The 144179-nt window shown below is 35.7% G+C and overlaps 6 protein-coding genes, 1 long non-coding RNA gene and 1 other non-coding gene across 11 annotated transcripts; 4 read left to right on the forward strand and 4 right to left on the reverse strand.

Annotated features, from left to right (window-relative positions):
• Positions 1 to 4568: 4568 nt before the first annotated feature.
• LOC125492137 (small nucleolar RNA R71) lies at positions 4569 to 4675 on the forward strand. The gene has a single exon (XR_007268582.1). It is a non-coding gene; the product is annotated as a small nucleolar RNA R71 (small nucleolar RNA).
• Positions 4676 to 15247: 10572 nt separating this feature from the next.
• On the forward strand, positions 15248 to 25869 carry LOC104898781 (plasma membrane-associated cation-binding protein 1). Its single transcript, XM_010685888.4, has 5 exons — positions 15248 to 15443; positions 18667 to 18815; positions 22555 to 22644; positions 24537 to 24621; positions 25313 to 25869. Exons 2-5 carry the CDS (start codon positions 18705 to 18707, stop codon positions 25645 to 25647), a joined length of 621 nt encoding a protein of 206 aa, XP_010684190.3. The 5' UTR covers positions 15248 to 15443; positions 18667 to 18704; the 3' UTR covers positions 25648 to 25869.
• Positions 25870 to 32435: 6566 nt separating this feature from the next.
• On the reverse strand, positions 32436 to 41033 carry LOC104898780 (hypothetical protein). Its single transcript, XM_010685887.4, has 5 exons — positions 40506 to 41033; positions 38589 to 38646; positions 38383 to 38500; positions 38165 to 38282; positions 32436 to 33151 (listed from the first exon to the last, which is right to left on the reverse strand). Exons 1-5 carry the CDS (start codon positions 40953 to 40955, stop codon positions 33092 to 33094), a joined length of 804 nt encoding a protein of 267 aa, XP_010684189.1. The 5' UTR covers positions 40956 to 41033; the 3' UTR covers positions 32436 to 33091.
• A 19021-nt stretch (positions 41034 to 60054) lies between these two features.
• Positions 60055 to 75624, reverse strand: LOC104898779 (uncharacterized). Of its 4 annotated transcripts, none has more exons than XM_010685883.4 (20): positions 75199 to 75624; positions 74154 to 75089; positions 73994 to 74062; positions 73710 to 73911; positions 73509 to 73593; positions 68495 to 68572; positions 68321 to 68389; positions 68128 to 68212; positions 67957 to 68016; positions 67810 to 67862; positions 67570 to 67736; positions 66575 to 66740; positions 64102 to 64159; positions 63935 to 63991; positions 63610 to 63855; positions 62905 to 62966; positions 62120 to 62176; positions 61180 to 61273; positions 60877 to 61017; positions 60055 to 60536 (listed from the first exon to the last, which is right to left on the reverse strand). In XM_010685883.4, the coding sequence occupies exons 2-20, from the start codon at positions 74922 to 74924 to the stop codon at positions 60450 to 60452; spliced, it is 2607 nt and encodes an 868-aa protein (XP_010684185.1). In that variant the 5' UTR covers positions 74925 to 75089; positions 75199 to 75624; the 3' UTR covers positions 60055 to 60449. The 4 variants fall into 4 exon arrangements, with proteins under 4 accessions (XP_010684185.1, XP_010684186.1, XP_048503689.1 ...); XM_010685884.4 differs by having other exon boundaries at positions 68128 to 68209; positions 75199 to 75623; XM_048647732.2 differs by lacking the exon at positions 68495 to 68572 and having other exon boundaries at positions 68128 to 68209.
• A 5319-nt stretch (positions 75625 to 80943) lies between these two features.
• LOC104901960 (uncharacterized) lies at positions 80944 to 82275 on the reverse strand. The gene is made up of 2 exons (XR_791294.4): positions 81654 to 82275; positions 80944 to 81170 (listed from the first exon to the last, which is right to left on the reverse strand). It is a non-coding gene; the product is annotated as an uncharacterized LOC104901960 (long non-coding RNA).
• Positions 82276 to 90134: 7859 nt separating this feature from the next.
• On the reverse strand, positions 90135 to 90998 carry LOC104898806 (probable nucleoredoxin 1-2). Its single transcript, XM_010685913.3, has one exon. It carries the CDS (start codon positions 90996 to 90998, stop codon positions 90135 to 90137), a length of 864 nt encoding a protein of 287 aa, XP_010684215.3.
• A 273-nt stretch (positions 90999 to 91271) lies between these two features.
• LOC104898804 (pentatricopeptide repeat-containing protein At5g66520-like) lies at positions 91272 to 98561 on the forward strand. Its single transcript, XM_019250573.3, is given in 4 exon segments — positions 91272 to 91277; positions 91640 to 91901; positions 91904 to 92910; positions 98409 to 98561. Coding segments are annotated over 4 exon segments (1428 nt in total).
• A 17437-nt stretch (positions 98562 to 115998) lies between these two features.
• LOC104898778 (ras-related protein RABE1c) lies at positions 115999 to 120905 on the forward strand. Its single transcript, XM_010685882.4, has 9 exons — positions 115999 to 116154; positions 116247 to 116370; positions 117539 to 117611; positions 117695 to 117795; positions 119270 to 119335; positions 119546 to 119643; positions 119729 to 119791; positions 119873 to 119968; positions 120366 to 120905. The coding sequence occupies exons 2-9, from the start codon at positions 116298 to 116300 to the stop codon at positions 120447 to 120449; spliced, it is 654 nt and encodes a 217-aa protein (XP_010684184.1). The 5' UTR covers positions 115999 to 116154; positions 116247 to 116297; the 3' UTR covers positions 120450 to 120905.
• Positions 120906 to 144179: the final 23274 nt, after the last annotated feature.

The following is a 144179-nucleotide window of genomic DNA, read 5'->3' on the forward strand; positions in this document are numbered from 1 at the left end:
CCGGTTGACCAAGCGGTTTTCTTTTAAGCTATTTTTCCGTCAAATTTTTCCCATGTTGTGATATTGACTCCCTGCACACACTAAGCTCGTCCAAATATCGGTACACTTTCTCCCGCCTCTCCAAACAAAAGAAAGGTAATCTAAACTAGCAAAGAAGAAGAAAATAAAATATGGTTGCCTCCTGCAAAGCGCTAGTTTAGAAAGGTCCCGCACGACCGTAGTACCTTAGATTTCAAAGTGGGGGAGTATCGAAGAAGATAACCTCCACTTAGCTTATGAAAGCGCCCTCATGGTACAGTTGCAGACGCAGACCATTCACTTTAAACTTCGTCCCCATGTGCCTTCACATTAGTGACAACAAAAGGTCTAGACCATTTTGACTTAAGCTGTCCAAGAAAAAGCCTTAGTCTAGAATTTTATAGTGGAACTTTGTCACCAACATGAAACTCGCACTTCGCAATCATCTTGTCATGAAATCTCTTTGTCTGCTCCTTGTAAAGCTTGTAGTTCTCATATGCTTCCAATCGAAGCTCATCTAAATCATTCAACTGAAGAAGTCTTGTCTCACCTGCAGCCTCTAAATCCAGGTTAATTTCTTTAACTACCTAAGCTGAGAGATACTCCATTTCAACTGGTAAATAACAAGCTTTGCCATAGAATAACCGATATGGGGTGGTTCCTAGAGGTGTCTTAAAAGCAGTTCGTAGTGCCCACAAAGTATCATCCAACTTTTGGGACCAATCTTTCGTTGACTACCTTCTCTAAGATGCACTTGATCAGACGATTGGAAACTTCAATTTGACCAATAGTCTGAGGATGATAAGCCAAACCAACCTTATGAGTGACTCCATATTTCTTCAGTAAAGCTTTGAAGGTTCTCTGATGAATATGAGACCCCCATCACTGATCAAGACTCTCGGGACTCCGAATCGAAGAAAAATAATCTTCTTGAAGAGCTTCATGACTACCTTAGAAACATTAGTAGGTGAAGCCACAACTTTAACCAACTTAGTCATATAATCCACAGGTACCAATATATACCTGTTTTCATAAGAAGAAGGGAAAGGTCCCATGAAATCAATGACCCACACATCAAAGGGCTCAATCTCCAAAATTCCCATTTGTGGCATCTCCTGTCTCTTTGAAATATTTCCCATTCATTGACACTCATTGCAGGAAAGGCAAAAGGCATGGGCATCTTTGAAAATAGTAGGCCAGGTGAAACCACTCTGGAGAACTTTATAAGCTATGGCTTGTGAGCCAAGATACTCACTACAAGGCATACTATGACAATGCTGTAGAATCCCAACTATCTCCCGATCAGCAACACATCTTATTGAGCAAGCCATCTGAGCACCTCTTGTATAGGAGTGGGTCTTCCCAATAGTAATGCTTGGCATCATGATAAAAAAAACTTCTTGCATTGTTGATAAGTCAAATTAGAAGGATGAGAACCACCAACACAATAGTTAGCAAAATCAGCATACCATGGGGATTGAGTAGACACAGCAAAAAGATGATCATCCATAAATGAATCATCTATGGGACCATTAGCACTGGACTCAAATTTCAATCTGGAAAGATGATCTGCAACTACATTCTCAGCACCCTTCTTGTCGCGGATCTCCAAATCAAACTCTTGTAATAAGAGTATCCATCATATAAGTCGTGGCTTTGCTTCCTTCTTAGCCAATAGATATTTCAGTGCAGCATGATCGGTGTGAACAATCACTTTTGAACCTATGAGGTAGGTCCAAAACTTGTCAAGATCATAGACAATGGCCAATAACTCTTTCTCTGTAGTAGCATAGTTGACCTAGGCTTCATCTAATGCCTTACTGGCATAGTAGATAGCATGGAGGACCTTGTTTTTCCTTTGGCCAAGCACAGCACCAACTGCATAATCACTAGCATCACACATCATCTCGAAAGGAAGACTTTAATCTGGAGGTTGTATGATAGGGGTTATGACCAATGCTTCCTTAATCCTGTCAAAAAACTCCATACAAGCATCAGTATAATCGAAAGTGGCATCCTTGAGCAACAATTGAGTACGGGGTTTCGAAAATTTTGAGAAGTCTTTAATAAATCTGCGATAGAACCCTGCATGACCCAAGAAACTCCTCACTCCCTTGACATTCACAGGAGGAGGAAGTTTCTCAATCACCTCAATTTTTCCTCTATCCACCTAGATGCCACGTTCAGATATGAGGTGTCCAAGTACCACTCTGTCATTCACCATTAAGTGGCACTTTTCCCAATTAAGAACCAAATTAATCTAGAGCAACATTTCAGAATTTTAGAGAGATTATGCAAACTTACATCAAAGTCAGAACCATAAATACTAAAATCATCCATAAATACCTCAATGATATTCACGATGAAATCTAGAATAATGGCTATCATACATCTCTGAAATGTAGCGTTGCACAAACCAAATGGCATTCTGCGATATGCAAAAGTGTCGTAGGGACAAGTTAATGTTAAGTTAACGTCGTCTTCTCCTGATCTTCTAGGTGAATGAGAATCTAAAAGAAACCTGAATATCCATCCAAATAACAGAAAAAGCTATGTTTTGCTAATCTTTCTAACATCTTGATCAATAAAAAGTGAGGGGGAAGTGATCTTTCAAAGTGGTTGTGTTTAATCTCCGATAGCCAATACACATTCGCCAATTTGTAGCAGTCTGAGTAGGAATTAGTTCATCCCTATCATTCTTAACAACAGTAGTCCCCCTTTTTTAGGAACAAATTCAACCGGGCTCACCCACTTAGAATATGAGATGGGGTAGATGATTGTCGCGTCAAGTAGTTCCATAATTTCCTTCTTCACTACCTCTTTCATATTAGGATCATTCAAACGTCTTTGGGGTTGTATGCAAGGGCGGTGACTTTCTTCCAAGTTTATTCTATGCATACAAAAATCAGGACTAATACTATACCCAATAGCCTTTTGTGCATGCGAAGCATTGTAAGAAGATGTGAAAGCTGCCTATATGTGAGTTTAGTACTGACAATCACAGGGCATTCCTCATTATCATCAAGAAATGCATATTTGAGGTGAGAAGCTTCTTTACATGTGATTCGGAAGTAGAGCAAATAGTCTCCATTACCTTACAGTCTGCTACTTTATCAATGTCAAGGTCATCATTTAGATCAAAAGTTGTCTCCAATAAATCATCTGACAGAAATTGTTGAAAACCAACTCTATAAATCTCATCGAGTACATCAATCCTGCAACATGTGTGCTCAAGCATAAGAGACTTAATAACATTGGTTAGCTTTAAAGGAACAGTATCATCACCAACACTTAAAGTTAGAGAGCCAAATTTTACATCAATAACATCACCTAAAGTACATAGGAAAGGTCTACCCTAAATAATGGGAATCTGACTATCTTCTTCCATATCAAGTACTGCAAAATCCGCAAGAATGTAGAATTTTCGAACGCTGACAAGTACATCCTCTAGAATATGCAAAGGATATTTCACTGAACGATTGGCCATCTGCAAAGTAATCTGTGTGCACTTTAAAACACCCAAGTTAGGTTATTACAAATAGATAAAAGCATAACAGATACAATAGCACCTAAATTACATAAAGCCTTATCTATAAACAAAGCACCCACATGACAAGGGATGGAAAAACTACCAGGATCTTTTAGTTTTGGTGGAATTTAATTTTTGAAGACAATACTGCACTCTTCAGTTAGAGCAACTCTATCTATGCCACCAAAATCTTTCTTCTTAGTAATCATATCTTTCAAAAACTTGGCATACACAGGTACTTGAGAAATTAAATCAGTGAAAGGAACTGTTACATCAAGATTTTTGACCATAGACATGAACTTACCAAGTTATTGATCGACCTTTGATTTTTTCATCCTATGTGGGAAAGGTAGTGGGGTGTAGGAGAATCAATAACCTTCTCCTCGTCCTTCCCTGCTTCATCTACTTTCATGTGCTCAATTTCAGTTTTTGAGCTATCCTCACCTTCATTTTCATCCACTATATCATTATGAACTAGAGGTGGTGAATCATCAGTAGGCATAGATGGAGCATCATATTGTGTATCGCTTCGAAGAGTGATGACATTAGCAGTTTCTTTGGGAATTGGTTGCCCCGACAGATGATCTGGTCGCCTTTGTGCATTATTTTTGGCATATGACCTGGTTATCTTTGTGCATTATCAGGTTGATTTTAGCAACAATCATGACCAAAGTGGCCTTGAACACCACACACCTCACATGAAGAAGAGGTAATAGGAGACATGGAAGACATCGCATTAATACTCATAGGAGGAGTATTAGACTTTGATGATTTAAGTGGATCCATCTTCATCCTCAACAGGGCATCTTGTGAAGACAATAGGGAATATGTATCAACATCCAATTTTTTTTTCATAATAGTCTTAGAAGAACTTTGATCATTTGCCGCTAAGTTGGCCAGAAAACTGTACCTTTCATTCACCTCCTTATCTAGGAAAACACCCCCTGCAGATGAATCAATTATACTCTTGATATGGGGTTGGAAACCATTGTAGAATGCTTGGCTGCTGAACCACTTGTAAAGATTGTGGTGTGGGCATTCTTCCTGCAGGTCCTTAAACCTATTCCATGCTTTCTTAAACGTATCATCAGGTTCTTGTTGGAAGGTAGCAAGATTCTACCTGATTTCTGCAGTCTTGGTAGGAGGGTAGTATTCTTTCAGGAATACTTCCGAAATTGCACTCCATTCAGTTGCTCTAACATCATTCAACCATTTTTGAGCTTTGTCTTTCAATGAGAGTTCAAAGACCACGACCTTCAACTGATCAAGAGTGACCCCTTAGTGTTTAACGGTACGACAGAGTTGTTGAAATCGTTGTAAATGATTTGCAGGGTCTTCAGATGGATGCCTCCAAACTGGTTCCGTTGGATCATATTAATGAGGGTAGGTTTGAATTTAAAGTTAGATGCTTGTATGTCATGCATAGTAGGGCTTGTGGGGACATTGTCAGGGGAAGGTACCTCATAAGGCTTCAATAACTTAGGAGGCATGATCGATTTTGATGTTTCCTCCGTGGATTTTCCCTGATTAGCTGACTGCTTTTCTTCTTTTGTTTCTTCTTGAGTTGCCGGAGGGTTTTCTCAAGATCAGAATCAGTTGGAACTGGAGTACCTGTTCTTTAGACCCTAAAAAAACAAAGGCACCCTTAAGACCATAATGGTTCCTCCGTTATTTCCTCTTGTTTTTCTTTTTAATTTCAGATCTCTTTTGTTATTATTATTATTGGTTAAGTTCATTAGGTTATTTAAGTTTCATCATTGACTTAGAAGCATAAATAAAATAATGAAAGTCCAATGACAAAGAAAATGTGTTTATTTTATTAATTAATAAAAAAGTAGGAATGAAACAAGGCTGATAACATTATAGTCCTAAAGGACATAGACTCGACGCGAAAGAAAATGAAGTAGCTAGGGGGAGGGGACTCTCCGACTCAACCTAGAAAACTAACGTTAAATGACTAAGCCCCGACGTTATTTAGGTGTTGTCCAAGGGGTTACCGTTGTTGCTAACTTTTGTTGCAGGCGAAACTGGTCAACTACCGTCTTCAACCATATCCTGCAGATGATGCTTTAAAGTCCAACAATGTGATGTCATATGCCCATTTCCTTGATGATATTTGCAGTAAGCATTAGGATTTATTTAAGCTAGACACCGTTAAGACCATAACAGCAACCTTCGAGTTAGCTAATTTAGTCACCGTACCCTTAAGACCATAATGACACCCTTCGACTTGGCTAAGCTAGTCACCCTTAAGACCATAACGGCACCCTTTGACCTAGTGAAACTAGTCACCCCTAAGACCATAAAGGCACCCTCTGAGTTTAGCAAAGCTACTTCCATCTTATATCTAATAGTAGTCCAAGTCTAGTGAAGCTAGTTTTCCTTAAGTCCATAATGGTCCAAAACCAAAAAGTCTAGCGAAGCTAGTCCATCTTAGATCCATAAAATCCCAAATCATCGAGCTTGGCAAAGCCAATCACCCTTAAGTCCATAAAGGAAATCCATTAAGTCTAGTGAAACTAGCATAAAATTTCAATTATCCAGTCCGGTCTGCTTGCATAGTCCAGTCCGGTCCAGTCTAGTCCATGTCTACATTATATAGTTAGGCTCGTGTCTCCATCATGGTCAATCACATACTAGTCCAATAAGCATACCCATTCTCATTTCCACTTTCATCTTCATTGCTCATCTCCATTTCTCCATCCCTCATTTCCATCTCCATTTCTCCATCCCTCATTTCCATTTCTCATTTCGAAAGCACCATTTCTCAAAATTTACGACGTCCATTCAATTTTTGTTCAGGACAAGTCATGAGTTTATAACTTGGGAACGTCCAACAGAAAGGCAACAAGGTCGACCTACTCCTAGATTTGTCAAGTGCATTATAACCTTTCCAGACGAATCCTTAGACTCTTCTAAATCGTCATCAGAAATGGGGGACACTAATGAACAGCTGAGCGCAATTATGGCTCAACTTACACTGATGAACTCTCGTCTTGAGGAACAAGCCAAAGAGATTAAGGCACTGAGAGAGAAACTAACTGAAGTAGACGAACAAGGCGACACTCCACCAACACAGATTTGAGGTTTGAAAAACTCGAGCAATTAATCCAATCAATTCCTACAGTCGAGAGTCAGGCTCATGACCACGACATCATTGATCCTGAACTAAGGGACAAGCTCCCTAAAAAGGTAACATTGGGTGACCTCCCAAAATTCAAGGGGGTCGAAGACCCAAATGATCATCTGAGAGCTTTCTCCATCTCTATGGCTCTCAAGAGCGTGATCAAGGACCTATTTTCTTATGTTTTTACCTTGACCTTGGATGCAGATCCATCCAAGTGGTTCAGATCACTAAACAAAACCAAGCTGAATGACGGAGACTATATCAGAGAATAGTTCCACAAACAATACATATAAAATACTCAGCTTCCTATTGGCCTGCATGAGTTGGAATTAAATAAACATAACTCCAACGGAGACTTCGTCACCTTCCTTAACAGATAGAGGAAAAAAGTTGCGCAAATGCCTAACAGGCCATCTCAAGAGGATCAAGTACGACTGGTAATCCTTAACTTGTAGCCCAAGTATGGGGATCATATTAAATTCCAACCCATAGAGTCTTTCACGAAGCTCTATAAGGTAGGCTTGTTTATTAAGGAAGAGGTACAAGCCAACAAGAACAAGGGTTCCAACAACAATAACTCTTTCAAGAAGAGTAAGAACAATCCTTCTAGCTCCAACGTCAATGCCCTAACTACTGAAATGAGAGGTTATCAAGGGCCTCAAAGGAATTTTACTCCATTGGGTATGACCTTAGAAGAATCCTTCACTAGGCTTCATGCAAAAGGAGCACTTCAGATTTTTTGGCCCTACTCCAGACCTTGCTCCTGAGAAAAGATCCAGTAAATGAAATCCTAATGCCTACTGCAAGTATCATCAAGGAAATGGGCATATGACATCACACTGTTGGACTTTAAAGCATCATCTGCAGGATATGGTTGAAGACGGTAGATGACCAGTTCCGCCTGCAACAAAAGTCAGCAACAACGGCATCCCCTTAGACAACACCTAAATAACGTCGGGGCTTAGTCATTTAACGTTAGTTTTCTAGGTTGAGTCGGAGAGTCCCCTCCCCCTAGCTAATTCATTTTCTTTCGCGTCGAGTCTATGTCCTTTAGGACTATAATGTTATCAGCCTTGTTTCATTCGTTCTTTTTTATTAATTAATAAAATAAACACATTTCCTTTGTAATTGGACTTTCATTATTTTATTTATGCTTCTAAGTCAATGATGAAACTTAAATAACCTAATGAAGTTAACCAATAATAATAATAAAAGAGATCTGAAATTTTAAAAAAAAAAAAGAAAAAAAAGAGGACATACTTTTGTTCAGAAGTTATTCCCCTTTTTTCTCCATCAAAGTTATTCCCCTCTTCCCTCCATCATCCGTAAACCATCATTAACCAAATATCCCTTCGACATCAAAACCCCACATATAACCTCCAAATCTTCCAATACCCTAAACCAATAACTTGTGTGCAAGCCTTACTATAAATCAATGACAGGCAAAAACAAAAAAAAAAGAGAAAAAATTTAAAGTGCAAAAAAAAAGATCAAAAGCAAAAACAAAACGCACAAAAATGTGAAAAGAAAGAGCCAAAGGCAAAAAGAAATAAAAAGTCAAGCTAGGAGGCTTGCACATAAGTTCTACCCCTCATTCAAATCCTTCAACCCCATCAAACCTTAACCATATAAACCATGATCCTCTATTCGCCAAATCAATTTAACCTTCGTCTAAACCTCAAGCCTTAAACCTTTAAATATTTCATTAACCCTAACTCCTTCGAGGTATGTCCAAGCCTGCTAGGTTGAAAATCGGAAAAGGCAGCCTAGGCAAAAGTTAGGGCACAACAAAAATATAATTCAAAAAAAAGAAAACAGATCGAAACTACGAATGGTCTTATTCCGCAAGGATATGTAGGAATCCTTATCTCGAGGTCCGACCGCTTCAATAAAATAAAATAATTCATGGTTTAATAATTTGACTTTCTAGAGTTCATGAGCATAATCTCTTTCTGGATCCCGACATAGACTCGAGTATGAAACTAGCCTCGTTAAAGCCTTTTCCCACCTACATCCATTTGATCACAAATTTAAACTATGTATTTTTCAATCCAAGCTCTCCTTTTACCCGAAGGACTCTCCGACAAATTCATGGTTTCAGGCAATATTTGACTTTGCCTGTATCAACTTCCCAATTAATTGTCATGATAATTAATTGTATTTTGAGCCCAATCCTTTGAAAAGTCCAATTAATTGTTGGAAAATTTGACAGGAACAATCCCAACTATGGGCGTTTCGCCATTTTTAGTCCCAATTAAGGATTATTTGTGAGCGGTCCCAACTACGCATCATTTTTGCCGAATTTGGTTCTAACAGGTTAATGACCTGCTATAACAGGTAAAACGATTTTTCCCCCAACTTTTATTTTATCTCTTCTCTAGTGGGTATCCACGAGACCACCACTCCCATCCCCCACCCTTAAAACTCACACCCCCACCGCCACCCCCACCCTTAAAACTCACACCCCCACAAAAATTTGATTAGTCTAAATTAGAGAATGACGCCCAAAAAAAACCAGGAAAATGAGAACTTTGAATTTTGGGTTTGAGCTTATTGATCTTCACAATTCATGGCAATCATTAAATCAAACCCAGATATTAACTTTTTTTACTTGAATAATAATACCCATTTTCTCTCTCTTGTTTCTACGGCATTTCGTCGAATGTGGTGTGCATAAAGGTGTTGCACCTTGTAGATCGGTTGTACCATCAAATAAGTCATTGGACATCCGGTGACCAGCAGATAGGTTCTTTTTCGGTAATGGGTTGTCATCAAATTTGTTCCTCGGCAGCCTCCTTCCAGTCTTCGTGCCGCCCTCACTTACTCTTTTGTCGTACGTTAATCTTTCATACTTCTATTACTACTACCTCTTCTAATTACACCCTCTGTCCCAGAATACTCTTTACACTTTCCTTTTTTCTCTGTCCATAATACTCTTTACACTTCTATTTTGGAATATGACCCATTATTATTTTAATCATTCTACCTTTTAACTATTGGCCCACACACTCTCTCCTCCAAATAAAATAATACCACGCTTATTACCTACCAACTCTAACCATGGCCCATATTCTTTCTCATTAAAATAAAATAATATTACTTTTACTAACTACTAACTCCTATCACATCTACATTTCAATAGAATAACAATTGATAACCAAATAACAACTTATCATCTAAAACAATGTGCCTTGATAAGTGTCAAGAGTATTCTGGGACGGAGAGAGTATGTCTTTATTTTAGCTTCAATTTTCGAATCAATCTTACTTTTTGTCTTTCAGGAATTTTTTGGTCTCAATTTCATGTGTGATGTGTGATGTGCTGTAAATTGATGAATGATGGATTTTTCGATGTTGATGTTAGTAACAGTGTGATGCTTGTCTTGGTGTTGCGATTTGTTTTGCGACATGGAAATATGGCGTCTATTGTGATTTCGACCTTCTATGTAGGTTGCAATTTGTAGGAAGGTGAGTGGGGTGGCGAGGTGGCAGAGGTGGCAGAGGGGTGGCTGGGGATGGGGTGGGGTGGGGAGGGGGTGGCAGGAGATGGATAGAGAAAAAGAAAAAAGGAAACTAACTTAAGAAATTTTAAAAAAAAATTAACCGGTAAAATAAGTAATCAGTCAAATGGGACCAATTTCGACAAAAATGATGCATAGTTGGGACCACTTAGAAATAATCCTTAATAGTTGAGACTGTTCTTTTCAATTTTTCCTTAATTGTTTAACCATATTTAATTGTTTTATTTTTAATAAATAAATATTTTCAAAAGATATCTATAATTAAGATCAGATTTTATCCCGTATAATCATATTTCTGGAATTAAATGATAAAAGAAAATCTTTTAAACTCGTTTCTAGAAAAGCTGGCGAAGGCACGATAGGAGCCAGATTGGTGCGCCTAGCGCACCAACCTGTGCCTGGCGCACGTGTGTGCGTCAGGCGCAGCTCTGTCCACCTGTGCTAGGTGCACTAATCTGCACCTGACACGTGGATTTCTAACTCATACAGAGTCTTGCGTCAACCGTAGTTCTCTGCGTGAGACGCAGAGTTTCTTTCTTATCTTTTTCAAAATGTATGCCACGTGTATGCTTTTTACTGGGCATGTCGCGTCATGCGTTTGACACGCCAGCTTGCGCCAGACCAGCTAGCGCGAAAGACGCAATGTCGTTTTCCCTATAAATAGGCTTGATTTTGGCACAGATTTAAGAACGGATTTTACACATTAACACACTTCGAACTTGACGAATATATTTTGAAACTCTCTACGAATTATAAAACCTCCCTACAAAACTCATACATTTCAAACACAAACATATTCAATTATACATACTTTCAGACGTTCAAATTTTCAAGCTTCACGATTGCTCGTCCTGAAAGTTGTCAGTCTCGCAGACCCAAGCCACGATATAATCTTGACGGTCCTTAACTAAATACTCTATTTTTATATTGAAGTTACTAACTGTTTTTTTTTCCTGATGTAGATCTTCAATATAAATCGTTCTACTGTATATTCTAATCCTTCCTTCTTCTTTTTTTTATATATATTATTCATATCTATGCATATTATATGCTTTCCTGCTTATTTTATACATATTATATGATTGTCCCACCTTATTGTTTTTATCACTCACATGTTATTTTTGATAATCAAAGACCTAAAGAACTGTTCTAATATTAATTATATTAATTTGGACAACCTTCTAGGTTCCCTGTAAATTGATTGCATAATAGTTTGTCACTAAAAAATAGTTTTTTTATATGTTTCCTGAACCAACCTAGATTTATATTTTTTTGACGTGCTTAAAACATTACTTGTTTATTCTTTTGCATAAACATTGACATGAATCGATATTTAGTAGAGGCCAGCGATGGGTAACATAGTTCCTGACTGTATAGTACCCTCACTCTCGAACTCAATTTTTGGTTCCTGGCCATTTATGGAGTTATGATGGGGAAATCTACATTGAATAAGTCCCTAAGATGTCTCTGTTGTTTCAATTTCCAATTAGGTTTATCACTAGTAGAAAAAACCCTGCCTGATGCGGTCAAAACTGGCCTTTCTGATGCGGTTTTGGTCTGCATCAAGTGGGTTCGCAGCAGCGTAAAAAAAATTTAATGAGGTCCAAAACCGCAACATAAAATGATTTACTGATGCGATTTTACCTTGGAACCGCATCAGTTAATCGTATTAACTAAATATACAGGTAAAACCGCATCACTAAATCTACATATTGATACTTTTTACATAAGAACCGCATTAGTATGTAGAAATTGATGGTCAAAAACAGTTGCAGACCTGCAGCAGCAAGTCTACAGCTCTAACATTCCTCTCAAGTCTCAGTTTTGGCGCACATTATTATCAAACATATATATACCAACAATAATACATTATACATAAACGAAAATTATACAAAATACATATGAATAAGAATTTATATATATAAACTAAACATAGATTCATGATTAATATAAATAAAAAAAATTACACAAATACACAAAAATAAGAATTGAACATATATACAGAAAATTACAAACCTAAAAATTGAGACTATAAGAAAATTAAGAACTAAATCCCAAAATAAATGACAATAATTATCCAGTCACTAAGAACTATACCAAAATAAACGACAAAATTAAGAACTACACCAAAATAAACGACAACAATAAGATATAGAAACTAATTATACGAAAATTGCAATATACGAAACGAAACGGAAATTAGATCTAAAAACTAATTATACGAAAAAAACTAATTATCCAGTCACTAAGTATATGAAAATTGCAATATATACGGAAAAAAACGAAAATTAGAAAACGAAGGAAATAATTATACGAAAATGAAGGAAAATTAAGAGTTCGAACAAAAAAATCAAACGAAAATGGAAGCCTAAAAAAAGGAAACAAAAGTGGAAGCCCAAAAAAAAGAAATAAAAACCTAAATCCAAAACCAGATCTAAAAACAAAATCCCAAAATAAACGAAAAAAAAAACACCTAAAACCTGATCCAAAAACTAAATCCCATAAAAACTCAAACGAGCCAATTTCTTGTGTACATATCTTCGATTCTTCGTTCTTCGTTTTGCTCTTCATTTTTTTCGTCATTTTCGATCTTCAATTTTCGATCATCAATTTGTTCTTCATTTTCGCTCTTCTTTTTCGATCTTCGTTTTCGCTCGACGAGAGAGAGAGAGGTGAGTGAGAATTTGGGCGTGAATGAGAGAGAGGAGGGAGTTAAGGTTTGAGGAGAGTGGGAGGAGTAGAGAGGAGGGAGTTAGGATTTGAGGAGAAAGGGAAGAGTATGGGGGCGAAATGCGTGTGAAGGAGGAGTAGAGAGGAGAGAGTTAGGGTTTGAGGAGAGGGGGGGCGCGTGTGAGGAGAGAGGAGGGAGTTAGGGTTAGGATGGTTAGAAATTAGGTAAGGTTGGGCTGAATATGGGATTTGGGCTTTTTATTTTTCATGGGCCGCGCATATTTAAGTAAATATGGGATTTGGGCCGCGCAGATTTTCTGATTCGGTCAACGAACCGCATCTGATTTTGGAAAACCGCAACGGTTTTTTTTTATCTGATGCGATTTTTTGAGGACAACATCAGATCTTTTTTGCCAACTTTCCCTCCCATTTTTTGGTTGTTTTTCGGATGCGTTTTACAAAAACCGCCATTTGTTACTAAGTGACATACTAGGTTTTTTCCACTAGTGTATGATTCTTCCTTTAAAGAATTGTTGGCGACTTCAAAACGTTTTCAATACAAAAACCTTTATAGTGGAGTGGTGAAATCTAATACGCCCTCATCACGCGTACGTGAAATAAAAACACGCTAACATTTTGGCGACTTCACTTGGGAGGATTTTCAAAAATTAATTTTTTAAATGAGTGGGTTAAATTCGAAAAATATGATTCATACTCTTTTTATGCATTAGAATGACATTACAGTTTTGCATATACATGGTTATTGTTTAAGCCACTATAAGGATAATCTACCTTGCTTCATTATCATTTTTTTTGGCCTCCTTTCGAAAACCTGTGGTAAGATGAATTTCCTTTGCGTTGCCCTCACATAGGACAACTCACCCAGTAGGGCCAATACTATTGAAATGTGCTTCCACCAAAATTTAAACTTTGATCTCTTATGTGGGAGATAAGAAGCCATACCAATTACTATTAAATCCAAGAATCCTTGGTTGCCTCATTAACATATGTGTGAGGTCACCCATTGAGATAGTTGATAGAGTATAAATCTATTCCTGGGGCCTCAACTATAAGCTTAAGCTTTTGGTTGAGTTGGTCCCTTGACATTGTATCAGAGCCAGTGTGACATAAAGGTCACGGGTTCAAATCTCATCCACCCCTCATTTCTAGGTGGAATATTTAGCGCTAGGTATGAGGGAGACCTGTGCTGCATCCACAATTCACACCTAATGGGCTCTCGTGTGAGGGGGCGTGATAGAGTATAAATGTAATACCCCTCATGATTGCTTTGAAGGGATTTAGCAGGCTACTCATTCCAACAAGATGCATCTTTCTTTTAGGGAGCTCATTTCCTTAGTTACTCCACAGTTAAGCGTACTTGGCTGGGAGTAGTCCAGGGATGGGTGACCTCCTGGGAAGTTTCTCAGGATGTGCATGAGTGAGGACAAAATGCGCCGGAAGAACTTGTGTTGGTTATTGAGGACAGTTGTTGGCCCTGGATGCGCATTGGTGACAATATACTCGACTCCGTATGGGTCGGGTGTTACAATAAATCTATTCCTGGGGCCTCAACCATCAGCTTAAGCTTTTGGTTGAGTTGGTCTCTTGACATGGTATCAGAGCCAACGTGACATAAATGTCACGGGTTCAAATCTCATCCACCCCTAATTTCTAGGTGGAATATTTAGGGTCAGGTATGAGGGAGACTTGTGTTGCATCAAGCCTAATGGGCTCTCGCGTGAGGGGACGTGATAGAATATAAATCTATTCTTAGGGCTCCAACCATCAGTTTAATCTTTTGGTTGAGTTGGTCCCCTAATAATAATATTGTATAAATACGGGCCGTAAATAAGGTCATAATTTTCTTTTCAAATGGCACATTTTCAAACTTCTTTTTTGAAGAGTGCATTATTATACTTATCTGTGAATATTTTTTCTTGTGTCGTTGTTGAAAGATTATCTGTGATTATGGTTGTTGGCGTGAATACACAAGCAACCCTAGTATGATACAAGTCATGACGCTCATGACAAGAACTTGCAAGTGGGTACAAATCATAGAGCAAGAAACTGTTAAATTTGTTTTGTTATATGATTATCTAATTTAAAAATATTAATTCTTAAAAGAGAAATGATGTCCAACCTGTACATCCCAACACTAATCATATGAACCGAAAAGTAAGCAACGTATATATTTTTGTATGACAGTTATGCCACGCAATCAGCAGTGTGATTAATATCACATGTCATATGTATAAGCTGACAAGCAAGGGCAGCCAAAGACATTGACATGGCAGCCTGGCTAATTGAGTTGGCTTCTATCCAGTTGTCATTGATTTGTACAAGTTGGTATTGTTGTAATTAAAACATAAATTAAGGGTAGTTTATTGTTTAATTGTCTATATGTTCATCATACCTCAATATTGCTCCAAATATTCATAAGTTGTACTAGTAGTTGGCTAATTCCAATTGCTGTCGTGCATTCAATATTTGATTCTGACTACGAAGGAAGAGTGTCCATATCCTTGAGTCTCGCAGTTTGCTATCTAGATTTCTCCTTTGCCTCCATCGCCACCTTACAGGTAAAACTGCATAATATCTAATATCATCTTTAATTTTTTTTCTTTAACTTGGAAGCTAAGGTTTATTATAGGGAATCTGCAACCCTATGCTATTTGCAAGTTTGGCTTGTGAGAGATGGACATGATGGTTAAGTTCTTATAAGCATAATAGTTATGGGATTCAAACTTGGTACTTTCAAGTCATCAAGTGGAGTTTCCACCTATAGATTAAAGCCTTGATTGGTTTTAAAGCTGCTTTTATGTTGTATAGTACTACCTCTATTTAATTAAGTTATAATCCTATATTAGATTCTTTATTGCTATTTAAATACTCTATTTTGACACTTTTATAATACATATGTGTGAGGAAAAATATCGTCATATGAGTTTTTCTAAGTTCTTTTGCATATAGATTTTCAAAATAATATTTTTTTTGTTTCATAATTACAAGTATTAATATTTAAATTAGTTATAGCTCGGACGATATTTCGAGTTTTTACTTTAAATAATATTTCTATGTTTTGAGCTTTTATCTATTTCAAATCAGTTTATTATACATATTTATATTCCAAGTTATATATATTTATGTGGAATAAAGAACATAATTATTAATTGGTTGACATGATAAGATGTCTACTATACAACTTATTGGTTGCATGTTCGAATCTTACTACACAATATTTTTTAGTACATATTTCTTGTTAAGCATATGATATTGCATGTTCCTAGTGAGGGGTTCCACGTGGCAACATATACTTTATTATTAACGTCTTTTAACATAATAGTATAGATATAGATGTGGATGTTAGCAAACAATAAACATGTAGTGTCTTTTGGGTATAACTAAATAAAAAGTGGCATAACTAAAAACGTATTTTCTTCTTTCAACAAAAAAAATATTTCATCTATTTCTTTTTGTTCTTCCTATTTGGATTTTCAGGTTGACACTATATAAAAGTTGAGATAGTCTTCTAAATTATTTCTAGTATATATATAAAAGAAAATATAGTCATGTAGGATCTTGTTTGATTCGTCTTAAAAAGTATACTAAAAATATTAAACTTTTATAATTTTTACTAATTAATAATATAAAACATGCATTGTTAAACATAAAAAAAAAAACAAATAGCAAGAATAATAAGCGGGAGGAGTTGTGCTTCAAAGACGCTTGAGTTCTAGTATATACTCCTTGTCTCAAGCTACTTCACTCACATATTTTCTACGAAATTCAAGACGTGTCTTTCAGAATTAGTATATTTATTAAGCAGTAATAGAAATTTTGAAAAGTTAATATTTTAAAAATTAACACTTTTAAATGATAATAATAACAAGATTTTACATGATAATTCTTTTTTAAATTAGTTTTAAAATTTTGATGAATGTTGATAAACTTAACTTTTTTAAAATATATGTAAAGTTTTACATTACAGATTAAGTATTTATTAACTACTACTAACATTAGATTTTATTTTTGGTTTATACGAGGTTAAAATTTATACCCTCCATCTTTAATTACATAGGAGAGGAGAAAAAGTATGGTGGATACCATAATTTTGTGAGAAAATGACAAGCATTTGAGAGTTTTAGGTAGGAAGACGAAAAAAATAAAACGAAATATTGGTAAAAAAAATTTAAAACTCAAGATTACCAAATAAATAAATATAACAAGTAAAAGGAGATATCCATTTATAGAAAATGTAGCAACTAAATAAAGATGGAAGGAATAGAAGTGAGTATCTATTGCCTAGCTAGTTTACTCGCTTAGAGTTTGGTTGTAAGTCCGGATCCTCTAGTGTTTTAATACAACTTTACAAGGTAGAGTTATATTTTGGACTATACATTTTAAAATCAAGGGCACGTATTTGTGAGAAGGGGAAAATTAGGGGATGAAGTTTAATGAGAAAATATAGAGAGGTTTTGAAAAGATAATATAGTAGGCATTGATTTTTTATTCAATATATAGTTAATAAGGTTTTTTGTCCTAAACCACCTTAATTTTGTGCTACTTTGCGAGAAATTACCTTAAATAAATGAAATTGTCCAAAACTATCTTAAATAGTAAAAACAATTGTTGACTACTACCTAAATAAACGAAATTGTCCAAAACTATATAAGCTACATAAAACTTATATTACTCAAACTTTATCTTATATAGTTATTTTAAAACTCTATAAAATCCAAACATCTTAATTAGGCTAGCCTTGCATGTTTGGTAAAAGTTACGGGTACTTCTTCAAATAATTGTTACGCATAAGGGATTAGTTATCAAGCTAGCTTTGAAACAAAAATATTTATTTATTTATTTCAAAAAGATATCATTTTAATTACGTAGCCAGACATGAGCTTACAATTACCTAAATGGCTATATCTTATAACACTATCTACTCTCTCTAATCTAAAACTTATCAAAAATGATAGTCCTATAACACTATCTACTCTCTCTAATCTTATTTGAATTGAAGATGTGACATGCACGTGCTAAAACATAAAACTTGAGATGTATCTCTATCTTATTTGCAATTATTAAAAAACTGGTGACTGAAGTATGTGTGTATTAGTGTTTCTCAATATCCTCTCACCCTTTCACGTACGTTAATATAAAACTTTTGACACTAAAATCTTTAATTATGTACTTGTAAAAAGCATAAAAAGTAGAATCTAATAAAATTTCACATTGTTATATCTTATTTGCAATCTTTAATCATTTTTGGTAGGTCAAACTTTAAAATCTTTGACCGAATACTCTCATTTATATATATATATATATATATATATAATATTCATGTGAGATCTTGTTCGGTTCGTCTCAATGTGTAGTTTCATAATATCAAATTTTTATATTTTTTATTAATACGAAACTGAAAATATTAAAGGTCAAAATTACGTATTGGAGACCGTGTAAAAAAGAAACAAGCACTATATTATGGGACGAAGGGAGTATAAATTATAAACAATGGTCATAAGTAAAATTTATAACTATAAAAAAATGTCATAGAGGAATAATCTTTAAGAACCGGAAGTAGTATTAAGTAAAACAAGTTATGCTTGAAAAAGTGACACGCTGATGCCAAAAAGAATTAGTCTCTTGAAATATTTAAGACTGAAGTTAATCACCAGAAAAGATGGGGGACTAGTGATAACACAAAACTAGCATGGGTTATGAAGTTAATTTGAGCAATTCTCTATTATTTCAGTGTCTAAGTTGAGTTAGGAATTATCGTTGATTGGTTTCTTTGACTTGCAGGTCTTACATTGTCCGATTTGATTGCAACCAAAACTAAAATGGGTTATTGGAAAACAAAGGTTCTCCCAAAGATTCAGAAGGTTTTTGGAAAAGATGCAACCAAAAAAGCTGCTGCCGTAGAAGCATGCAAGTCCTTCGACGACTGCAAGGTAGCTATATCATGCCTTTTTTTTTTTTCATTAAACAAAACCAACTAATCGTTAGCAACCAAAAAAACCAAAACCAACCCCTTCTTCCGTTCCAAATTAAATGCAACAGTTTTAAAAACGACAATATTAAATTAAATGTAATATTTTATTTTATTTCTTTTTATTCTTGGTAAAGATTTTGAGTGTAAAATTACCAATATACCTTTACTAAAACTAATTAAGCCTTATTAAGTTAGTCACATGCCTTTACTTTTTATGTGGTCTCACTTTCTCTCTTCTAGGAGAATGTGTCATTCAAATTGTTGAATTTAATTTGAAACGGATGAGGTATTATTGATTCAATATAGCATGTTTCCTTTCAAAAAAAAAAAAAAAGTAGTATCAACTAATAAAATATATGTAGTACACAAAGATTTTGAATCAATAATACCTCATCCGTTTCAAATTAGTTGATACTACCTCCATCCCTCTTTAATTTAAACACTTCTTTTTTGGTTTTTTTTTTAGTGGTTACACTTTTACTTCACTTTTAATAATTCCTCTACTCTTATCTCCTACTTTTTCACTTTTTCCTTGGTTCTATTGAAAACCAAACCACGTAAATTAAATAGAAACAGATGTAATATATAATTAAGGTCCACATTTATTTTTCTTGAAATGAAAGACCTGCCAATTATTAATTAAGAATTTAAAACGTATTATAATCAGTCAATGATAATAAGTGACACATAAATTATACATAAAATGAAGGAAAGAATATTCAAATTTCTCATTATCGACCGCTTAAAAGAAGATAATAAAGGATCATCAATATACTTGTGGAGGAACTCTTACCAATGATATTTAACTTTTGTACCAAAGATGTCTTGGGCTAGTGGTTAAAATTGAGGTGCTGTGAACGATACGTCATATGTTTGAATCCCCCCTTCTCTTCTTTGTACTTTGTACTACCTTCATGGATCATATGGATTAAAAAAACATAAAAACTAATATTCCTTTCGGTTTTTTAATTGTTATAGTTTATTTTGGGGGAGAAACCATAAAATTGTGTAAAAAGCAAGGAAGACATACAACAAAAGAATGTTTGATTTTGGAAAATGTAAAAAAAGCATTAAAGTAATGTAGGGAGAGAGAAAAATAGGGTAAATGGGAACGTTTTGGATGAATTATTAAAATAGATGGTAGAGTGAAAAGTGTGAAAAGTTGATGTGATAGGTTACCATATAAAAAAAATAAAAATGTAACAATTAAAAAAGAGACTAAAGAGAAATAGTGTAACAATAAAAAAAAGGAAGGAGTATGCACTTAAAAAATATATTATTGCACACAAAAACAATCTTTTTTTCTTTCTATAGTGCTACAAGGACAATGGTGTATCTAGATTCAATCTTGATTCATGTAATTTGATTCCAAATCTTTTATAAGACCCCCACATTGATTTGCAAAGTGATGCACATAAAATTCAATACTAATTCATGATTACTACCTCCCCATAAAATTTAGAAATAAGTTAGTTGACATCCATAATTACAAAATGTTGAACAAAATTATTTGATGTGTTGAACTCAAATATATCTCTATTATATAAGGGAAGGAGGGAGCAATGGTGTCCTCTTTTGAACTGACTATTTTGCCCCCCTTCCCTTTCTAAATTACAAAAGGAATATCAAATGATCAGGAAACTTTACAAAAACTAAAAATTAACTTACAAACTAAAACTAATATAGTAGGATGTCAATACATACAAAAATATTCACAAAATTCACTTACAAATCATTGTTCTTAATAACTATTCACAATTACATACTCACAAAAATTACTTATAAACACAAATTTGAGAAAAACATAAGAATTTGACAGTGATATCACACATTCGTCCATTGGCGATTTGCGAACTTTCAAATAGGTACATAATTCTTTTAATCTTCATATTAAAGTTATTTCCCATTAGTTGACTGTTATGTAGTTGAAAAAATGGAGATAATAGCAATTAGTTGAAAAAAACTTTTATATAATTAGACTTAAATTTGATTCATTGTCATATAAAATCAGAAAACAAGATGTGTATGAAATTTGATTCATTTATGACACTGATGGAAAAGGTTACAAATTTAGTTTTTTTTTTAAAAAATTCCAATATAAAAGTTTTGCCCAAAACTTTTGCAGAATATCCATGTTCAGAAATAAATTTTGAAAAACAAAACAATATCAAACCTTTTTGCGAACAACTTTTGCAAAAAACCATTTTCAGAAAAAAAAAGTTACATTAATTTGCGAAAACCATTTCATGCGAAATCAGATTGTGTATGAAAAATTTGAAATTCCATTTCACCTATAATTGAAACTCAAAGTGTTCAAATTTAGAAAAAATGAGAAAAATTAAAAATGACCATTTCATGCGTAATCAAATTGTGTATGAAAATTCCTTTCAAATATAATTGAAACTCAAAGTGTGAACATTTAGAAAAGGAGAAAAATTAAAATGATGAAAATTTTTAAATATCAATTTGTGAAATCAGAATTTAGAAGTTAGTCAACGAAAAAAACTGAAATCGTATTATACTTTTCGGTTACAATTTTAGGGTCATAGAGAAATTACTGAAATCCATATCAAAAACTATTATAAATTACAAAAATGAATAAAACCAAAAAAAAAAAAAAGAACATGACGATATTTAGTAAAGAACATCATAGTAGTATTGATCATAAAAGAACATGCGCATATAAGACTTGAGAAACAAAAAATTATTCAAAATCACAAAAATGAATAACAACATAAAAAGAACATGGAAGAATCTTATTCACAAAATGAAGGTGAACTTAAATATTAACTTGCATTTTCAGTTTGTTTACTACTTAGTATTAGGCCTATAAATATCATCGCACGCATCGCGTGCACAAAAGGCTAGTTTGTTTTAAAACAAAGTATATTAGGTTGAGGTCAGGAGATTAACTCTCACTAAAAGCTCTCTAACAAATGTATATATTTTCCTCTTTAATTACTGCCAAATAATTGACCTCTATGTTACACATGATAGTAGTATCATGTAAGAGATACTATCTCCGTTTCTTAATAAGTGCAACATTTCCCTTATTTGGAATAGTCACAATAAGTGCAACCAAGCTCAAAATGGTAAAAAAAGTTCAATATTATTACAAATATGCCACTAAAAAGCAAGAGGGGACCACAACTTTTTTGTTTCATCACTTGAATAACTCTACTTTATTGTGGTCCCAACTTTCTCTCTCTACATTTCTTGGTTTTACCTCACTTTCTCTATGTTGTACTTATTAAGAAACGGAGGAAGTATATACCAAGCTCAGCAGGTGATAAGGAAATAATCTTTAAACTCGAACTTGGGGTTCAATCTCCAATACGGTCATTTTGGAAGAGGAGATTTCCAATTCTCCTTTCCCTTCTCCTCACTCTCAAAACACGGACAACCCATATGCGAGTGTAAGCTCTGTCCCACATTGAATATGAGGAAATAAATAAACGATTTAATAATTTTGAGGAAGAACTTCTCATGTAGCCAATTGATTTTAAGATGAAACCTCTTTTGAACTAATAAGTTGTCCAAATACTTCAAAAGCAATGTGTTTAAATTTGAATAAAAAGAGAGGTGGCATATTACAACATCATTTCCCATTTAACATTTGTTCTCAAGTATTTTATCCATTCTTTGAATCGTGGAGTTATCTATTACTTAGAGATTAATATATTACAACCTCTGTTTAGGAGGAAGTATCCAAGGAATTTGAGGAGAAGAAAGCAGAGCTCCAGCCCAAAGTCCTAGAGGTATATGAAGCTTCAACAACTGAAATCAAGGTCAGTTTTTCGGTTATGCTGTTAAAGGAAAACAGTTTGAACTCAATATTATTATCAAAGAAAATGTTTCAATGGAAGTGAAGTTTTTTAATTTAATTTATTTTGTTGGGTTTTTTTAATTGAAAAGTTGGTCGAAAAGGAATTGTTTATGAAAAAACTTTCATTGGTAAAAGAATAAAGAGTGCGTCTTGGGATTAAGTGTGATATATTCTACTATAACTTATTGTGTAAGAACATCTTTTATGTCGTGATTAGTGTATTTCATATTATTTTGGAGTTGTTGCATAATTTTTAAATCTATCCTATATTATTTATAAAACTCTTTCATATCATTATTGGTATATTTTATAAGGAAATGATAGGGCTATGTATAAGGTGTTTAAAATGGAAATAAAAAAAATGAAACAAGCATTTATTACCTCAAATGATGTGAAATATTATTATGAATTCTTAAATTATTTCCATTTTAGGAAATGCATTTAATATAACCTTACCCAAATGAAACGGAGAAGTATTATTTTCTCTTATTTCTTTATTATTTTTCAACTCTTTATATATTTTATCGTTGTTATACAAACTAAATCATTTATATGATAAACAATATCGTTATTTCTCATTTTTATGTCTTTTGCAGCAACTTGTATCATTTTTCCTAATTTCATTATCATTTGTAAATTCTTTGTATATCTTATAATTATTACACAAACTTACTAAATTTTCCTTAACATAGAAATTTACTTTATTATTGACTCTTTTAATCCATATATAACATGGGCCACAAGTCCATTTACATATATAATGGAGAATATAAGTTTTCCTTAAAGTGTCTTTCTTCCATCCAAACACAATCATAGTATTAAGAAGCAAAATGATTCTCAACCAAAAGATCTATTTCTAAATCAGAAAAGTATGAGAATTTTTATTGTTTATATAATTTGCTATATACTAAATAACTATTAAGTATGATAACCCTTGTATCTTAACATTTTTGTGAATACTCCCTTGGTAATCATGAGTTAATTATCTAATTAACGTTTTTCATCTATGTATTTTAGTTTTATCAACTTGGGTTATTTTATTTATATAATAGCATGTGTTTTCTGAGGGCTTGTTCTCCCCAACTTATTTTCAGTTCAATTCAATTCAGTTCAGTTCAATTTAATTCAGTTCAATTTAATTCAGTTCAATTCAGCTCTGAACAATACTTTTACTCTCACATATCACTATTCATTTCAATTCAATTCAGTTCATTTCAGTTCAAATTCATTCAATTCAGTTCAGTTCAGTTCAGTTCAATTCAGTTCAGTTCAGTTCAGCTATTATGTGTCATACCTTTACACTTACCATTTTGATGCATAATGCCTGCCAATAACTATGTGTCATTGCTTTGGTTTATATTTTGTAATTTAGTTAAACTAATTTAACTTATACATTGCTTAACTTATGGAGGCAATATTTATAAGTTAAATTAGTTCCACAAATTACAAAATATAAAAGAAATTAATGATGCATAATTATTGGCTGGGCATTATTCATTAGAAAAAGGTAAGTTTGAAGCTATTTTGTGGAATTTAGAAAAGATTGGGGTATAGTAATATAGAAACTAAAGTTTAGGGAAATAATTTTAGGGAGTGAACTGAAGTCTAAAACTAGAATTGGGGGAAAAGAAAACTAATTACACAATTCTTAATTTCAAAAGAGATAAAGTGAAACATCTATAAAAACCATATACTTCCGTTTCGTTTTAAATGCAACAAAGAGGAATTATTTGTGAGATATAAAATATTCATTTGTTGCATTTAAAACGAAACGGAAGAAATATTGTACTTAATTCTCTATTAAAACCTCTATTTCAATATTATATTTTTATATGTTGATTATTTTGGGAACAGAGTTTGGTAAAAGAACCCAAAGAAGCTGGTATCAAGAAGCATTCAGTCAAGGTTCAAAGTTTCCTTGACGAGCTTGTTAAAATTGGTAAGTCCAAGATTTCTCTTCCCTTATTTTATAATTCGATCATCTGTTTGCAATAAGAACATGCTATGTGGTACACTAATATAGTATCTTGGTTTGGTTCCTCATAAAAAAGAAGCTGGAGAACAAATAAAGAATGATAAATACGGAAAAGAGGTGATAAATGGGAAGCTAATAAATAGTATTAATCTGTTACATCTATCTATTAATATGATCAACGTGAAGGTTTAATAAACCATATCAAGTTATCAACCATCTATACTATTTCCTCCGTCCCAAAATATAGTTTTTGTTTTTATTTTGGGAGTCAAACTTTAAAAACTTCGACCAAATATTCTTACTAATATATATATATAAAAAAACATATTCATGAGGTCTTGTTAGATTCATCTCAATGTGTAAATTCATAATATCAACTTTTTATATTTTTTTCTAATAAGAAATAAAAGATATATCTTACGTCAAAGATACGTTTGGGAGACTGTAAAATAAAACAAGAACTATATTTTGAGACGGATGGAGTATTTTAAAGTGGTGACATATGCTGCATGATTTACCCTCAATGTGTTGATCCCTGGTCGACTTAACTACGATCTGAGACTGATAGTAGCTTACCTCTTACAATCTACTCCTGATCATAAAGAATAACAATAAAATGATCATGTAACTTTTGTTTGTTTACCGGCCTACACAGAATTCCCAGGATCTAAAGCAGTTTGCGAGGCGAGTTCAAAATTCGGGCCAGCACTGATTCCAGGTCCAGTTATATTCGTATTCGAAAAGGTTTCAACATTTATAGTCACAGAGGAGAAACCGAGAGAGGTAGAAGCTCCAGCAGCAGAAGAGACAGCTGCCTCGAAAGAAACAAGCGAGGTGGAGGCGGAGAAGGAGATAGTTGTTGAAGAAGGAGCAACTGCAGCAGCTGAACCGACTGCAGTCGACACAACCCTTCCTAAGGAAGACCCACCAAAGGTGGAGCAACCACAAGCTGAGGAGACACCAGCAAAGCCTGAGCAACCAACTGCATGAGTATTGAGTAATGCTTGAAAATGATGTATACTTCAGTTATTGCATGAATTTTTCCTCCTGATCTATTGCTTTTCTCTTTGTACATTTGTGAAGATGAAATGTAAAAGTGTAATTTATTGTTTTCATTCTTTGTTCGTGCTTTTTGTTTAGCTTGAGAAATTGAAAAGATTCTGGCACATGTATCATTATTGTTATTGTATAATTGTCCTTTTTTACCTTTTAGTTGATATGAAATCAATTTAATACGCATTCTATTAATTGACATGAAATTGGATTTTTTTTTTATTCATATGAGTCACGAAGGCAGTACAAAAAAGGAGAAGAAGGATTCGAATATGTGATTTATCGCTCACAGCACCCAATCTTAACTATTAGGCCACATCATCCTTGATACATGAAATTGGATATGAGAATAATATGAATGTAAAATCTGTTAAGGTTTGTTTATTTCACTTATATTTTCGTATTTGGAAATTATCAATGGTAATATTGAGTTATGATTTTGACAACCCAACCCCAATCCCACCGCTAACCAAACAACCCAAACCAGCCCAGTCCTTCCTACGTCAATCCCCCATTTCCAATCTTGATGTCACCTCGCCCATTCCACCAAACCCACATATTACCAACCCCACTCCCTCTAATCCCCAACCTAGTCTCATAGCTAGGTCCGAAAATAATATTGTTGATTTGGGTGGCCCAAATTCCTCTTTGGCCCAAATCATATGCTACACACTTATATCTAAAGCTAAATACATATATGTCACTAAGCTTTCCTTGTTCAAGAAATTTCTAGTAAAATCATGATAAAGGTGGTGTTAGCATGCTACGTGGCTTACTTGACGAATTCTAGAGCATTCCACTAACCTCTTGTTCCTAAGCTAATAACCGACATATATACCTATAAATAGAGGTGTTGATTTCATTTGGAGATCATCATCAAGATACAACAAGCCATCCACAATAAGCATCCACATATATACACAATCTCCTACTCCACTATTCACTATAATTTTTATCCTTTGTGGTTTGTAACTAAATATTGTGAGAGTTGTTATTTTATCTTTACCCTATTAATTTGGGGTACTTGTACTCTCATAATTTTTATATAGTGGATTTCGGCGCTTGTCGTCCGTGGGTTTTTTACCTCAATTTAGAGGGTTTTTCCCACGTTAAATTTTTGTGTGTCTCTTATTGCTTTTCTTGCATTATTTTTCTTATTAATATCTCGATCTTATTACGTTTCTGCTACGCTCTTATACCTAACAAGTGGTATCAGAGCTAACGGTTCAATATGTTGACTGTCACTAAATTCGACATCGAGAAATTTGATGGCAAGATAAGCTTTAGTATCTGGAGGACGATCCAGATGAAGGTCGTTCTTACCCAGAACGGATTGAAAAAGGCTTTAGAAGGAAAATCTAAAAAGCCGGCAACAATGCCTGACGAGCAATGGGAAGATATGGATGAAAAAGCAATGTCGGCGATGCAATTATGTCTAGCCAAGGAGGTGTTACGCGAGGTCATCCATGAAGAGACCACAACTGGGTTATGGTCAAAGTTGGAGTCTCTCTATATGACCAAGAGCCTCGCAAATAAACTCCGTCTCAAAGAAAGGCTATACACAATTCGTATGGCGGAAGGTACTTCCATTCAATCTCATCTAAATGAATTTAATTATATTCTTATTGATCTTGAAAATTTAGAAATCAAGATTGATGATGAGGATAAAGCTGTTTTATTTGTGTCCCTACCTACCTCTTACAAGCACTTTAAGGAAATTATGTTATATGGTAATAATGATACTTTATCTTTTCAAGATGTTAAATCTAATTTACTCTCAAAAGAAATATTTGACCTTGAAGTGCATACTAATGATAAAGCTGAAGGTTTAAATGTAAGAGGAAGATCACAAGAAAGAGGAAGTACCCATAAAAAGAAATTTAGATCTAGATCGAGGGGACATAAATCAAACATAACCTGTCGTTATTGTAAGAAGTCAGGGCATGAGATTTCTGAGTGTTATAAGTTGAAAAATAAAAAAGAGAAAGAAGAAAAATTAAAACAACCTCAAAAATCCGGCGAAGCTAGTTTCATTGAAAATGACTCTGAAGGTGACTCAGTATTATTGGTAACTTCTTAAAAGAAGGGTCTTCATGAATGGATTCTTGATTCTGGTTGCACCTATCATATGTGTCCTCATAGGGACTAGTTTACCACTTATGAATCTGTAGATTGTGGTACTGTCTTAATGGAAAATGATACTCCCTGCAAGGCTATTGGAATAGGTTCAATCAAAATCAAGACTCATGATGGCGTTGTCAGGACTTTAACTAAAGTTCGGCATAATCCTGACTTAAAACGCAACTTAATTTCATTAGGCACTCTTGAGTCCCTTGGTATAAATTCTCAGCTCAAGGTGGAGTTATGAAGGTTACTAAAGGTGCCCTGATTGTCATGAAAGCCTGTAGATATGGCAGTCTGTATGTCTTGCAGGGACATACCGTGACAGGCTCAGCAGCTGTTTCATCCTCACTCTCTGATTCTGATCTTACTCACTTGTGGCATATGCGCCTTGGCCACATGAGTGAGAAAGGTATGGAAATCCTGAGCATGCATGGTCTTTTTACACCTAGTACTGGTAAGCTGGAATTCTGTGAGCATTGTACCAAAGTACCAAAGCTATTCTTGATTATATTCATTCTTGATTATATTCATTCTGATTTATGGGGACCTTTACGTTTTTCTATTTGAATAAAGATTAGACATGTTCTTTGACTTTATATCGCGTGTTCTTTATTATTCAGGTGTATTATTCTATTATGTACTACAAAAAACATCACTGTAGTGTATCATTTTCTTTCTTGTTGTCCTTTTAATATTCTTGGTAGTATAATAAAAAGTACATGCGACGTACAAGTTTGTTTAGAACATGACGACAATATAAAAGAAAATTTTAAAAAATTGTTATACAAACAAGAAGAACACCTGATCATATATAATTTTATGTAATTTATAGGTTTATTTATAATAAAAAAAAGAACATGTTGGAAGTTAAATAAAAACATGAGAGTAATATTATTAAAACACGCGTTCTTTTCCGTTGTTCGAGCATGTTCTTTTTGTTGGTCTCCTTGTTTTAAGGTGGGTTTCATTTGTGCATCTCACTTGTTACATATAGTCGTTTCAATACAGGTTTACGTAGAGTAGCAGTGGTCTCTAGTCCACTATCCATGCTTTGTCCCGAAATTCTAGTTTTGAAATGAATGATTTTGGGGAGCCAAATTTCATTCTTCGTATAAAAAGTACTATAATTTCATATGTGATATATTTAAACCAATATCATTATATTGAGAAAATTTTAAAGAAGTTTAATAAATATGAGTGTACTCCTGATAAAACCCTGTGATTCTAGTACTCATTTGAAGAATAAAAAAGGTAAAAGTGTGTCGCAAGAACAATATGCCACAATGATTGGAAGTGTAATATTTTTAATAAATTACACTAGACCTGATATAGCATATGGAGCAGATATACTCACAATCTAATCGTGAGCATTGGAGTGCTTTAATTAAATAGATTGTTGAAGTGCTTAAAAGGCACTATTGATTGGGGTTTGAATTATCAAAGATCACCTTGTGTTCTTGAAGGATATTGTGATGCCAATTGAGTGTTAGGTGATTATAAGATTCATTCTACTAGTGGTTATGTCTTTACTCTTGCTGGAGGTGCAATATCTTAGAATTAATCAAAACAAACTTGTATTGCCAAATGTACTATGGAACTTGAGTTTATGGCTTTAGAATTGGCAAGACAGGAAGCTAAGTGGCTAAGGAGCTTGCTTGTTGATATTCCATTATAGAGGAAGCAAAATTCATCAGTTTTTATGAGTTATGACTCACAAGCAGCAATTAGGGTAGTGAATAATCAAGCCTATATATAATTGAAAAAGAAGGCATATTCGCTTAAGGCATGCTATTGTAAGATTTATACTTAGAAATAAAGTAATGTCACTCGAGTAGGTAAAGTCAGAGAGGAATATTGTTGATCCTTTCATCAAAGACCTATGTAGACAAATGGTGATGGAGTCAGCACACAAAATGGGTTTAAAGCATATCGTGGAGTAAATTGTGATGGATACCTTTTTTAGAAATTCCTAAGTTCAAAGGATCAAACGAAACAAAAAAAGAGCTCAAGTTTTTATAGTACTACCATTCCTATTAATAAAAAGTGATGTAGTATTTTTTTTTTTTTTACTGTTATATATGTAAGGATGAGCAAAAGGCTCTTAATAAGTTCACAATCCCGATAAAGGTGGTCTATAGCACTACAAACTTAATGAACTTACCTATGTGAATATGGGGGTTATGCTCAATCCTCCGATAAGAGTTCCTGAGGATTAAGACTTCTAGAGCATTCATGAAAATCTAGGCAAAATTGGAAAAACACTATTGATTTTAGAAAGGTTTAAGTTTGCAAATTTGAATTGGTAACATCGTAAAAGGTTCAAAGAGCAATCTATCTCATATGACAATAAGACATACTTATATGCATTAGTATAATTCAAGTCCATGAGATATTGATGCTTAAAGAACTGAGTATACAATGCTTAGAATTAATTCTTTAAGTCTTTTAATTTCTTTTTTTCCTTTTTAATCTTGTGGGGGAATATTGAAGTTATGTTGGAGAGTTAGTCTTTCTCACTCCAAGTTTTGTGATTCAAAAGAGCGAAATGCTTAATATCCCACATTGGTGGATTAAAGTAGTCACCACACATGCACAGGTGGGAATGGCGGTGTGGTATATTTTTTGTACCAATTTACTTATTTGATTTCAAATCAGTCTTGTTACTGTCATTGATTTCATAAATGTTACAAGATTGATTCTATCACTGATTTCGCTCCTTAATTTATGCTTTCCATTTTCCCCCTTCTCTTCAATTATTATAAATTCAGATTGCCTTTGACACTACAACACAAATATTGTCTCCTCCTCTAAAATAAACATTAATTATTGTCTTTTTTTCTGGGCATTTCTTGTTTTCAAACTGTTGCTTTGTACTACATCAGAAAGATAGTGTCGTGTAACCGTAGAGGTTAGTTGCATATAGTCTGTGTGTACGTAATGGAGAAATTTCGACTTTATGGTAGTATTTATTCACGCCACGACTATTCAATTAAGTTGTACCGATGATATAGTTTTAGTTCCTACACTTTCACCTTTATTGTTTCTCACCTTCAAATTTATCTCCACTTAATTGTTTCTCACCTCCAAATTTCTCTCCACTTAATTGTTTCTCACCGGCCTCCAAATTTTCTCCTAGATTGTTTTCCGTTCTCCAAATTTGCAACTTTTATTGAATATTGGAACATCAAATCTAATCAATATGGCGGTATTAATTTTAGAATTGAAAATCAAAATAAGTGTTTCTAAATTATTCAAGGGTGTAAGAAATGATCGATGATGCAAAAAATGATACAAGAATCAACACTATTATTAGATTTCTTTCTCCTAAATTATTTCTCTCACCTCAAAGTTTTTCTTTCTTCCATTTTTTTTACCTCTAGATTTCTCTCTCCTTCATGGTTTCTCTCTTATTGTAGGCAATCAAATTGACGAATTATAATATATGATTTGAGAAAGTTGTGCTTCATCAATGGCAAAAACAAATATTGAAGTTTCGAGTTCAAAATACAGTATTGCAGTTTCAAAATAAGTAAACACTTAATCTCATTCTCATTTAAGTAAAAGTGTTTTCTCATTTTGTTAAACGAGTAGAATTGTTTGCTCATTTGGACAAATGAGCAAAAGTAATAAAAAATGAGTAGTAACTATATATACTGATTTTTCCTCTTCTCGCCCTATCTTCTGAGTGGATTGATTGAGAATTGAGGGTGTAAGTACAAGCAATAGTTTTATTAACTTTTTTGTATTTCCCTTACTCGTTCTTATTATATATTACACAAATCACCAAAATGTCCAAATTGAAGGAAAATTTACCTCCCCGATTAGGTGGGTAATGATTTTCTTCACGTCAATTTTAGCTGGTTTCGCCATCACAAATGGAAGAATTTAGAAGTCTTTTGGTTCTTTTACCCCAATTTCATTGACATTGTTATTTTTATCCCCAATTCCTTGAAAGTTTTTTAAAAAACAACTTATCGTAACATAACATCCATTTTAATTTCCAATTTTCACTAGAAAGAAAATTACAAAAAAGCTAATAAAATCAGTTATAAAACTTATGAATTATAACATATTTCACAATTTTAACTGTCCAAGGCATCGTCCGGGCCAAAAATATTAGTTCTTAAGTAAATGATGAACTTTTAATTATATATTCACATATTGATCAAGATATATTCAGCATTTTTTTACAAAATTGACAATATGCTTTTGTTGATATTGGTAGAAAAAAAAAAAGTTACACATTACCAGTGATCAATCTAGTGACAAAAAAACAAAAGTAAGAAAGATGGAAATTTAAAATAAAATAATGATAGAGTAAATCTATTGTTGCTTAAGTGGGTCCCATAGCTTTTTTTTTTGTTCTTCTTGATTTAACTAAATTGTTTGTTGCTAGGGTGGGTATTATGCAAAAAAAATTAGCTTGATATACACGCACATCACTTTGCTTCACACTTTTATTTATAGAATCCTTATTTGCTTAGCCAATTATATATAAAACAAATTATCATTCCTTGTCAAAACTATCAACGTTGTTTTAGTTGTTTAGCCAATAGCTAAACATGTAGCAAAAACTGTTAGCAAGTCCAAAAGATGGAAACTACACCGTTAAAATTGCTCGATATTGACATAAAATTACTTTTCTACACGAAAGTACAACTTCAGATATAAAAAAAAAAGACCTACACCGTCGTCTGCATCACAAAAATTACGTCGATGCTGCCAGACTATTCAAATAAAGCTAAATAGCTAGAATTTAGATATCGAAAAGAAAAAAGTGGAATCCCTATTCTACCCTTGGAGCATTTTACGGTTAAGAAAAGACAAATATGAACTAAATCAACATGCCAAGGCTACTATGGTCAATGAGCACGGCATGTAGATATCCATGTATCAATCTATTATATTGATGGTGGATACCCTTATGTTGACCTTCCATTGGGACTTTCTAATATTTTCATGCAGCGACTTTCCAGTCTCCAATGAAGAGCATTGTAGTATAACAAAAAGAAAGAACTTCATACATTTTCCGATAATGTGGAAGTTTCCATTGGGTTGTTTACTTGTTTCGTTACACTTACATCGGACAACATTGTATATCTTCACATTGCTTCGGTCATTTCCTGCACACTGCAGTGGCCCCCAAAATAGGTAGAGGAGAATTTGAGGCCCTTTTCACCGGTTATAACACACAATTAGTAACAGCCTCCTATATTAGTAAATTGCAGGAATAAGTAGCTTGATGTATGAGATACGGTTATCGGGGAGAAGGGGTATGGCTTACACTAGGCCTATAATGCCCAATTCCTATTAAATCCTGCAATCAAATAACATATATATTAGCTCTTCAATAAGCATTGTATTTTGCAGAACCAAGCATTTATATAGCACGAATTGTAGGCTGTTACATGACTACAAAAAGAGGCATGCGTTCTATGATGGCATATATACTCCACAAGCAGATTGTTCAAAAGGAATGACCGATAAATCACTTAAGCCTGATTCAGTGAATCATCACCAAATTTGAAAATCAGAAGGCCCTTCCAACATATAGCACTATTAAGCAACGCTAATTTGTGTTTAGCATCCTTGGCCATTAGTCTAGAATCTTAGAGACATCACAATATCTTCTGTATTATTTAAGCATGTGATTTCTGAAAGAATGACTATTGTCATAGTTCATGTAATTAGACACCAAAGAACTTCAGATGCCACAATCCAATAAAAAAAAGATAGTAATCAGGTTCAAACACTATGCACAACCATCCAGCTCTATATCCCAACCTGAATCTCTCTTATCACCTACAGTAATATGTGAATCCTTAACGAGTTTTGACCTCTCTGAGCCTTTAAACAGGTTACCTAAGCCAATGTACATTAAAGCCACGAAAGCAATGCCAGATATGCTAATTGTCCCACACACGAAATTCAGTATGTCGGGAAAACTATATGTCACTGATACAGTGATTTTAGGGGCATGCATAGTTCATGAAGTTCTTGAGCGCATTAAGTAGAGATTATACGAAATCTTTATTGAACAATGAAATCTACATAAGAGAGCCTAATAAAAGGAATTTTTTAAAACTTCTCCTACATTGCAACACAAAAGAAGAAGAAAAAATGGTTCTTCTCAGGAAAGCTTGATCGCATGGGAACTTAGAAATTGGAAATGGTCACTAACATGGAGCAACATCAGCATGATATAAAATATAAATATTCTCTTCAAGAGAATTAACATTTCACAAAGGAACAAGGATCTACGAGCCCACAGGGATATCTTAAATATGATCCTGAAGTACTTGACAGTTTAGATAGAGCATGTGATTCTGAGGCACAGAGAAAAAAAATTACGAGTAATAACAATTGCACATGAGTAGCGTCTGTATCCTGAGCTTCCAAACTCAACCTAAGGAGTATTTTGAGTCTTTGAGAGTCAAAGGCCACAATTTGAGAAAGATTTGGTAGGTAGTTCACCAGCGCCACGGCAGCAATCGTTAGATGATCATTTCAGAGCAGATAAAGATAAAGATCTGGCCAGACTTAATGGCCGAGGACTTATGGCCCATGCGACCTGCCGCTTGATTTTTGGTTAGGGTTAATAGAGTTGAAGAAAAGTGCATTAGCATCAAATAATTAAACTAAGCCCTCAAACAGCAATTAAAGGGAGAAGTTAGTCTTTTAGAGTTCTGTCCTACAACCGCATAAAAAAGGAAGAAATTGGCTTTGAGAAGCAGCTCAATCTAGAAATTGGGATGCTAAATGCTGATGCAAGGCTATAACTATAATAAATAACAAGCAGCCACCAAAGGATCAATAATGTGGTTTTCTAAGAGCTCCTTTGGCTCCAGTTGAGAGGCTGAACTGGTCTTCTTTTGCTGATCATATTCCGTAATCGTGCACTAAGCTACCTAGGAACAGTGAGCTCTATATAGTACATCACTCTGTAAAGAGAGAGCAATCTGACGACATGCTACATATTTGAGAGCTGTAACAAGAATATCAAACTCGCCTTAATTACTAAGGTTAGTATGGTGGACATAGGAAGGGAGGTTGCCAAGTTAGTAGTGTTTCTGTATCTAATAAAAGTATTTAGTATCCAAAACAAGGCTTAATAATCCTTGTTAAATAACTATTGTATATCCTATGAACAACTTTTGCACATTAGGTGGGAACTTTGATTACTGTTTGAAATCTCCTTCACACACTGCATCCAACAGATGTCCTTATTTGTAGATTAGATTAGACTATCTATTTTACAGCTTTCACACTGCATTTGGTCAATGTCCATGAGAATTTTGCTCCTGCAAAGTTCTACCGTTATAGAGGGGAGGCAGAAGGTGGCTCGTATTATGAGCTCAAACAATTTATTGGCCAGCCTAAATTTTGTACTAATGCAAAAGATATGCCCGTATGGAGATAGGAGAGCGCATGCCGCATAGTCAGTGATGTCCAACATATCCTTGGAAAGCCAAGGCAGCACAATCTGTAACCGGAGGAGTTTAAAGCAATATCTTTTGTTGGTTCCTCCTTCTAATTAAAGGCTGTTGTAGTCATTTTCCTACTGGATTGAAAAACTCAATTTGAAAGGGAAAAAGTGAACCACAAATCCAATTACCTCAGCATTAAAATCCTCAACAAATGGGCCATTGTTCAAAAAGGATGTTAATCTTCCTAACCAATTTTTTATAAACTAGATTTTAACTCCCAGCATTTGGTAACTAGGAAATACTACAAGATATTTAACTTCAAATGTTAAGGACTAATAGTCTTGGTGGACAAGGTTTCTAATTTTCTCCTTCTTCACTTTGTTGTTTACCTTTCTAGTCTCCGATCTTATACTGCTAAGCTTATCATGAATTGCTTCACCGCTTAAAGAGTCCCAGCATCAAATAATTAGGAATGCTGGTGAATCATGACCAGTAACAGCAACATAGCACACAAGGGAGGGTTGCTAAATTGCTAAGCCTACTCAAAATATCTCCCCGTCTCTAAGAGCATGGACAATGATATATGGCTCTCTAACTAGCTCTCCGCCCACTCCCATCTTTTCTCTCTCTTCAAGCTACTCTAAGAACTATATCTAAAAACACCCAACAACAATAAAACTCTTTAAAAGAGCTATCCATTCAACTTTTCACTATTTAGTGGTCCCCATGTCAATAAATGAACCTCATTTCATATTATGATCAAAATTATATAAATAGAGTTTTTCATGTAAATTAAATATAATTACAAAAATTTTAATCTTTTCCATAATTGAAGTAATGTATAATTTTTTTTTATAAAAATATTAATTTTGAATGCTAATATTTGATTTCATAAATTACAAAAAGATAGTAGATTTTGTGTGAAATATATACAATATTAGGCTCATTTTATAAACAAAGAAAAATTATAGTTGTTGGGAAAAGGGATAGTAATAATTACCATCTTTTTTATAGTTTTTAGACAAAGATCATTAAATGGTTGCAAGAAGAAAAGAAAAACTTTAGTAATTGCAATAGTATATTTTGGTTTGTGGGCCCCACACATTGGAGAGCCAGTTCTCTTTTATCCCAAATGGTATCTCCTCTAAGACACTTTGCAAAGTGTCTCCATGGAAATACACCCAAGATCCCCATTGTTGGGTAAGAGGTAGCTCTCTATACTCTCTCTCCTCGTAAAGCTAGTTGGAGAATTCCATTGTACATACTCTAATTGCCTTTAATTTTGTGTCATAATAGACTAAATCAAAGGATTTGCCAAGTTCTCAACAAACTTTAAATCGTTTTGAAATGTTAGGACACTGAGTTGCAGATTAATAGTGAATCTATTTGCAATTGTATACACAAGGCTGAAGTCTCCATGCAGCTGTATGGGTGAAGCACCAATCTCTCCACCTTTAGGCAAGAGCCTGTTTAGAGGCATTAGAGTAATGGCACTCAAACATCTTCCTGGTTCGAATTCTTTAGCCTTTTCCTGTGGCACGAAGGACTTCAAAAATTCAAAAGCAGGTGAAAGGAATCAATGAAATACGACGGCAAGGATTTATAGCTCCTACCCAAACCAATGAAGTTTTAAGTAGATATCGTCTCCATTCTTTATATTCTTTCCTTCAGACAAAAATTTAGGAGATACAATCCATACTGGCAAGCTTGGTGGCAAAGTAAAATATTTATGTTCTTTCTTTTTGGAGCATAAGAATATTTCTATTTGTAATTCCAGTGTTTATCGCCTCTCTCCTGTACATGACAATTTGGACATCATATTTAAGCATATTCACTTTTCAAAGTTCTATTTCTGTGGAGTTTGTAATATTGACATCCGCTCATTTTCTTGCTTTTCATTGGTTTAACTACGAAATTCATTATTTCTTATTTATCCAAGAAACAGACAAACCTTCAACACAGTTATGCAAAAAAGGATGAAATGGAATTGCGGAAGAAGGATCCCCGCTTTTGATTTACATATGATTTTACTATAATAAGAAAAGCTCGAAATAAGATGATTCTACAGCAAAACTTCAATCTTTTCAATTCCCTCAAAGAAAGATAAACATAACCCTATGATGTGGTTCCATTCCAAGAATGATATTGAATTAGAGTAATTCACTACACTACTTTAGAGTTTAGCCTACCAAACTTGAATGTGTGGAACTATTGTTGCATAAAAAGAATTGATTTGTGACAATTTTTAGTCACCATCTTTTTGTATGGTAAAAGATCCTAAGTAGTTTTCAGGTTTTAACTGCATATAATTGCAAGGACTGAACAGCTGGAGAAGTAAACTACCCAATTCAAGCCAATTTGACATGGCTAACGTGCCTGGAGACTAAAACCCTAGACTCTAAAGACTACAGCTTTGAGCTCCGTACCGTGTGTCCGTGCACCATCATTACTTCCCAAGCAGGAAAGATTCATATAGGAATTTCAATGGCCACAAAGAAATCTATATTAATTAAAATCCACAGTGGGATCGGGCCATAGAGACAAATCCATCTACCCATATAGCATATGCGGCCATAGGGGAATGACCCAGAGAAGTTGCAGTGACACTTTAACACAGGGAACTAATTCCTGGTGATACAGCAATCACATAGGAATTAGGATATGAAAGATCTCAGAAAGTAAATAACCACAATATACCAAGTGATGCACTAATACTATCACAAGCCATAAATTATGGGAAAGAAAAAAGAAAAAGACATCAGTTAAACTGATCTTCTTTACCCTTTATTTCAACCAATAGGGACAAAGTGGTCGTTGCTAAATTCCTATAACAAGACAACTAAATACAGAGTATGATTCATTGAAATCACAAGAAGGATGGTAATCCAGAGCCAAACACATACCTGGCAAGCCTTATTTTTGGCTCTGGTTTCTGCTGTGCTGGGTATGTCATTATTGGGTTTCATAAACTTCTTCTCCCGCCGCTCACAGGAGCCCCACCCATCGGAAAACCTACCTCCCCTAATATAATAAAAAAATGGTTGTAAGTTGCGGATATGGCCATATGGGCAAAGAGCCACCTTTGACTACTCAAACAGAGTTAATACAAGTAAATACTTACTGCATATATGCACGGGCAACAAATTCAGCACGCTGAACGTTACGGTTGTCATCGTATTCAATTGTCTTATCCCTTATTTCAAATGAGACATTGAAGTAAAATGCTATCTTCCTCCAACCTGTGCATTACATACAAAGGTTCACAGTTTCATTAGCTATTCAAATCGGAGATAAAAGATTGTAGAAAACAACATTTTAATCCATTACCCGACTTTTTGATAAAAGGATTTCCAGATATAATAGTATAATCCGACTTCTCAAGAAGCTGGCCATAATCAAGAACAAGTCAGAAGCATAATAACGGGAACAAAAGTTCGGCATAGTGTTGCCAGTCACCATACTTTGAAGAGCACCACTTTAACAAAAATTAATGGACAAGAGAAATAACAATATAGCATAAATAAAATTGTTTTCCTATAATACACGAAAAATATGTAGAATACACCCATCATCAAAAGTTGCGTGACATGGCATACTCAACTTACAACCAAACACTACAATTATACATCAACACTTAATTAACTCTTTTATGTATATGCCGTATTTGATTGGTTCTGGTACAAATGAAGTTGATATAAGCTTGAATTTCTAAGATACAGTAACACTATTAGGATAATCAAGCGCTAAGATTAGATTCTGATATGAAACATTAGAACCTCGAAGCACAAATCAATAGACAGGAGCCTAGTGCATCGCTCACCACTAAAATTCTGTTTGGTTCACATAAAATAAGCGCATCATTACTAATATGAACTATTTCAATAAGCTATGGCTGCAAGAAATGGTCTTGTAACAGATAAAAATCATGCCGAGTTCATGAATGTACCAAAATAAAGCGGTCCTTCAGATCTATATGAAGAGTTCTAACTCCACCCTGATATTTCTCTGTTGCCTGTCCTTCAATCTCTGGGTTATGAAAAGGATAGTTGAGCTAAGTAACTACTTAACTCAAGAACGATAAAAAATTTCCTCGATGAATTACGCAAACACTATTTGCAATTCAGTCTTCATATTTCACAAGTCTGAAACCCACACAAAAATAATTTGAAAGGGAGAGAACAAGAGATAATACAAGATAGAACAAGAAGATCCTCCAAAGTCCAAGCTAGTTGCTACTTGTGCAAAAAAAAAAAGTCTCACTCCACTCTAACTAGAGACGCCAAGAAACATCTAACAAAAACTGTCCACAAAATCTTCCTTCCGTTAACATTCACCCAATACTGCCTAGAAGAATCCTTCATAATTGTCTCATGGCTTTTGGAGATCTAAGATGCAGACTTGTAACAAGACCCAACAGCTCTTTCTACTTAAAGCAAACTTGAGTGACGTAATTATATCATACCATCACACATGTGTAGGCTTCCACCTAAGGAACCTCTGGACTCCAAAGATGAACATCGAAAAGCATAGTGGTTAGAAGAATATAATATTGCTAATAGTAAGGAATTACACAAGCACACATTATTTCCCTTACTTCCTCGTTTCTAAATAGAGTATTAAGATTGCCCTTTCCTAAACGATCTCAAAGCCTCATACGGCCTACAAATTAACTTCCCTTGCCTTAGGTATCAATTACCTGTATCATATCATCAATGCCATGGATCAAGCCAAAACACTATTTTCTAACATCATAAAAATTGAATAAAACTATATTAACTCTACAAAACTGTCGAGACACAATTATTTGACACAATTTACTCTGAAAAGATAAAACTAAACCAATCAAAAAACTGTTTATATTTTTCAAATGAGAATGAAATAATCATCTTATTTTTACTTAAACCTCTCTTCTAGAACAACAAAAACAAAGCCATAAATTAAGAACAATTATGAATAAAAAGGTCCATAAACAAGCAGAAAAACTCATTTTAAAACAATAGAGCAAAATGAAGAAAAGAAAAGGTGTTCAGTTCGGCATTCACGTTTTCACAGGCCTTCAGTCATCTTCCTTGTTCCATACGCTAAATAATTTATCAGCTTGCTTACAAGTTACGAGAAATTCGTAATTCTGACTACGAGTAAATCAACTCAAAGAGAAACACTATCAAATTCCAGAATGCAGACTCAAAAAACACACCAAGCAATGAATTTCCTACAAGTCTTAGTATTCTTAAGCAAACTTACCGACATAGCTATATCTTGATAGTCCTTAAAAAGAGAAACAGTAGGAAAGCGACCAGCCAAACAATGCGTGAAACTCTCCTTATCTTCGCAAACTCTATACTCAATATGAGGAGAATTGTTCAATTGAGGAGAAGAATAGAGCTGATTAGAAGGAAAATGCTTGGAAATCATCAAATCAGGACTACTCTCACTGGTAGCAGAAACACAAGAAGATGATGATTTGGAGATTTTTTGGGGGCGATGATGATGATCATGAGATGAAACCCTAAATTTGTCTTTGATGGCGTAATTTGGAGGAGGAGGAGGCGAGAAAGAGGAATTGAGAAGTCGAGGTTTAGGTGGAGATTTGAAATTAGGGGTTGTAGAAGAGGCAGCGGCTGCGGCAGAGTCGATGACTGCCCACAATGTGGCGTCGTCGAGGTCTCTGTCGTCCACGGGAAGTGACCCCATTATTTAATTTTTTCTCTCTCTCTCTTCGGTTCCTGTTTGCCTGTTTCCAAATTTCAAAACTTGTTTGTTTTGCCGCTACTGTTGTAAGTATTAATTTAAATCACTAGTAGTCCGACGGAGCACTTATAAATTGAATTCACCGTCCTGGACTCCGTGATGTGTGCGAAAGTAAATTAATTATCAGTATTACTTTATTATTTTGTCTAATAAATTTAAATAATATGAAAGAAAAATTGTTTACATAATTCCTCTGAAGAAAATTTTGACATCACTATTATTTGGAAAACACTAATGTACACATATAACAAAATCCATTGATCAAATAATGTTTGCATCATTTTTTAAATCAATTCAGTTTAATTGTTACGTGACTACGTGAGTGAAAGTATTGTAGTCATTTTACGTGAACACTAAATTTTTGAAGAGTTGCTTTATAGAATAGAGATACAACATATGGCAAATCCGAAATTATAATGTGCCCGAACTAGACTTGTCAAAAATTGATTTGATTCAATATTTGTTTTAAAACTGACTCAAAAATAATAAGTCATGAAAAAGAATTGATGATCTGAAACTAGCTTTTATGAGAAGTCAAACACAAATTCTTTGGTCAAAACTCGATCTGACCTGGACTTTTTTTTTAATCACTATGTCTCATACTAATCGATACAGATTTACTAGCATAGAGTTTTAAAGAGTTTTATTGGAGTTCTTTATTTCATTGTTGGTACTCTGTTCATACTGAGGTCTTTGTTATTGTAGTTATTGGATTGTAGGATTTCAATTTTTTGGGGTAAAAGTGTAGCTGATGTTTCTTTATAATTGTTAGGTTTCTATGAAAAGAGAGAAATAATATTAATTAGTGTGGCGCAGATGAAAATATGAAGAGTACTAATTAACATAGAATGCAGGGAGTATCTATACAAATATATTAAAAATCGTTCTTAAGCAAGTCTACATGCCACGTAACACTGCTGATTTAGTTTTTTCTTCCATGTCATCAACATACATTAAAAAAAAAGAAACATTTTTCGTACAAGATACGACCACGTGACCTTAAGTTAATATAGTAAATTTATAACCAATAAACTACTCAATATTAGTTGTCACACTTTTTACATGAAAACATTAATAACCCGGGGCATCGATGGACCTAATAACTAGTAATATAATTAAAAGAAGAGTCGTCAAAATAAACCTCAAATTCACTAAAACTAAATCTAAAACTAAACAACCACCTGCTAAAAATCAAACCTGCCACCCTCTTTTAACTCTTCACTAGCTCCTCATTTTCAGGTCTAAATGACTAAATGATACTACCTCCATTTTTTTTAATCTACATACTTTCTTTTTTAGGTCATTTTTTTTTAATCTACACAGTTTCCTTACTAAAATGGTAAAATTTCCCATCATTTTCCACGCACATTTTCAAACAATCTCTACACTCATATACTCTATCTCCTCAAATATACTTCCTCTGTTTCTTTGTGCAATACTTTGACTTTTGCACTATTACACACCTTACTTTGACTGTACTTTTCCTTACCAATACATAAAAACAAAAATAATCATATAAAATGTTGTTGGATCTTTTCAATGAATATTTTCATAATATCAATTTTTTATAACTTTAACAAATACATACTTAGAAATATTAATGGTCAAAGTTGTATGTCAGCAAGCGTTAAAGTCATACTGTTACACTTATTTAGAAACGGAGGTTAGTGTTATTTTATTAATGTTGAAAAAATGGAAAGTCAAGGAATGTGGATCTTCTGTAAGGAAGTGTTAGTTAATTACTTTTATAATAGAGGAAATATAGATTTAAGATCATCATCATAATTAAGTTTTAAATAGTTGGGATTGCAAAGTTCGAATAACTGTAATTAAGTTTTAAATAATTGTGTCATTATATACCTATCATGCATGAAATACAGAGTACGATATTCTTGATTTACAATAATAATCGTAGATGACTTATTATAATTGTAGACATGTTTTTATATCTTACAATATGAGCGCGAATTTTACTACCTCATTGTATAGTTTTAGTTTTCAAAATCATTTTCTAAAAGAAGTCGCCAAAAGTCTTAAAAAATACCAATAAATCTAATTGGATATTTGAAAAAACAAAGGGATCGGAGATCGGAAAGGGACTTATCAAATATAAATTTTCCCGTCATGACCTCATAATTGGTCAACGAACCAAAAATTGAATTTGGAAGTGAAGGTACAAATATGTTATGAATCAAATTCACCCATTGTTGGACTCTACTAAATACAATTCATATATAGTTTCATGCAACTAAACCACCAAACCAATATAGTCTTAAGCACCCTAAAAGTCAAAGTAATTTAGTTTATTAAACACAAAGACTAATTCTGGTGATATGCTCATTAGAAATCAGATTATATGGTACCCAAACTAGAGGTGATCATGGGTCGGACTTTGACCAAGAAAAGTGGCCCGTTTTGGGCCAAAGGCGTAGACAGGGCCGAAAAATCCGTGCCAAAGCCCCATATTACAGGGCGGGCCTAGCGGGCTTTCGGCCCATTTTCGAGTCGGGCCAAAATTTGGCCTATTTTTCCAACTCTAGGTTTTCCGTAGCCCAAAAATTATTATCCAAAAAACCGGCTCGATCGCGGGATCAAAAACATGTCAAAAACCCGCCCAAAATCGGGCAGGTCGGACTAATCTCGATCACCTCTAACCTAAACGTTGTGGAGGTGATCAAGATTAGCCCGACCTGATTTTGGGCGGGTTTGGGGTACTTTTTTCGGCTCGCGGTCGGCCCGACCTAATTTTTTGAGCAAAAATCTCCAGCCACGGGAATCTAGTTTTGGAAAAATAGGCCAAATTTTGGCCTGGCCTGAAAAGTCTGCTAGGCCTGGTCCGAAATATCGGGCTTTGACGCGAATTTTTTGGCACGGCCCAGCCCGCGGCTTTTGCCCGAAATGGGCCACTCTTTTTGGCCAAAGCCTGACCCGATCCATGATCGCCTCTAGGTTTTTGATTAGCAATTATATACAAGGTGAAAAAATAATTATACAAGACAAAGAAGTCAAAATAATAGGGGAAATTTCCTCAAGGGTCTGAGGTTTGACGTAATTTCCAAATTACCCCCCTTATTTGGGGAATTTCTCATATACCCCCGAGGTTTGTGTTCGGGCTCAAAATACCCTTACTATGGGCGGAATCCTAACGTTGTTAGGTTTTCCCTCTCTCTCTCCCTAATTTTGTCTCTCCTCCCATTCCCCCACCCACTACCAAACCCCCTCCCACACTTTGGCGCCGGCAACCCTACCCCCTATCTTCCCCATTCCCCGATTCCCTCACCTTCGGCGTTGGCGCCGGCCAAAACAGCAGTCTAGGGTGGTTTCGAGGGCGGGTTTAAGGGTTTGGGGGTGGTATATCTGGGTGGGGAAGGGTAGGGGGTCGACTCACGATGGGAGACAGGGAAGGGGGCCATTTTCGATAGGGGGAAAGGGGGAGGGGTGGTGTCGGGGTGGGGGAATCAAGAATGGGAAAATGGGTGTCAAGGGTGGAGGGAAAGGGAGAGGGTGCGGTCACCGAGGGTGTTGTTGTTCTGGCCGACGAAGGGAGGGGCTAGGGTCGCCGGCGCCGGAGTGGATGGTGGTCGTCGATTGTTGGTGACCGGCTGGGGGAGGGTAGGGAGAGAAAGAGGGAAAACCTAACGACGTTAGGGTTCCGTCCATAGTAAGGGTATTTTGAGTCCAAACACAAACCTCAGGAGTATCTGAGGAATTCCCCAAATGTGGGGGTAATTTTGGAATTACGCAAAACCTCAAGGGTACTTAAGGAAATTTCCCAAATAATAGATATTGCAGGGAGTTAGTTATAATACGTAAATATTTACCTGCACATAAATACGTTAACATCTAAATCATGAAATCAATGTTGAAAACTTTGATAAAAAAAAAAGGGGAATTGATATAATTTAAAGGAGTCTCATAAATTTTGCACTGATCTTAGATCGAATTATTAAACTAGCCTTGAAAAAAATTGATGTTGCATTGGACGTAACAACAATAAAAAGAAAATAGTTTGCTTTGTCTTTGCTTTTGATTGATAAGATCCAAATGCCAACTAATATCACGATATGATGAATATCGGTTGTGCTAGATCGCAAATTAGATCCTACAGCATCCTACACCTTGCCCATGTGGCTGACTTTTGGCAGTATTTTCGAAAGTGGGCTAGCTCTTTCTCTCTCATCACGTGAAACAATTTTTTTAATGTACAAATGCATATTGTTTGGTGTATAATAATCTACAAGTGTACATTTGGGGATTTTTAGTGATCAAAGCAATGACCATCAATGTACATTGTGATTTTATTGAATTTCGGTATGAGATTGTAATTGTACATATTGAATTTCATTAGTGAACAAACATCAAACATACCAGTGTACAAAGAATGGAAATTACTCACTTGACATATTTCGGTATGGGACTGTAAGTGTACATATTGAATTTCATTACTGAACAAACATTAACACACCCAGTGTACAAAGATTCCAAATTACTCACTTGACATCAACTTCATGAATTGGGTTACTTTCAGCTGGGGGGTTGTCATTGTACATTTTGATTTTATTAATGAACAACCACGAAGCCAAGGATGTACAAGGAGGTTGAGTGTGGAAAAGAGAGAAGTATTGAATTTCAGTATGAGACTGTAATTGTACATATTGAATTTCATTAGTGAACAAACATCAACACACCTAGTGTACAAAGATTGCAAATTACTCACTTGACATCAGCTTCAGGAATTGGGTTACTTTCAGCTGGGGGGCTGTCATTGTAAATTTTGATTTTGTTAATGAACAACCACGAAGTCAAGAATGTACAAGGAGGTTGAGTGTGGAAAAGAGAGAAGTGGTGAACAGTATATGGGGGGACATCAAATCAGTTATTAAATGGTGAACAGTAACTGTCAAATCAGTTACTTTTTGTATTTTTGACATGTACACTGGATGTAATGGGAATGTACATTAGCTGTCAAATCAATTACTTTTTTGCATGTTGAATGGTGTGTTTCATTCCTATTGCCTTGCGTTTTGGAGCTGGTGTAAGATGCTCATCCTACACCTTGGTCCATGATCTACTAATTGGTGCTAGATGGCAAGATGGGATCAGGTGGTAAAGCGAAAAAAAAAGTTTGATGATTGATGATGAATGTAGATGATTAATTGGAAAATACTTCCTATATTTAGAAATATTTGCACCGTTTAATTGTATTTTAATAGATATTTCAAGAGATTATGAAATCAAATTTTATTCCTTAAGATATCTGATTTTCCAATCTAAAAATATTATTTAATCAAAGATAGGAATATTTTACCAAACAAAATCCAGTTCTTTATGCGGTTGCATGACTTGTAGCTAAATGCGTCAAGCGCACTAGGATGCACGCGCGCAACATCGAGACAGTCAGTGAAACACAAAAACGCAAAAGCATGTGCGCTCCGTGTGCCAAATGCAACACTGCTTTCATCTCTTATGCGCGATTATCGGGATTGTTATCCTATGAATAGCCTCGTTTTCTAATTGAGTTTTCACGATTTCTTATGTCAACATAATGCTCTAGATACTCTCTCAAATTTTTCAAACACATATCCATAGTACACTTGCATACACTAGTAGAATAAACGCTTATTGTTGCAGTCATTAAGTGGCCTATTGCGGCGGTTTTGACCGCGCGGCAATTAAGGGGGCAGCAATAGGTAATTAATATATTGCTGCGGTTTTTAACCGCGGCAATATGTCAAGCTATTGCTGCGGTTCCTAGCCAAAACCGCAGCAATAGGTTTTTTATTATTAAAAAAGTACAACGTATTGCTGCGGTTTTTCCCCAAAAACGCAGCAATAAGTTGTCATATTGCTGCGGTTGTTGCCCAAAACCGCAGCAATAGGTCCTGGTAACTAATTTTGTTTTTTTTTTGCATTTTGCAATCAAATTTGAAAGATTAAAACCAGACAACTAACTCATCCACTATGCACCAAATCCGCAGACGAACTAAGTAAAATGAAAAAGCAAAAATGAAAAAGCAAAAATGAAAAAAAAAACACTTACAACTATAATGAGCGAAGTTCTGTATCAACAACCAATTATTACCAAACTCGAAAACCCATGTAAGTTCTGTATCAACAACAAACTCAATGAAATTGAAAAATTGCATATAATAACAGTAGCAAATAACAATAATACAACATTAGTGAAAAGGCAAAAAAAAAATTGTTTGTTATTCTCAATAACTAAAACGATTTTTTCACCAAATACCCCTGACAAAAAAATTTATTCACCAAATACCCCAACTTTTTTCAAAATTCACCAGATACCCCTAACATTTAAAAAAATTCACCAGATACCCCAAATTTTGAAAAAAAATGACAAATAATGCCTTTAATGACTAACGGCGGTTAACTCCGTTAGTCATTAGAGTTAATTAAGCCTAAAAAACCTAAGAACCTCTAAAAAACCCTAAAAAACCTAACTAATCTAACTCCCTCTCTCTCCCCTAACCCACCACCACCCCAACAACCCCAGCCCCACCACCCAGCCCCCCTCCCCTCCCCCTCGCCGGCAACCCCTCTCCCTCGCCGGCAACCCCCTCCCCTCCCCCTCGCCGGCAACCCCCCCTCCCCCTCGCGCCAAGATTTCCGGCAGCTCCCCTCCCTCACTCTCGTCGCGCCTCCCCTCCCCCTCCTTCCTTCGCGCTCCTCTTTCCGGCAGCCCCCTCCCCCTCCCTCACTCTCGTCGCGCGCGCCTCCCCTCCCCCTTCATCGTGCCTCCCCTCCCCCTCCCTCGCTCTCGTCGGCGCCTCCCCTCCCCCTCCCTCACTCTCGCCGGCCCCGCGAAGGAAGGATCTGTTGATTTGGCTGCTGTTATTTATGCTGCCGGAAAGAGGACCGCGAAGGAAGGGAGGGGGAGGGGAGGCGCGACGAGAGTGAGGGACGGGGGGGCTGCCGGAAAGCTTAGCGCGAGGGGGAGGGGGGTTGCCGGCGAGGGAGTTGGGTTACCGGCGAGGGGGAGGGGAGGGGGAAGGGGTGGGGCTGGGTTGGGTGGTGGGTCTAGGGTTCGGGGGTTAGGGTTGGGTTAATTAGGTTAATTAGATTAATTAGATTAATTAGATTAATTAGGTTAATTAGGTTAATTAGGGCTTAATTAGGGCTAATTAGGTTGACTTAGGGCTAATTAAATTGACTTATGGCAAACTTGTAAATATAAGCTAACGGAGCACTAACGTCCGTTAATACTAAGGGTATCTGGTGAATTTTTTTAAAAGTTAGGGGTATCTGGTGATTTTTGAAAAAAGTTGGGGTATTTGGTGAATAAATTTTTTTGTCAGGGGTATTTGGTGAAAAAAATGTAACTAAAATAATGAATTTACACAACATCTTGAACACCTCACTAATGCAAATGTAATATACAAAGACAACGGTAAGTTTGTCAATCTAAAACTATAAGGCACTATGGAGATAACAGTAAGTTTGAACACCTTCAACAATCTGGACTTTATCAAATACAACGTCGACAACGACCCACGAGAGAGGGTTGAGGAACGACCCATGAGAGGGGGTTGAGGATCGGACGACCCACGAGAGACGGTTGAGGAACGAACGACCCACGAGAGAAGCTTGAGGAACGAACGACCAACAAACAGTCGACGACGACCTTGTGAATCTGGCGAGCGACCCACGAGAGAGGGTTGACGAACGAACGACAAAGAACGGTCGACGGCGACCTTGCGAATCTGGCGAGTGACCTTGCGACGCCGTTAATTTCGAACGGTCGACCGGCGTGATTGAGCCGTTGATTTCGAACGGTTGACCGGCTTGATTGAGAGGAAGAGAAAAGATGAGGGGAGGAGAGAGAGAAGCTGAGGGGGAGGCGTAAAACTGATGAGAGGAAAAGAGGAGGAGGAGAGGGAGAGGAGGAAACCCTAACTGGGTAAATCAGAGAAATAAACGCACCCATGGGCCCTTTTAATATAATTTTAAAAGCCTATTGTTGCGGTTTTGTATAGGAACCGCAGCAATAGGTTCAAATAATATATTTTATATTATTTTGATATATTGATGCGGTTCTTACTAGAAACCGCAGCAATATATTTGGTCAAATAGTCAAAAAATTTCAAAAAAAATCCGTTAAAACCATATTGTTGCGGTTTTCGGCCGAAACCGCAGCAATATGGTTATTTTTTATTTTCATTTTCTTTTTACGTGATATATTGCTGTGTATGAGTAAAACTGCAGCAATATCACCGCAGCAATAAACAATTATTCTACTAGTGATAAAATTTCCATTCAAGCTTCAAGATTGTTCCCACTGTATATTGTTATTGACTCAGGCGACAAAGTATAAATCTTGATGGTCAATTTCAATTTCTTTCTTATTATACTAACAATCTACTTTGCATGATGTAGATGTTAAAAGAATTCGTTCTCTTGTATATTTTTCCTTAAATCTATAATCCTTCATATTCTTTTATGATTCTATATCATATTCATATTCGTGCTTATATACTTATTTATTTCATCACCTTTGAATGTTTAATTCTGCTAATCAAGGATCTAAATAAATGTTCTAATGTTGACTTCAGATAATTTGGATAACATATTAGGATTCCTGTAATTTGATTGCATAAATAACATATTACGAAAAATTAGTCTTTTGTGTTTAATGAACCAACATAGATTAATTTTTAGATTGCATGAAAATTGGTTGTTTATTTGCATAAAACTAGATCTATGAATCGTATTAAGTAGATGTTAACAATGGGTGAATGTGATTTCTCATCTTATTCGTACCTTTACCCCCCCCCCCCAAACTCTATCTTTGGTTATTTGACCAATTATGAAATCATGATGGGAAAGTTTACGTTGCATAAGTCCCTAAGTCGTCTCTAAGATTTTACAAAAATCCAAATAGATTTATGAGTCTTCCTTTAAAGACTTGTTGGCTGGCGATTTCTTTTTCAAAACGTTTTCAAAACGAAAATCTCAACTAGAAATAATCAAATTCGCGTTCATCCCACGTAGGCAATAAAAATATACCTACAAGGGTATTATTTCAAATTAAGTTCTGCCAAAGTAAGAACACTTTGTGAGAAAGAGTCCATACAAACATCTTCTAACATATCAGACATATCCCACCTTGACACTAAGTGAGCAACGGTGTTCCCTCCTTTCTCCACATGATATAGTCAAATGAAACAAGGAAATTAGACAAGTAACAAATATGATCATAAATCAGAAATAAGGGTGCAGCACCTTCCTTCCTATCTTTAGTAGCTTTACGATTCTTAATGCATCGTCATCGAGAATAACCTTCGAGTATCCACTACGTTGAGCAAGTTTCACTCCAAAGCGCGCTGCTTGAGCTTCCGCAATTTCAGCTGTCTAATCGACATCATTTCTTTGGCAGCCTGTTGCCAATACAACACCATTATTGTCTCTTACCACAACACCAAGTTCCACACCACCCAAAATAGTATCAAAATTCACCTTCACCACATTTGTACTCAGCGGAACCCATAATGCATTTAATTCCAAAGCAGGGTGAAGTTTCATGAAACTTTACCTGCATATTCAAGGTAGTCATCTACTAGCTTTGTAAAGCCACGAGCAATGACACTAGCTCAGGAGTAGTTTGCTCAAACGCACACATCTACGGCACATCCATGCTGCCCAACCAAATGTAGCAAAGGTGCACAATTTGTATCCCGTTATCTTCCCCGCAAATCACATGAAGCACTTTTTAAAAGAACTAGTAGGGGAATCCATCTATAATCCCATAAACTATAAGTGAATTCAGATTTCTTGTCAAAAAGAACAATAAAAAGGGTGAATAATTGGTTCCTCTTCAACGCCACAAATTTGACATGATTTATCAGAAATAATATGACGGAAGCATAATCTCTCTTTCACAGCCAAACTTCCTTTACACACCCATGAGATGACGTGATGTAATTTTGGTGGACCATTCATACTCCAAATTAGAGGTGTTATTGAGTCGAATTGAGACCAAGCCTGGAGTTGTTCGGCTTGACTCATTACAATTTTACTCGAACTCGAGCAAAGTATCAAGCTTTTTTTCGAGCTTAAATTTTCGAGTTTAATTTACCTTAAAACTAAATTTGAGTAAAACATATCTTCTATGCATAGGTTTAAACTACTTAGTTTGAGTTTTATCACAAGTATTGTGTAAAATTTAAATATAACTCTTCATTTAATTTCTATAATATGGAAAATATTATAGCTAAAACATATTTCGAGCCTGTTCACAAACTTTTCGAATCCAACTTTGCTATGCTCGGCTCTAGAAAATTTCAAGTTGGGTTTGAATAGTTTACGAGCCAACTAGACTCATTAACACTTCCTCTGATCCATACAGCAGCGCCAACTTTTCAAATGTCCTAATCGTGCAAGCAAATAAGCAAAGTTTAACAATGTAGACACCATTATTTGTGGCCCATCTGTACAAGCGATCTCTTGACCGTAAATGAGACAACAAAATGTAAAGCAATAATCTGTATCTTCCTCATTAAAAGTATCATTAAGGAGATTCACATTTCATGCATTACCTTCGAAGTCAATTAAATGACACACCCATAGCTCCATAATATTGTCAACACGCAGCGTGGGCACCAAATCTGGGTAATCAAGCATCACTCCCACACTTTAATATCAACACCATTACAAAAACCCATTCCTCCCATAGATTTAGGAAAACATAACGACTCCCAACTATTCCAATGAAGTTCTTGTTCGAATCCCTTAGCCCCCACCAAAACCTTGCAAGAATAGAGTAAATCTCCTTAATTAAATCATCCTGAATACGGAAGAAGCTCACCATATATGTAGAAGTAGCTTTAGCTATTGTTTTTATCAATATTAATTTTCCCAATACGTGAAAGTAATTTCTCCTTTCAACCTTGCATTTTTTTTCGATCAGCTCCTTCAAACACATAAAAATAGTCTTTTTTAGATCTTCTAATAATTATTGTGGTAATTCCAAATACTTTTCATTCCCTAACGTCCAATGTGCTCATAATAGCTGCCCTTCACTCCGCAGTGACACAAAATGCAAATTCAATCTTGCTTAGATTAACACTTCCTAAGCCTTGAAAATTCTTGAACTTCGCCTCCTCTTCCTCTCTTCTCTCCTAAACCCTAGCCTCCATTGTCAATTTTGAAGGGGCTTCCATCGAATCTTACCCGTGGAAAGACCCAAATCTTTGTTTCTTTAATTTTTTTTTCTTAGGTTATAATTGTCTCCCTCGAAAGAAAGTGTTATTCTCCTTCGAAAAATAATGTTTTTCTATCTCCTTCGAAGGACAGGGTATATTAAACTCCTTCGAGAGATAAGGTTATATTTGCATTTAATAGAGTCTTTTTTTTTACAACTGGTAACAAATTCCTACGCTTCCTTTCTGGCCAGAAGGTGTGCTTTGGAAACTTCTACCCTTTTGACATTCGTACAACAAATATATGCATAAAATGAAGAAATGTCCTTGATTTTGTCTATAATATTGCGAACCGCAACATCTGCTTGATTCTCCATGTTGAGAGCTGTGATCAATTCTCTACAGTCTGATTTTATTGCTATTGCTCTCGTCTTCCCCTGCCAGCATTTGAGGCAATAATATAGAGCTTTTGCTTCCGTTTGGAGAGGAGAAGATGCCAGAACTTTCTCTGACCATGGAGAAGCTTCAAACTTGTTTGAATGACCTTCCTCTGACCATGCAACTGCAGCTACCCAGTTATTATTATCTCTTACCTTTTTCCACGCACCATTAATGTAATACCCCAAATTTCAAAGATTATTTTATTATTATTTATTAAGATTTAACATTATTTTCGCTTAAAAATTATTTTGTGGTAATGAGATTTCATTGTTAACTACGTTTATTAAAATAATAATTTCATTTAGTTTCGATTTATTTTAACAAGTTTCAACCAAATCACTTACTTATTATCCATTTCATTATCAAACTCTCTAAATTGATTTATGGATACCTTGGTTCATTGTCCATCCACATTGGTAATCCAAGCCCAAACATTAGTCCATAGTTCAAGTCCATGTATCTTTTACCAAAAAGAAAAGTTAAAACAAAACAAAAAAAAAGAGAGAGTGAAAATCAGCTTCTTTCACCGCCTCCCTCCCTCCTTCCTCTTCTTCAAAAAAAAAAAAAATAAGCAGTAAAAGAATTAATTAGTTCAGCAACTTGCAATACTTGTCAGTAAAAATTTAATCTTCCCAACTAATATCAGATTTTAGGGGATAGCTTCACCTCCCTACACCATAGCCTCCATTAATGGGGACTTGATCAAGCTTAAAAATTTCTGACCAAATCCCTCTATAAATAGTGACTTCAATCTCATCAGATTCCTCAAGCAAAACCACTTCAAAGGTTTGCTTCACTCTCTCTCTCCCTCTTTTTAATTTCTGAAATTCTGATTTTTAAAGGTTAAAAAAAAAAAAAATCTAAACCCACCATTATCACCACCTTCGAACCACCAACCGAAAATCCGACCAACCCAGAACCACCGCGACAAAAACCGCCCCACTTCCGCGCCCAGCCAAGCCCATTCGCAGCCTCGACCCTCTGTCGCCCAGCACCCTCGACCCAGCCGCAAACCCGCCTGTTTCCCCCTTCGCCTGAGAACCGCCGTGCGCCGGCCAAACCCCCTGCGTCGAGCCTCCTCTTCGTACCCCCCTTGTCGCCTCCCCTGTCTTTCCCCTCTCCTTCGTTCCTTTTTATTTTCTTCTCTTGGTTTTACAAAACTGATTCTTTGAATCAGTAAAAGGACCCCCTTTCCCTTTTAAATGATTTTTGTTATTTTACCTTTATTTTAAAAAAAAAAAAACTAAAACTTTATAAACTCTCTTAAGTTCATTAAGAATTTCTTTAAAGTTATTTGAACTATTTAAATTGTTTACTTTATAAAAAAAAGGGGTTATCTAGGAACTAACTTAAATCTCGTTAATATTGTAGACTCCGATTTCGTAGACAAGGACTATCAAGAGCGCTAACACGTTCGTGAACTTAGCTTTGGGCACGCGTCACGAGGTAATCTCCGATGTCCATCTAAACATAGATCCCGCTAGTGTAAAATGAATAGGTTACGTGATTATTATGTGCTTATAAAATTTATAATTATGGACTATAATTATGGATTCGAATAACAAGTGGACAAAGACTCTGGATTCTGATTATGACTTATGAATAACGACGATGGACGATGTACGATATGACAATGAGGTTACTATAACGTTATTTTAAAAAACGGTTAATGTTATTTAAAATGATATGATTATTATTATATTATTATTGTTATTATTATTATTATTATTATTATTATTATTACTATTATTGTTATTATTATCACTTTATTCATGAATATTATTATCGTTATTAACTTTGAACTTTATGGAAGTTGGAATTGATAACAAAATGATTATGAATCTGAGACGATAAATGAACTCAAGTGATTGGAAATATGAAATAAGTTATTGAAATCTCTATGAATGAATTGAGATTATGATGGATTGAATATGTTCACACTGGTTTGAACAAGATGACGTAATTAATAAGATGACGTAATTGAATAAGATGACGTAAATGTATATGTGAATTATGTGATGACGTGAATTAAAAGATGTTAATCAGTAAAGTGAAATATCGGAGGGAAATGATGAACAGGTTGCCCTGTATGAGTGGTTCAGCGGCCCCTACAGGTTCTCTGGTTACTATGCTGATTATTCTGTTAATGTCTTCATTCTATCTTGTTGTGATCCAAGTAGAAGGGGTGTGCACACTAGGGACTCTGTTATGGCCATTATGATTTTTCGTAGGTGGTTACAGGGGTTTCCCCGGCCTACAAGTAGGTGGTTACAGGGGTTTCCCCGGCCTACTATGTTGAAGTAAGTGGTTACAGGGGGTTTCCCCGGCTTACTGGCGTTCTCTTTCCTCTCCTTGAATAATTGAGATAATTGAATTAATGAAATGATTATTCAGTGTATATATATGTGTACATGTGTTATGACTTCCAAAACTATTAGTATACTATTTTACAAAGTATTTTCAACTTAAGTATTTTACGGGATGGAGTTGGAATTACTCAGTTTATCTGATTTTGGGAGCTTGTCTCTCTTGTCTCTTTTCAATGTATTTGTGCAGGTGGTGATCGATCGGGGGAACAAAAGGGAGATCACTTAGAGTTGTCATCCACTTAGCCTATGATTAGCTTTCGCTGGAACTCTGAAACTTTTAATTAATTAGTGATGTCTAATAAACAATTTACTTAGTTGTTTTGATTAATGAATTTGAGTTGGTGTGTTGTAACTTAGCCTTGCAATTGTTTCCAAGGAGATAATTGCGGCGGTAACACCTCCCCGTCGGATCGAACCCTCGTGGATCCGTTTTCCCCCAAAACCCGAGTTTATTCGAATGGAAAAAGGGTTCGGGTCGGCGGGGTGTTACAGTAGTGGTATCAGAGCGGAGTTAGATTAACTAGGGAAAGATTAAAATTGTTAATATAGAGATTAAGGAAATGAATCAAATAGGTTTAAACTTAAAATTTGATTAGGAAGTCAAGATAATAAAATATTTAGGAGAAATGAATTAGGATTAAAATATGGTTTAAGGGTTTAGTATGGGTACGAATGAGCTATGTGTGCATGCATGAAAGTACTCGTTAAAGGTACTTATTAATTGTTTATATTTTAGATGGCCAGGACACGTATGACTGCCAGGAAATGCACCAGAACCCCTCGTCAAGGACCTTACCTCCTAAGAATGAGGGTAGGAGAGTCCGTTTCTGCCTACATCTATAGGTTACGCTTAACCATGAAGTGTTATCACCTAATGAAGGTCAGGAAATTCAGATTCCTCACGACACCTAGACAAGCCGATGTCTTAATTCCACTCTCCCCAATGATGGCCCTTATGCTGAAATCAAGATGAATACTCTGATATTCTGAAAAATGGAAGGCCAAACTATGAAAGATACACGTGGAAAGGGAAGTGGTATCTCACTTTGAGTTACCTGGAGAAAAGATGCTCGATGCAGAGCCAAAGGCTTAATTATTACCTCACCTCCGATGATGATGAACCTTACTATAGTGATAATGAAGAATAGAAAGAAGCCCTACCCCACCCGTTGAAAACCATGGAGAAAATGAAAATGAAGATGATGAAGACCCGTCCGAGGATGAGAGTAAAACCTTCAACCTAGCTAGCCATAACCACTAGGAATCTAAATAACCTGTAGTAGACTTATTAACGTTAATGTTAACTTATTTGTTTTGATGCTAGTATTTTAGTTATGAAAACTAAGTTGACTCTTATGTGATGATGAATGTGCATGAGAGTAATGAAATGACGAAATTTTGATATATGAACCGAGTATGTGTGTGGAAATGAGTGAATTGAATGACTCTTGATTATATATTTTATGTGAAATAGCCCTTGTTTAAAGATCAATGTGAATGGTGGAAAACCAATGTGAATAACGCAGGTAGCTTATGCAATACGTTTATACACGATCTAGAGGAAGACGTCAAGAAAACCAAATGGCTGAAACTCCGAACAAGTTGCAGCACGACTTAGGACTCTCGAGCAATTAGCTCAAAACTTTGTTTAGTTCTTCAAAACCAGCTCAACAATAACCACCATGGGGATGATCCACAAGCCGCAATGGCGAAAAAGATTTCCTCTCTGAAACCACCAACCTTTGTTGGTAGAGAAGACCCATTACTTCTCGAAAATTGGATAAGAGACTTCGAAAAGATTTTCACGGCCACGGGTACGCCTGAGGCCCAGAAAGTAGACCAAGCGACCTTTTATTTGCACGAGGAGCTGAATGCTTGGTGGGAAAGTGTAGGACCAATTGTTAAAGCTCAAGAGAACTTTAACTGGGAAGCGTTTAAGATAGCGATTAAGGCTCGATTCTTCCCCGAGCACATTGTAGGCAGAAGTACAATGAGTTTAGTAGTTCAATCAGAGTTATAACATGAGTGTGCAAGAGTACGCTCAGAAATTTAATGAGTATGCTCGCTTCTGTCCGACTGTAGTTCCTGATGAGGGAACTAAAGCTCAAAAGTTTGAGGACGGACTTAAGTTCGATCTTCAGACTCGTATGGGAGGTAGTACCTCAACTACTTTCGCGGAGGCGTATGCTAAGGCCTCAAACTTAGAGAGGATTCTACAACGTGAAAGAGAAGTGCTAAGTAGCCATAAGAGAAAGGAACCTGCGAGCAACAACAACAGCCAAGGGTACGACAAAAGGCCTAACAACAGTGGTGGAAACAACAACAACAATGGTGGACGCTACAACACTCAGAATTATGGACAACAGGCCCAGTAAGGAAATAAGAACTTTAATTGCAAGAAGTGCGACAAGAACCATCCAGGGTTCACTTGTCAGGATGAAAGAATCAAAGCTTCGAATGTGGAGAATTAGGTCACAAATCGTTTAATTGTCCCAAGAAGCAAGTTCCGAATCGACCAAATGCGAACAATGGAACAATGGTAGCCACAAGGAGTGGAAACAGAGTTCAAAACTTCGTTAATAACCGCCCCAATGAAGGAAATGTTGCCCAGAACAGAAACCAGGACAACCACTCTTTTGGAAGTGGAAATGGAAACTTAGGAAAGAATGGCAATGGAGGCTACACCAGTGGACGAATCAATGTCATGAGCCGAGTTGAAGCTGACACCGATGCTAACGTTGTGACTGGTACTTTTCTCGTGAACTCAAACCCTACATTATTAGACATCTAACTTTAAAGTTCGAGGACGAACTTTTTTTTTTAAGGAAGAGTAGATGTAATACCCCAAATTTCAAAGATTATTTTATTATTATTTATTAAAATTTAACATTATTTTCGCTTAAAAATTATTTTGTGGTAATGAGATTTCATTGTTAACTACGTTTATTAAAATAATAATTTCATTTAGTTTCGATTTATTTTAACAAGTTTCAACCAAATCACTTACTTATTATCCATTTCATTATCAAAACTCTTTAAATTGATTTATGGATACCTTGGTTCATTGTCCATCCACATTGGTAATCCAAGCCCAAACATTAGTCCATAGTTCAAGTCCATGTATCTTTTACCAAAAAGAAAAGTTAAAACAAAACAAAAAAAAAGAGAGAGTGAAAATCAGCTTCTTTCACCGCCTCCCTCCCTCCTTCCTCTTCTTCAAAAAAAAAAAAAATAAGCAGTAAAAGAATTAATTAGTTCAGCAACTTGCAATACTTGTCAGTAAAAATTTAATCTTCCCAACTAATATCAGATTTTAGGGATAGCTTCACCTCCCTACACCATAGCCTCCATTAATGGGACTTGATCAAGCTTAAAAATTTCTGACCAAATCCCTCTATAAATAGTGACTTCAATCTCATCAGATTCCTCAAGCAAAACCACTTCAAAGGTTTGCTTCACTCTCTCTCTCCCTTTTTAATTTCTGAAATTCTGATTTTTAAAGGTTAAAATAGAAAAAAAATTCTAAACCCACCATTATCACCACCTTCGAACCACCAACCCAGAAAATCCGACCAACCCAGAACCACCGCGACAAAAACCGCCCCACTTCCGCGCCCAGCCAAGCCCATTCGCAGCCTCGACCCTCTGTCGCCCAGCACCCTCGACCCAGCCGCAAACCCGCCTGTTTCCCCCTTCGCCTGAGAACCGCCGTGCGCCGACCAAACCCCTGCGTCGAGCCTCCTCTTCGTACCCCCCTGTCGCCTCCCCTGTCTTTCCCCTCTCCTTCGTTCCTTTTTATTTTCTTCTCTTGGTTTTACAAAACTGATTCTTTGAATCAGTAAAAGGACCCCCTTTCCCTTTTAAATGATTTTTGTTATTTTACCTTTATTTAAAAAAAAAAAAACTAAAACTTTATAAACTCTCTTAAGTTCATTAAGAATTTCTTTAAAGTTATTTGAACTATTTAAATTGTTTACTTTATAAAAAAAAAGGGGTTATCTAGGAACTAACTTAAATCTCGTTAATATTGTAGACTCCGATTTCGTAGACAAGGACTATCAAGAGCGCTAACACGTTCGTGAACTTAGCTTTGGGCACGCGTCACGAGGTAATCTCCGATGTCCATCTAAACATAGATCCCGCTAGTGTAAAATGAATAGGTTACGTGATTATTATGTGCTTAGCTCCGTTATAGCTAGCTGAGCCTAGTGCTGCTAAATTTTCTCTATCTCTGTTATCCAAACAGAAGAAGAAAAATAGCTTACCCACTTTTTTGATAGAGATTTCGTCGTGGGTTGTCCATTTTAGGTATACCCAGTCTTGCATTGTTCTTTCTTGGAAATCTCGGACATCTTTAACTTTTCCCACTACTGCGTTTAGTAGAAGGTTGTCTTCTGGTGCAAGATCTCCATCGATTGCACTGAATTTTTGTCCAACTCTTCGGATTGTAGGTCCTTGACCTTGGACCAAGTTAATCATTGGGGCTATTTCCATTTTGTTGTTATTCGCTTAGATTTTTGGTTGGTATTTGTGGAAGGTTTTGGTGTTTTTTTGGTTTTGGTGATGTTTGTTTTTGATTTTTTAAGTAAACACTCTCTTAGAGAGAAGTGCTCTCAGGTTAGTGAGAGGTTTTTTGTATTATTCTGCTTGTCAAGTGTGGATGATTTCTTTAATAGGGTCTTTGCAGGTTGATGTTTATTGATCGAATTCAAATTACGAAATCAACACAAGAATTTTCTTCCCTAAACAATTATGAAGTGACGACTTATCTACTCAAAAAGTTGTATGAGATAACAAACGAGAATATGCCAAATTGTTATATCTATGTATTTGGATTCTCAAACCTTCAGCAGTTAATTCTTGTTTTATTTTGTTCAATCTATTTGCAATATCGTTAATTGTCAATTATAAATACCATATGACTTTATTAATGAAATATAGTTTCCTTTGGGACTCTTTTTTTTTTAAAAAAAAAAAACACTTCCTAAGCCTTGGCAAATTTAAGAAACGAGCTTTGCAGAGATAAATTATGCTAAGTATGTCTCATAAGACTGAAGTTACATTGCGAGAACTTGCTGAGATTATAAATATAATGCTTTCATTTAAAATAAATATTGCATTGACACTTCCAATAAGCTTATCTACAAAGAAATGCTTTCACTTGAACTACTACCACCGAGACAACTAATATCAGAATGACACGAAACGGAATTATTTCCACTATCACTCCATCTCTATTTTCATCTTTTCCAAGGTGTGCAGAGGCAACTTAAATCCTCAAGCAAAACTATATAACACCAAAAGCGGACCAAAAAGGAGATGACCAGGACCTAAAGCCTCCTACGGAAAAACAAAAAAAAGTATTCCTAAATCTAACTTCGTTTCACTTCTCATTTCTTTCTTTTCCTTTTCCTCGTGGTGTGAATTTATTGAATGTAGTTACGGCTACAGCAATCAGGAAGAATTCCACATCAATCAATAACTCGCTCCACTTTCTTCTCCAACATAACTGTTCCACTGAACTCTGTCAGCTGAAACTCCCTGGTATATACAGACAACTGTTGAAAAAAAGAGTGCACGAATCAATACTGTTGAACTCCATGACTTCCAGGAACCAATTTATAATCTAAAAAGAAAATGCAGCAAAACAGGAATTCATTGAACAGCTCCCAGCTACATTAGAGTTTTGGTCTAATGCATTATTCAGATACGGGGGAGGAGAATAAACAGGAAAACTGGATATCACCATGATCGTTTTAAGAGCAAAAAAGATCCACATATGTACCCCGAAAGAAGCAATTGTTATCGCTTTCCAAGGATAGGGAGTTTGCTTTTGTCTTCACTATAAACAATGTCTTGCAAAATGCAATGTTTGATATAGATAAAGATGTTACTTACTCTTTCTTGGCTCATATCTCTGAAACCTAGTCTATTTACCCACATGAATTTGGCCTTTTCTGCTGCCGGAAGCACCAGATTTTCCACCTCCAAGGTACTCAGTAACTTCTGAATACGAGAGAATAACGCAAGAAAGTATCCCTGCCACAACAGCAATGAATCCAAAATATTAAACCTATCCAGCATGAAAATGACTCAACAAGATTCTATGATGCCCACTTCAGAGACTTGTCAAAAAGCAACGAACAGGAAAAGCATAGCAACAATTCATGAGACCAATCTTAACCAAGATTAAATGCTTACTTTTCCTTGATATTCCTTGCTCGTGGCCACAAGGGGAAGCTCAGCTACTTCACGACCAAAGATTCTAAGAAGACCAGCTGACACGACAACTGACCTGCACACAGACGAACATATACTTATCATATAAGTTCCCAATGAAAAGAAGTCAAATCTTTCACATTGGCAGGACACCTATTTTGAGAAAGAGCAAAAATGAGACTAGAAACCAATCTTGTAGGTCATCATATCATGTGACTGGGATCACGATTAGCAATTTAGCATCACAGCCTGAGAAAGTAAAAATTTTAAATATAGAAGAACATACCATCTCATGTTCTCGTTGATATACATGCTAATACAAGTAAAAATCTAGAGCAAAGTAGTTTATTTTGTGCATCCACATATTGTTCTTATGATAACTCCGTGTTCTTTGCTTATTATACCTCAATGTTCTTTGCAACATGGAGGTAAATTGAGTAGATCATATAGGTATACTATAAAAGAATATACAAGTAAACATCCATAGCAAAACTTCGTTTTGAGGATTATAAATTTGACTAATACAGGAAAAAAATTTGATCTTGGAAAAACCTCTCATCTTCAAAACTTTTGCTTATATGTCCAAACTATATACTTCCTCAATTATTTTGACTTGCAAAGTTTGATTTTGCACAAGGACCAAGGAGGGGAAGAGACTAAAAAAGAACCCATGTGCTAGGAGAGAGAAAGAGAGAACATATTGCTAACAGTAGAAACGTTGCAAGTAATAGAGAATTGTCAAAAGTGGAAAACATTGCAACTTGCACGTAAGAAAAATCGGAGGAAGTATGCTATTAGCGTATTTTCAAATGTTTTTACAGGTATTTTCGAAAATATTAGTTGTATGTTCAGAATCTGCTTCAAGACCATGATACAATTTGCCAAACATATAAAAACAGGATACTGGAAAAAAAAAACTTACTTGACCATTAGGAGTACACAGTACATTCCTCCAAACTCCTGGCCAGAAATATTTCTTCTGGTGAGATGAAAACAACAAGACGAGTTAATATCAGCTAACAGAACAGCTATCACCTAAGCAATGAGAAATTGATATACATCATTATCATAGCCATGGTATTGAGTATTAAGTTAATAGCTAAAACCAATGCTCGCATGTTATTAACCATTAACTTGACAGGAATTTACACCCTAGTAATGAACCCAACTCTGCTTATAAATGTTCTTTTTGGTCAACATTCATCCATATCGACTATTATATAGAATACCTAAACAGTCTCAGTCTCTCAGATCCGCCCAAGAGAAACCTAGGAAACAAAAAGTAAAAAGGAAAAAACATAAGCTCCTCTTAACTTGTGGGCCTCTTCCCCACTGAACCCTACAACTACCATCAGTAGTTGCATCCTCTGTCACTTGAACACCTTCATTTACCTCAGGTATCATGTGTCAACTCCTTTAGTGTCTTGACACGACACCTAGACAAACCTATATCCAAGTAGACACTTTATCCGAGTCTGACTAACACAGGTTGCTTCTGATTAAGACAAGTCCCAGACCTAGGGCATGAATGACATGTTTGCTAGTAGTAGTGGGAACTATAGAGACACAAAGACAAAATCATAATAGCTTATGAATCCATCACGGGCAATAGAAGAATGTAACAAAAGTGAAGGACGAGTCACAGATACTGCCAGTACTACCACTCATCCAAAAGCATGTAACTCAACATAAAAGAAAAAAACTTACCCATGGACCATTACAGGAATGAGGTCACGCCCAGCCTTTGCAGTTATAGGACTGAAACATTCCTGGATACAAAAGAAGTATAAAGTCACTATGCAGATAAACCACCATGACTACAGCAGCAACTGTATGTGAGCGATAAATTTAAAGAACATTCTCAAATCTCAACATTCCCAAAATTTGGAGAAAGAAAGAAGCCCCTTGACAGTTGAGGAGATTGGAGTGAGAGGCAAGAGAAATAATAATACACCTATTCACAACCTCAAAGAAAGAGGATGCACACATTAATCCACAAGCACGTGCACATACGTAGGACTTATCTTACTCAAGCTCAACAATTCACTAAAACTCTACAAGCACCCGTGTCAGATTCTCAACACTCCAACATGGATGAAGACAATTCAATTTCATTTTGGGTCAAAATTACAGGAAGCTTCAAAACCGAGTCAAACAGAAAGAAATGTGGAAACATCCAAATGTTAATAGGTAGGTACCCACGCAAGTGTGACGCAAAGAATCATCCACATTCAAACCAAAAAGAATGAAATAAAACAAAAGACATAACTGTTGTATTAAATGACCTTGATTATAGATGAGGATGAGACAGAGGGGAATCTGCATCCTCCAATCGATATCACAAGTTTTGACCACACAAGATAATAGAAATCGATACCAGCAAAACAAATTTAATAGGAAGCAGATCCTCACCCGAAATATAGAAACAGCCTTAGAAAGCCAAGGTAGATGTTCACTAAGGCGACATTTTCCACTCAGTATACGCCATTCTATACCATTATCAGCAACTTCGCTCAATCCCCTCACCAGAAGTTTCCTGTTTAATTTCATGGACTCTGAACATGAGATCATCTCTGAGCCTCTTATGACAAGGGCCCTCAAAGCAACATAAATCCTGTCACAATCATTACAGCAGAACCATTTGTCCTTAGGAAGTTCCTGCAATAATTTGTGCTAGATATTAGGAGATAAGGTCAATTAGAATTCATAATAATGCAAGAAGTAGAAGGGAACGCACTTTCAGATCACAGCGCCCATCACCCCTCAAGCAACCAACATGATATTCCTTCTCACACTGGAGAGACAAAGTAACCAACATTTGTGAGAATCAAAACCTGAATGGAGTTAGAGTGGTAAAGAAAAAGAAAAAAATATGTAGAATGGATTAGTGGTAGTGTTTGTTACTTGGTCACATATTATAACAGTCCTGTCATCAAATTTGTCAACACTGAAATCATGTTCCCTGCATACAATAATCACAGAAATTCCATAAGTATCAGTACTTTAATGCCAGAAACAATGGAACTATGTATTCTTATAAAATAAGAAAAACAATTCTCCACCATGACATAAATAATAGTTCAACACAATAAAGCATGAAAATGAGGAGATGAAGAAAATTGATCGTACAAATTAATACTTAGTCCAAGTGTATTTATAACATGGATTCAATTTTAACATGGTAGCAATATTTTCAAGGTTGAGATCCTACCATTAAGTAATGTTTCACATACGTTAGGAATGGAAGTAGAGAAGATGACTGTGAATACTAAACTAGAAAATTACGGATAATTAACAATATCAAGCTTTTGAGTGGCTTGAATCACTCCGAATGTAAGCTAAACAATCTATGATAACTGTTGAATTTTGTGGATGTCTTCTCCCCCGGCAATCCTCCTCTAACTCTTTGAATTCCCCCTCAAACTAATTCTAATAGACTAATTGCAATACCTATTTGTGGCCCTCCCCTTAGGCTGGTTTATTACGTCATATTATTGGGTATCCTTTGGATCGGGTAACAACACCGGATCAGAAATTGTAAAACTCTACAGAATTTCTGGAAATACGAAAATCTCAGTCCAATGTGGTATACATCACTCATAATTGGAATTCAAGAACACACACAAAACCTAAGTTTCTTCAACTATTTGTGAAAAAAAAAAAAACATTTTTGTTTTTTCATCCATTGGTAAGGTACCATTAAGAAGAATAAAATTGATGATAGCAAATTGCAACAGATTACTTGAGCAACGTAAACAATACCATATGATTTATATAAAAGATTAACCTAATCTAAAGACTTCATATTTCCATGCTTAATCTTGATTAAAGGACAGTTAAGTTATTATTGTTGCAAAAGTTAATTTATATGTTATGTTAGTGTATTTGCTTGTGTTTGTGCTGGGTAGGTAGGATCAAGAGAATATTTTCCATAGAGGCCAGCTTGGGCTTCACCCCTAGTTTACGACAAAAAAACTTAGTCATTAATGATATTGCTTTTTTAAGTGCATGCGTATTTTTTTTTGTTTTATGAATATTAACAAGATAACCGAGGAAATTTTTGATTTTACTCAAATCTAAGTATAGTTGACTTAATTACGTATTTTATACATATATATGTACATATGCATATATATATATGTACATAGGTATATATATATATATATATATAAGTACATGGGTATATATGTATATATATAAATATATATATATATGTACATAGGTATATATATATATATATAAGTACATGGGTATATATATATATATATATAGGGGTAAGATCACATGAGAGAACATCTTACGTGAGAAACGAGAAAGACTTAAGAGCCACTCCACTTCCTCATTAGAGTCACAACACTTATTAATAAGAGTCACAACATAATTACACCCCCTAAGAAAATTAATCTATCAGTTTATGTTTTGAAAGGTTGAAGTCACAACACTTCTTCATTAAAGTCACATTAAGGTAGGAGTCACATAAAATCTTCATTAGTGAAACAAAAGTTTTCACTTCGAGTCACAGGTTGGAGTCACATCACTTATTCATTAGAGTCACAACTTTTCTCATTTCTCGTGTAATGCATTCTCACATGAACTTAAGGTTGAGATTGTAACGCTTTGTTTGTAGTATATTTTTTGGAAATTCTATATAATATACTTCCTCCGTTACTAAATACATCCAATATTCCCTCCCTACATGCTTTCAAATGAACTACTTTATTCCTTAATATCTTTATTAGAGTTTTCTGCTGGGATATACCAAGGTAGTAATGGGGCATTTTGTGGGGATATACCAACCTAAATTTAAGTTTTGTAAAAGGTACAAAAACACTATTTTCGGCGAAAAATTCAAATTTTCGGCGTTTGGCTTGGTAGGAACTCGTGATTGAGCCACAAAGTGACAGTGAGGAAGTTGAAGGAAAATGAATTTAATAGAAGCAATTGAATATCACACACTATACAAAGAGTAATTAAGCAAGTCAAACGCTGGAAATTTGACATTCTCGCCGAAAATAGTGTTTTTGGTACCTTTTGAGAAAACTTAAATTTAGGTTGGTATATCCCCACAAAAAAAATTAGTGAGGTATATCCCAACAAAATGCCTTATTACCCTCGTATATCCCCGCAAAAAAACTCAAAATTTAATATTATAAAAGTATACATTAAGACGAATCAAATAAGACCACTTGAAAGTTGGTGGATGAATAGTGATTACCATGTAAATGTTGCATGTATTTCCAAACACATGAAGTATAATATATCTATAACTTTTTCTCATTGGATTACAGAAAAAACATTCATATAATATTTAGGATGAATAGCAAGAGGATTACTAAGGAAGCATAGGAAAGGCTAAAAATCACTAAGAGCCACCAACCTGCAGAGAACACAGCCGCCACAAACAGTTTCAGCATTCTTTACAACTCGTGTCAACCTGATGACTATTGGCTTAGAACTATTTGAAGAGTCTAAATCAGCTTTTCTATCATTGCAATTAGAGCAACGCCAATCGCCCACTGGGGAATTCTCCAATCGCAGACAGGCTGGAACCGGATCCAAACAATGGAAAAATGAGTTCAATGTGATGTCAAGTATGTCCTTGGACATTACCGAGATAAAGTAGGACAAAAATTCACACATAATCCGCTGAGGCAAATAGTTAAGATTTAATACACAGAGATGATGTCAATGCTCAATCTCAGTATCTAGGGTGTATAAAACTTATTCACTTCGTCACAATAACATTAAAAGAAACATTAAGCGATATTCAAGAGATCATTATGGAAACTTCATCAACTATACTTTCTTAAATTTAATGTTTTAAACAAGATAAATAGGAAAATTACTCAAAAGCAAAATAAAACTCAATGAGTAACTATGAAGAGGTGGACGGCTGATTGAAAGAAAAGTGGCAACTGCAAATTTGGGGAATTCATCTCGCCATAAATAATTTCTTCATTTGGTGGTTGCAAAGATGAGACCCATTTATAGTGTCTGTTTCTGTGAATTTCCCTTCAAATATATATGCAACATTCTAACTTTCCAAGATATATCTTCACAATTAGAAGAACATTATCCTCAAAAGCCAAACAATGCAAACAATTGGGACCAAAGGGGAACAATTCTTCACCAGTTCGAACCTCGCTTGCAGCAAGAGAGGGAGAAAGTCGAAGACTTTCACAAATTTACAATTAAATAGACAATAGAATGGACTATGGAGGTTGTTCCAGAAAAAAAGAAAAACCCAATGTAACATAATTGCCGCTGCTGAGATGCAACTTGGATGATCAATAACCAGCAAAGGAAGTATTACAACCTCGTAATAAAACAGCGTACAATAACGAATATCAGAGATCATGAGAAGAGATTTACTTTGATGGTAAGCCCTAGGGCAGCCGGCACAAGGAATGAGCTCTCCTCTATCTCCACATAGCGTACACATGTCATCATTGTTTCCCGTAGTCAGGGTCTGTCCATTAGCCAGTGACATGGCTAGGTCATGGAGTGTAAGCCCATTGGCAGTATAAATGTGACGATAGCTGCAGATACAATTTAATAGGTCATATTTTAATCTCAACAAATGCAACCAAATGTCAACTTAACAATACTCACGGTTGTCTTCTGGCAGCCCATCCAGCATGAGCTTCAAACTGCGAAGGGCTAATCTGCACCTCATAAGATCGAGTAGTAATCATTACAAACCCCAGAACACAGAGGTTAACATAAAGATCAATGTAATCAAAGGATTCAATGGTTTACCTCATACTCACAGTGCCCGCACACAATGCCATTACCTTGCTTGTAACCATCAAGAACTTTCTGTATAAACAACGATGTCACAGTAGAAAGATATGAAAAAACTAAGAAATACAAAAATACTGAACACGAACTAGCCTATTATAAAGAACATTATTGCACAAAGTAGTGTACCTGTCCTTTAGCATAATAAGCCAAAATTGCACCATCCGGAAGCCCATTTGGCAGGAAGAGCAACCGATGCAAATCGTTATCCCTGCTACACGAGCCAGATGGAAAGGTTCAAAACAGAGCATAAAGCACACAGGAAAAAGCATCTCTGAATGACAAAAGCAAATTTACTGAGGTGGACAGAATCATCAATCACCTTTTCTTGATGCTACCTTCACCACATCTCTTCTGTGACCCCGTACAAGATGAGGTTGAATCATTTAACCTACAAAAAAAGAATCTCAATGATAAACAATGCAGCCAACATCAACTCATACATCAAACAATATCAGAAATTCAAAGAGAATGAAATAGACTTCTAGATTTCAACCTTTTCCCCACGGGTTTCGTGGACAACACTCTCCGTTTGAATACTCTTTGCTCATCATCCATACATTTAGTTGTGAGGCTGACAAATTTATCAGTGTAGAAGAAGTATGTCAGGATAGTGACTGATTCAAAGGTACGTCAAGTCAAGAATTATAATCAATTTAAAAGGAGCTTGCTTTGGTGTCTTAAGACGCATAAAAATCATAAAATCTCCGAAAGTTCCTTATTCCAAATGAATAAGCTAGAAGGAGAGCCAGAACTGTATCATGTAGATCATGAAAATTCCATTATTTTTGTTGTTGGTTTTTGACGCACTTTAATCAAATATATAATGCTAAAAGCAAATCAAAGACAACCAGATTGTAGGTTTTAAAAAAAAAAACTAAGACATACAGGAAAACACGATTCTTAATTCCAAGTAAACGAAATTAATAAATCATGATGCTACAGAAATAATCTCAAAATCATGAGAAGAAATACAAGGACAATCATAAATTTTTCGTTCCAATCAATCACTTTGCCTAAAAGGAGCTTGGAGTTAGATAGATCACAACCAAGTGAATGATGCATCATAGCCCACTAGGTCCACGTCCTATCTCCTCTCCCTTTAGAGAGTTAACAAAACACGGAAGACTTAATTCCAGCTTGATATCTAGCAGTTGAATGGAGAAAGATTGTAAAGTAATATAAAGTAAATCTCAAAACTAAAATTACTTGCATTGGAAAAGGCATTAGTAGTAAAAAATTGAACCGAGAAGAGATATACCCAATTATCTCAATTACTAAAAAAAAAGCTCATGGACCGCTGAAAAAAATTAACAAAATAAATTCCACATTCAACAGAACCATACTCTTTGCTTTCAGCCATCTTCTGGATATATTATTCTAAGAAATGCCTACAAATATTAATCCGTCTGTAATTTATATAAACAGATCAACAAAGAAGGAATAGCAAGTAGAACAAAGGGAAGGAGGCAGGGAGTCGAAGCGTAGAGAAATGTTGAATCAATGTTTTATAGGTCATACATAAATGAAAAGGCGGAGATACCAAGGCTGATCACACACTAAGAAACAAAATCAAGAATGACCGCGAAAATTCTACTCATTAGATAATTCCTTATTTGTGCACTTAGATATGGCAAAAGATTTCGATATTTCCCTTTTAGTGCACTATATGGCAAAATTCAACTTTGGTGATCCATAATTATCAAATTTGCTCTTTGATGGTCTAGCCTCATAAAAATAGTTTCACTTTGATGATCAAACAATAGCACACCACACATGTAAAGCAAGATTTTGTTTAGAATGTAAAGTCAACAGCACAAAACAGATTTGCAAGCATAGGTAGCAGTTAAAAACTTAAAATTATTCTCTCCAACGAATTTTAAAAAAAAACCTCCAAAAAATCTGAAATATGGCTGATAATCACAAAAATAGTAACTTAAAAATCTGAAATATTCAAACCCTTCACAAAACTAAGATCCAAAAAAACACGTATACTAATACTACAAACTTCAATCAAAATAAATATAAGAAAGCCTTCTCAAGATTTTCAAAAGAACTCTAATATTTATTGGACAATGTTCAAGATTATCACGAAGTTTTTGTGTAATAGAAAATCATCAGGACTTCTCAAAAGTACATATTACTAAATTAGAGCCCCCGAAACCTTCCACATTTATAGAACTTCATGAGAAGGTTACCGAAAATATTACGAATTTTCTAAAAAGTTCCCACATTATTCCGAAATAGTCGAATAAAGTACATACATGTAATCTCTCCTTTCTTTACATAATCTTCCTACTTTTTACTTTTATCTATTCCATAAAATTCTTCATCCCATAATTCCTTTCCATTTAAGTAGATTTTATTTTCACACTTACCCTTCCCTTAGACCCTTACCACACAATATGGGACCCATTTCGGTCCACCATCTCTAACCAATTTTCACTCTCCTACCCAAAAAAGTTAAATCAGGACCCACTTTCACCTCCTTTCTTTGGTTTCTATTGCCATAGTAACTAGGAAGATCTTTAAAGAAGGAAGTGATACATTTAAGGGGTGAAGTTATTTCTATAAGTTAAAATTCAAAGCACAAAAACCCATTGCACAAATAGTACAAAGTACAAACACAGCCAAAACCCTGTAACAAATAGATTAGGGAATAACTAATATGTCTCACAAAAGTGTTTCCTGTTTTTATGGAATCAAGGATCACCTATGCCTCTCATTCTCTTTTTCTTCTAGAGTGAGTATAGCATTGCCATCTTTCAAATACTTTTCTCTATAACAAGTTTTAAGTTGTTCATCAAAATATATAGAAGTTTTGTGTAAACTTGTGAGATATTTTATAACATTCGAAACAAAGCAAATATGCAGCCAATCGTTCTTAATAATTAAAGACACTATGAAATATTATTTAGAAAAATTTAACGGGAATAATCCCAAACCATTTGCTCTCTTCCATATTAATCTCAACAATGATTTTAACTATATGGGTGCTCTAATCTAAACAATCTTCCCAATTTAACTACCTATTGTAACCGGTAATTTCATTAATGCAGACCCCTTCATTTTTTTTCTTCCTTCTCCTTCCTCTTTCCTCCCTATGTGCTTCTACATTCTCTCTCACCATCGGCACTGCATCAGACCATCATGCACAGGCCAAGTTTGTTACAACAGCAGCAACACCAACAACAATGCAATCGAACAACACCAACAACAAAAACACCAAATCCAATTCTTACTTACATAGTCTAACTCCACTCTCTCTTCACCACCACCACCAGTCCACCACAACAACAACAATGGCATCCACGTCCATATCCCGCCTCTTTTCACTCTCCTCCGTCACCATCTCCACTCCCAAACCCTCCACCTTCTCCCTCACACACTCCTCTTCACTAAAATCAAAACCGCTCCTTTTTTCCACCACCCCCAAAATCAACACTTCCATTTCTGTTGCTTTCAAACTTCCTAATGCCACCCTCTCTTTCCTCTCCTCCTCTAAAGACGTCCAAACCATCACCATCTCCGGCCTCACTAACAATCTTCTTTCTCCTTAAAATCCCCTCAAATCCAAACTCTCTCTATTTCTCGCCCCCGTCACCCCCCTCAACCCTAACCCCTCCCGGCTCCAATCGCACCTCCAATTCCACCCCCTCCCCTAAAGACGTCGTTGTTAATCACCTAGCCGAGCAAAAAGCATCATTGGTAATTTTGTGGGTTGATTGAAGAGTCGAAAGAGAGTGATTGGGGAAGAGACCAGATTTTAGGAGAGAAAAGAGGGAAATAACTTTTTTCTAACCGTTTAAAAATGTAGAGGGTAAGCTAACTTCATTATGAGAAGGATAGGCATAAAGATGGGATTAATATGAGCTAAATCATATTTGGGATTAATATGTGAAGAGGGCCAATAGTTCGGATTGATCTCGTGAAGTTTTCCTATTATTTAATGATATATTGATTTTTAGAAGAAACTTTCGCGAAATTATACAATAAGGTCAGAAAAAAACCAAGATTTGGACTTTAAAATAACATTCAGAAATTATTGAAGACAAAGTAAAGGTGGCTCTTCAAACTTTTGAAATTTTAAAAGTATGACATAAAACCATCAAAGTGAAATTTTGTTATACAAGAAACTTCGATCACAATAGAAAATTGCAAGTGATTAAAGTGATAATTTACCTAATGTGATATACCCATGCACCAAATTAGAAACCTTGCTTAGCATTGCATCCTTTAACAAAGATTTCAACAATGTTCATGTCTACCTATATAATATTTCACGAGATTAATTCCCATGTAGCAATATTAACAATATGGTATGGCAGAGTGGTTTTTCATCATATCACGCTTTTGAGTGTTGAATATAATTTACATCAAATTCTTGTGCCAAAATCTGTAAAAATAACCCCACTTGTGCCAAAATCTGTAGAAATTATGTCAAAAACCCTAATGTTGGTCTTGTTTGCCAATAATTTTTCCATTATGCAACACAAAACTATTGATGTAAACAAAATGGAGAACAATAACGGGTTTTCGGAACCATAATGTTCTAGAAACAGGTTAGGAATTGGCGTTGGCTCAAGTGGTGAGATTTCCCTTCTTCCATAGTGAAGTCTAGGGTTCAATTCCTACTCAAAGTGTTTGCTTAGGATTTAGGGGAAGTTAGGGGTGTCTAGCTTGTAATGGGCCTCCGGGTGAGGCCTTGTACAAGGGCATTTCTTCTTACCCATTAAAAGAAAAAGGTTCTTGAAACAAGCACACATATGTTTTCATGCTTTTGGAATAGAGATTATTCTCTAAATTTTGATGTAGCTTTTGAGTGTTGAATATAATTTACATCAAATTCTTCTACAAATCAAGAACTATAAACCATCATTTTAAGAGCCATTTGGTCATCTAACCTCTAATATCTATCATGTAATACCTAATGACCTAATCGTTACAACACCAGTGATTTTTGCCGAACATACCCTAACTCGAATTCCTTGAATTGATGGTCATGAACAGAAAACCCCGTCCTGTCAATAATCAAATGGCTAGTAATGTTTAAACACAAATGAAAGCTCACAACATGTGAGGTTTGCACTTTCGTATTCTAGGGTTTTCAAGCATAACCTTTTTTCCTTCTTAAATAAAAAAGACATTGAGTTTGATTTCACCTAATAATTGGTGTTGATTCTGCTCAATCAATGTTGGAAGGATTTCTAGTTTTAGAGTCGGAATTCAAAATGAAAGAAAGAGAGAAGATTCAAGGGGAAAATCTAAGAGGCATATTTGACAAAAGATTGATCGCGTTCCAACATAAGGTGGTGTTTAAGTGCAAGATGACACCCTACATTCAACTGCAAGATAAAGCCATATGTTTACAAGGCTTGTGTATATCTCATAATTCGATTTATTGACCGTTTTCCTATATATGTATAAAGACATATCACAGTTCTACATAAATATAAAGACATAAGTATTTAAAACTTTACACTAAAAAGAAAATAGAAGGCTTATCTTACCTCAGATGTGTCAGCGGAATGCTAGAATATTTACTTTGATATCTCCTTTCAGTCTGAACCCCTTCATTGCGCTGTTGAAGACTGTCTGAAGCAAATATAGAATAGTTTATAAGGTTTTGTGCAAAATAACGTCAAGATAGCAGCCAATAGATAATTCTGCAGCAATTGTAGCAAGACCAGAATTAATTACGTCATAATCACCTTTCCAAGCTTGGAATGAACCTTGATTGACAGATGAACCTGCCATATCAGTCACCAATTCTTCAAGTATTCCAAGTGGAGCAGTCTTCAATTCTTCAATAATGCTGTATATTGGTCTCCCGTTCTCCAAAAATATGTGATTGTTCGGATGTCTAGTTTTTGCTCCACCAGCATGCTGCTCGAATTCATATGCACTAAGAATCTGCCCATAATCATCAATACAGTCATAAAATGGCTGCAAAAGACTTATATTCAAAAGCAAGCATATTGTGCAAGTTGCTTACATTGGTAAAGTTACATGCTGAACAACCACAGAGGTATCCACAACCTCTTATTTCTCCAGGTATCTCCTTCTAGAAACCATGCCAAGCAAGTTAGGTCTACAATAAAAGAGGTGTAGAAACAAAATTTCATACGAATCATTACAGAAAAACGCAAAACTACCTCCCCAGAGGTGGAAACATATTTCACTTTAGCTCCTTCCAATATACCAGTGGCCAACAGCTTCTTAACATTTGTGGGGTAGCTATCACTGACAACCTTCTTCGACATTTTCAACTCCATATTATATAAGAAACGCTCATTTGAATCATCCATCCCAAGCTCGTCATTGGAATCAATTACTGAATCTCCATCATGAAGCCCATTGGAGAAAGCTCGAGCTGCCGGAGTGGGTAATTTGCTCTCATATTGCTCTTTACTTTTACTAAACTTGAGTGTAATTTTTCGAATCCCAGTGGTGCTAGCATGTTCAGGGATTTCCAAAGTAACTTGGGAAGTAGAAAGTCCAGTCCAACCACGGCTCCTCATCATCTCATCACCACAGCTCATGGTGCAAGAATTCCCTGAACTTTCCGATGTTGTCTCGTCTGAATTAACTTGATTATCACTATTCCTAACTAAGTCAGCAGGATGAGTGCTAGTAGTAGTCTCTAAACTAGATGCATTCTCATTCTCATTCTCATTCTGATTCTCATTTTCGTTTTCGTTCTCATTCTCTATCGTCGTCGAAACAATGGGGTCCAAAACTTCTGATGACATATCATCGCCATTCACATTCGACGTTTCACTTGCAAGTTTCTTTCTAGGTGATGTCTCTAACTCTGCGTCATTCACAACACAATAGAGCTCTCTCTTCAATTCATTTCTAAAATTATTTGCGAATTCGACATTGTTGCTGGCTAATGCAAGCACAAAAACTTCCCTTTCTCCCATATTAAACGACTTTGATGTGTCCAACACTTACGATATCTATCTATAAATATTTCCCAATTGAGTAATAATAAAACCATCCAATAAGAAAACTAGATATCACTGCAATTAATGACACTGTCAAATCCTTCTCCAATAAATAACCATTGTTAAATCCGTCGAGCAACCCTAGATTAACAAATTGCGAAATAAACACTGAAATTTATCAGAAAAAGAAAAAAAATTATGACAACTGACATTAAAATCGGTTATAGATTCAAATTAGATTGGATATTACCTTCTCAGACGTTGAAAATATGAATCTGCATAACAAACAGTTACTAATTTTCGAATATAGCAGATCTTGCGGAAATACCGTTATGAAAAATTCAATTGAAATTAATAAAAAAAATTAAAGTAGAAGAACACAAAAGAGAAAACGAAACAGATCTGGAAATTATTATATAATTATATGAAGAAGGAGAAAAAAGGGGGGAAATAAAGAAAAAAAATTAGGGTTTTGGATTTTGGTTTTAAAAGGAAAGGTGTCTTTGAGCGGCAAAGGAGAAAACGAAAAAAGCTAGTTTCGCGGTCGAGAATTTTGAGGAAGGAAGATGAGGAGGAAAAAGAAAAATTGTTACTGAGGAGAGAGAAAATTGATTTATTTGTTTTATTGTTTTAAAAGGAAAAAAAAGTTGGGAACTTTAACAGCGAGAGCATGGAATTTGGAAGGTACGAGAAGAAGATCACCAAATGATGTGGGGTAAAATAAAAGGAAGGTCATGACTAGGCTCGAAACACTAGTTTGTAGGAAATGATAGAGCCCGCCAGAAATACACGTGGATATTGGAGATTGAATTTTGGTTCAATAGTGATAGTCCGTTTTGGCGGATGCCAATCGCCATAGCTTCAGGTGTTCAAAAACCCGACCCGAATACCCGTTGACCCGCATTCAAATTAATGGGTAATAAAATCATATTTTATTATTATGATTATTATGACTAGTCTTACATGCACGCAATGCGTGCGATAACGTGTGATAACAAATGAAGTAGAAAATAAAATTAATTGGGTAGAAAAATTGTTTTCACATTTTGTTTTCTCAAAAAACTGATGTTTAGTTTAAATGTCTTACTTTTCCCCCCTTTTTTCATTCAAATGAAATAGTTAGTTATCCTCTTTTTTTTTTTTCTTTTTTTTCTTTTTCTATTTTTTGGTGTCCCCCATGTGTTGCCTTATATAATAGAGATTATTATTATTTAATATAAAAATAATATACTACAAAAGGTTGGATGGGAGTCTTGAAACAAGTTGTGCTCCCATCCCTCAGTAAATTACTAGCCTTTTGTGCACGCGATGCGTGCGAGGATACATCTAAATGAATCATGATGGGTTGGTTTGGGTTATTTTTATTTTGAGCAATAAAACTTGTGCACTGCCTGTCTGATTTAATTTAGGAGGATTTTTTATAAAAAAATATTGCTTGTTAATCAGGAACAGTTGATCCATATACTTATTCGCCACTTAAATCGATGAAGATTAATTTTTCTCCTTTTCTAAATGTTCACAATTTGAGTTCTAATTATATTTGAAATGAAATTTTAAATTTTACATATACAATCTGATTTTGCATGAAATGGTCATTTTAATTTTTCTCCTTTTCTAAATTTTAACACTTTGAGTTTCAATTATAATTGAAATGAAATTTTAAGTTTTTCATACATAATCTGATTTCGCATGAAATGGGCATTTTTAATTCTTTTCTAAACTTTAACACTTTGAGTTCAATTATATGTGAAATGAAATTTTAAAATTTTCATACACAATCTGATTTCGCATGAAATGGTTTTCGCAAATTAATGTAATTTTTTTTTCTGAAAATGGATTGTTGCAAAAGTTGTTCGCAAAAAGGTTTGATATTGTTTTGTTTTTCAAAATTTATTTCTGAACATGGATATTTTGCAAAAGTTTTGGGCTAAAATTTTATATTGGAAGTTTTAGAAAAAAGAACTAAATGTGTCATAAATGAATTAAATTTCATACACATCTTGTTTTCTGATTTTATATGAAAATGATTCAAATTTAAGTTTAATTATATAAAAGCCCTCTTCAACTAATTGCTATTATCTTCATTTTTTCAACTACATAATAGTCGACTAATGTGAAATAACTTTGAAGATTAAAAGAATTATATACCTGTTTGAATGTTCGCAAATCGCCGATGGACGAATGTGTGATATCACTGTCAAAATCTTATGTTTTTTCTCAGATTTGTGTTTATAGGTAATATTTATGAGTATGTAATTGTGAATGGTTATTGAGAACAATGATTTGTAAGTGAATTTTGTGAATGTTTTTGTATGTATTGATGTCCTAGTATATTAGTTTTGCTTGTAAGTTAATTTTTAGTTTTTGTAAAGTTTCTTGATCATTTGAGTGATTTGCGTAATTTTTACAACGTGATTTTCTCAACTTTTTAGTTTTGCTTGTAAGTTTTGCTTGTAATTTTTAGTTTTTGTAAAGTTTTTAGTATATTAGTTTTGCTTGTAAGTGATTTCTGAGTGATTGTTGAAAATTAATTTCTGATGGCTTTGTTTGACCCTCATGTTGGTATTGGATTCCTTTTGTAATTTAGAAAGGGAAGGGGGGCAAAATAGTCAGTTCAAAAGAGGATACCGTTGCTCCCCCCTTCCCTTATGTAATAGAGATGAGAGTCGCATCCCCTCAACTTTTTTTCTCTATTCTCTCTCCTCTCTCACAAAACCCTACTTTTCAACCTATGGGCTACCACCACCCTTTTGCGCAATGATAAGCCCCATTTCTCCTTTTGTTACTAGTTTTTTATGTTTATGTTTCTAATAAATTTTAATCTCTCTCTAATGGAAAGTTTTTCTACCCATATATTGGGTTATATCTACCCATATATTGGGTTTTATCTCTCTCCATGTGAGAGTTTGGAGACGTTGTTTTTGGGATTCTGTGTAATTATAGATGTTAATTTGTTGATCGAAATTTGTGCGGGAGTTGCAACAAATGTCAAGACTTCATTTATAATCAATTGAATTAAATCTAGTTCTACTTCAAAACTACAAAAGATCGACAGACCCCCTTGCAGAAGGCTGCATCAGACAGCGATGTAAAAGACGAGGGTGTTCAGAAGTGCTAGATCTACTCAACGATTGTGGTTTTATCATATTAGAATAGTATTTATTCATTTTGATAGTTGTTTATGTTTATTTTTGTTTATGATTTGATATTGAATTTGATTGTTATTTTCTCTAAAAGTTGTGTTCCCACCCCCTTCTGAATACAAATGCTCATTCGATGAAAGATAAATGCACCACCCTTAACATTGTTAGAGTGACTAGTGAAGAAAGACCTGATGCGTCATGCGTGAAAGTGTGTCCGAAGCCTCCTTGTCCAACTCACCGAACATAGGGAAAGCAAAAAGGATGAACTTGTAACCATACTCCTCACATTTGGACGCATATTTCTTCTTCTTCTCCACAACATAATGCAAAGCCATCATAGGAGCCCACGAGCTCGCACCCATGCCAGCAAAAGGGGATATGCCAGTCACATCCAAACATGCATCTTTACCTTGGTACCAATTAAGAACTAAAAGGTCTGCAGGCCTAAGATCTTTTCCCGCCTCTGAAAGGAAGCCCATGGGAGCCTCCTTACGCACCATGATCCCAACTTTGGCGCAAATGTCAAAAAGAATATCACGCACCCAATTATGTCGAAACTTCACACCCAACAAATTATTATTATTATTATTATTATTATTATTATTTTATTATTATTTTTTAATTATATTGTTAGTTCACATGTCTTAGCCTTCCTATTGGAAAAACAAAATACGTAACTTTGTAAAAATATATAAAGTATTGAAACTCCTGCCTTAGTGATGGCCACTGTGTTTGAAGCATAAGGGCATGTATATTCCTAAGTCTCAACTTCATAATTCAAACTGTGCCACATCAATTTTCCACTAACTTTTACCTACTTTTTTTATTATTCAGACTCATACAAGATTCTCTTACTTTTACACTATATCCCCCAGACTCAATTCCCGATTCACTAATTCATTAGAATATTGTTTCACAAAATATCTTCATACATTTAAAAAAACATTTCCATTTAAAAAAAAAGGAAAACAACGGCAATTAATGATGGCAGAAGAAAAGTGGACCACTTGCTTCAATAGATTGATGCGTGGAGATGTGGAGAGTCTTGATCAGAGTTTTTAAAATGAAGACCCACTTTAAGACTCTTGTTGTCTTGGTGTAAAATATTGATTCACACTAGCAAAACATCCTTGCAAGACTTAGCACTAAGACTCCCAATATTCATGCCCTAATATATTGCCGCCAACCTTTTCAACATTTTAAGGCTACTTGAACTTTGACATACATATGGCAGGGAGTTAATATGAAATTTGAGTGATGTTTAGTAACTAAATAAACTACTAAAAAGACATTAAAATTCCAGGTACCCGGTAACCCAACCCGTTAAATTCGGGTACCCGATTTGCGCGTACCCAGCTATAACGGGGCGGGTCATGGGCCGCAATGATAATTACCCAAAAAAAAGGTACCTGCATTGTCGAGTACCCGAAAAGGTGGGTACCTGCATTGTCGGGTACCCGAAAAGGGGGGTACCTGCATTGTCGGGTACCCGAAAAGGTAGGTACCCGCTATTTAACACCCCTACCCACTATACATACTTATATTTCTAAGATATATTTTAGGAATAATTAATTTTACTGGCTCTTTCTCAATTTAATATCAACTATTATTTAACTCAAAATAATCCCAACTATAAGGGGGTCCTTTCTCAAATTAGGCCATCTTTGAATTTTAAATGCATTTCAACACACATTTTAACAAGTATATGGGTTGAGAGTGTGTCGAAATGAATTCGAAATCATTTAGAGTGTGTCATTGAAATGCATTAGAAATTGGGAGATGGACTAATTTGAGAAGAGATCCCCCGTAAGTAGAGATTATTTTGAGTTAAATAATGGGATTAAAAGGAGAAGACAACCAATAGCTTAAATTATTCTTGCTAGTTTTTTCCTATATTTTGTAGTGGGGTGTTTGGAAGTTAGCAGATAGAGGGGAAAATTAGCGGTTTGGACCACATTAGAGGATTGAGTGAAAGAAAGAGCAAAAATTATACTGACAGGGGGGGGGGGTGAAATCATCATAAGTGATAAATTGATAATGTATGATTTCACAAAAAATTAAAGTTTAATAAGCCTTCTAAATGCCACAAGAAAATTAGAAATATATTACTGAGGTGATTTTGCACTTCACCAACAAGTCAAACAACCTATATTTTTTTAGGTTTGCCAGGGGGTTGCCCCTCTGGTTACTGGTTATACTGAATAACCTCGCTTGTGTAAATGCTCCTAAAACGACTAACAATGACTTAAAGAAGGTAGTTAACTTTAGAGATTACTCGAAGAGTGGAACACAGACTAAAGTTTAGACGAAACAAACATTGTGAAAAGATGCAAATGCTCTTCATTATAAGTAAAGGATAGAGTCAGACTACAATCGTATTACAAGGAAGAGTGATTACCTCCATGTTCATACAATTGGAAAGATAAGTTGCTGCCTAGCGAGACATGATAAAACTAAGAATTAAACTAAACTAACTTGGCTGAGAAGCCAAGTGAGAAGTTCTTTTCCCCAAGTCATTGTCAGTTGCATCCCTAAAACTAGGCCTGTCAATCAGGTCGGGTTGGGTCGGGTTCGTGTTCGGGTCAAGTAAAATCGGGTTGAAAACCCCTAACCTGAACCTGATCTGTTTTAATTTTCGGGTCAATATCATCAACCCTAACCTGATATGAAAATTATCGGGTCAACCTGACCTGATCTGTTTAACCTGAATTTTTTTAAAACGGGTTGTAAATGGGTCAACCTGAACCTGTTTAACCCAGTTTTTTCAGGTTGACCCGACCCATATAACCTGATTTTTTTTTTCAAAATAATTGCATAGTTCATAATTGGCACTAGCCATTTGGGCCTTGAAATTTCGTCAAAGTATTAGCTAACCAAGTTTATACTTGGCAATATTACATACTTCTACCAAGTTCTAGGTAACCAAATTCATACTTGGCAATATTACAAAACAGTTTAGCAAAGTTTTACAAAATAAAACAACAATATATAATGTATCTTATACAACCACAAGTCCACAACTCAAAAAAACATTGTTGAGGTTTCAGTGTTTCACAGCATTTGTAGTCAATCTCCTCCTCTGCATTTGTAGAAAATAAATAACAGAACGTTAAATAGAGAATTAAACAAAAAAAACAAAAATTAAACAAAAACAAAAAAACAGAACATTAATATTAATTGGTAGGAAAAAGAGAAAATAACATAGAAAAATAACATTAAACAGAAAAATAGCATAAAAAAATTAAACAGAAATAAATGTCAGAACATTAAACAGAAAAAAAATACAGAACATGAAACAGAAATTAAACAAAAAAATAGAAAATTAAACAAAAAAAAAACATAAGATTAAACAGAAAATAACATAGAAAAATAAATGACAAACTACGAAAAAAAACGAAAGACAAAATATGAAAATAACATAAATAAGTAAATAACAGAAAATAAATGACAAAATACGAAAAAAAGGGTCAAAATACGAAAATCACATAAATAACAAAAAATAGTAGAAAAGAACGAAAGAAAATAAAGGACAAAATAAAAAAAATTGACAAAAGAAGAATACCTGATGTTGAAGAAGAACAGCAAATTGCGCGACTTTGCGAGAAGAAGAAGAGCAAATGTTGAAGAAAAGCAACGAAATTGCACTTGCGAGACGAAATTGAGAGATTTATTGCGACTTTGCGAGACGAAGAACATCAAATGTTGAAGAAGAGCACCGAAGAAGACTGTGTGAGAGAGAGTGAAAGACTGAGAGATTTCATCTATGAGAGAGAGTGAGAAAGAGAGGCGCTAGAAATTTAGGGTTAGGACTTAGGAGAGAGAGAGTTGAGACCGAGATTTGCATTAGAAATTTAGGGTTATGACTTTATGAGAATGAGAGAGAGTGAGAGGTAGCGTTAGAAACTTAGAATATAGTTATTGGGCTGGGATATCTTTGGGCTGGGCAAAGTGGCAAACGGCCGAACACTAATATTTTTTTTTTAGTTTAATCATTCTTATCATGTCAGGCGGGTCAATGTCAGGTCAGAAAATTCGACCTGAACCTGACCCATTTAACTTTCAGGTCGGGTTCAGGTCGACCCATTTAACTAATCGGGTTGAAAACCTCAACCCAAACCCGCTATTTTCAGGTCGGGTTCGGGTCGGGTTCGGGTCGGGTTGGGTCAGCTTTTGCCAGGCCTACCTAAAACGTAAGGTATCCTAATCAGCGCATTTCTGCATTTATATGAGAATACTTTTTATTTTGATCACATCAAGAAGCCAAAAACCTAAAAGCACCAAAACCAATTAGCAGAGCAGTACATAACGCTATCCTGCATAGACTCCTTTTTCTAACTGAGTGCCTTTCTTTCACTCCTTTGCCATAGCAACAAGTTAATATTGATCTTGGTGTGGAAAAAGCAAACTGAAGTAATACAATATAAATAATATCCATTAAAAAGTTGGAGACCTCCCATCTCAGATAAAAAGCAGGTCCATTACAAAATGTGATCGACAACCTCGATAGAGTGAGACATTTTATTGTACTGTGTTTAAGCTAACTAGTAGCTTGAGATCATATTACTACGAGATAAGGATCATAACATCTGTTATTTCTCCATATCTCAAAATGATGAAATGACATATGTCACAATAGAAAACACAGATTCCTTGTGATTTTAAACAAACAAAATAGACTGTTGCCATGAATAGAAGATATAGTTTGCAAAAGAGTTCCTATGGTACTGGTGCGAAACTATAGAGAAAAATAAATTTATAAACTAAGCCAATTGTAAGAATTTAAGAGCTTGGTTTACAACACTCACAACTTCGGCCACTTAAGGATGAGTTACTACATCTTGCATCTGCAAGTTGGTAAGACCCAGCAATGATGTCCATTATAAGACTGGCAAGTTGAGACATCAACACTAAGGGATCAATTCTAGAATCCATCGACTCTCTAGCTCTTTTTACAGTCTCTGCAGCATTGGATGACATAGCCAACTCCAACAGTTCAAGTAGTTTGTCATCTGAAATAAAGTTTTGTACTTGGCAGCATTCTCTAGGCCAGCCAGATTAAAATAGTACTTAAATAATTCATAGAACCCATATTTGCACGGCCCCTTGAGCACCGTATGAAGAAGTGTGGGCACCCAACCCCTAAAGAAGTCCCTAACTACATGCTCCTTGAGCAGAACACCGAAACCAAAGCTTATGCTCTTGTACTTCGTCAGGTCAATCTACAGACCAAGAATTACAACCAATTTAATTACTTTTACACCAAATTCACAAACATTCAAAAACAAGAGACGCTGATTTTTCTTTTGTAAATTGCGACTCTTAACAAGATTTTAATTGATATAATCAAGACTATTAAGAGTAGAGGCTTTAATATGGTTAAAAGCCAAAAAGACAGATGCAACAATGGTATGCACACAGCCAACCCAATCTCACACTTCCATTGGTCTTGTGGAACATTAATATCACAATATGCTAGAATACTCTAAAATATGAATTTAAAAGATTCATCAAAAGAAATCATTTCCACCTTCCTGTTTCGACTCCCTCATAAGTCATAACTCTCCATCATTTATCGTAGGCACATTAACGTATAGAAGTGTCCAATAAGCTAAATAAGTAATACGTAGTGCTCTGTAGTTTTCTTCCACTGTTTGATTTGAGATTTAATCTGAATGATTAATCATGAAGCTTAATCACATCGTCTACTCATTTTTAGTGTAACCTTTCAATTTTTTGTTGATCATACAAAGCCTCTATGCATCTATGGAGTATTATGTAGTAGTTGTAGAAAATGATAGACATTTTTTTTCTCTTTTTTTGTTTGATTGTATAATTACCTAATTACAATCAGATCACGCAACGCCAGCCACACTCTATAGTCTATACTGTACAGATATTGTGCTTAATGTTTAGTACCCCCACTTCATGACTTCAGGCGGCCTAGTTACTCTATTGCTTCGTATTGAATATTTCCATAGGAGCAATAATTCTTTCCCTCCAAAGCCATCAGTAAATCACTGCCATGCTTGTTGCATATAAGCATGCTTTCTTATTCTGAGACCCTCAGTTTTGTTATACCACCAAACGACCAACAACTAATACTCCTACATCTTAGTTACGAGTACAACACATTAGAACATTGTTAGTTCCCAAGCATACGCCACAACAGACCAAACCACCCCAATACTGAAACAAAACCTTAGAATCCAAAATCTCAATAATCATCTATATTCATAGAAATACAGCAAATTTAACTCAAATTAGCAAACACACACACAAAAGGAGATTCCCTGCTATCAAAGACTTATACTCCAAATATTCTTCTAATCATAATCATTTTATTCTAATCAGCAAATTTTGTTCTAATCATAATTTTTTTCTTGTCAAATGATCTGTATTTAGCACCCTCTAATTGCAAGAAAACATTGCATTCCACAATGTCCACATAAATTCATAAATCAGTTTGTCAATGATATACCGATTTCACATGGTGGATGCGCAAATCGTGACTGAAAACTTATTTGATCAATTTACATGATCCCTCACAAATTCCATCAATTGCTACATAATATGAGCCTAATAATAGCAACCACCTTTTATTCTAAAATTTTGGTATTAAACTAAGTAGATTCAAACACAAAGTTACTGTGACCAACCCTCTTTACTATCACAAAAGTTATCTGCAAGCACAAAGTTGCTTGCACATACAGAAAAGCACAAGAAACAACAAAATCAAAGTACATTACTACAATATAAGCTAATCATATTGAATTGAATTGAATTCGATTACGAATCAAATAAATCAAACACCCATCTAACTACTGAGTATTCCCTTTACATAATCACCAACTAAGCAGTGTAAGCAGTCTAAGCACCACAAAAATAGGATACATTGATAAAAAGAAGAATAAAATAAAAGATGTGAAAAAAGAAAGAGAGAGAGTAAAACTTGAGCAATAAAGTGTGCAAACACCATCTGCCACCCAGAAATTCTAACAAATGGAACACCACACTAACAATCAAACTAAATTAAATGGTAGAAGTGGATATGTCTAATATATGAAGAGAAAAAGAGGAGAGCAGATATAAAGTGTACCGCATTGTCCGTCTTTATAGGATTCCTCACCCAAAGTATCCAGCTCTGAATTGGCTTCGTCAAAAACCTATCATACATCATTCAGTTAGAAACTTAGAATAATCTAGATCAAAAAGGTTTTGAGACTAACGAACTGTCAAACAAAATTTTAATGATGCAATTTAAGTCTTATACTTCGTACAACTAAGCCTACAAACTAATTTTGACAGCTTCCAAGATCAAGGTTTCTCAATATGAACCTATATAGCTGTTATCACTTAGGTCCATAAACCAAGTATGAAGTATGAAGCAGTATGAGTAGCTTAGTTCCCTCCCTCACCCCCATTGCAGAGCAAAATTGACAGTGATAAGAAATCATAAACCAAGCACAAGGAACCCATCTATATTTACAGGGGAAACACAATCTCGACACTACCAGCGATGATCCTCTGAGTACGGAAGGTGTTATGAGTACCAACATGTTGCCCACAGATCATAATACCTTTGTAGATAGATAGTCTACGGCCATTTTCTGGAACTCCCTACAAAGTTGAAACCATCAAAGAAATCAGCATAGCACAAGTAAGCACTGGAGAACAAAGGAAAAAAAAAATGGTATAGAAATAAAGAATAAAAATCACAACCAAAACTAACCAATTTAATTGCCACAATGTCTCCGATCCTGATGTCTGGCACTGGATGCCGCTCATCTGACGCCTCAACTGCTCTTTTTTTCATAGACACGCAATGCTGCACATAGTAAAGTCCTAATTCAGCTGTCATCTCATTCATTGCTAACGACCAAGTCATTTTTCAATTGAACTAATAAGATTGGGATGTCAACTGTGAGGACGATCTTACCAACATTGCTTACTTTAAAGCTTCGAGATATAACAGGATCATCACTTAAAGTCATCTTGGTCTTTATTTGTATAATCACAGTGTATCTTCTACGCTCGGCACAAACTCAGCACTATAAGTCACATCCCACCCGTATAATCACAGTGTATCTTCTACGCTCGGCACAAACTCAGCACTATAAGTCACATCCCACCCAACCACTCGAACTTCCCACGCGATGATTCATTTCTACAACATACAATACCAATATTGTGAAACTTAAAGCAATAGGTGAATAGATAAGAAGCAATAAATGACACATCATTTGACCTACCTCTGAACTTATGATTTCCACAAACTGTTTCCTTGTAGGATTCAGGTTTAGTACAATACCTCTGGATTGCAATCGCAATATTCAACACTCAACCTGCCATACTGAATTGGAACTTGCTCATACCTGTTGCACCATTAATCTAGAATATAACATTAACCTAACCATAAAAAGTACGGAAGATGAAAGAAGAAAGACTAGAGATTGAACTGACCTAAAGAGAGTTTCGGCATTTTTTGAGGTTCCCACAAAGACAAACTTGGTTTTTCGTTCTCTGAGTCATGAATGGGCTCATCATGGTGTAGAAAGCCACATACCACCAGGGCACATTGATGAACACCTACAAAACGATTCACTAGTGGAAAAATGAAGAAGGGCTGCGCTAAAAAAGGCATGTAGGGCTGCGCTTTTTGACAGCAGCCCTTTCAGTAGCAGCCCTTCACTTTTTAAGTAGGGCTGCGCTCTAGAAGGGTTGCGCTAGTTAGGAAAAAGCGCAGCCCTTCTAGCCCAGAAGGGTTGCGCTAGTTAAGAAAAAGCGTAGCCCTTCTGGGCTAAAGGGCTGCGCTTTTTCCTAACTAGCGCAGCCCTTCCTACCAAAAAAAAAATAAAAAAAAAAATTTTTTTTTGTCATTTTTTTACTCATAATCTCACATTTTCTGAAAATTAAACAGAAGAGAAGAGAAACGAAACGAAAATACTAAACCCAAAACAATAAAAAGAATGAAACGAAAATGAAAAAAAGGAACAAAAACTAATATACAAAGAGAAGTATACAATAAGTATACAAGAACATTAATCAAAACAAAGATGAAAATACAAGAAATTATATAGAAAGAGAAGTATACAAGAACATTAATCAAAATAAACAAAGAGAAGTATACAAGAATAACATTAATCAAAACATATAAACAAAGAGAAGTATACAAGAACATTAATCAAAACAAAGAGAAGTATACAAGAATTAATCAAAACATATAAACAAAGAGAAGTATACAAGAACATTAATCAAAAACATATAAACAAAGAGAAGTATACAAGAACATTATAGATCTGAAAATACAAGAACTACAACCTAATAATGTTTAAATACATAAAACAAAACCCAAATACATAATTTAAGGAAAAAAAAATTTCGGAAAAACTTAAAATGGCTATTTGGAGGCTTAAACGAACTCGGATGGCTTAAAAAGCCTAAACGTCACGGCATAGCGGTGAGTTTGACTCGTTGGCTCGTTCCGCTTCCGAAAAGGTATCACAATAGGCAATCGGACTCCGTCGCCATGTTTAGTGCAAATCAATTTCAAGGTTTTTGTCGCAAATGTTTATGGGAGTTTTTGGAGAGAAGAGAGGATGAGAGAGAAGAGAGGATGAAGAGAAGGAGGAAAGGAATAATGAGGGACGTGAGAGAGAGAGAGAATGAGGGATAATATATTTGACGAATCCCCGCTCAATATTTCAAAGCCCGCGATTCCGAAATTTCAAATTTTTTCAGGAAGGGCTGCGCTTATTTAAAAAAGCGCAGCCCTACTAAGTAGAAGGGCTGCGCTTTTTAAAAAAGCGCAGCCCTTCACTTAGTAGGGCTGCGCTTTTTTAAAAGCGCAGCCCTTCTTACTTACAGAAGGGCTGCGCCTATTTAAAAAAGCGCAGCCCTACTAGTGAAGGGCTGCGCTTTTTTAAATAAGCACAGCCCTTCTGCTTAGTAGGGCTGCGCTTTTTTAAATAAGCGCAGCCCTTCACTAGTAGGGCTGCGCTTTTACGAAAAACGCAGCCCTTCCTGCGCAGCCCTTTATGTTTTTTCCCCTAGTGATTTCATAACAATTTATCAATGCATTAGGAGCTTAATTTGCTCAATGTCACAGCATTATATACATCTCCAGTCTCCACTACATCCTTGAGAATCTAAGGTTTGATTTGCTACTTACAATCAGAATATATATTGCGAGGAGAAAGGAAAACACAATCTCGGTGCATTAAAGCAAGACAACACATTGTAACTTTTTATTTCACAGAAATGCAGACATTTACTTAACATAAGTTCTAAATTTAGGAAAGCATAAAAAACAGTTGCTTAATTATAAGTTTGCATCATTTAGCAGTAACAGCCCAAGTAAACACCTCCAAACAAGACTTAAACACATGATAAACTACAAAGTGTTGAAATCGATACAAGCTTATAAGCTAGTCTCGCTAGCAACTGCAACTAATAAAGAATACAACAGGCCCATTCTCATTTCTTTAACTTTTACCTCAAACTTTGCTCCTTTCTATTGATCACTATAAATTTGTAAAATAAATTAATACTAAAAAAAGGGAATAGATAGGGAAAATGGATGAATTGATAAGCTCCATTGCACAAGGAAGAGATAAGTCAAATAAAAACATCTAATACTCGCTTTCTTGGTTACTTGAAATGGGAGTGGGAACATTTGGCCAATCATTTGGCTCAGATTCAAGAAGTCATCAAATCAAAATCAAATACAAAAAAAAAACTCCAATTAAGCCACTCACAGGTTCAAAATAGGAAGCTAATACATCTTCTAGCATATAAGATAAACAAAAAGAATTTCATAGCTACATTAGTGTAACATGCAGAACACAACTCGCGTATTCATTGAATGTTGTCAGCAATGCAAATGTAGGCTACTCTCTTTCTAAGCCTTGTCATTGGAACCGACCAGAATTATAGAAAGTGACTGATTGGCTAAATCCTGAAACGATCCCAATTTCATTTTAAATTAAGGCGTGACATAAAAGATACAGAGATAAAGTTTTAGTTGAAAGCATAATGTTTGGCCCACCATAAGCACCACCAGCATCTACACCTGATCCCAATCTTCAGTTTACCCAAAAGGCCGAATTGAAAATTACCACGTACGGTAAAATATAAACCTATATGTATACGTGTGTGTAGACGGTGTAGTGTATATACACACACACACACACACACAAATAAATAAATGAAACCAAAGAAAAAATTAACTTACTCATCTCTCCCTCCCTTTGGGAGGAAGTTGGGCTCTGTAGGAGTATGCTTCAGAGGAGGTGGTGGAGGAGGTGAAAATTTAGGCTTCTTCTGAATAGTAGAAGTTTCAGCCTTAGGCTTCTCAGTAGAAGCTTCAACCTTAGGCTTTTGCTTGGGCTTCACCTCAAGGGCAGGTTTCTCCAACATTGGCAGCTATTCTTGTCAAGTTGGCAGCCTTGAGATTGTTTTGAAGGATAAGATCCACGATAAAGCAATAAGACAAGGAAGCAAAATAATTAATCATGGCATGTTGTAAAAATGTTGGCAACAGACTAGCAACGTTGAAATTTTTCCTTTTCATATAAATGAGATTGAAATTAAGCCTTTGATATTTCAAGCATAATGTAGTGCTGAAAATTTTCCAAATCAGTCATACAGAACAATAGCTTTAAGCTGTTGCATTAAGTTTATGAACTCGTCCAATGTTTCACATACTCATATTAGCAAATCAAGGGAAATTCATATTATTGAATGTTATCGAGTGTTTGACAAACATCTTTTCTCTACATTACTCCTACAGTGACAAAACTGCTATTAAAGTAATCAATAAGGCTACAAAGTACTACGTACAAAGAGAATAAGAAAACAAAAACGAAAGATAATACAACACTGCCCACTATAAAATACTGTTTTATTCAAGCAGAAAAAAAAGAATTAAAGGTAAATATTGAAGGAACTTAAAAAGCTAAGTGAGATACTTGATAGTTAGAAAATATTAATTGGAAAGAAAAATAGTTAGGGAATAGGTCGTGACATTTATGACAAGATGCATTTATTATGAGTAAAAGCTGTTCTCTAACGTAGTGCTGCCGAATAGAGAGCCTTTCACAGGGTCATTATCTAACAAATCATCCATTTCTAGGAGATATTGATTCCCTATAAGGAGAACCACGTCATTGTGCAAGCCATTGTATGATGGGAAACCCTCAGGTCCAAACGAGTCTAGAAGATCTTTTGCAAATAATGTAATGAGATGGCCATCTTTATCGAATGCTGCAAGAATACCCATATCTGTACCAGCTTTCAGTATACTATCTTTCACAAAATCTGTGTGTTGGGGGTCAAAGGGGCACACCAACCATGGCATTGGCTTCGGACTACCAGAAGATGTACTAGCTTCGCCATTAAAGTGAACAAATACCACTTCAAAATCAGCAATCCTTGCTATTTTATTTCGATTGTACCACTCAAGCAATGTATAATAAGTTTCTGATGGCGTTTCCACTTGGTCAATGTAAAGAAGGACATGTTTTCCCCGCAGTTCGCCTATAGGCACTTCATCAATACTATTGCTGATATCATTATGATTAGTCAAGTTCATGCAAAGAACATAATCCCGTGACCCATAAACCAGCAAAGACTCTAAGGTGACTGCCCTTATTGCTTCCAATTCTCTCTGCACAAGGGAGTGCCTAGTGAAGGGATATCCATTGATACCCAACCGGTTAATAACATATTTTCCCAAGTGATCCGCAATATTCATCTTGGGGTCCAAAATGACTAGTTCATCCCCCTCAAAGTCAGGGTAATAATAGTTAAAACCAATTTCCAAGAGCCTACGGCTTACAAAGTCGTTGAACGGTGAAACCCACCGATGAGGATTAGCAGATATCTTGAGCTTATGTAAGACATGATTCATAGCCTCCCGGAACAATAGTGGATCCACGCTGTATCTATAAGGTAAGTAGACGGTTACGATGTGGAATTCCTGGTCCCGAGCCTTACATTCTTGAGAAACCAACTTGAGTGTCCGAATCAAGGTGCCATCATAGCACAAATACAACCCCACAAGCTTATCATTGAGTTCAAAAACCGAGACTTTATTCTCATGATCTATACCCACAGTTGCAAAATCATTAGCACCAGTAGCATTATTATTTATCTTGAAAACAAATTAAGAGTCTAAATTTGAATGGAGGTGGGTGTGAAACTCCCACCAAAAAAGCTTAAATTCAGGATGACAAAAGGGGGGAAAGGAAAGTCCATTAACCCCAAACAAGGTTCATGCTCAACAACCTTTTGATGGTGGTCAACTAGAAGACCCACTGGGTTCGAAAAAAGGCCAAGGGAGTTGCATATGTTGTCACGACGCAGCGTGTCGGAGAAAGGGACTGCAAGCCAGGAGGAAGGAAAAGCTGAAAAGAAGTGGTTGAAAGCATCCTCATCGTTAGCCCAATTTCGTCTCATTTTAGCCACCATAATCATCTCATAATCAGATTTGGGTAGGTTAGAAAATGCAGTATTAATCCCACGAATACTGTTGCAAACATGTGACTGTAGCCAAAATTGAGGCACGAAAAAGTAACAAACCAAGATGTTCTTTCCCCTAAGAGTGTCAATCTCAAGTCTACGGTCATCATTTCGGACCAAGTAACCCCTCTCTCCGTCTCTTGGACTACCTTGATTAGTGGGTATTCTCAATTGGGTCTTGTAAATGATGCTTATGATGTTTTTAAGTCAATGCCTAATAGGAATTCTGCTGCTTGGAATGCAATGATAGCTGCATATGTTCAGAATGATCGTTTCCACGAGGCGTTTCCTTTGTCAATGAAATGAGGATGGGAAATGTAGAGTTGGATAGGTATGTGGTAGCTAGTATGCTATCTGCTTGTACAAAGTTGGGAGCTCTGGATCAAGGAGAGTGGATACATGGATATATCAGGAAGAATGGAATAGAGATGGATACAAAACTCGCAACCACAGTTATTGACATGTATTGCAAATGTGGGTGCTTGGAAAAGGCTTTTGAAGTTTTCAATGGTTTGCCTTCTAAGGGGATCTCTACATGGAACTGCATGATTGGTGGGTTAGCAATCCATGGAAGAGGACAAGCTGCTATAGAGCTTTTCAAGGATATGGAGAGAGAGATGGTTGCACCTGATAACATCACTTTCTTGAATGTGCTTAGTGCTTGTGCTCATGCAGGGTTAGTTGAGACAGGCCATCATTACTTCAAGCATATCACTGAAGTCCATAGACTCGAACCAAGAATGGAGCATTACGGATGCTTGGTTGATTTATTAGGTAGAGCAGGACTGCTGGAAGAGGCCAGAAAGCTTGTTGAAGAAGAAATGCCGATGGACGCTGATGCTGGGGTGTTGGGCGCCCTTGTCGGAGCTTGTAAGATCCATGGAGACATCAATCTAGGAGAAAATTTCGGGAAGAGATTAATTGAATTGGACCCTAGTAACAGTGGCCGTCATGTTCTACTGGCCAACCTCTATGCAACTGCAGGCAAATGGAATGATGTTGCGAATATCAGGAAGCTAATGAATGATAGAAAGGTGAAAAAGGCTCCTGGTTTTTCAGTGATCGAAATGGAAGGCGTTGTTAGTGAGTTTATTGCAGGAGGCAGGGCCCATCCTGAAAGCAGGAAGATTTATGCCAAGCTTGATGAGATGCTGGAAAGCATAAAATGCCTCGGATATGTTCCAGATAAAGACAGGTTAATTCAAGATATTGATGAGGAAGAAAAGGAGAATCCTTCGAACTATCACAGTGAAAAGCTTGCCATTGCATTTGGGCTATTAAAGACCAAGCCAGGGCAAACCATTCTGTTAGCAATAAATGCAATTTTTAGGACCTAGGGTTTGCTAATTAATTTCAAGTTCAACAATAAATGTAAAGTTGTAAACTTTAAATGAGAAAAGTAAGCAATAAAGAGAGACAAAGATTTAACGTGGCTCGGTCAATCTTGACCTACATCCACAAGCAAGAACCTTGGAGCTTTTCTTTAGCCTCTCTAATGGAGGAATTACAATGGAGAAGAAGAGGAGAGAGAGAGAGTTATTTTGTGGCTAATTTGAATCTTACAAATCCCAAATGACTTCAGGAAGCCTTATATATGACTTCCTAAAGTTTACAAAATCACCCTAAACCCAAAACATAAAATCCGAAATAACCCGGATTAAAAACGCAAAAGCACGAAATAGGGCAAGCTGCTCGGCCGGGCGCCCGCCCGGGCTGTGACCCAGCCCGCCCAGGGAACACTTAGGCAGAAACTTCTGCCTTTGAGGCAGAATGTTGGAGAAACGACGAGCCCGCCCGAGCTGCCAATAGCTCGCCCGGTCTGAGCCGCCCGCCCGGGTTCAACCTCGGCACAAGAAACTGCCTTCAAGGCAGAATGAGGGAAAAAGCTCTGGCCCGCCCGAGCCTTCCACCATCCCGCCCGGGCTGCTGCAGTCACATGGGTTTCCTCGCTCGTCCGGGCCGTTTCGCACAACTTCAAATTTCTTCTCCTTCTTTGTCTTCAACGTGAAAATCAAGGCATACTTTAACAATTCTCCACCTTGACTTGAATTTCTCCAAACACCTCCAATAACACCAAAATAAAACTAAATAAACTCCAAGGCCCAACCCCATAAGGGCCTACAATGAACAAGAGGAGAGATCCACCAAGTTCACACACAAAGTGAACTTAGTGGTTGGCAAAGGCTTTGTCAACATGTCGGATGGGTCCTCCTCGGTACGAATCTTCATCAATGTCAACTCTTTCTTATCAATGACATTTCGGATGAAGTTGTACTTCACATCAATGTGCTTCGTTCTTCTATGGAACGTGTTTTGGTTCTTAGCCAAGTGAATTGCACTTTGGCTATCACAAAAAACGGACACCTCCTTAGAACACGAGCTAATCTCCCCAACCAAACCTTTGAGCCACTTTGCCTCCTTGAATGACTCAGTAATTGCTATGAACTCCGCTTCCGTAGTTGAAAGAGCTACAACATCTTGTAGCGAAGATTGCCAACTCACGGCCGTACCTCCCAAGGTAAACACATAACCCGAAGTCGATTTCCTATCATCCAAGTCTCCACCATAATCCGAATCACAATACCCAATCACACCATTTGCATCTTGACCAAACTCCAAGCAAACATGTGAGGTACCCTTCAAGTACCTTAGAAGCCATTTCAAAGCTTCCCAATGCCCTTTCCCGGGACTTGACATATAACGGCTCACCATGCTCACCGCTTGAGCAATGTCCGGCTTAGAACATACCATGGCATACATCACACTCCCAATGGCACTAGCTAGTATAAGGAATGTGAGCCATGACCCTTTCTTCTTCTTCGGATTGAGGACAAAGCTCCTTTGAGAGCTTAAAGTGAGAACCGAGAGGAGTAGAAACGGGCTTAGCATTGTTCATTGAGAATCTCTCAAGAACCTTCTCAATGTACCTCCTTTGGCTAAGGTACAACATCCCCTTAGATCGATCTCTCCAAATCTCCATCCCAAGTATCTTCTTGGCTTCACCAAGATTCTTCATACCAAACTCACTACTCAACAACTTCTTCAAATTGTTGAACTCAATCAAATGCTTGCAAGCAACCAACATATCATCAACATAAAGCAAAAGGTAAATGAAGGAACCACTTACTAGCTCTTTATAGTAGACACAACTATCATAGGAGCTTCTTGTGAACTCATGAGCCAACATAAACGAATCAAATCGCCTAACCATTTCCTAGGCGATTGCTTCAACCCATACAATGATTTCACCAAACGGCACACATGCTCTTCTTTCCCTTCTACCTCAAAACCTTCCGGTTGCTTCATGTAGATTTCCTCCTCCAAGTCCCCATGGAGGAAAGCGGTCTTAACATCAAGTTGGTGTAGCTCCAAGTCTTCCATATCTACCAAGGCAAGCAAAACTCTAATGGACGAGTGCTTCACAACCGGTGAGAAAACTTCATGAAAATCAACACCCTCTACTTGAGTGAAACCCCTTGCCACAACTCTTGCCTTGTAGACGGGACCTCCCGAATCCGGTGTACCCTCTTTTCTCTTGTACACCCACTTATACCCAACGATCTTCTTCTTTTTAGGTGCAACAACCAACTCCCAAGTATTGTTCTTGTGCAAAGATTACATCTCTTGCTTCATTGCCATCAACCCTTGCTTGAATCGGGTAGAGACATTGCTTCCTTGTAGGAGCATGGATCATCAAATGCTCCACCTCATTTGCCACGGTGAGAGCATATTGCACATAGTCACACTCCTCAACATATCTTTGAGGAGGCTTGATTTGCCTTCTTTGTCTCTCACTAGCAAGTGTCTTGCGTTGGGTTTGAGGTGAACCCTAACATGCCTCTCATGAGTGAGAGCATCATCTTGTGAAGCACTTTCAAGCTCCACCTTTCCCCGGTGTCATGAGATGAACCTACATCATTACAAATAGAAAGCTCCTTCTCAGGAGTGATCATGCATGATTCATCAAACACAACATCTCTAGAAGTTATTACCCTCCTAGATTTTTCACACCAAACTCTATATCCCTTAACCCCCAAACCATAGCCAACAAACACACATTTTCTAGCTCTAGGTTCAAGTTTATCCTCTTTTACATGAATATAGGCCGGACAACCAAAAATTTTCAAATTTGAGTAATCACATGGAGTTCCGAACCATACCTCTTGAGGAGATTTAAAGTTAAGGGCGGAGTGAGGAGACCGGTTCACCAAATAGCATGCCGTTGCAACCGCTTCAGCCCAAAAGATCTTCCCCAAATTGGCTTGTGAGAGCATACATCTTGCTCTCTCTAGAAGAGTCCTATTCATCCTCTCCGCAACACCATTTTGTTGAGGCCTCCCAACACAAGTTCTATGACGAACAATGCCTTCATCAAGACAATACTTAGTGAACTTCTTTTCAACAAACTCTAGGCCATTGTCGGTTCTCAAAACCTTGATCTTCTTGTCGGTCTTCTTCTCAATCATAGTCTTCCATTGAAGAAACACATCAAACACACCATCCTTGTGCTTGAGGAAGAACGACCACATCTTCCTAGAGAAATCATCAATTATAGTGAGCATGTAACTACAACCACCCAAAGAAGTCTTCCTAGAGGGACCCCACAAATCCGAATGGATGTAATCAAGAGGTCCTTTGGTGTTGTGTATTGCGGGCTTAAAGCTAACCCGCTTGTGTTTACCAAACACAATGCTCACAAAAGCCAAGGTTGACAAGCTTCACATTTTCTAGCAAACCTTGCTTGCAAAGTTCGGACATTCCATGCTCTCCCATATGACCAAGCCTCAAATGCCAAAGCTTGGTATCATCATCCTCATAGTGCCGGTGGAGACATTTGCCGAACCACTAACCATGAAACCTTGTAACACAACAAACTTCCCCTTTTAATGCCCTTCATCAACACAAGTGCACCCCTAATAACTTTCAATACTCCACCTTCCGCTATGTACTTACACCCATTGTTGTCAAGTGTGCCAAGAGAGATCAAGTTCTTCTTCATTTCCGGAACATGGCGGACTTTGGACAATGTTCTAACCGTGCCATCAAACATAGTGATATCCACGGACCCTATGCCAATCACCTTGCAAGTAGCATTGTTGCCCATGGTGACCGTGCCTCCATTGAACTCCTCATATGAGGTGAACATGTCTTTGTAGGGTGTCACATGAAAAGAACATCCCGAATCCATTATCCATCACTCTTGCTCTTGAGCCTATCATGAGTAACAACCAATGCACCACTTTCGCTATCGGAATCAACATAGCTTACATCGGCGGAGTTCATGGGTCCCTTGCCTTTCCCGGGCTTACTATCCCCCGATCGCTTGTTCTTCAACTTATAGCATTCGGACTTAATGTGTCCCTTTAGATGACAATAATTACAAGTCTTGTGTTTATTAGAATTAGGCTTCTTAGACTTAGAACGCCCCTATTCTTACCACCATTACCACCTTGAATAGTAGATGTAACATCATTTGATCTACCCCTAAAAAACAAGCCATCACTAGAGTTTGACGATTTAGATGTCAATTGATTATCAATCAATTCCTTTTGGTTCAAAGCATCCCTAACATCATCAATACTCAAATCATCTCTACCATATAAGATAGTTTCCCTAAATGCTTGTATGAATGTGGTAATGAACACAACAACCAAATAGCCAAATCTTCATCATCCAAAGTCACATTAATTTTTGAAGATCCATTACAATAGAATAAAACTCATCTATATGAGACTTAAGAGAATTACCTTCCTCAAGTCGAAGGGCATACAATCACTCTTGCAGTAGAAGTCGGTTGGTGACACTCTTTGCCATGTAAAGAGACTCCAACTTCAACCATAGATCCGCCGACGAATCCTCCTTACAACTTCCCTCAATACTTCATTCGAGAGCAAAGTTGTATACCGATAACCTTCAAATCCAATTCTTCCCATTTCTCTTCGGTCATAAGTAGTAGGCTTCTTCACCTTACCCTCTAGAGAGCCTTGTGAACACCATTTTGAATCAATATTGTCTTCATCTTCACTTGCCATAGTCCAAATTAATGGACCTATCAAACTTCTCAATAATCAAAGCTTCATTATTGACATATTCTTCAAAGAAATCAACTAGAAACCACCCAACCTTAAGCTCTGATACCAATCGTTAGCATAATGCAATTTCTAGGACCTAGGGTTTGCTAATTAATTTCAAGTTCAACAATAAATGCAAAGTGTAAACTTTAATGAGAAAAGTAAGCAATAAAGAGAGACAAAGATTTAACGTGGTTCGGTCAATCTTGACCTACATCCACAAGCAAGAACCTTGGATCTTTTCTTTAGCCTCTCTAATGGAGGAATTACAATGGAGAAGAAAGGAGAGAAGAGTTATTTTGTGGCTAATTTGAATCTTACAAATCCCAAATGACTTTAGGAAGCCTTATATATGACTTCCTAAAGTTTACAAAATCACCCTAAACCCAAAACATAAAATCCGAAATAACCCGTATTAAAAACGCAAAAGCACGAAACAGGGCAAGCTGCTCGGCCGGAACCCGCCCGGGGAACACTTAGGCAGAAACTTCTGCCTTCGAGGCAGAATGTTGGAGAAACGACGAGCCCGCCCGAGCTCAACCTCGGCACAAGAAACTGCCTTCAAGGCAGAATGAGGGAAAAAACTCTGGCCCGCCCGAGCCTTCCACTAGCCCGCCCGGGCTGCTACAGTCACATGGGTTTCCTCGCTCGTCCGGGCCGTTTCGCACAACTTCAAGTTTCTTCTCCTTCTTTGTCTTCAACGTGAAAATCAAGGCATACTTTAACACATTCGTATCTCAAAGAATTTGAGAGTTTGTAGAGATTGTCATCAAGCAAGTAAACTCATTTCTAAGGCTTTTGATCGTGAAATTATAGTGAGAGATAGGAATCGTTTTCACCATTTCAGGAATGGTGAATGCTCTTGAAATGATTTCTGGTGAGATGTGGATTCTATAGATGCACACAGATGTAGCTTGTGAATAGCTCAGCTGTAGATATCACTTTTAGTACTTAACCAGCATATACCATGAGGACTATGTCTTTCCCTCTGTCTCATAGCTTTTGATTCACAACCTTATTGAAAATTTTGGATTTTTGTTTAGTTCTGAGAATTATATATGCAGTGGTTGATGCTAAGTATAGTGAAGTTTACGGGTAGAAAAACCCGTAGCTCTATTACTGTTCTTTGTTAATCATTGTACTGCTGTTGATGGTCTATGAGAACATTCTTCTTTTAGTGTTACAAGTGCAAATTCACCGTGAACACTGCATTTCTAAGTGAGTAGAGTTGCCTCCTCCTGTTATTCACTAGTGGTTTAGTACTTTGATTTATGGATTGATCAACGCGTGATGCTTTGACCTTTAAGAACTTTTACTTACGCCTGAGATTACAATAATGTGTTTTCTTGATTTCTTCTGCTAATTAATCTTCAAGATTTGGACCATAGAGCTTGATGGCAAACGGATTAAGCTGCAAATATGGGGTACTCCTGGTCAGGTAACGCTCAGGATCAATCATAATGGGTAATTGCCCGTGCTTCACTTTTGTAGTGTTGTGTATTCTTGGCAACTACTGATTAGCATGAAATAATATTTGTTGAACAGGCTCATTTATGTAAACTGCTCAAATGCTGCTAGTGGTGATTTTTAGCATCTTTTTAGATACTTCTAATAATTGGATTTGTATGGAATCTAGTACGCATTATAAGTTTGGTATTTTATGTGTATATGTGATGAAATGTAAAATTTCATTTGATTTCTGATATATATCATGGTATTAGATATATATATGTAAAAATAGTTTGTAATAAGTTACACCCTTGTCATTAACCTTTTGGTTTCGTATCTTTTCAGCATATTATGACAGAACCCAGGGTATTCTGCTGATTTACGATGTGACTCATGAGTCATTGATAAACCCTTCATTTCCTCTTATCCTCGTTTTCTGCTGGTGTACGATGTTTCCTGCACCTCTGAAGTTTCAGTCTTTCGGATAACTTATGGCTTGAAAAATCACTGTCCATTGACAATAGTTTTAAGAGGTGCAGGTGCATATTTGTGTACTATGTAGCTTTTGTTTTATTCATTGCTTTTGACTAGAGATAAGCTACTTCTACTTTAGATTTTAGGGCTTTTTTGAGATGTTAGAAGTTGGTGGGCGAGTAGGCAACAATGAGCAGCATGCTTCTGAGTTCTGACAAGTGACAACATGAACAAGATATTGGCATGAACGGGAGTAAGAAGAGGGTAAGAAATGTTAGGCTTCTAAAGTACTAACTTTCTTGATTCTGTCAAACGGGGGTGGCTCGGACCGACATTTTCTCATGTCCGCCCTGCCTAAGGCCAGTTTAACATCGACCCACCCACCTTTGCCTGTCCTGTCAAACAGGTCTACTGATGATGAGTGATGAGTATTGTATTTAGTTCTTAAGTTGTCTTCCATATGCATGCTTATAATTGTTACCTCGTATAATATGATCGTTTTCACTTCCCTTTTTTTCCCTCACTTTTCTTCCTAGTTCCGATCACTGAAATTGAGCTTTCCAACTGTTAAGTATTCGGAGAATAACGTAACCTACACAAGCCGAGCCGTCGAGGACGTGCAGGGGCGGATCTACTTAGTAACAAGGGGTAGCATATGCTACCCCTAAAAAAAAAACGCTGGAACAAAAAAAAAAGAACAGATATATACAATATCGAGCAATATGTTATAGATAAAATGAGTTTGGTGCGGTGGTAAGAGTGTGTTTCCCATGACCTGAAAGTCTCGAGTTCGACTCCAGCTTGTGAAGTTTCGTTGTTTTTATTTTTTTTTTTCATTTTCTTTTTTCCTTTTACCCTTTTTTCCTTTTTTTTCCTTTTTCTTTTATTTTTCCTTTTTATTTTATTTTTCCTTTTTTTCCTTTTTCTTCTATTTTTCCTATGTCCCTAATTTCCCATCTTCCACAATTACACTTGTAAATTTAAATAATATAATACTTCATATTACAACAAACTTTATTCTAATTATAATTATCTTTCATTATATTATAAATATTCCACAGTCTCCTAATTTCGAATAAAAAGGTTCAACTTTTTATAAATCACATATTATAAAGTCAATCTTTTTGATTTTTTTTGATATAGTACCCATGTATTTTTCCATTTTCTACAATATACTCCGAATATTTTTTCCTTTTGGAATTGTAGCTTTGAATTTTTTTTTTATTCTATATTGTACCCCTATGTTAAAGCAACTTTAAGTTTTTCATTAGTTTCTTATTTTTTAGTTTTTCAAAGAAAATTCTCCGGCTTGATAAGGGATACGACATAGTAATAGGGTACGTAGAGTTTCTACAGGAATATAGTATTATGAACCATATAATAATATAATGTCGTATTTTTAAAAGGGTTATAAGTGTAGGTTAACGTAAATTATGTTCTATATTATGAACCGTTATTTGGTTAGTTATACTATGCTACCCCTGAATGAAAATCCTGGCTTCGCCACTGAGGACGTGAGACAAGCTTAGGTTCAAACCTTTAAAGTTGGGTCTATATTATTCATGCCAAAACTTAGGGAACAAGGAAGCTGCGTTGGGTTTTTAATTTGATCAAGTTTTGAGGAATCGAGTTTGAGCTATTCACTAGTAGACTCACTTATATGGATAAGAATTCTAGTAGTAATATCCATATGCGTTCCTAAATTCCTAATGCTAGTAGTAATAAGATTTGTAATAGGATTTGGATTTAGTTTCATAATATCGTTATAACTCTTGTATATATGTATATAAATATAAGTTTGCTGGAGATCAATTTGAACAGTCAGATTTACCAAATATTTGTGCTATTGTGGTCTAAACCATTAATTGCAAGAGAATTACAGAGTATTGTTGAGAGAAAAAAAAAACTATTTAGCATTGATGGATATTCGTATTTTGTATGATATCTTGCTCGAATTATTGCTGGAATTAGAATATATTGAGCAACAAATAGAGTGCCAAGATTCGCTGGAAATAGAACGTATTCAGCAACAAAACAACGAGCAAGAACTACTGATGTCGAGGTTTCATGAACTAGTTGATGAACCTCTTCAATCTGATAATTCTTCATTCTTCTCCTACAATGTAAGTTACTACTTACTACACATATAGTATATTTTTACCCTATATTTTTCTCTAATCTATAATGCATAATATTTGTTTGTTCATATATTTGATCACGTATAACGAAAAAAGTTGTAAAACTTGTAGACATAGAATATATCAGAATGATTATGACAAGATCTTAGGTAATAATAATTATAGTCAAACTTGTAGTAATTCTTTTTACTCCCTTCGTTCCGAAATAAATGTAAAAAAATCTACTTTTACGTATACTAACGAATTATTTTGACAATAAATATCTATAATTAAATATAAGTAAAAATTATAAAAATTATGTTTTATGAAAGTACGTCATGAGACGAATCTAACAAGATCCCACTTGACTATGTTCTTCATTAGGTATAAATCACAAATCTTAGTCAAAATAAAGAGTGTGAATAGTGAAAAAGTGAAATTGTCGCACTTAATTCGAAATAGAGGAAGTAGATGTTGTTTATTCATTAATTAACATGGTACTTTATATGTTTTTTTTCCTTAGGTACTTAATAAAGATGAAATCATAGAGGTTTTTTCAAACCCCAAAAAACTCAAGTATGAGTCTTCTTCTGAGGATGTTGTGAATCAAGAAGGTGTAAGGCATGATGAGTCTTCTTCTGAGGATGTTGTTGAATCAAGAAGGTGTAATGCAAGATGATCAAAGTTTGGACTTTTGTCAATATCAACTTTTCCCTAATGGAAGTTCGGATGTGCATCAATATCAACTTTTTCCTTCTAATTAAGTGAATGTATGTCTGAATGTTTAGTATTTACAATATATTGTAGCGACTCTAAAAAATTTACTATTTGTTAATCATATTCTAATGTTCAATACAACGATTTATTAAATATTTTTATTTTATTTTATTGAGACTCTTGCTTAGGTTTGTTTTGTTCAACTTATTTTGTTTTTATCTGATTTTATTTTTTTCTGAAATGAGTGAAGATAAGTTAACAAAACATCTTATTTTATCTTATCGATATCTGATCTTATAAAATCTTATATAAGTTAAAATAAATTGAATAGAACGAACCCTTAATGTCACACATTCATGGATACCCTTAATGTCACACATTCATGAATAGAGATTTCCGTTTGAACTTGTGTCCATATGGTTTTTTCTCGATAGTATTACAACAATGTTTTAAGGGCTCGTTTGGTTGAAATTGGGAAGTATAACTCCCCATGAATTTGCATTGCCCAAGAATTTTTATTTCCTAGGAAGTAAATTTTTTTGTTTGGTTGAACATGGGAAATTCTATTTCCCATGGAAAGTTCCACTTACCTAGGGAAGCCTAGGTAAGTTATTTCCTCCATTTAGTTACTTCCCATGTTTTTGCCAACCAAACAACAGCATATATATTTAGTTCCTAGGAATTCTAATTTCCCATGCATTTGAAGTGAATATCTCCTCGTTAGTCGTGATGGATCATAAACAGTCTCCGCTCTTATTTCACTCCTCAAAATAATTTTGCACCAAAATAAGCCACAACCAATCATCTAAAAAAACCATAACAAAGAAAATATAATAACTAATATCATGACATGGCCAAATTATATCTGTTGTGAGATATTCAATCCAGAAACAATTTTTTTATCCAAATTATCTTTTAATTAACTAATTTTGTTAGAACAGTACCTAAATTCAACCAATAGGAAAAAAGAAAAATATCTCTTATATACTCCCTCCGTTTCCTAAAGATCTTCCCACTTACTGTTCCTACAGATACCAAGGAAAATCAAGTTGTGTGGGGCATGGTGTGAGTAAAGTAGGAGAGAGAAAGGGGTTAAGATAAATAAACAAATAAAAAGGGGTTAAAGTAGGCGAGAGAAAGGGAGTAAAATTGAATTAATAATGTAATGGTGGACCATATGATAGTGACATGAGAGGGTAGATAGGGAAATTTGTTTTGCCAAATAAGGAATAAAGCAAAAGAGGGAAGATCTTTTGGAAACACTCTTAAACGGAAAGTGGGAAGATCTTTAGGAAACGGAGGGAGTATATGTTTGTGAAAGTAAAATCAATTCATTAATAAAAACGCATACAACATCTCCAAAAAGAATCTAACAATTACATAATAATCAAATTATAATTTTTTTTATATGAGTTGTTTCTCTATACCTTCTTTTGTAAATCAAATATATCAATTGTTTTAGACGAATATATTAATTTACTTTATTAGTCGACAAGATATACTTCCTCCGTTCAGTTTTAAATGTAACAAAAGGGTATTTTTGTGTGATATAAAATATTTCATTGTTGCATTTAAAACGAAAACGATTACATAGAATATTTTCTATCCTATCTCTGCTAAAAAAAATTATATCCTACTCCCTCCGTTTCCTAAAGATCTTCCCTCTTTCCGTTTAAGTGCGTTTCCAAAAGATCTTCCCTCTTTTCGTTTAAGTGCGTTTCCAAAAGATCTTCCTTCTTTTACTTTATTCCTTATTTGGAATTTTTTTTTCCTTTTTACCCTCTCATGTCCTTATCATATGGTCCACCATTACATTATTAATTCAGTTTTAGTCCTTTTCTCTCTCGTACTTTACCCACCCCACACCCCATACAGTGGATCCTCCTTGGTATCTATAGGAACAGTAACAAGGAAGATATTTAGGAAACAGAAGTAGTATCTAAAAAAATAGAACGCTACTTACAAAAACTGAACGCTATAAAATATAATGTTTGGGGAAAGCTATCCAAAAGCTATTTGAAACTCCAACAGCTACTCCAACCTCTACTATGCCCCTTAATTAGTGTTTTGACTTAGGCTATGTTTAGTTCACCTTATTTTTGCTTATTTCAGATCTAATCAGATCAGATCAGAAAAAATAAGTTCAGATCAGATCAGTTCAGATCATGCTTATATTTAAAAATCATTATATCTTTCATTACATATTAGTAAAAATTATAATAATTGAATATTAATAAAGTACTCATTGAGACGAATCAATAAGACCCCCACATGACTATATTTTTTCTTATATATTGACAAAAATCTAAAAGATAAGATCTTGTAATCAAATCAGATCAGATCATATCATATCAGAAAAAATAAGTTCAGATCAGATCAGATAAGTTCAGATCAGAAAATTTCAGGTGAACTAAACACAACCTTAGTCAAAACACTAAAAACTAGTGCAAAAGCTATTGTCGAATACGCCCATAATTTTGTTTTCGGTTCTAGTTTAGTTGTTTTTCTATCTTTTGGTATTTTTTGTACCTCTTTTGGATAAAAAAAAATTCATATTATCTTCGAGTTTTTATCATTTTCTTCTCATGCTATCATCTAAGAACCCAGGCATTTGCACAACTAATAGATGTGCCTAAATCATAAGTGAGAGTTGTCGTCATATTTTCATATTTCTATTAAGGAATAGTGGGTCAATTACTACTAGTCTTGACAGCAAACAAAGAATTAAGAAATGAGTGAAGATGCTCAAATTACGGATCATTAATTATTTTTGTGTAGGAGATTATACAAAGTGCACTATGCTTGTTGCTGTCCCCTATGTGTCCAGTGTCTATGATCTTAAGAAACTGCTATACATGAGTAAAAACAACATAATACAAAAAGTTGGTTGGGGCATGGGCTGATTTTTTCCTAAAACGATACCCCAAAACCCGACAAATATTATTATTTTTTATTGTTATTATTATTTTTTTAATATAAAAATAACATAATACAAAAAGTTGGATGGGAGCCTTGAAACAAGTTGTGCTCCCACCCCCTTCTGAATACAAAAGCTCATTCGATGAAAGATAAATGCACCACCCTTAACATTGTTAGAGTGACTAGTGAAGAAAGACATGATGCGTGAAAATGTGTTCGAAGCCTCCTTGTCTAACACACTGAACGTAGAGAAAGCGAAAGGGATGAACTTGTAACCAGTGTCCTCACATTTGGACGCGTATTTCTTCTTCTTCTTCTCCACAGCATTGTGCAAAGCCATCCCAGGAGCCGACGAGCTCGCACCCATGCCAGCAAAAGGGGAGATGCCAGTCACATCCAAACATGCATCTTTACCTTGGTAACAATTAAGAAGTAAAGGGTCTGTAGGCCTAAGATCTTTTCCCGCCTCTGAACGGAAGCACATGGGAGCCTCCTTACGCACCATGATCCCAACTTTGGAGCAAATGTCAAAAAAAATATCAAGCACCAAATTATGTCGAAACTTCACACCAACCAAATTATTGTTATTATTATTTTTTAATTATATTGTTGGTTCACATTTCTTAGCCTTCCTATTGGAAAAACAAAATACGTAACTTTGTAAAATTATATCAAGTATCGAAGCTCCTGCCTTAGTGATGGCTACTGTGTTTGAAGCATAAGGGCATGTATATCCCTAAGACTCAACTTCATAATTCAGACTGTGTCACATCAACTTTCCACTAACTTTTACCTACTTTTTTTTATTATTCAGACTCATACAAGATCCTCTTAACTTTTACACTATATCCCCCACACTAAATTCTAGATTCACTAATTCATTAAAATATTGGTTTACGAAATATCTTCATACATTTAAAAAAGAATTTCCATTTTTAAAAAAAAGGAAACCAAAGGCAATTAATGATGGCAAAAGAAAAGTGGACCACTTGCTTCAACAAATTGACGCGTGGAGATGTGAAGAGGCTTGATCAGAGTTTTTAAAATGAAGACCCACTTTAAGACTCTTGTTGATTGTCTTGGTGTAGAATATTGATTCAGACTAGCAAAACTTTCTTGCAAGACTCAACACTAAGGCTATGTTCAGTTCACCTTATTTTTGCTTATTTCAGATCTAATCAGATCAAATCAGAAAAAATAAATTCAGATCAGTTCAGATCATACTTATATTTAAAAATCATTATTACTATTAAATATCTTTCATTACATATTAGTAAAAATTATAATAATTGAATATTAATAAAGTACTCATTGAGACGAATCAAACAAGACCCCATATGACTATATTTTTTCTTATATATTGAGAAAAATCTAAAAGATAAGATCTTGTAAATCAGATCAGATTAGTTCAGAAAAAAATAAGTTCAGATCAGATCGGAAAAAATAAGTTCGGATCAGATCAGATAAGTTCAGATCATAAAATTTCAGGTGAACTAAACATAGCCTAAGACTCCCAATATTCATGCCATAATGTATTGTCGCCAAGCTTTTCAACATTTCAGGCTACTTGAACTTTGACAGACATATGGCAGGGAATTAATATGAAATTTGATGATGTTTAATAAATAAATAAATTACTAAAAAGGCATTAAAAATCCGGGTACCCCGTAACCCGACCCGTTAAATTCGGGTACCCGATTTGCGTGTACCCAACTATAACAGGACGGGTCATGGGCCGCAATGATAATTACCCAAAAAAGGGGTACCTGCATTGCCGGGTACCCGAAAAGGTGGGTACCCGCTAATTAACACCCCTGCCCACTATACATACTTATATTTCTAAGATATATTTTAGGAATAATTAATAAGAATAATCCAAATTATTGGCTCTTTCTCAATTTAATATCAACTATTGTTTAATTCAAAATAATCCCAATTATAAGCGGGTCCTTTCTCAAACTAGACCATCTTTGAATTTTAAATGCATTCCAACACACATTTTAACAAGTTTATGGGTTGAGAATGTGTTGAAATGAATTAGAAATCATTTAGAGTGTGTCATTAAAATGCATTAAAAATTGGAAGATGGACTAATTTGAGAAGAGACCTTCATAGTTGAGATTATTTTGAGTTAATTAAATAATAGTTGGGATTAAAAGGAGAAGACAACCAATAGCTTAAATAATTCTTGTTAGTTTTTTCCTTTATTTTAACTGGGGTGTTTGGAAGTTAGCGGATCGAGGGAAAAATTAGCGGTTTGGACCACTTTAGAGGATTGAGTGAATGAAATAGCAAAAATTATACGGACAGGGGGGAAAATCATCAGAAGTGGTAAATTGATAATGTATGATTTCACAAAAAAATAAAGTTTAATAAGCCTTCTAAATGCCACGAGAAAATTAGAAATATATTATTGAGGTGATTTTGCACTTCACCAACAAGTCAAACAACCTATATTGTTTTAGGTCTGCTAGGGGGATGCCCCTCTGGTTACTGGTTATATTGAATAACCTCGCTAACATAAATGCTCCTAAAACGACTAACAATGACTTAAAGAAGGTAGTTAACTTTAGAGATCACTCGAAGAGCGGAACACAAATCGAAGTTTAGAACAAACGAACATTGTGAAAAGATGCAAATGCCTTCCATTATAAGTAAAGGATATAGTCAGACTACAATCATATTACAAGAAAGAGTGATTACCTCCATGTTCATACAGTTGGAAAGATAAGTTGCTGCCTAGTGAGACATGATAAAACTAAGAATTAAACTAAACTAAACTAAATTAACTTGGCTGAGAAGCCAAGTGAAACTAAAGGAAAGTTGAAAAATGCGAAAAAGAGTAGTAGTTGTTGATGTTGTTGTTGTTGTTGTTTTGTTGTTCTGGCCATTAGGTGCTATTTATAGAGCAAAGTGTGTTGATCGTGGGGGAAATATGGCAGATACTTCTCCCTTAGGCGCCATAACCTTTGAATTTGAACTTCCCACTTCGTACTTGTATTCAATCGTTTCTCTCAGTGGGCTCAGTCTATCACTTATTGGGCCTTGCACATTTGGGTTGTCTCTTTCCTTGCACATTTATGTACCAATCATCGCCAAACCTTCATTGGTGCTCTTGTATTGTCACCAGATAAGCCTGATTATGTGTACTTTAGGGTCAATGGTCGTCAAAGTCAAACAATAGTCAAAAAAAGTCAACTGGCTCATTTTTGGGTGTAACATATATGCTGAAATGAATCAAGCTTTGTTATTGTTTTTAAGACTCTGTTGAGGTGATTTCATAACAATTTATCAACGCATTAGGAGCCTTAATTTGCTCAATGTCACAACATCCTTGAGAATCTAAGGTTTGATATGCTACTTACAATCAGAATATACTAGCTTTTTATGCACGCGATGCGTGCGATGACATTTTTAGGCCTAATTATTACTAAGTAGTAAACAAAAAAATGCAAGCTAGTATATAAATACAATCTTTGATCAAAACTTGAGGAGGAAGAAAATAATTAAACCAACGAATCAAAGAAACAATAAGACAAAAGGGCCGACAGTGGAACAGCAGCGTCGGCAGCAGTGTTGCAGCAAGGAAGGTGGCGGATTTGGAGTTGTGATGACATTTCTTGGCGAAGAAGAAAGAGTTACTTAAAGAAGAAGAAAAGAAGAGAATTGGAAGAAAAACATAAAAACCGTGAAGAGCGAGAAGGAAGAGTATGCTGGCAGTTTTGGGAATTGTGAGGAGGAGAGAGAAAATTTGTGTGGTAAAAATAATTGGGTTTAAATATTTATGAGTATGCTGGCAGTTTTGGGAATTGTGAGGAGGAGAGAGAAAATTTGTGTGGTAAAAATAATTGGGTTTAAATATTTATAAGTAGGCTTTTCCTTTTGGGCTTAGGAAAAGAAGATTGGGTTTGAATAGAACTTTATGATGAATATGATTGATGATTTAAAATTCCAAACATCAATAGAGATCCTTTTCCTAATCCAATTAGAATTTGGATTCCTCAAGCCCATTTAAACTTCTTTTCCAAATCCAATTAGTATTTCAAATATTTTTCAAAGCATGTCCTAACAAAAATATTTTAACTTCCTTAAATCCTTAAAATAATTTCTTTGAATTTCAAAATGGTCAACCTTCTTTAAATAAGTAAATCATTTCAAACTAAATTATCTTTAAATATAAATATATAAATACTAAAATATATTCATAAAATCCATAAAATTACGGGGGATTACATGGGTATAGCTATAATAGCGCACACTTCCGAGATGCTAGCTAAATCATTCATAAACTTTGAATTACATTTACTTGCAGCGGAAAGATAACTTTACAAATCGATCCTCATAATAGCCTCAAAACCAAATTAAATATCAACTATAAATACTTTATTCAAACCTAGTAATAAAATACTTAATCCTCAATTAGAAACTTGAATACTAATAACTAGATTTTCCGAATATAACCTCTAAATTCAATATTTAATTACAACTGATAACCAACTGTCTCTTGAATCTGCTCTGACCTTCCAACTCAAACCTGCAATTCACTAGAGAAAATACAAAGTGAACACATAACTAAAATGAGTGGAAAGCTCAGTAACTTTACTTTATTCCGTCAAAGCGGTTTTGGTTCATAAATGTTTTTCATATAAGAAACAAACTTGGAAATTGTTCAGAAAATGATTCATCTTTTAAAATTTGTCGCTGGCATAACTTAATCACTTAACAGAAATCGTTGGCAAGTACATGCAGGAAACTTAACATAATATAACAAAACACAATATTCGACCTTATTTGGTCATAACTCATATCTGAATCATTTCCCTCCACATGTACCTTACCTACTATTTATCTCAGTTCATAAGCTAAGCCAGCTAAAACAATTACGAAATCCTTTTCTCATTATTATACTCTTATCATATTCCAAGAAATATAAATAATTTTGAACAATTTCTATAACAGAACAAAATCATATTCCAAAAATCCACACATGAAGATGCATATATAACCATGGCCATGACTATAAACAATATATCTTATTAGAACACAATACATACGGGCACGTAAATTCATTTTGCTTAACATAAATGTTACCTCAATAAGATACTCTTCAAAATAAACCCAATAACTTTTATACGTACGCAACCTCCAAGATTCATAAACTTGATTTCCATCTTGGCTTGAAACATATATATCTTCAATAGCCATTCTCCAACCACCGTCACACAACAACAACAATCAACATTCATTCTCACTACAATTTAGATAAATAAATTTACTTTCTTATACCTTCTAAACTTCTTTATGGACTAATTAGGAAAAATTGGCGCGTTGTTCTTAAAATAAGTTAACCTTGTTTCTACTTTTGCTACAAATGAGTTAAATCACAATGTTATCCTACTAAAATGTGACACGTATCATAATTTCAACGTTATTAACTCATTTACAGCAGAAGTAGATACAAGGTTAACTTATTTTAAGATAATCAAAAGATTGACGTATTTTAAGAAGATCAACCAAGGCGTGGACTTATTAAAAACAAGCTAAATTCATAAAGAACTTTCTCAACAAAGTAACATACAAAATCAGATTTCTTTAACTAAAAAAGGATTAATACACATTATAGTCTTCAATCCATTAAATAAAAAGGTAAGATTCAATCTTTACATTGCCACAAACTGATTGGTAATCTTTTAATCAAAGTTCCCAACTCAATTCAAAACTGATATCAAACATCTATAACAACCGAAATTGGGTTATGGAGAATGTTCTTATCAGCATCAACATGAATATTGAATTTAGGTTCTTGGAATTAAATATGAGAAAAGGTAGAGCTGATCAAATTTGTCCGACCCGATTTTTGGGCAGATTTTTTTTTTGGTCCGCGGTTGGACTGGACTTGGTTTTTTTTGCTTTAGGACGGATTTTGGGGAAAGCCAAAAATGACTTTTTAGTCTAATTTTTGGTCTGACCCAATTTTGGCTTGAAAATCATGTCCTTTTTCGCCCGAAACAGCGAGCCTTCGACACAAAATTGTGGCCCCGCTTGACCTATAGGCAACTTTTTTAAGGCATGGCATACCCGGCCCAACCCATGATCACCTCTAAGAAAAGGGAAAACATAGGTACAGGTTATACTTTGCAAAATCATACTTGGTTTCTTTTGAATCAAGTGAGGAACGTTGGAGTGAACATCAAAATATGGTAGCAGCAATAACAAACAATGACTACAATGATAACAACCAACACAACCAGCAGCAGCGACCGAAACGTCGGCAAGGAGCAACAACAAAGCAACACCACACAACCACAACAGTGTCGACGATCGACAACACTCGTTGGCGGTAGTAGCGCGGTAGCAGTGACCCGAGGAGAGAGATACAAAAGTCAAGGGTTTTAGTTCAAGAATCATTCCATTGATATATCAAAGGAATTAGATGAAGATCTTTGAGCTGTAAATTTATAGCTTCTTAGCCGAATCGAGAATTGGACAGCTCAATTGCTCTTAATCGGATCGTGTTTGACACGTAGATGAATAGTATTCTTATGGCTTCTTAAAGTTGGGACACGTGGAGGAGTGAGAAATGAGAGAATGGTTTTTTTTTTCTTTTAAAGCTTAAAATCATCTAGTCAATACCTCTTTTTACTAGAACTCACACTAACATAATTGTATTTAAAATAAATAGTAATTTCTCATTGATATTAAAGCTTAGTTAGACTAATAAAAATAATTAACTTGAACTAAAACATGCTTAAAAGCATGGGCTGTTACAATAGCTTGCATCACCGATTTCAACAAAACTTCCTAACTTACTCTTGGCAATAATTTTTCCTTCCATCCTAGGACTTTCTTCCAGATAAGATCCTGTAGCCAGAAAAACAGTTCTTTTTTGGACCGCTTAGCCACTGTAGAAACCTGATATGTCACAACTATATATAGTTTTTAGATGTATTTGATTGCATTTGGAACTCTCTTTAGAGCATTTAGGTGCATAATGGAATGAATTACGTAAGTTGTGCTCTACTACTCCCCGTTTGCGTGTTTTGATCATTTTCAGGTTACTTTGATGCAAATTGATTATGATTACCTAAGATCAAGCCTATTAATCATTGAAGATGAAGATATCTTGCACAAGGATCACAATGCATCATTTCGGGCAATTTCGAGTTAGAATGAAGCAAAGAGTTGGTGAAAGAAGTGTCAAAACTGACACCTGTTCACTATTTTGGCCATAACTTTTGATATACAATTGATAATCAGAAATTCCAGTTGGGTTGGAAACTAGACTTCAAGGATTTCCAATGATAGGTCACACGCCCCAATCCGACATCTGGTTCGAGAGATACAGCCTTCACAAGTTGACGCAAAATCACTGTTTCTCCGCCCGGTCGACCGGGCGGTTTTGCCCGACCGGGCGAAATCAATTTTTCACCAAAATGCAAGGAATGTTAGCCCGGTCAACCGGGCGAGAAAAGATCCAAAATCGCTTGCGCGCCCGACCGGGCGGGCTCGCCCGGTCGACCGGGCGGATTTGCTTTTTTTCGTAAGTTGTGAATCACCGTCGCCCGACCGGGCGGTTTCTCGGGACGCGTTTTTTTGGGTTTTTTAGCCGGTTTTGTAAAGAGTATAAATAGGTTTTTAATATTTTTGTTTAGACTATCTTATTTTCTACGTTTTTTAGGGCCAAACACTTAGTTTATTCTCTCTACTTTTGTTGAACTTTTACATTGGAAGATTATATAGATCGTCGATTTCCTTTTCCATCGTTCTTCAATCATTTGGTATTCTTCTCTACTTAGTTTAATTTCATGAATTCTTTTACTTTGATTATGTTTATCGTTTTCAATATCATCATGAGTGAGTAGTCTATTTCTAGGGTTTAGAGAGGGAAGCCATGTTTATACCTTTTTATTGTGATTTGATGTTCTTCAATAATTGGATTGAATTAGAATAATTCCTATTGATTTGTTATACTTGTTTAATTCATGTAATTGCGCAATATCATGAGTTATGTTTAGCTAATAAGAATTAGAATCGAAAGATCATATTCATTAGAGGCTTGTTACAATAGGTAGATTTGATTATGTTGAGCGACCGTACTGGCATATGTTAATCTAGGAGTTGTTAATGCCTGACCAAGGATTAGCGAAATATTTCATTTATTCGAACCTCAATCCAAGTGTTGTTGAACTATATTATATTGATTAAACTGGTATAAGCATGGTGGACCGATCGATTGCCCTAGGCTTTTAATTATTTGATAAATCTCCATTTTTCTGCGTTCTAGTTTATTTTAGTTTAGTTATTAATTATCAATCATTTACTCTCTGCAAATAGTTAGATAATTGACACAAATCTGTAGAACTCCTCTCCCTGTGGATCGACCCGTATTTGCCAGTTTCTGCTAAACAGACACCGTGCACTTGCGGTATATTTTAAAACACATCAGAACCCCCAGTTATCTTATGTATCTTTCTATATGTCTCATAGCCAAGAAATCGATCAATTCATCTTTTCGCACAATAGAAACACCTTTACTAAAAGAAATATTTGACTTTTCAATATTAACTTTATGACTAGATGCAATTTCATAATTGTTGAGAATATCAAATATTACCATGCATTTCTATCGGGAAGCTTTAATAAATAGTAAATTATCGTATGTAAAAAGAAGGTGAGAAATCTTCGAGTCATTATGACTTGCCCTTGCTCCGTGAATCTGCTTCTTTAGGACAACCTGATTCAGAAAGGAAGAAAGAGCATCAACAACAATGATAATAAATAGGGAGAGAGGGGGTCACCTTTGCGAAGTCCTCGAGAAGGAGTAACTGAACCACAAACTTTCCCATTAATCACAAACGAGTAGTTGATGGAAGACACACAAACCATATATAACTAATTAAACCTACGAGGTTGTAAACCCAACTTCAACAAGAGGGCACGTAAAAATTCCACTTAACGTTATTGTAAGCTTTACTCATATCTAGCTTCATTATAAGGTACCCTGCGCCCTAAACTTCTCTTCTTCATCATGTGAAATAACTCCATAGCCACAAGCGCTTTATCTGTAATCAGGCGGCCGAGCACAAAGCACTATGTTTGTCTGAAACGACCCCGTAGAGAATGACTTTCAATTTATCCTCAAGCACTTTAGATGTCAACATATAGATAACATTGCACAAGCTAATAGGTTGAGACTCTTAAACCACTATAGGAGACTTGACTTCCGGGATAAGTACAGTTACCAAAGAAGCAACGTCATTGCCCACTAAGTGTTAGAGCTGCTGGTAAAAAATTGCGTGCATACTATTTGCATGAAACATATCAATTACCAAAGAAACAACATCATCACCCACTAAGTTTTAGAGCCGTTGGTAAAATATTGCGTGCATACTATATGCATTCCCCATGAGCTTTGCTATGATGCATCCGCTTAAGGGATTGATAGATTTCATCTTTCGTACATTGCCTAGCAAGCATATTATTCATCTCATAAGTAATACGCTCGTCAATGCCCTCAATGACAACATCAATCTGGTCTCTCCTAGGGTCACTCGAAGTGAATAACCCCTCATAATAACCAGTAACTATCTTTTCCATGTCCTCCTCAATTTGCCAAACACTAGAATGATCAAACAAGTCGTAATGAGATTTCAACATCTTCTTTGCGATGCTTGGTGGTGGAAATATTTGATATTTCTACCCCCATCCTTTAGCTCCGTAATGCGAGAGCGCAAGTACCAATAAGCTTCTTGCCTATCCAAAAGTTCAACCAATTTCTCTTCCATGGAGCATGCCAAATTTACATCCTCTTTATATTACCACGCCAATTTCGTCAAATTTGATCTCCCTTATATCTTATAATTGAGGATATTTGTGGTAGGGGACAATTTCCAATCTTTCTTGGTTTCTCATGTAAAACGGGGAGGAATGTTGTTGCTCATTTAGCTGCTAGACTTTATCATTCTAGTGGTTTCAAGCAAGTGTACTCTGATGGCTTTTTGCATGGCATTTTAGCCTTGGTGGAACTTTATTTATGCTTAATAATATAGTTCCCCGTTCCTTAAAAAAATAAACTGAAAGCATGTTTTAAGTAGCTCATTAAAGAGAGATAAAATGGAGAGTTGTCTTACCCATCAAGGGGTTCTTGGGCGTGTCTTAATGAATCTCCATGGAAACACTTTGAAAAGTGTCACTTGAAGGAGATACCATTTGATAGAAATGAAAAATGACTCCATTTCTTAACTAATCAATTAGTTTCACGTGACGCAATGGAATGAGTTTTATCAAATGTCATGCGGACCATTATATAGATTATACTCCATCCGGTCTTATTAGTTTACCCTTGACACTATTTACATACATGACTTTGACTATCTCTTGTAATTTGTATTTAAGGAAAAATATAGTCATATGAGATCTTGTTGGATTCGTCATAATGTGTATTATCCAAATATCAACTTTTTGTAATTTTTACTTACTGAAAATTAGAGAAATTAAAGTTCAAATTAATATCTTGGTAAATATGCTTCAAAAAAAGGGTAAACCAATAAAGTCAAGAGGGAGTAGTTTTTAAGAGTAGGATGAAAAGAGAATATTGAAAAGTTCATTGGAAAATCGTTAGTCGTTACTAATTTACCATGGTACCTACTCTCGGGTTGAGGCAAGATATTGGGACGTCCTCGTTCGTTTGTTCCCCCCCACGACCACAACACAATAATATCTGTTATTGAGTCGCTCCCTCATTTTCCCCTTTTTCCTTTTCTCCTCTTCCTTGCCTTCCGACACCCCCTTCGATCTGGTATTTCCCCCTTTTTCTGTCTTCAATAAATTTTGACTTTGTCCCAAATTGCGTGTTTTCATTAGAATTCTTTTCCATTTCATCTGTGTTAGGGTTTGTGCTCGTCAATTTCATCTTTTTAGAGGTCGAAGAACATCATTTCCATGGCTGCTCCACCTGCTAGGGCTAGAGCCGATTACGATTATCTCATTAAACTTCTCTTGATCGGTGATAGCGGTAAACTTTCTTAATTTTATAGATTATCGTTTTTCTTTCTGTTTCATTTTTGAGAATTTTTTTTCTAGATCAGACTATATTCATTGTAGATTTGCAAGTTTCATTCGCTACCTTGTTGTATATTATTGATGTTTTTTAATTGGGTGCTGAATTAATATGATGTGAACACATTTAACCTAATGGCTGATGGTTTATTTAGGATTTCGTACATTGAGGTTGCATTATGTTGCTTTCGAGCTTCGATTTACATTGGTTTATGTGACTATCTTAATGTGCATTTCGAATGCGTTCTATGAGTCCTTACTTATGTTCAATCCCTTATTTGGAATGAGTATATTGACCTGATGAGAGTTCTAAGAAGATTGTTAGTTATGAGGACAATGCTGCAAAGCAGTTTTACAATGGATAGTAGTAGGCGTTTCTGCTCTTATCATTGGTATCCTGCGGCAAATTTGTCTTCCATTTCTTGTTTTTGCATCTAGAGTGGAATTTAGGATTTCCCAAACTTTTAAAATAAATATTTGTGTGGATGAGTTGGGAAGGTTAAGTTGCTGCCTTTTAGAGAAGTCGCTAATATGTTGACACAAGTTTTAGATATATGATAAGGATCACCTAAATATTGTTAAGGATCATCAAATATATTGTTGAGGCTCAGTTAAATATTTGTTAACTCTTGATTGAACCAATGTGTATTTTAAGAGTCTGAAGTAGGGGGAAGAGAAGATAATTATTACCATTACATTGCTTCTATCTTGTTTTCTTTGCTGATTATGAATATGTTCTTTTGGCATTTTTTGTTCTTGTTCCTTTGCACATCAAATTGCAACTACAAATTTATATTTGAAAGAATGATCATGGAAGGAGTTTGCACTTGGTACAAATAGGTTGTGGTCTAGGTTTGTAGTCCTTCCATCGATACCAGTCAGATGGCTGATAGCCAATGAGAAGTATCTCAGGTTCTCTTAGCATTGACTATTGTAGCACTCTACTCTTTGTTTCTATTGTTGTATACAGTAGTGTTATTTTACATACTTGGGTGCTGGATCAAACATTCAGATCTATTTATTAATTACTGCTTGCTGTTATCTTTTTGTTTAGATTCTTGGATGGCTGGATTATGCGTTTAGATTCATCTAATGTATTTCTGTTTGATGTTAATGTTTGCTAGGTGTGGGTAAGAGTTGCCTTCTGCTGCGTTTTTCTGATGGATCTTTCACTACAAGTTTCATAACAACTATTGGGTAGTTGCCTTAGATTTTATTACACAAGCTTTATATTATTATGTTATGCTGTGTTCTTACGACATGGAGGCCTCATTTTGCAGCATTGATTTTAAGATACGAACCATAGAACTTGATGGCAAACGGATCAAACTTCAAATATGGGATACAGCTGGTCAGGAACGCTTCCGGACAATTACTACTGGTAATTAGATTTTCTTGTCAATGTCTTGATGCATTCTACATGTCTTACCTCCTCTGCCTCCCCTTTCATTTAATAAAGAAAAAAATTATGAGAAGCAAAATAGAATTTGTCTGATACTAGAGGGGTTTCTTCCATAGGAAAAATGTATCGATGTAGGTCTTTATGCTTGTATGTGAAGTTCTATGTTTTCCTAAGCCCTGTCTTGAAGGGTAGGACCGTAGGGTTCTCCTTTTGTCTCAAGGTTTCGTTGAATGTCTCTGATCCTTTTGGGGATGGGGGTTTGGGTTAAAGTGGAGTCAGATTAGAATCTTCTAGTATGTGGCCTTTATGTCTACTTTTGGAAGCTTTGTGTTTGTGGAAATGGTATAAAGTCATATGTTGTTAATGTGTTTCTAGGATGTTATCATTTGTTTCTTTTCATTTTGGAGTCTCCTTTCCCCTAGATGTCTTCCTTGGGATATGGACCTGAAAATCATAGTATCATCGCAATGTTTTGGAGGTTTGTGATATAGATATCTCTATCATTTTCAAGGGTGGAGTTGGTTTTTTAAAAAGAAGTCTCAGCATTTGATTTCGTTTTGGAACATGATTGCAAGTTGTAATATTTCCGCCCCCCTTCCTGTTATTATTTTTGAGGATCATCTCGTTAATCATAAGATCGTCAGAATTGGGAGACTTTATGGAGAGCTTTGTCATCTTTTTTCTAAGGATTGTGTTTGTTGTTAATCTAGTTTTGGTTACTGAATTGAATTGAATTGATTTGGATAATTGGATTGGATCTGTCTCCTGGGAAACTGTAGAAGTTAACTGTTTCTTAATTTTATGTAACTTCAGGAACATGTTGTATAGACCTCTTCAGTGTCCATTTGGTCTGTCAAAGTACTCTAAGGTCTTTTGTGTAGTTTTACAATAGTATCATTCGGAAATTTTTTAAATGGTTTTCCCATAAGATAGTTTTAGAAGTATGCTGCTAAGGGAAATTGTTACAATTATTGCTATTTTTGAAAATGAGCAATGTCTAGGCATTTGTAGTAAAGATAGTTTCAAGCCTTCTAAAGTTTCAAGGGAAGTTGGACTTTGTTCTTTACTACTCCTGTCTTTATCAACTTGCTACATTTGTTTTGCACATTTTTCAAGATCCTTTCGAACCATGCATATCTTATTCCCTTTAAGTAAATTTTATAAAAAATTGATATTGTGAATCTACTCGTTGAGACGAAACTAACAAGACCACACATGACTATATTTTACTTATACATGAAATTAAAATAATCGGTGAAATTTGATATTTTTTCCAATATAAAATGTAGCAAGTAATATCGACGAGGGGAGTAAATCATATTAGTAGCATCTTGTTATGTTTTCCTGTCATTCCCATGATTTATTTGTTAATATGGGATGGGATGATATGTTCTTGAAATATTTATTGTTGCACGATTTTGAATGGCAACGCATCCATTAATTTGTTTTGCAGCTTATTATCGTGGAGCCATGGGAATTTTGCTGGTGTATGATGTTACTGATGAGTCATCTTTCAACAGTAATCTCCTCATATTCTGTATATTGACTTTTGTTATTCCCCTCGTGCAAGTTTGGTGCACCACAATTGTGGGCACTCTTTAGTAAGGGAAGATGTTGTGAGCATTTTCTTTTTCATCTGTATATCGACTTTCTTCTTACCTATAATTTTAGTTCTCTTAAGTGGGTACTTTGGATGGTGGGAGCAGTAATATGTTATCTTTACGCACAGACATAAGGAACTGGATCCGTAATATTGAACAGCATGCATCAGACAATGTCAACAAGATATTGGTTGGTAACAAGGCAGATATGGACGAGAGCAAAAGGGTAATCTTGTTTATCTACCCTTCTGTCTTTCAGTCTGTTCATAAGATCATAGGGTTTGGTACTGATTCTAGGGTTCCAATTATAGGCTGTTCCCACCTCAAAGGGTCAAGCTCTGGCTGATGAGTATGGAATCAAATTCTTTGAAACAGTTGAGTAACTTGTTGCATATGGTTCCATTTCTTAGCTTGTAGTTGATATTATCATTCTTGCTGAGATTTCAATGTCACAGAGTGCTAAGACGAACTTAAATGTGGAGGAGGTCTTCTTTTCGATAGCAAGGGACATCAAGCAGAGACTTGCAGAATCCGACTCCAAGGCTGAGACTGTAAGACTGCTAATAGAATTCTTTCTACGTGCCTATTTTATGTAGGTATTTTAAGTACATGAGCATCCATAAAAGAACCCTCGCTTTCTGATGGCAAAATCTCATCAAATGTCGGACTGCTAATATTAGTGACCAGAGCAACTTTGTCCCTGTAACTTTGCATGTGGAGAAAATAGAAAAGATCTCTCTACTTGATACCGCCTTCATGTGGTTTGATTTGATTTTTGAAGTACTGATTGGAATGTTTTCTGTTGTGAACTTAGTGCGATCCTAAAATGTTTCTAGAGTATTGTTTCCTTGATTTTTCTTGGACAGCCCAGATAAAAGTTGAAAGTTAACATTTCACTTATCATCATAAAGTTCCAGCAGTTGATACCTTTTTGTCTTTGACATGCAGCCTGGTGGAGGACTCAAGATCAGTGCAACAGACCCAAGTGCCCCAGCCCCAGCTGCTCCCAAATCAGCTTGTTGTGGTTCTTAAGCTAAGTAGAAGATTTTTGTCTCAGGATTGCAAGGATATCCGCAGGATAATGAGTTTACCCGGAGACCTATTTCTGATGCAATATCACGGGTGCTTGTAGCTCTCCTAATCATTAATTTCTGCTGCCATTTCCGGTGTGAATGGTAGTTTACTTGTATGCGAAATTTATATTGATCTCTTTATCACTTTACTTTTTTGTCCACCCTTTAGACCTCACTGAGAGAACTTCTGCTTATTCATGTAGAAAGTAAAAGCCACTCGTTTTTAAACTGTTCTGGAAACTAATGAAGGGTATTAGGAGCTTCTTTTCGTTTTATGGATTTGATAAGGCGCTGCTTTGTAAATTTTCTTCTAAGCTACTGGTCCTTTTTGAATGCCAATGTATTTGGCTTTTTCAACAGAAAATGTCTGTAATTTGCAAGACATTACATGTATTCTCATTTATCATTGTTTTCATGTGATATTCTTTAAAGGTTAATGTTGGATGCTTCTTTAAGAGATATTTGCTCCTCCTCTCTCCGAAAGTCTGCAATGTCTTTTTTTTATTATCTTTTTGAGTTGGTGTGGGTTGATACTTGCATTGCGTCTAGCGAGTAGTGAGTTACTATGGTCTATGCCTCTATGGATAGACAACTTCTGTGATCAATGTTAAAAGACTAAAACATTTAGGAAAGATATACTACTATGACGCAACAATGGAACAAGTCAACAAAAGGTTCAATTGTATGTGCTATGAAGTACTACCCTGATACGTAAATAATACTTTCTCTGTTTCTTTTTACTTGCAATAATTTGACTTTCATACTTGCCAATGCATAATTTCAACCATCAATAAGTTTAATTATCGATAAATAAAAATTATAAAAAGTATATATTCAGAAGATATACATTCAAATGAAACTAACAAGATTTCACATGAATATGTTTTTCCTTAATTATAAATCACCAAACATAAACCAAGTAGAGTTGGTCAATAGTGTAAAAGTTAACCGTTGCAAGCAAAAAGAAACGGGGGAAATATGTTACACTTCTACGAGTGATTGACTTTGGGTTGACTATAAGGTGTTATATGTGTGTACGAACTTTGTTGGAAACGAGATAGAACTTCTAAGCACGTAGTAATATATTTTCCTACAAGAATTTTACCGAACTCAGTATGATCAACGAGTTTCACGGTACATACTTGTGGCATACAAAGAAGAATTTCAATAGAGTTCGGTTGATGACGAACTCTATTAGTCTACTTCACTGCAATGTGTTTAAAGGATATATTTCACTATGAACAAGGAGAGAAATCTAAAAATAATTATCCTCAAGCAAGTATGTGAATGAATATAACCCAATTTCATATGCGATCCTACCATATATACCATAGGCAGATTTAGAGAAGAAATGTATGAAAGCATACATTTCTTCACACAAATAGGCACACTCGGATTCGCGAAGAATCGCCTCAGAACAATACGGTGCGAGTGCACATATAACTTGGTGCGGGCGAAACAGGCTTGCTGATAGGAAAAATCATTTCCAAAAGTTTTTGGTGCAGGCATACCAAACACCATGCAAGCCTCTTTTCCTTCTCTTCTTCTTACCACATTTAATCAAACGCCAACACCGAAACGTAATATCATCACATAAACTAAACAGACGCATTTAACTATAAATGTTCCAACAATCCTCCTCCATTTATAATCTAAATGCTTTAAAGCCTAACCACTTGCAAGTAAGATAAAACAACTAAACTTGTGTATAACATTCTTTGCAAGCTTTAAGTGATTAACTAAGCATTGAATCACTCAACAATACGAAATATTTTAGATGTTGCACATTCAACCTTAGACAAGCACACATGTAAAAAAAAAAAAAAAAATCCTTCAAAGGCCTTGAGTCCATATCAGCTTCATGAGTGTTTAAAGCCAAGCCCCAAACTTAGTGAAGCGACCAAACTTCTTACTCATATAGGCAAACCTTAATTCACATGCTGCTAAAACATGAGCAACTAATCAAAGGTTTGTTAAGATATAAAATCATCTTCCAACATTGTAGAAACAAGCACTCACCCTGGGATGTCCTTTTTTGAGTGTTAAAAGCCACAAATCAAGTTTCATCCTTATTGAATTCAAGATCTTGCGTTGTACAAGACGTGAATTGAGTTTTCTCCACACGTGACTTTTACATGGGCTGTTCAATATCGCCTTTTCAAGGATCTATCGACACAATTCCAAACCTTATGCATGTGTTCTCAGAATTAATCCTGCCATGTCGTTGACTTTTTGTTTCCAATGCCATGATACTAAATCACATAGAACTTCATTAAACTCCACATCCCTTTTGTGGTTTCGTTCACCATTTACCTTGGCAATGGTTTGGTAAACAGATCCGCTATGTTCACATTAGATCGTACAGTTGTGACATATGCAATTAACGATAGCAAAAATAATAAACAATCGACACAAGAATTAACTTGGTTCACTAACAATGTGTTAGCTACGTCCACAAGCGGAGGAGAAAAACTTTTATTAGGTTTAGAAGAGAGAGAGAAAGCAGATTACAAAATAATGAGGCAGAGGTTAATAATAGGGTTTATATGGTATCCAACTAATTAACCTAAATAAATAGACCTAAAACCCAAAACTGAAACAGAGCAGTGCTAGGTTATTCTTAGCGCTAGATAAATAATTCAAGGTATAGTTTAACACGTACAAAATCAGTGGTAAAAACTCCATCATGAATCATCTGATGCACATAACTGTGCATAGGAAGGATAACAGGTCGGATCTGGATCGAGTTAGGAACCCAAATCTAAATTCGTTTTTGGACGATGGATCCAGATACCAATGTTGAACCCTAGTTTTGATGATGACAAAGAAACAAAGATACAAACTAAGTAGTGAACTAATGAGTTATTTAAGTGTATGGTGTTTAAGGTATCAATGAAAGGAACTAGGAGAATACGAAGTCAAGGAAGAAGTCAAGAGAGGATTTCAAAGGCTAAGTAAAGAAGTTTCTATAAGTTGATACTGGAGCAAGCATTGGATCAAGAAGAATAGAAGCTAGGCGTTTTATTTCTAGTTCCAATGTAAAAGAACAAAGTAAGAATGGTAAGGAACAGTGGTAACTTTATTTGAGAATGAGAGTTTGTTCCTTTTTAAGGAACAAACTAAGTGGCACTAAACGAATATGTTAAAGGGACTTAGTTAATAAAAGGAACTAGACTTAGGCGTGCAAAAGTATAACGGTTAAAAGTGCAATTGAGTAAGTCATGCCTAAATTATAGGAAATTAGTTTTATCTAATTTCAAATGATAAAATCAGTTTTATAAAAAGAAAATCCGTTTGAGTAAAAGATTTTGTTTTTCGGAAAAAGGAAGAAAATAAATATCCGGTTTTTAAGAAAGAATTTGTTTAAAAGATATTATTTTCTTATAGATTAAAAATTCAGTTTTAAAGATAAAAACTGTTTTTATAAAACTTATTTTCGGATAAAGCTCAAGGAACTCCTATTACTTAGGAGTAATGGCTAAAATATATCCACGTTCATTTTTAGATCATGGGATCATGGGACATGATGTGAAACGTGTTCCTTAGGGGAAGGAACATCATGGGTTAATGGACTTAACATGTAATCGAGTTTTAATCCCACGTTCTTCATGAGTATTACTATAAATATAGAAGTCTAGATAAGTTCCAAATTGTGTCTGACTAAGTAATTAAGTGAGTTTAACTAATTAAGTGTCAGTGCCTTCATTCTCTCATAATAGCCATTTGTTCTTTGCTTTCTTACTCTAATTCCACTAAGCTTATTTCGATCAAATTGTATTTTGGTTTTTGGGGTAAGGGAACTTTGAGTGAAGTTCTGTAAGAGTAAGTGTAACAGCCCGAATTCTCCCGACCAGCTTAGAGAGGATTAAGCACAGCGAAAGAAGCTCTGGTCGAGATAACCCGAACTATTACCATCACACTCACCGAACTATATCGGAGAGTATGGAACTCAATTCCCAACTCTATTCAAATAAATTAACTATTATAACTATGCTCTGATTCTCAGACTCTATTCCCATGAATTTCTACAGAAAATCCGGCAGAGTTTCCTTTGAAAATAAGACAACGCTAAAGCGAGAAATAATATGAACCTGTTACAAATTCAATTTATAAAATATTTCCAAAACCCAAAGCTCAACAACCTCAACGCTTTTGCGGAGCAACAACCAATAGAGAATCAGGAGCATTAACTAGCGACTCTTAACTGTAGAAATAGATTATAGAAACTAAACAATTAACTATTACAAAGTCAAGCGTCCTCACTTCGATAGCAACTATAATACTGCTCCAGCTTGTATTAGCTTCAACTTGCAAATAGAATAACTCACGGCTTCAACCTGAAACATTTAGGAAAACTGCCACCCACCAAGTGACAGGCCACAGAAATGACAAAACAACATATACACATCAGCAAAGCTGAGTACTAAACCCGTAAATAAGAATAACACATGCTTTGGTGGCTTTTACTTGAAAACGACTCAGCAGTCAACATAATCACATTGTCATAACATGCATCACATCAACTCATGTTGACAACATACTTATACATCTTTATCTAATTGTTCCTTTTTCTACTACATCGTCATTCACATAATAGCAAACCCAACAACGTGACTTCAAACAATCTTGTAACAAATACATATCTCATATAGAAACTAATTAGTTACCTTTCAACATATCACGATCCCTTATCATGAATCTAGGTTTACCAACTTTGATATAAGCAATATGCTTTACTTCCTTTAATTGATTTCTTATCAGAAATCCAAACTTATGTTTTCATACTCTATCAATCATTTTCTTATATTCTATAAACAACCTCTTATCAAGCAATAAATATCGTAACTTTACTATAACGATTCCTTATCAGGAATCCACATAACAAATATGATTCCTTATCGGAAATCCAACATTGGTATCACTTATCATGATATGCTTCCTTATCAGGAAACCAATATCAATATTCATATTCATATACTGAATAAACATTCATGACTTACCTGAGAGAATTCCTTATCGGGAATCCAATATCAAATCAGCTTACCACCATATGATTCCTTATCGGAAATCCATTATCGATATAACTTTCATACTTTGCGATGACATTCTTTTCAACTAGGGGGAAAGAGAACGCGGCGGAGGAGACAAAGCTTACACTCCGACAGTGGGGGTCGTCACCCAACCATTCGCTTTACTTTTGGCCAATAACCGCGACTAGTCCGGAGTACATTTTCCGCTGATTTCATCAGCCATCCACAGGTTTCACATTACCTGATGTAACGCCCGATTATCGCCCCACAGAGCAATGGGCAGGTTTCCCTGTGGGCCCCCAAGGTTCACAGTCCATGGGGCACTGTTCATGTCACCTCATCCGTCGACTCAGACGAGGCTACTTTCCCCTTTCAGATTCCTTTCGATTATTGTTCATAAAACAACCAATCATTCTTGGAACTCATCCGCTAGCTTTATTAATTATAAACGATTGTTGCATAACCAACCACACTAGAAGACTTCACTCTAGAAGACTATAATCACATGCTATCGTGTTTTCTTATGAATTTCAAGGTCAGTGTAGTTATGTAACTAGATTCAACTCAATTTCAATCATAGTATACTTATGAATTACCACAACTTATAAGCAATCATATCTGGTCAATACCAACAACAATAGCAAATGGTCTTCTCAGCTAGAATTAACTAACGAGAGTAACTAAACCAATTCCATACAACGCATACCTTCGCATATAGATTGTTTATACTCTTTCATACTTCCTGGTTATCAATTAACTCTTATCTCATTGTTGATATTAATCGTTATCAAACACCATTAACAATTACAATAAGTCTCTCTCTTAGAATTAACTAAGGAGAGTTAGCATAGATTCCACAACTCGAGATTCCTAAAACAAAGGTCGATTAGACCTAATCAATCATGGGTCATGTTATCTCGTAAGTTCGATTCCAAATGTCAACCATTAATGGTTCATAGTCTTACTTAGTATAGCGAGTCAACCTCCCTTCTAATTAGAAGTCAATCAAATTGAATATCTTATAAGTTAACTTTGATTAACTCAACTCTTAATCATTAACGAAGAAGTGAGTAATGTCTTACTTTATAACCAACATACGAGTACTTTACTTTTACTGAACTACTAGCTTTATTGAGTAACTATTATTAAAAGAAATAATCATCTTAACCTTTTTTTAGTAACTCTAAATAGGTGTTCTAACTTTACAATAATATTAATCCGTTTATAGGATTTCTCCTTATCACATTACTCAGATATATCTACATATTAACCTCATTAATAAACTTTATGAGTCATTCACTCCTTCTAATAATCTTGATAAATTAACATTTAGCTAATTCTTTTCCTACTTTAGTTAAGTACTTCAACAAAACCAGTCATTATTAGAGTCTAGATAAGTGATTTTCAATTAATTAACTTACACCTTTATAACTTCTTAGTTGCATTACTCTTTACTTATAATAAACAATGAACTCAAACTACTACTATACTTGATAATATAAATACTATTCAAAGATTAGTAACTTTCTATTATCATTAACACAAACGAAACTCATGTTACCTCTTACTTACTAATATCATTCTAACTCCATAAATAGATTGAGTCTTTTAAAACAGCTAATTCTTCTTGATACATCTACACTAAGAGTGACACCGTCCAATCTAATCAAACATGAATTAACTTAGCTAATTAGTATTATTCCTCAAATTCAAATCACACTAATTCGATTCTTTGACAAATATCACTTCAAAATTACTATGAGAATCAAAATAAGTAGACTGCAAACACATAAGTAATTCTATCCAGACTAGTTAAGTAATGCCAAGTTTGAATTAAGATAAGCTCTAAAGTGAAATTCCTTTGTTTAATAAAATCAAACTGCATCCTAGAACTAGAATTCACACTCTATATTATTCTTGAACTAAAACAATCTTATATCACAATCAATTCTGATCTACTCACGCAACCACTTCATTCCAAATAAGATATGTATTAAATAACAAGTTATGTGACACATCTAAAACACAATAAGGTTTCACATAATCACAATTAGAGTTACAATCACAAATCACCAACATCTAAACTGCACTATTAGAAATCATCTCACAACAATATCCACATCATCTCCTAAAATCAATTGAAGAGGATAATATATGTACCGATTGACAGTAGCACAAGGCAACGACACATCAGCCATAACCACCACCACCACCACCTACAGGAAAGAGAACGGAGAGGAGAAGAGAGTAGCGGTGGCGCGAGCAGCACCACACAGCACAATCGCCACGAAGAGGAGTGAAAAGACGCGAGCAGGGGAGCGAAAAACAGAACAGCAGCAACAACACTAACAACAATATCGGTGGTGAAGGAAAAAGACCACCAAGGAGTTCAGGGGATGGCGTCGACCACCAGCCACGGCAAAACAACAACCAGTAGAGGAGAGAGAGAAACGGTGCGCGAACACCACTCCTACGAACAACAACATCACGAAGGAGAGAGAGACACGCTGCGCACGACAACAACGACGAGGAGAGGCGAGGCTCCGGCGAACAAGGGCTGACGGCCGCGGCGAGATGCGGGTGTGAGAGAGAGACGCAAGGGAGAAGGGGTTTCACGGGGTTTTGGGGGTTTGGGTTCTCACGGGATTGGGGTTTTAATTTCTTGGGGTTTGTGGTTTTACGGGGAAGAAGAAAATTGGGTTGGGGCTTTGTTTCATTAAACCGACAAGGGGGGGGGGTGTTTTGGTTTCATAAGCGGATAAACATAGCAAAAGGGTTGAGTGGTTCGAGAAGGAAACCAACCTTGATTTTCCAATTTGTGAAATACCGCTCAACTAAATGCACAAACCCAAAATATAATAATAATAATAATAATAATCTCATACAATAAAATAAATAAATACATAACCAACACGTCAATATAATTCAACTCTAACTCAATTAAAATAAGAGTATCCGAAACATAATTAGCTTAATGATTATAATTAGCTTTTAAATAAACGCTCATAAAAACAGAACTATTACATACTACCACCCTTATTTAGAGTTTCGTCCTCGAAACTTGCAAATAGAATTTTTCGCAAAAACCAAAATCTCAAACTCCAAAGACATGAATGGCCAGCCTCCATTCTACCATCATCTTTTGTATCTCCACTTCAACTTGATTTGCGAAATTAAGGAGCAAAGAAAATCTCTGCTTCGACTTAACTCGCAATATCAAGGAGTAAAGAGCAAAAGGGGCAAACTTGTTGGCATTGGATTCCAATCATCTCATTTGCAGAGATCTCGTTTGAAATTCATTTGCTTAAGCAAACCATATAAGTTTTCTTGAAATATATATATTCGAAGTAAATAGTAATATGAGAGACGATCAAGCCATAACAAGATAATAATATACACATTAACAAATATATACACAATTAATACCCATTAAAATAAATGGATTCATATAGCACACGCATAAGCGCAAACACTCATACGGCTTGATTCATTTATACCTAACTCTTTAGTCAATCCATCAAACCTATTTTTCAACCCTTACACTATGATATGGAGATCACAGCGTCTCCAAAACTACTCAAGCTCTGATACCACTTGTAACAGCCCGAATTCTCCCGACCAGCTTAGAGAGGATTAAGCACAGCGAAAGAAGCTCTGGTCGAGATAACCCGAACTATTACCATCACACTCACCGAACTATATCGGAGAGTATGGAACTCAATTCCCAACTCTATTCAAATAAATTAACTATTATAACTATGCTCTGATTCTCAGACTCTATTCCATGAATTTCTACAGAAAATCCGGCAGAGTTTCCTTTGAAAATAAGACAACGCTAAAGCGAGAAATAATATGAACCTGTTACAAATTCAATTTATAAAATATTTCCAAAACCCAAAGCTCAACAACCTCAACGCTTTTGCGGAGCAACAACCAATAGAGAATCAGGAGCATAACTAGCGACTCTTAATTGTAGAAATAGATTATAGAAACTAAACAATTAACTATTACAAAGTCAAGCGTCCTCACTTCGATAGCAACTATAATACTGCTCCAGCTTGTATAGCTTCAACTTGCAAATAGAATAACTCACGGCTTCAACCTGAAACATTTAGGAAAACTGCCACCCACCAAGTGACAGGCCACAGAAATGACAAAACAACATATACACATCAGCAAAGCTGAGTACTAAACCCGTAAATAAGAATAACACATGCTTTGGTGGCTTTTACTTGAAAACGACTCAGCAGTCAACATAATCACATTGTCATAACATGCATCACATCAACTCATGTTGACAACATACTTATACATCTTTATCTAATTGTTCCTTTTTCTACTACATCGTCATTCACATAATAGCAAACCCAACAACGTGACTTCAAACAATCTTGTAACAATACATATCTCATATAGAAACTAATTAGTTACCTTTCAACATATCACGATCCCTTATCATGAATCTAGGTTACCAACTTTGATATAAGCAATATCTTTACTTCCTTTAATTGATTTCTTATCAGAAATCCAAACTTATGTTTTCATACTCTATCAATCATTTTCTTATATTCTATAAACAACCTCTTATCAAGCAATAAATATCGTAACTTTACTATAACGATTCCTTATCAGGAATCCACATAACAAATATGATTCCTTATCGGAAATCCAACATTGGTATCACTTATCATGATATGCTTCCTTATCAGGAAACCAATATCAATATTCATATTCATATACTGAATAAACATTCATGACTTACCTGAGAGAATTCCTTATCGGGAATCCAATATCAAATCAGCTTACCACCATATGATTATTCCTTATCGGAAATCCATTATCGATATAACTTTCATACTTTGCGATGACATTCTTTTCAACTAGGGGGAAAGAGAACGCGGCGGAGGAGACAAAGCTTACACTCCGACAGTGGGGGTCGTCACCCAACCATTCGCTTTACTTTTGGCCAATAACCGCGACTAGTCCGGAGTACATTTTCCGCTGATTTCATCAGCCATCCACAGGTTTCACATTACCTGATGTAACGCCCGATTATCGCCCCACAGAGCAATGGGCAGGTTTCCCTGTGGGGCCCCAAGGTTCACAGTCCATGGGGCACTGTTCATGTCACCTCATCCGTCGACTCAGACGAGGCTACTTTCCCCTTTCAGATTCCTTTCGATTATTGTTCATAAAAAACCAATCATTCTTGGAACTCATCCGCTAGCTTTATTAATTATAAACGATTGTTGCATAACCAACCAAACTAGAAGACTTCACTCTAGAAGACTATAATCACATGCTATCGTGCTTTCTTATGAATTTCAAGGTCAGTGTAGTTATGTAACTAGATTCAACTCAATTTCAATCATAGTATACTTATGAATTACCACAACTTATAAGCAATCATATCTGGTCAATACCAACAACAATAGCAAATGGTCTTTCAGCTAGAATTAACTAACGAGAGTAACTAAACCAATTCCATACAACGCATACCTTCGCATATAGATTGTTTATACTCTTTCATACTTCCTGGTTATCAATTAACTCTTATCTCATTGTTGATATTAATCGTTATCAAACACCATTAACAATTACAATAAGTCTCTCTCTTAGAATTAACTAAGGAGAGTTAGCATAGATTCCACAACTCGAGATTCCTAAAACAAAGGTCGATTAGACCTAATCAATCATGGGTCATGTTATCTCGTAAGTTCGATTCCAAATGTCAACCATTAATGGATCATAGTCTTACTTAGTATAGCGAGTCAACCTCCCTTCTAATTAGAAGTCAATCAAATTGAATATCTTATAAGTTAACTTTGATTAACTCAACTCTTAATCATTAACGAAGAAGTGAGTAATGTCTTACTTTATAACCAACATACGAGTACTTTACTTTTACTGAACTACTAGCTTTATTGAGTAACTATTATTAAAAGAAATAATCATCTTAACCTTTTTTTAGTAACTCTAAATAGGTGTTCTAACTTTACAATAATATTAATCCGTTTATAGGATTTCTCCTTATCACATTACTCAGATATATCTACATATTAACCTCATTAATAAACTTTATGAGTCATTCACTCCTTCTAATAATCTTGATAAATTAACATTTAGCTAATTCTTTTCCTACTTTAGTTAAGTACTTCAACAAAACCAGTCATTATTAGAGTCTAGATAAGTGATTTTCAATTAATTAACTTACACCTTTATAACTTCTTAGTTGCATTACTCTTTACTTATAATAAACAATGAACTCAAACTACTACTATACTTGATAATATAAATACTATTCAAAGATTAGTAACTTTCTATTATCATTAACACAAACGAAACTCATGTTACCTCTTACTTACTAATATCATTCTAACTCCATAAATAGATTGAGTCTTTTAAAACAGCTAATTCTTCTTGATACATCTACACTAAGAGTGACACCGTCCAATCTAATCAAACATGAATTAACTTAGCTAATTAGTATTATTCCTCAAATTCAAATCACACTAATTCGATTCTTTGACAAATATCACTTCAAAATTACTATGAGAATCAAATAAGTAGACTGCAAACACATAAGTAATTCTATCCAGACTAGTTAAGTAATGCCAAGTTTGAATTAAGATAAGCTCTAAAGTGAAATTCCTTTGTTTAATAAAATCAAACTGCATCCTAGAACTAGAATTCACACTCTATATTATTCTTGAACTAAAACAATCTTATATCACAATCAATTCTGATCTACTCACGCAACCACTTCATTCCAAATAAGATATGTATTAAATAACAAGTTATGTGACACATCTAAAACACAATAAGGTTTCACATAATCACAATTAGAGTTACAATCACAAATCACCAACATCTAAACTGCACTATTAGAAATCATCTCACAACAATATCCACATCATCTCCTAAAATCAATTGAAGAGGATAAATATATGTACCGATTGACAGTAGCACAAGGCAACGACACATCAGCCATAACCACCACCACCACCACCTATAAGGAAAGAGAACGGAGAGGAGAAGAGAGTAGCGGTGGCGCGAGCAGCACCACACAGCACAATCGCCACGAAGAGGAGTGAAAAGACGCGAGCAGGGGAGCGAAAAACAGAACAGCAGCAACAACACTACAACAACAATATCGGTGGTGAAGGAAAAAGACCACCAAGGAGTTCAGGGGGATTGCGTCGACCACCAGCCACGGCAACAACAACAACCAGTAGAGGAGAGAGAGAAACGGTGCGCGAACACCACTCCTACGAACAACAACATCACGAAGGAGAGAGAGACACGCTGCGCACGACAACAACGACGAGGAGAGGCGAGGCTCCGGCGAACAAGGGCTGACGGCGCGGCGGCGAGATGCGGGTGTGAGAGAGAGACGCAAGGGAGAAGGGGTTTCACGGGGTTTTGGGGGTTTGGGTTCTCACGGGATTGGGGTTTTAATTTCTTGGGGTTTGTGGTTTTACGGGGAAGAAGAAAATTGGGTTGGGGCTTTGTTTCATTAAACCGACAAGGGGGGGGGTGTTTTGGTTTCATAAGCGGATAAACATAGCAAAAGGGTTGAGTGGTTCGAGAAGGAAACCAACCTTGATTTTCCAATTTGTGAAATACCGCTCAACTAAATGCACAAACCCAAAATATAAAATAATAATAATAATAATCTCATACAATAAAATAAATAAATACATAACCAACACGTCAATATAATTCAACTCTAACTCAATTAAAATAAGAGTATCCGAAACATAATTAGCTTAATGAATATAATTAGCTTTTAAATAAACGCTCATAAAAACAGAACTATTACAGTAAGGCTTTGAGTGAAGCTTGTATGAGTGAGGAAACTTCGAGTGAAGTTGGGAGGAACTGCTGTTAAGGGAACAGTGGCTCAGGAACTTGAGTTTAGGAACTCAAGGTGTGGCTCGAGTTAGAATTAGGTTGTAAGAAAGTTGTTTGGCCTAATTAGTGAAAGAGTTGAGTTTAAAATCCCTAGTGGTCGAGGTTGTTTCTTCTTGTTGGGCCCAAGAAGTTTTTCCTCGTAAAAATCCCTCTTGTTCCTCTAGCTTGTTTATTCGTTTAAGTTTTAATTTTCGCAAAAAGTTACGTTTATTTCTACACCTACAATTCACTCCCCCTCTTGTAGTGTTCCTAGGGAAATAACAATTGGTATCAGAGCGAGAGCTCACGTAAGATAGGAAACCCTATTGAGAAAAAGATCCAAGGAACAATGGATACCATCGAGAAACTTGAAGAAGGTTATTCCACTCAAAGGCCTCCTATGTTCAATGGGAAGTACTACAACTATTGGAAGAACCGCATGGAGATATTCATCAAAGCTGAAAACTATCAGGTATGGAGAGTCATTGAAGTTGGTGATTTCGAAGTCACAACTACAAATGACAAAAATGAGGTAACTCTAAAACCCCTCTCTGATTATGACAAATCTGATTTTGAAAAAATGGAAGTAATGCCATGGCTATTAAACTGTTGCATTGTGGACTTGGACCCCATGAGCATAATAGGATCATGGGATGCAAATCCGCAAAGCAAATATGGGATTTACTAGAAGTAACCCACGAAGGAACTAATGAAGTTAAAAGATCGAAAATTGATTTACTTATGAATCAATATGAACTGTTCTGCATGAAATCTAAGGAAAGCATCCGAGACATGTTTACTCGTTTTACTAACATTATTAATGAGTTGGCTTCTCTTGGAAAGTTTATTTCATCTGAGGAACAAGTTCGAAAGGTTCTTAGGAGTCTTCCTAAGGACAGATGGATGGCTAAAGTCACTGCTCTTCAAGAAACAAAAGACTTCACTAAGTTCAACTTAGAACAGCTGGCAGGGTCACTTATGACTCATGAGCTTCACCTTGATACTGAATATGGTGAAAGCTCCAAATCAAAATCAATTGCTCTCAAAGCAGATGATGAAGATGATTCGGATTCAGAAGAAGAAGAAGCAGCCCTCATGGTTCGAAAATTTCGAAAGATGTACAGGAACATGAAGAATGGAAACTTCAAAGGTAAAACTAAGAAATTTTCTAACAAAGCTGCTTGTCATAAATGTTGTAGTACAGATCACTTCATCAAGGAATGTCCTCTTTGGGAAAATGACAAAACCAAAGAAAGGAACAAGGAACGCTTTGCTGAAAGGAACAAAGAATCAAAAGCACCTTTCTCTAAGGCAAAGTGCGCAAAGCTATGATAGCTGCTTGGGGAGATTCAGAGACGAGAAGAAGAGGAACAACCAACTGAAGAAACAGCAAACCTTTGCCTCATGGCAAACACTGACGAAAAAGAAGATGAAGGAAAAATTGAGGTAAGTCAACATGGACTTGAGTCAGAACTAGATGGTAAAACTAGGACTGAAATATATGATCTTCTTTATGATGCAATTCTTGAATGTAGAGATGAACGTGAAAAACGTGAACAAACGGAACAAGCCTTAAAGTTTGCAAGGAACACATAGAATGGCTTAAGAAAATGAGAACAGATGTGAAACAGATTTTTGATTTATTTGATAAAAACTTAAAAATCAAAGAATTTATGAAAGTTTGAAAAATGAAAATTATCTAATTAATTTAGAGATTTCACACTTGAAGGATTTGTCCCTGTTCTGAGTTCCTTTGATATAAGATCAACCCCTTTGAAAGGATACAGATCTGAGATTGAAAAATAAATAAAGAGAAAATTTATTTTAAAGGAACAGATCTGTAATCTTAAAAAGGAACTGGTTGTCGCAAGGAACAGAGGCAAAATCATGAAAGTTCCTAAGTGGATTGAGAAACCACAGACCAAAAGGAAGGAAGGTCTTGGTTTTGAAAACTACAAGAAAAGGAACAAGACAAAGAAATATGTTGATCTACCTAGTGATAAGTTTTGTATGTATTGTGGCAAGGTAGGTCATTACATAAATCAATGTCAATAAAATCTGAATGATTGGGAAAAAGTGACAATAAGTAAGAAAAAATGGGTTGTCAAAAAAATCCTAGTCAAGAACAGGAACCCACGAAAGATGGGGTTCCTTACAACTAACAACTAGTTGATTTTTGCAGGTTGGAGTGAGGGGGAACAACACATGGTATCTCGATAGTGGTTGTTCCAAGCACATGACAGGAGACAAAACAAGTTTCTCTCACTCACAACCTATGAAGGTGGAGTGTAACATTTGGTGATAATAAGAAAGGTAACATTATTGCTATGGGTAAGGTCGGTAAGTCACCATTACACTCCATTGAAAATGTATTTTTAGTTGAAGGTCTAAAACATAATCTATTAAGCATTTCTCAATTCTGTGACAAAGGAAATACTGTAAAATTTGATAAAGAAAAATGCTTATCATCAACATTAAAACTAAGAAGGTTATCTTGGAAGGAACAAGGAAAGGGAACACATACATTGTGGATCTAGACCTTGTTCCTCAAATCAATTTAACTTGTCTTAGTGTTATTGAAGATGATTCACTTCTATGGCACAAGCGTCTAGGACATGCTAGCTTTTCATTACTTGAGAAACTTAGATCAAAAGACTTGTTTTAGGATTACCATCCATAAAATTTCATATTGATCAAGTTTGTGATGCATGTGCACGAGGTAACAAGTAAGATCCTCTTTCAAATCTAAAACGATTGTAAGTACCACTAAACCATTAGAGTTAATTCATATGGACTTATGTGGACCCATGAGAATTCAAAGCAGAAGTGGAAAGAGGTATGTACTTGTGATTGTAGATGACTACTCTAGGTACACTTGGGTTATTTTTCTCCTAGTAAAGATGAAACTTATGATGAGTTCCTTGTCTTTGCTAAAAGAGTTCAAAACCTAAGTGGACATAAAATAATGCACATTAGATCAGATCATGGCAAGGAATTCGAAAATTATAAATTTGATGACCTAAGCAGAGATAATGGCCTAGATCATAATTTTTCTGCCCCCAGAACACCACAACAAAATGGTGTTGTAGAAAGGAAAAATAGAACTTTGGAGGAAATGTCTAGAACCATGTTAATTGCTAGTGAACTTCCAAGGAACTTTTGGGCTGAAGCTGTTAATACTGCTTGTCACATAATTAATCGTGCCATGATGAGACCTATCATTAATAAAACTCCTTATGAACTTTACTTTGGAAAGAAACCAAAATATCACCTATTTTAGAACATTTGGTGCAAATGTTATGTGCATAATAATGGAAAAGATAATCTTGGAAAATTTGATGCAAGGAGTGATGAAGCAACATTTTTAGGATACTCCTCACATAGTAAAGCTTATAGAGTATAATAAAGAACTATGTGTGTTGAAGAAAGCATTCATGTAATCTTTGATGAATCTGACAAAATAATCCAAGCATACAGGTTGATGACTATGAGATAGGGTTAGCACAACCAGTACAAGGAACCAGATTCACAAGAAGAAGAAGAAGTGAAAGAGGAAAGGAACGAGGAATTGAAAATAATGAATCAATGATGTTCCTGTTCCTCAAGGAGGAGAAGATGCTCCTGTTCCTTAAATGAAGGAACTGAGTCCACCGAGGCTAATAGAGGAACAACTGAGCAGAATTCCTCATCTACTCAAGGAACTCATGAGGAACAACATGTTCCTATAAGAGAGTTTCAACCAAAACCTTGGAGATTACAAAATCACATCCTGTGGAACTCATAATCAGCGACATATCCAAAGGTACGCAAACTAGATCTCAGTTAAGGAACTTTTGTGCATTTCATGCGTTCCTATCAATGATGGAACCAAGAAATCATGAAGAAGCCTTAACTGACTCTGATTGGATTACTGCAATGCAAGCTGAATTAAATGAGTTTGAAAGAAACAAGGTATGGCATCTAGTTCCTTCATCTAAACAACAAAAAGTAATTGGCTTAAAATGGGTGTTTAGAAACAAACTAGATGAATATGGAACCATTGTAAGAAACAAAGCTAGACTTGTAGTAAAAGGTTATAACAACAAGAAGGAATTGAATTATGAAGAAACCTTTGCTCCTGTAGCTAGATTAGAAGCCATTAGAATTTAATTGCATTTGCTGCTTACATGGGATTTAAATATATCAAATGGATGTTAAGTGTGCATTTTTAAATGGCTATCTAAACGAAGATGTATATGTTGAACAACCCCCTGGTTTGAAAATAATAATCTCCCAAATCATGTCTACAAGCTTGATAAAGCTCTTTATGGGTTAAAACAAGCACCTAGATCATGGTATGAGAGATTATCAAAGTTCCTTTTAGAAAACAATTTAAAAGAGGAAAGGTTGATAAAACCTTGTTCCTAAAATCTAAAGGAACTGATATTTTTCTTGTTCAAATATATGTTGATGACATCATATTCGGAGCTACTAATGAAACATTGTGCAAAGAATTCTCAAGTCTCATGAGCAATGAATTTGAAATGAGTATGATGGGTGAGTTAAATTTCTTTCTTGGACTACAAATCAAACAAACTGAAAAGGATAATTGTTCACCAACAAAAATACATAAAGGAACTATTAAAGAAATATGGCCTCGAAAATTCAAAGATAAATCACACTCCTATGGGAACTTCAACTAGATTAGATGAAGACTCCATAGGAACAAGTGTTGATCAAACAAAATATAGAGGAATGATTGGTTCACTTTTGTATCTAACTGCTAGTCGTCCAGACATAGCTTTCAGTGTTGGTTTGTGTGCTAGATTTCAAGCAAATCCAAAGGAGTCTCACCTCACTGCTGTGAAGAGAATTCTTAGATATCTTAAAGGAACAGATGATCTTGGACTCTACTATCCAAGAAGTGATACATTCGAACTAAAAGGATATGCAGATGCAGATTATGCTGGAGATCTTGTAAATAGGAAAAGCACCTCAGGTATGGCACAATTCCTTGGTCATAGTTTAGTTTCTTGGAGTACCAAGAAACAAAACACAGTTGCTTTATCCACTGCTGAAGCAGAATATGTAGCGCTGCTGCATGTTGCTCTCAAATGCTTTGGATAAAACAACAACTTAGTGACTATGGAATAAACTTTGAATGTGTTCCTATTTATTGTGACAATACAAGTGCTATAGTATATCTAAAGATCCAGTGCATCATTCTAGAGTAAAGCATATACATATAGACATCACTTTTTAAGAGAAAATGTTGAAAAAGGTTTGATTAAACTTGAGTTTTGTCAAACTGATTATCAGATTGCTGATATCTAACTAAGCCTTTGCAAAAGATAGATATGAAAAATTAAGGCTTGAGTTAGGTTAATAAAAATTAAGTGATTGTTCCTATGTCATTCCCCCATGTTTGAATCAATTTGAGTGACTTTGTGTGCTAAAAATAATTGTGTTTAATTGCCTAAGACCATTGCAAATTGGAATGTTGCAAAACATAAACATGAATTCAAAGAAATTAAACAACTCACAAATGTCACATAATACTCCCCTTACTGTTCCTAAGGTCAAGAAACATGCATGATATGAAGGACTTTGATATGTAGCATTAGTTGTTCCTATAGCACAAGTTCCTTAGCATTTATTTTCTTTCAAAAATTAAAATTCATAAAAATCCGAAAAATCCGAAAAATCCCAAAATAAGGGGAATCATTAAATTAAATCTTGGTTCTTTTTATCTTTTCGTTTTCTTTTTTTTTTTATTTTTATTTGCTTTATTTTTTCCCGCGTGTCATAATTACTATTACATGCAAAACTCCTCTTCAATTCATCTATAGAAACCGTGTTCCTCAAACTCTTCATCTTCACCAATACCGAAACCTCATCACACCCTTGATACTCCATAAAAACCTCCAAACCTTCTCAAATCATGGCAAAAACTTCAAGAAATCTCCCTTTTCCCACAAAAAACACCACACTTCAAAAATGGAAATTTCTTCATCTCCAACAAAACCCTTGAAACCGACATAATTCAAGAAAACCCCATAGAGGAACACAATTAGAATCTCCAGAAGGAGCATGCGTAGAAGAAATTATTGGGGAAGATGATGAAGAAGAAACCCCGGAACAATCTCAGGGGGAAGAAGAAGAAATCACCTGTTCCTTCCAAAGGAACTGTTTCTTCGTCTTCCAAGAAAAGGGTCGAACGAAGTGAATCTAGGTATGCTTGGGTTTTTGCGTCGATTTAGAATGGGCTAAATAAATTGAATTTCAGAATTAACCTCCATTCTAAAGGAACAAGGCATGGAATTCTTGTTTGAATTCGCCTTTAATAATGCTCTTGTTCCTCTAGCTATGGATGATTTGTGAAATTTTGTAATACTAATGGAACTTGCACAACTGAGGTTAGAGGAAAGAAAATAAGGTTTAAGCAAAGTATGGGAAGTTCATTGCAAAGGAACTGATTTGTATTTTAAAAGGAAAGGAACTGTTTCCTTTCCGAATTTTCCTCGAGACAAAATCTTAGAATATTTTGGAGGAAACTGCGCAAAACAAACTTAACCATAACCTACTCTCTCCCCTTCACAAAGTACTTTTAATTGGTTTGGAGAGCACTCATTCCTCGAACTGAAAAGAGGAATGAAGTGGGTCTCTTGGATATGTGTTACATGTTTTGCTTGGACCACCACATACAAATCAATTTCCCTTCCCTCTTCATTCAACATCTTAACTCACTGTATTGAGAACAATTGTGTATTGGTACGGTGCCTTGATAACTTCTCTTACTTCATCACTTTGAAGTAAGACTTACGGTTGGACCACTAGGTGTAAAAAGGGAACATCTTGAATGAGAAGACCTAAATGGACTTGGTTGTCTGTCCAAGAAGGTCTCATTCAAGGAGAATGGTTCCAGTTCCTCAGGAAAAAGAAAATGCCTAAGGTGACTTAGAGAGAAGAAATGATGTAATCTTGGATAACCTGTTCCTAAACCGGAGGAACCAAACCTAAGAGGCGCAAACACATTGCCACTAAGCCTAAACTCTGTTCCTAGAGTGAGAAGAGCACTCGATAAAATTGCTCCATGTTCCTGTTCCTTCCAACAGGACTCTCCTTTACCTTTCGGATAATGAGGAACAGGACCCTCACTCTCAAGGAACCTACTCCACCACCATCTCCAAACTCTCTGTTCCTTTCACAAAACCCTCCATTTCACCTTCATCCTTCTCTGTTCCTTCCAGTTTTGAGCAGTTGAAGGATGAAATAAAAGGCCAAATCCTTTTGCTTCCACCTCCACAACTCTTCCACCCACACCACCATTCTTCCTCCCATTTATCACCCTTCACCTTCTGTTTCCATTCCTGGAACAGATGAGCCTTCCACTCAAACCCTCCAGTTCCTTCACAAATCCCCATCTGCCTCAGTTCCAAGGGTAAGGAACAGGAAACTCCGGATGATCTAACTGGGTTAATGAAGTCTGCTTCCTGCACAACATATGATAAAATTTTAAATCATCTTCATTGGACTTTGGATCCAAAACTGATACTATGTGTCTTATGAAGAACTTGAGTGATACGTGGTTGCGCAACAAAAGAAGATGGACTCTATGGCTCGTGCTTGGAGGAGCTGAAGGAACAGTTGGTCAACCATGGGGTGGTGATGAAAAATTGGAGGATGTGGTTGAAGAAGAAGTTGTAGAGGAACACCATTCCCCTTCCCTTTCTTAGTTTTTTTTTTTTTTGTATTTGTTTTTTTTAAGGAACACAACTTTTGTTTTCTTTTTTTTTCTTTCTTTTTTTTGTTTGTATGGAACAAGTGCTATATAATCAATGACTTTTGCTATATGTCTATGTTTTCTAAATGATTTGCATAATTTCTTCCTTGGAATGGCTAGTATTATGTGATTGATGTTTGAGCAAGTTTACTCTTTGATTTTCTAACTTAACCACAATGGTGCTTGTATATTGGTCTTAAGGTGTTAAATCAATTCATCAATACATGCAGTCTATTCTTTTTGAGGATGACAAAGGGGGAAAAGGATTTAAGGAACAAACTGTACATAACTTAAAAATGAAAAATGAAAAAAAAATTAAAAAATGGATAAGGTAAATGAAAAATCAAAAATAGGTTAAGGTAAATGAAAAATCAAAATTCAGTTACTCACATAATTGTGTTTTATTTTTCATTTTCTTCTTTATGTTTTTTATTTCATTCACTTATATTATTTGTTATTTTCCTTAGTTTGTACCTTTGTTGTCATCATCAAAAAGGGGGAAATTGTTGAACCCTAGTTTTGATAATGACAAAGAAACAAAGAAACAAACTAAGTAGTGAACTAATGAATTATTTAAGTGTATGGTGTTTAAGGTATCAATGCAAGGAACTGGGAGAATACGAAGTCAATGAAGAAGTCAAGAGAGGATTTCAAAGGCTAAGTAAAGAAGTTTCTATGTTGATACTGGAGCAAGCATTGGATCAAGAAAATAGAAGCTAGGCGTTTTATTTTCTAGTTCCAATGTAAAGGAACAAAGAAAGAATGGTAAGGAACTGTGGCAGTATTTGAGAATGAGAGTTTGTTCCTTTGTAAGGAACAAACTAAGTGGCACTTACGAATATGTTAAAGGAACTTAGTTAATAAAAGGAACTAGACTTAGGCGTGCAATTATAACGGTTAAAAATGAATGAGTAAGTCATGCCTAATTATAGGAAATTAGTTATTATCTAATTTCAAATGATAAAATCAGTTTTAAAAAAGAAAATCTGTTTTGAGAAAAGATTTTTTTTTCGGAAAAAAAGAAAATAAATATCCGGTTTTAGAAAGATTTTTTAAAAGATATTATTTTCTTAAAGATTAAAATTCAGTTTAAAGATAAAAATTTTATAAAACTGATTTTCGGATAAAGCTCAAGGAACTCCTATTACTTAGGAGTAATGGCTAATTTATCCACGTTCATTTTAGTTCATGGGATCATGGGACATGATGTAAACGTGTTCCTTAGGGGAAGGAACATCATGGGTAATGGACTTAAATGTATCATTTAATCCCACGTTCTTCATGATTACTATAAATATAGAAGTCTAGATAAGTTCCAAATTGTGTCTGACTAAGTAATTAAGTGAGTTTAACTTATTAAGTGTCAGTGCCTTCATTCTCTCATAATAGCCATTTGTTCTTTGCCTTCTTACTCTAATTCCACTAAGCTTATTTCGATCAATTGTATTTTGGTTTTTGGGGTAAGGGAACTTTGAGTGAAGTTCTGTAAGAGGAAGGCTTTGAGTGAAGCTTGTATGTGTGAGAAAACTTCGAGTGAAGTTGAGAGGAACTGCTGTTAAGGGAACAGTGGCTCAGGAACTTGAGTTTAGGAACTCAAGGTGTGGCTCGAGTTAGAATTAGGTTGTAACAAGTTGTTTGGCCTAATTAGTGAAAGTGTTGAGTTTAAAATCCCTAGTGGTCGAGGTTGTTTCTTCTTGTTGGGCCCAAGAAGTTTTTCCTCGTAAAAATCCCTTGTGTTCCTTTAGCTTGTTTATTCGTTTAAGTTTTAATTTCCGCAAAAGTTACGTTTATTTCTACACCTACAATTCACCCCCCGTCTTGTAGTGTTCCTAGGGAAATAACAACCAAAATTGGACCCGCTGGATCCGGGTATGGAAAAATAGGATCCAGATCTATATACTGCAGATCCTACAAATTAGGGTCCAAAAACAGGTCCAAAATGGATTCTTTAATTTATACTATATTTTACGGTTTTTTCACCAAGTACCCCCGAGTTTTCAAAAAATTCACCTGGTACCCTCCAAGTTTTCAAAATTCACAGGGTATCCCTAAGTTTCAAACTAATACACGGGGTACCCTTAAATGCCCTTAATGACTAACAACGTTAACCGCCGTTAGTCATTAACCGTAATTAACATCTAATTTCCCCTAATTAACTTAAATAAACTTAATTAACCTAAACAAACCCTAAACCCTAAAACCTAACTAACCCTAACTACCACCCAGCCCCCCCTTCATCACCACCCCCCACCACCACACAGCCCGCCTCCCCCTCCCCTACCCCACAACAGCCCTCCCCCTCCCCCTCCCCCGCCAGCAGCTCGACCCCCTCCCCTACCCCCGCAGCAGCCAGAACCCCTCCCCCACCCACGCATCAACCCTCATCCCCCACTCAGTTCAGTTCAGCAGTCCCCCCACACCTCCCTCCCCATCGCGCCCCCCGAGCCTCCGCCCACCCCCGCGCCCCCCACAGCACCACCCCCTTCCATTTTCGTACCCCACCGCCTGCGCCGCCCGGAACCCCTTCTTCTTCTCTCTGTTTTTTCGCTGTGGGGTACTTTGTGTTTTGCGGAAATTGAGAGGTGGTGCAACGAGAGGTGGGGAGGTTGCGAAAATGGAAACGAGCGGTGTTGTGGTGGCGCGGGGTGGGGTGTGCTGTGGGGGGCGGGGTGGGTGAGGGTGAGATTTCGGGCTGCAGTGGTTGCACGGAGTGGGGGAGGGAGGGTGGGGGGCTGCGGTGGAGGTGGGGGGTTGTAGCTGCAGGGGGTGGGGTGGGTTGAGGGGAGGGGGTGGTGGTTGGGTGGTAATGGGGTTAGGGTTAGGTTTGAAATTAGGGGTTAGGGTTAGGTTAAATAGGCCTAATTAGGGTTTAGTTAGGTTAATTAGGCCTAATTAGGGTTTAATGAGGTTTAAGGCTAACGGCGGTTAACGCCGTTAGTCATTAAGGGCATTTAAGGGTATCCCGTGTATTAGTTTGAAACTTAGGGGTAGCCTGTGAATTTTG

This window comes from Beta vulgaris, chromosome 7 (assembly GCF_026745355.1).
Source record: "Beta vulgaris subsp. vulgaris cultivar EL10 chromosome 7, EL10.2, whole genome shotgun sequence".
Taxonomy (NCBI): Eukaryota; Viridiplantae; Streptophyta; class Magnoliopsida; order Caryophyllales; family Amaranthaceae; genus Beta; species Beta vulgaris.

Coding starts and splice junctions, on each gene's coding strand:
- LOC104898780 (XM_010685887.4), bottom strand. CDS start 40,955: ATGGGGTCACTTCCCGTGGACGACAGAGACCTCGACGACGCCACATTG. Junction 38,647..40,505: donor ATCAAGATATAGCTATGTCG/GTAAGTTTGCTT, acceptor GATTATGGCCAG/CTTCTTGAGAAGTCGGATTA. Junction 38,283..38,382: donor GTTGCCCGTGCATATATGCA/GTAAGTATTTAC, acceptor TTATTATATTAG/GGGAGGTAGGTTTTCCGATG.
- LOC104898781 (XM_010685888.4), top strand. CDS start 18,705: ATGGGTTATTGGAAAACAAAGGTTCTCCCAAAGATTCAGAAGGTTTTT. Junction 18,816..22,554: donor AGTCCTTCGACGACTGCAAG/GTAGCTATATCA, acceptor ACCTCTGTTTAG/GAGGAAGTATCCAAGGAATT. Junction 22,645..24,536: donor CTTCAACAACTGAAATCAAG/GTCAGTTTTTCG, acceptor TTTTGGGAACAG/AGTTTGGTAAAAGAACCCAA.
- LOC104898779 (XM_010685883.4), bottom strand. CDS start 74,924: ATGGGAGAAAGGGAAGTTTTTGTGCTTGCATTAGCCAGCAACAATGTC. Junction 64,160..66,574: donor GGCGGCTGTGTTCTCTGCAG/GTTGGTGGCTCT, acceptor TATTGTATGCAG/GGAACATGATTTCAGTGTTG. Junction 61,018..61,179: donor GCAAGGAATATCAAGGAAAA/GTAAGCATTTAA, acceptor CTGTTGTGGCAG/GGATACTTTCTTGCGTTATT.
- LOC104898778 (XM_010685882.4), top strand. CDS start 116,298: ATGGCTGCTCCACCTGCTAGGGCTAGAGCCGATTACGATTATCTCATT. Junction 116,371..117,538: donor TCTCTTGATCGGTGATAGCG/GTAAACTTTCTT, acceptor AATGTTTGCTAG/GTGTGGGTAAGAGTTGCCTT. Junction 119,336..119,545: donor TGATGAGTCATCTTTCAACA/GTAATCTCCTCA, acceptor CTTTACGCACAG/ACATAAGGAACTGGATCCGT.
- LOC104898806 (XM_010685913.3), bottom strand. CDS start 90,998: ATGAATCATGTCTTACATAAGCTCAAGATATCTGCTAATCCTCATCGG.